The 144,179-nt window shown below is 41.5% G+C and overlaps 2 long non-coding RNA genes across 2 annotated transcripts; both read left to right on the forward strand.

Moving 5' to 3' along the window:
* Positions 1 to 21,290: 21,290 nt before the first annotated feature.
* LOC114012561 (uncharacterized) lies at positions 21,291 to 76,966 on the forward strand. Its single transcript, XR_008749307.1, has 9 exons — positions 21,291 to 21,685; positions 26,348 to 26,515; positions 30,563 to 30,716; positions 51,354 to 51,507; positions 54,138 to 54,249; positions 63,459 to 63,527; positions 63,900 to 63,987; positions 66,870 to 66,958; positions 76,855 to 76,966. It is a non-coding gene; the product is annotated as an uncharacterized LOC114012561 (long non-coding RNA).
* A 32,836-nt stretch (positions 76,967 to 109,802) lies between these two features.
* Positions 109,803 to 135,781, forward strand: LOC114012527 (uncharacterized). Its single transcript, XR_008749298.1, has 6 exons — positions 109,803 to 110,015; positions 119,040 to 119,096; positions 128,732 to 128,775; positions 128,880 to 128,987; positions 131,476 to 131,577; positions 132,423 to 135,781. It is a non-coding gene; the product is annotated as an uncharacterized LOC114012527 (long non-coding RNA).
* The last annotated feature ends 8,398 nt before the right edge of the window (positions 135,782 to 144,179 follow it).

A 144,179-nucleotide genomic window follows, 5' to 3' on the forward strand; every position in this document is an offset into this window, starting at 1 on the left:
TTGTCTTTCATTAAGACTGCCTCTGACTAAATGTTTCTGATTATTTGGAACTAAAGATTAATTGTTGTACTCAGTTTTACCCAAGCATGCAAGTGTTTCAGGGAAGCTGACCGTAAACTAGGCCATAAGCAACCAGAGTCCCATAGATTCTGTCCCAGGGCCAGATGCTAGCATATTAGAATATGTTATGTTCTGCTGAGAGAGAACACAATCTCTTTCCTCGACGTGCAAAAGACACCTGGGGAAAGATTGCTGATGAGGCAGCTCTAGGGAGACTGGGCCAGAGCTAGAGGAAACTCTGGATGGGTGCTAAAATTGTAACTATGAAAACTTCTGCTCTTCTGATGCCTAAACGCCTTGGCTCCCCAGACACCAGGAGCTCTCTTCTGTATGTGTGTTTCTGCCCAGATGTTCCTGGGTCTCGGTGGGTCGGAACAGCCAGGTGCCCGGTGCATGTGTGGACCGCTGGCCCCTGTGGTGGGTGGCCCTGCTGCAATGTGCTGCAGCTCTGCACGCAGCGTTTCAGAGGCTGCTGCTTTTAAAATACAGCTGGAGGGAGAAGTGGCAATGGCCCCTTTATGAGACTGCTCAACGCCCACAGCATTTGCCCCAGTTTCTGATCTAACCTGATTTCTAAGGGGAAAGATTTTGGGTCCCCCTCCTGACCCAGAGAATGCCGCTGCAGGATTGCTTGGAAAGGGAACAGAAACCCTTCTCCCCGCATACCTTGGCCTTGAGGGCATACAGCATGGCTCAACCTTACTCTTTCCCTGGCCCAGTAGATGTTGTCTTATGTGAGGCACATGGCTTAATTCAGAAAGAAAGACATAGAAATCTCTTCTCTCCCTTCAGACACGCTCCAGCCTGGGCACTGGGGTATGTCTCTGGGATAGCAGACAGAGGACTGAAACCTCTGACCTTGCACTTCCCATTTCTATGTGGTGCTTCAGCCACCCCTTTATTTCATGGATTGGGGAAGGTATCATTGGCTACGTATTAGCAGAAAAGATGAAGTCCAGGGCAACCTTTGAAGGAAAGGTAGTAGTCAGGTATCTTCATCAGCACATCCTTTGTTGACATAGAGTGAAATGGCACATGGAAAATGCCCACCTGCCCTCTGCCCTTGCTTGTTATGGAGAGTGTCAACATCAGCCAGAGCTGCCTGCATGCAGCAGCTACAAACTGCGGTGCTGGATGCAGTTTATGCAATGGTCCCAGAGGCATGGTGCTTGACAACGGTCCTGAAATTCACTTTGGGACCAAATACCTGTCTTTTAATATTAAAAAAAAAAAAAAAAAATTAGGTATCCTTTTCCTTTGCTGATGGGTATGCTGCTGACAGCTTTTTGATTTCAGCTAGTGCCAAGGCTAACTTTTATTCCCCATAGAAAACAGGAGCAGTTCTACCCTAAGAAGGTGCTGGTGGTGGTGTTCCTGATTCAGGGCTTCTTGTAGATGTTTATTCTGTTCCTCACATGAGGGCTTCCCTTGGCAAGCCCACCCTGAGCTGTGAGTGTTGCAGGAGCAGCAAGCGCGCTGCCTCTTGGCTCCGTGAACGGGTACACCACACAACTGTAACCTCTTCCTCTGACAAATAGTGGCAAAAATATTGCAAGGATCCAACTGTGGGGGTTTTTTTTCCCCTCCCCCTCTCCTTTCCTCTGAAGACTTCCTCCAAATACCTGTAAGTTGCACAGAAATGATAAATCAGTGTGTGCCTGCAGCCTAGGATCTCTCTGATGTGACGGATTTAGCAAGCCTGACACACATTCCTCGGCGTGGCTGGGGCAAAGAGTATACAAAGCAGTGTCATGGGGGAATGGAAGAAGTTGTTGTCCCAGCGGTTTCTTGCTGCTTTTCCACTGGAGATTGCAGGCTGGTAAAGCTGGAGGTGGAATAGGATGACTACGTGCATCTCAACTGCTTCTGGGCAAGCAACAGTGGCTCAGGCAGCCTGTGTCAGCAGATTGCGCTGGAGGGGTTCTCACCAGTGACACAGCTGTGTCAATGCAGCAGCTTCTCACCACTGAAAGGGATGTCCTCACTCTTCCCTCCTGCCCTGCAGCTGTGGTCCTGCCTGCCTCGTGCACAGGGAGTAGCACCTGTTGTTTCAGTTCACTTGACAAGCAGAAAAAATACTAGTTGTTGGGTAGCTAGGCTTGGGGTTTTTGTTTAGTGTAGGGTTTGGCTTTTTGGTTCAGTGTTGGGGTTTTTTTTTCCCCTCTAGGTTTAGTGAGCTGAGCTGGCTGTGGGAGGTTGGTGAGCAGGGGAGCCTGTGCAAAGAGGCAGTAGGAGTGGTGAGAAGGTGAGAAGGGAAGATTGTCCCTTTAGTCAACAGTAGCTGTTAGACCAAGCTCAGCTGCGGCAACCACAGCCTAATTAACCAGCCAAGTCTGTGGCATGCTCAGCATTTTCCCCTTCTCTGAATGCCACAGAGTATAGACTGAGCTGCACACCTGCAATGCCAGGAAGAAATCTACTTCCATGCACAAATTAAAACTTGCTAATTATATTTTATTTTATTGAATACCTTTTTCTTTCTGTATATTTTTCCATTTTTTCCTTTCTTCTTAGCCATAGAGAAGAAAAAACAAAAAACCAGTTGGCAAAGATTGCCAGTTCAGATGACTACTTTTGCCAGTAAATAAATAAATTAATGCAGGCAATTTTAAGCCACTGCAGATCCCACAGGCCAGAGCAGTGAAAAGCCATTTCTTGAATTTTAAGATGTTTGTGGAAATAATTCTGTTTGTCCTACAAGGAAAATGAGGGGATCTGCTCACAGATGTTCCTGGTGGTTTCACTGAAGGAGATGTAGGGGCTGGACTTGCCTTTGTGTACGCAAAGGGCAATAAAGCAAACAGCCAAATGGTCAGAGAGGTCCCCATAAACATATCAAAGTTTAATGCTCGGTTTACGTAGCAGGCCTCAAATGTCTGTAGAAGACGGGTTTAAGCTGGGCTGCCAGACTTGGAAGCAATACAGGCATGAAAGCACACTTGGTTTACCAGCTCTGCTGTGAGGGCAGTAATGGGGAAGGAAGGGGGACCAGAAAATGGGTAACACATTAAACCACTGGTTTGTGAGCGTTTGGTGTGTGTGTGTATGTACGTCAACACCTATAGAAAAGGGAAGACATGCAGCATTTGGTTTGGTTTGGGTTTTTTTTTTTTGCAACCCTGTCATTTAACAAAGAAAACACCGGGGCCGCAAACAAGCAACAGCTTCTGCCACTGATGCCTATAATAGGACTGTGCTGGTAATAAATTACAGCAATGAGCTTGTTAGCAGAGTCCAGGCCTTAAACGCTTGCTTAGTTACTGTAGCTATAGCTCCAGATCATCAAAGTGCTTGAGGCGACCCAAAGCCTGTGACAGGAGAACTTCTCTAACCGAGGCTCTGCCAGGGAAAGGGAAGGGATTTCTATCTCTCTGCCTTACAGCGCTATTAGTAAAAAGGCTCAGCAGCACTCAGCGTCTCTGCTGCAAAGATAAGTAGCAACAGCATTTTTTCTTTCCCTTTTTTTTTTTTCTTTTAATGTATTAATTTGACCTCCTGTTAAGGTGTGCACTGACTAGTTGCATATAGAAAAAACCTGCCTGAGCCTATTCTGCAGACAGAAAACGGCTTATCTTCAGTCTTCCATGAAAAGACTTAGATGAAACAGAAGATGGGAGCTTGTTTCCCTCAGTACTAGTCACAGTAATGTAATATATATTTGCTTTTCTCAGTTACAGGCCTGAAATGGGAAGCTCTAGGGAAAACATATTTTTTTTCCTTCTCTCTGACAATGTTATCATTTTAATGCTGCCTGCTATTTATACATGACGGAAGGGAAAAGAGGGAACAATAGCATGAAGCACTGTGACCCAGGCTTAGAGCAACAAAAGCTGAGGAAATTCAGCGGCAGGTCCGTGGTCGCAGGCTGCTGTGTGCAGGCGAGGAGGAGGAGGAGGAAGCAGAACCTCATAGCTACGTCTGCTGGCTCAGTGCAGCTGAGGGCCTCCTTTGCTGGTGATGTGTCAGCAAGTGTATGCTTGGTGGTTAGGGCTGATGGCCTCATCTGGCTGGCTCCAAAATGTCAGTTGTGTGCTGCACTTCTGATCTGGGGCAGAGCCAGAAGAACTGCCCAGGAGGGGGAAACCAGGATGCAGGTGGGGTCCCCACCGCTGCGCAGCACAGCTGCAGCCTTGAGCATCTCTGCCACTTTCCCTAGGTCAGACCATGTCTTCTCTTGGAGGGGTGTCAGGGGCTTTTCCAGCACCCTTAGCACGTGGCCTTTGCAGTGTGAAGGACAGCGAGAGACTTTGCCTACCATGGGGATGGGAAGAGGAGGAGGAAGAGGAAGGTTTGCACAGCTCCTGCTGGGAGCAGGCGAGAGCACAGGGTGTCTGTGCCATGGGAGGTGTTGGGGAACAGGATGGGTGGTGCAGGGATGTCCCCAGGGGGATGTCCAGAGCAACTGCGAGGTGGAGGGACCTCAAGAGGTTGTGGAGCGGGAAGGGAAGGCCGGGAAGGCCAGGAAGGCAGCAGCTTGCTATACAGCTATGCTTGGGCTGGCGTATTGAGTGCATTGCTTTTGAATGGGTAACCCAAATCACTGAACCTGGCTATGTTTGGAGAGACATGTCTGACCAGCTGCATGCTTAATTACTGTCCTTTTCTCATGTAGGATCTAGTCCAAGCTCCAGTAAAGTCAGCAGAACCTTGTTGACTTAATGGATTATGCCTTTTAGGGCCAAGATATTTTTTCCACAAATATCTTAGAATTTGGGCGGGGGGTGGGAGGGCAATTGGCCAGCCCTGCTTCCTTTCCTTGCAATTAATTTTGGTCAGTGAAAATTTTGTTCTTTTCAGAGATGATCTTTTTTTAAAACCAGAACATTTGCTTTTGCAAAAGAATGTTTACTTCTTTTCTAAAAGAAAACTTTTAATGATTGAATTGAAAAAACAATACAGATAATTTTTTGTGGTTTTACATTTGTGATTTATTATTTTTTCATGTCTCCCTTTTAAGCAGCTAAAAAGGGAAGGAATGAAAGGAGTAATTATGAACTTCTTTTTCAAGAAGAGGCTTTTGAAACTGAGCATCTTGAAAGTACCAAAGAAAAAGAAAACCAAACCAGTTTATACAGTGTCACCCACTTCTTCATTCTGACCTTGCACTTATTTAACTTAGGTAGAGTTCAGGAATTTCAGGCAGTCACCCAGGAATAGAAAGAATTGTAGAATGGTTTGGGTGGGAAAGGACCTTTTAAAGGTCACCTCATCCAACTCTTCTGCAGTGAGCAGTGCCATCTTCAACTAGGTCACGTTGCTCAGAGCCCTGCCCAGCCTGACCCTGAGTGTTTCCAGGGATGGGGCATCTACCACGTCTCTGGGCAATCTGTTCCAGTGTTTCATTGCCCTCACAGCAAAAAAAAAAAAAAAAAAAATTCCTTGTATCTAGTCTGAGTTTCCTCTCCTTTAGTCTAAAACCATTACACCTTGTCCTGTTGGTACAGGTCCTACTAAGAAGTCTGTTCCTTTCTTTCTTACAAGCCCCCTGTAAGTACTGAAAGGCATCAGTAAGGTCTCCCTGGAGCCTTCTCTTCTCCAGGCTGAACAATGCCAACTTTCTCAACCTTTCCTCACAGGATAGGGGTTCCAGCCCCCTGATCACCTTTGTGGCCTTCCTCTGGGCCCACCTCAACAGGTCCATGTCTTTCCTGTACTGAGGACCCCAGAGCTGGAGGTGGCACTCCAGATGGGTTCTCACCACAGAGTAGAGGACAAGGCTCACCTCCCTGGACCTGCTGACCACACTGCTTTTGATGCAGCCCAGGATACGGTTGGCTTTCTGGGCTGCGAGTGCATATTGCCAGCTTGTGTCCAGCTTTTCATCCACCAGTACCCCCAGGTCCTTCTCCACAGGGTTGCTCTGAATCCCTTCATCATCCAGATTGTATGGGTTCCAGGGGTTGCTCTGGCCTATGTGCAGGACCTTGCACTTGGCTTTGTTGAACTTTGAAGTTCATATGGGCCCACTTCTCGAGCTTGTCTGGGTCCCTCTGGGTGGCATCCTGTCCCTCAGGCTTGTCAGACACACCACAAAAGGGAGCCTCAGCTTGTCCAGTTCTCCAGTTAATCTGAAATCTGTGGAAAAAATAATTCTTTATTTGTTAGCATTCATCTCAAATTCAGCAGGTCACCCATCGTCAATAGCACAGCTCAGAGCTGGCAGATCACTGAACTGGAAATGTGGTTCAGAGTTAAGATGCAGGATTTCAGTGAGGGGGGCTGGTGTATCAGTGGGCACATACAAAGATGCTAAAGAAGGCTACAGGTAGATATCAAGGACTTATTCACTCCTAGCCTGTCTTGTATATTCAAGCTTCCGGTTTTCCGTTTAAACCAATATTTATACAAAATGAAAATATTCACACTATAAAATTTTTTGATCTATAAACCCCGCTATCCTCCTAATTATTCAGTCAGCTGTTTGGACATATGTGCTGACAGAGACAGTATGAAGAAACAGTGGCTCGAGTGTTTTTTAGTGTGAAGGCTTTTTATCTGTGTTAGCAACTGTTCAGTAGGCAGCAAGCCCTTAATAATAAATATTTTTTTATCCTAATTTTTTTTCCTGTTTCCTTATTTCTACAGCTCACCCATCAACTTCATGCCAGTGTTGGTCAGTGTCATCTGAGGGATCAGAGGCAGTGAAAACCCCAGTTTGTGGGTGTGGGGTTTTGTTTTTGTTTCTACTGCATGGTTTTGTTTATAGGATTTTTTTATTTCTATAAAGAACCCTTCATTGCAGAGAATCCCTGGCACCTTTAGTGGATTTACTGAGAAGCACCGAACTGTTTTTTAAATGTGTTGCAAAAACTTAGCCACCTCTGAGGAGTAAAGTGTTATTTTTGCAGTATGGGACAAGGTCTAAGACAAGAATATCTGCCTTGAACTCAGTGTGAAGTTCAGGGAGGTGAATTTCTAGGATGTTAGGTTTCTGCAGTTAAAAGGTGATGTAGAAGGGCTTTGCGTGTTTATATACTAGCTTGGATCTTATCTGAGAGATGGCTTCTTCCTGACCCCTTTTCCCATGTTAGAAAATTTGGTATAGGTTTGGGAAACAGTATGCAGTCTGTTGGGTCAGAAAGTAATCTTCCCCCTTGGTGGCTCCCATTAAAATACTAACTGGATTGAAAAATACTGATCCTTTTGGTGTGGTGTTTCAGAAGGGCTGAGCGTGCAACTGGGAGCCCATACCTAGCAAAGCACAATGAAATTTCAGTGCGTAGAAGGCTCTGCTCATGCTGAGGTAATGAAGGACCCCACAGCTGTGTTCCTCCAAGGTTTCTCATAGTAATTTTCCATGAAGCTATGGAAAAATATTTATCCTTCCTTCTATAAACATGTCTGTAGGAGATTTAAGGGAAGGCGTGCATGCAGACACACAGAGAAAAAGTCCCCTTACATAGCCATAATTAACAAAATGTCTATGTTTTAATATTCCAGAAGGTTACAAAAAATCCTATGTTCTCGTTGTCACCCACTCCTTTTTTGTGTGTAATTAGACACAATATATGTAGAGAGGTCTAAGGTTCTTACTGCTTCTGTGGCAATCTATATACTAGGAGGACCATCCTCTAGGATAGTATAGATTAAAGAAACTCTACTACTTTCATGATCTTCCATAAGTCTGGGGTGCAGAACATGAAAATAACGCTTGTGAGGACGACCGACCTCTCTTTTTATTCCTTCCTGGCTCACGTGTAACTGGATTTCTTGTCTCTCAGCAGCAGTCTTCATGCACTTCCCACCCCCATGTAATCAGCAATTTTTCATTGCAGCAAGGCCCTTCTTAATAGCGAGGCCGGTGCTTTTATCTGCAATTATGTCTCCCCAGCATCTTGCCAGCATGCACAGTAAGGTAAAAAGGGAGAGCTGAGCACATGCATACCCTCAAATGGAAAGTTGTGTTTATGTGGTTGTGGTTATGGTCCGACAGTAACCAGCTTTGCATTCCTGGGCATACACAAGAGATGTGTCTGGATTTTCTGAGTCTGTCAGTTCACTCAACTTTATTTTAACAAAAAGGTCTTTGATCGGGTCACAGAGTGCAAGATAAGAAAGGAGTCCTTTGGCCAGGCACTGTTTCTCTTCGTGATTCACAGATATAGGACCTAAAAGGGTGACCACAGATGCAGATGACTTTTTCGTAGGAGGTGGAATCTGAACGATCTTCCTGACTCTAGGTGGGGATGAACTGGCCTTTGCCAAATGCCAAAGCAAATCTTTCTTCAAGCCCGATCAAGTAGGAAATGATACTATTTTTCTCTGCAACAGACAGCTTTTCCTAAAAAGAAAAACAAACAAACCAACCTGTCATGTAGAGCCAGTCAGACTGATAGTATCAGTTTTGTGAAGAATCATGCCACTTTGAAATCTGTTCCTGATTTGGAGTTGAAATAAAAATTACTGGTTTTGAGAGTTCCTCGCTCACCATCATTTTCCAAAAGTTTTGATTTCTGAATTTTTGTCTGTTAGATGTTCAAAATAGCGTTAAGGTGTTTCAGTGCCAAACGTGATATTTTGACTTAGACTAGGAGTGATATTTTAAATAATAGAGGAACTGAAGTCATTGAAGTCATAATGGGATTTCTAACAAGCGCACACACACCTGCCCCCCAACCCCGCTCCCGCAGGTAATTCAGCTATTCTGTGCTCATATTGTAGGCAATACTATAGAAATAAGACACGTGAAACATCAGATAATGAGATTTTAAATGACATTTCTTAAGTTTCCTCAATTAAATTCTAAATACTTTTTCCTGTGGGGCTTTCCCTAGCATTAATTGAATTTTAGGAAGAAATTGTGGTTTTATCAAAACAGACTTTTGGAAAGCTATTCTGACCATATTTAATACTCATCAGCTGGGGTTTTTCCCTTTCTTGCTTTTGGAAAATGCTGGTTGTTGGGTTGGTTTTTTTGTTGTTGTTGTTTTGACTGAAACATCAGATTTAAATAGTGAACATTCTTAAGGAGCCTCTGGAAAGGAGAGGGAACTACTAGGAGTGCTAGCCCTGATCCTGTGATGAATTTCTGCTTGGGGAATTTGTCACTAGTATTATAACTGGGGTTATCATGGGCTGTAACCACATCTTGCTGGGAAGTGCTGCGTTATTTGGGCCAAAGGGACATCACTGTTTCTGTAAGAGGAGGATTATGCCTTCAACAATTATAAAGACATCAGCCTTGGTAAGGAAGCTCAGGTGCTGGAGTGCTAGCCTGCTCCAAGCTATGCTATTCTACTGATACTTTTTTTTTTTTGTTGTTTCAGTTCAGACCTTATTGCACTGATTACTATTTTTGTTTCAGCTTCCAGACACTTTCTTTTTCTGCCAAATTACAGATCAGTATAATCTCTATGACTATTCACATTCCCTGATGGTAACTGGAAATTGTAAACCACATTTAACTTCCATTTTGATGTGCTATGTTGATCCTCTATCATCTATCAGTGTCAAGCCTCTCCAGACTTGCACTTGGCCAATAATGGTCTCTTTAGATCTGTGAACACAAGGGAGCCCCATTCTTTACAATGTTCCTAAATGTAAGACTGCTTTAGCATGATGCTGTTCAGATGAATTTAGTATGGAAGCTGTTAGAGAGCAGATCAGAAGACTGGTTGGCCTTTGTTACTGCTTATAACGTTTTTGTCACTTTCAAGTGTTACCTGCAGTTATACGTACTTACTTCTTTGGGTTGTTAATATGGGTATTGGAGTGTATTGAGCACAACATGGTCAGCTGCGGGATTTCACTGGAAATGCATCCTCTGACTGAGGATGTTGCTAGCCTGTACTGCCCCATGACAGCCTTAGCAGGATTACGAAGCACTGCTTGTTTTAGTAAGACTCTGTAAAGCACAGGGAGCTGCTGTTGCAAAGCACCTTGTGAAACTATGGATCAGAATTTTTGTAAGACTGAGATCACATTGCCACTTGCTTATTTTACATGTTATGCCCAAAATTTTGCAGTGGAATTATTATAGGGTCAATTACTATATTCTGCCTGCCACAGAAATTCCCTTTCCTGCCCGAGCAGCAGTACATTTGAAGAAAGTGGTCTCCAGGGTTGCCATTCTCCCTTGCTTGTGCCTGATACTTCTGACTTAATAGCGCTTGGCAGAGCTGACTGAGCTGAGTATTTTATTGCCACAAGGAATCAACACATCTCAAAGTCTCAGTAGGATCCTGGAAAGAAACAGAAGCTCATTTGTATGCGATGGATAAGAACATCCGTAATTACATGAAGAAGGTACTGGCCCATCATACCCAAGACCTCTTTCTTTTTCTAGATGGCCATTGCTCCTCTTTCACCCCTTCCTGCTTTACTTTACCCCTTCTCTTTCTTCTAACAAAGCATAGTGCTTCAGTCTACCTACGTGTTAATTTGTACAACATCTACAGGATATCAAACTATATTCCAGCTGGTTCTCATTGTAATATAAATAAAAAGTAATAGTCAATTCCTTTGACCCATATATAAAATTAATTCAGAGGAAGGATTTTTTAGTCAATCAAACTGTATATTCAGTTAGTAGCAGAAGGTGAGTGATTTAAGCAGGACAGTTGCAGCCATTCCTCTTTACTTATGGGATTTGTGCCCACAGAACTGGGGAATGTGTTGAGCCCTGTGCCTTGCTGTCTACTACTTCTAGTAGCCCTTCACTTTTGCATTGGTGATGACTTATTTAAATATTAGCCCTGTCAAGCTGGGCAGAACCAGAAAGGAGAACTGCGAGAATGAGACAAAATATGATGTAACAATGCTAAAGTAAACACTGTACAAGACAGGCAAGAAAGCCAAGCTCGATGAAAGCTTTAGAACAAGCTGGAAATCTTCACATGGAATGTTTTTCCAATGGAAAATGCTGATTCATCCAGCTCTTTGCAAAAAGGTGTTAATTTCAAATAAGCCTTATTTAGAAGGAGTGATTGAAAACCATTTCCATAACATTACAGTCTACCTTTGAAGGTTTGAAATTACTTCAGTTTTGTCTTTGATATTATTCAGTCTGTTCTGAAATTTTGATTGGCTGGGAATTTCAATTTCTGTTTAGCTTTTGCTCTTTTTCACAATGAATTTGTTAATTAGCAGTGTTTGATTTCTTTTTTTAAAATAGAAATGCTGGCTTTTCCAACAAAGGGAAAAAAATAGTTAGGTTATGCAAGTCAATTATAGGGAAGAGCATAGCTGAGCAAGAGTAACCCAAGGGGAAAAGTCTACTAAGAAAGTAGAGAAAATGTTGTACAACGGTACCTATGGCAGTACCTGGTGCTGAGCCAGACATTTTGGTCAGGTGTCCAGAATCTCCAGGGTACCCACCACTGGACGTATGTAACGAGACTGTCAGGATACTTCAGTGAGAGCTCAGACCTGCGTGGTGGCCAGCAAAGTCTGTCACTGGGTTTCAGCAGGAAAAAAATGAACTACTCTTTCCTCGTGGCTTTCTTGATCTCAGTTTGCCTTTTGAAAATCAAGCAAGGAGGATGGTCCCAGTTGGCCACAGCCCCTTCCCATGGCATAAGATGGTAAACTTGCTTTCCTGCTCGGTGTCTGGACTCTTCAAAGCTTGAAAGGAGCTAGCAGGGTTGATTCTCCTGTGTTTACTGGCACTCATACTTTCAACCTCATGCTTCTCTGGGTCTTGCTTTGTGCTTTCTGGCTACTCGGGGGTGACCATCCAGAGCACTGCTAGAAAGCACTGTGCTTCTTACAGCCAGGACAAAGCAGGTAGGGAGCCTCGGAGGCTGGAATAGGAAAGCAGGATGAAAAGTGGCATGTTTTTGTAGGCTGGCTTCTAGCCAGATGATTAACAACCACCTTTCATTTAAAATACAGGTAGGAACAACCAAGGAGGTCTTGGGTGGGGTGCAGGGGTAATACTGTGTGGGGTTTTGCTCAGGGAAACTGAGCCAGAGAGAAACAGTAATGCCAGTCAGACAGGGCTATTGAAGCCTGTTAAAACAGCCCTAAAGACGGAAAAAATTGAGGAAAGATTTTTTTTTTTTATGTTAAGTACTTTCTGTATGAGGCTTGAAGCTTGGCAAAGTAACTATCTCTCAAGCCTTTGTTCAAAAAAAGTAGGACTTTGATTTGATTTATTTTTTTTTTACAGAAACATTATTGCATCAATGAGAGAAGAGACTGTCATCAATTTTTCCATTTAATGGAAACAATTTTGGCTAACTGCTTGAGAATTCAAAGACTGATAATTCATACGTTGCTGTATCGCTTCCACGGCACATACAATGTTCTGCCCACAGAAGTCTAAGTGTCCAGGTGATGCGATGCAAGACAGATTTGTATCTTGGCTCCTTACTCAAAAGAACCTAAGTATGATGTTTTGCAGCTGTGATATTTATATCTTCCAAGTCAGGAGGTTTTAGCTGTAGTAACCCTTTGTAAACACTCCTGGAAGAAGTGGCACACACTGGAGGGCTTAGATGGAGAAATGAGGACAGCTTAGCTTGGGGTGAGGACTGTGACACTGCACCTTTGTCATTAATGGCTTGCTGTCATATGCTAGGCTGTGATCTGTGGCAGATCAGCTGTTGTTTCACGAGCTGCAGAGCTGTCGTGGCAGGAAGGGTGAAAATCTCTGGTGTAGGTGTGGGAGGGAAACCTGGGGAACTACTGCAGAAGTTGCAGTGTAAGCCCTTTCCCTGCATGAGTCAGAGCCCTCACTAAAAGACACAGGTTTAGCAGCTACCTGGAGACATAAACACATGCCTTTATTGCTGTGATGACGAGCAGCGTGGAGACTGTGGGCCACAGGCAGGGAAATGACCTGTGTCTGCGTGAGCAGCCGCTGCTGGCCTGTCCGCAAATTGGCATGAGAAACAAGCATGAAAAATGCACATAGGCCCGTCGTCAAGCAGAGACCTCTGTCTGGAAGGGAAACAAAGCACGTGTTAGAAATAAAAGCAGAAAAGAAAGTCAGGTAGGTAGCACAGCCTGCTGAGCCCAGCATTCCTGCCGCCTCGCAAGGACAGTATTTTATGACGGTACCTGTTGTATAGGAAGATGCGGGAATACACTGGCAGGATGATTATATCTGATTTGCTGTCACTTAGCATATGAAAAGCTTGCTGAAAAAGTGGGTGGGTAGCAGGAATGAGTTGTGATGTTAGAAGAACCTGTTGAGCCACCTTTGTAACTACAGCATTGTTACAAGAGAAAGAGCAAAATCCAAATGCAGTGACCCACCTACTCTGCAGTAATGAACAGCTTTGGTGGTAGAACAGAAGTTCCCTGGTTCCTGGAATGATCTTTTGTCTAATGCAGATTTGATCTCAGCCAGGGCTTAACCACCATCAGAAAGCATATTAAAGACATGTTCTCCTGCAGGTCATGTTTAGAGCATGAAAACAGAATTTTTAAAAATATGTCAGCTGGCATGCTGGTTAAAAATGTCCAGTATATCTAAAATAATATTTAAAACAATGAGTGTCTCCATATGCATTTTTGAAGACCTATTGTTTAGTTCCTTTTGATAAAAGGTATAATATATATTCAAAATTCTGCTACTTACAAAACATAGCCTAGTAAAAATAAAGCTATTTTCCCATTGTAGCTGTGACCTAAAGCTGTGTAGAGATTGTTGGTATTTTAGTAGTGGTAGAAGATTTCAGCTGTTTCCTTAAGCCTTTTCAGACCTGGTTTGGGTTTACGGTGCAGGTGGGATGTGCCTGCCTTAGTGAGCTTGCTAATAACCTGGTGATAGGTGCAGCATGGGCACCTTCCAGAGAGCCAAAATGAAGGCCAAGAAGGTGGCATGCAGCAGTAATCAGGCCAGCACAACATTGCTGCTGAGCGTTCAGGTTAGTGCTCATTCTGCCCCAAGTCCTGTTTCACAAGCATGCATTTTAATGACGAGTTAAATGGGCTTGTTTAATTGTGCGATGCTTTTGGCTTCAGCAGTGAATCATCCTCCTCGCGCATCCAGGGGTGCTGGCGATGCCTAGGGTGCTGGGCATGTGTGAGCGGGGGGCTGCGGCCGCAGCTGCGGGCCCTGGGGACCCGGCACGCCAGAGTCCTTGGTGGCCAGTGTACAACTCACCGTGCATGATTCCACAGACTCCCAGCTCCGGCACAGCTGGGGTCCCGTCCCTAATGCTTTCCAACTGGATGGGCTGTGCTGGTTGGTGACAGATGTTGCTACTTGTGTTTGTCTAATGAATTTTGCCTTTTTTTTTTCTCCCTCCTCTAAATGTAAACATTTTTGTACCTGCTAAAATTAAGTGCAGTTAAAAGGTGAAGGGAAACATGCAAGCTGGTTATCTGTTTAGCTATGAGAAATCCCAAGCTTGAGTAACAGTAAATAGCACTAACTTCTTTTTCTGGCAGATATCTGGGAGAGTCTTGCCTGTTATTTGTGTAACCCAAGGGGGTGTGTACACACATGGCTGGAGGGCTGAGGGGGGGGGCGGGTTTAAAAAAAAAAAAAGAAAAAGAAAGAGAGAGAAATGGTGCCCCATTTGCCTTAAATATTTACATAGTTTTAGTTGAGTAGGAGAAGAATATTTGAGTTCAGTTGACCCAAGCACAAAGGGTGTGTTTCTTCATTTCCATGGGGTGAGGGGCTCCTTCAGCTGAACTCCTTTCCTCTCCCACCTGCATTTTCTGCTAAAATAGTTCCTGATGGTGCTGTTTCAACACCAGCTCTCAATGTTGTCAAGCTTGTTGTCAGGTTTGACTGTCTCTGGTCTGACCTTGTCACCTGTGTAGGCAGAAGTCAGAAGTTTTGAAGAACAGACACTTCTTCTATGTACCTACCTTGCTCCCAGAGCAGGGGCTGGTGGCGGTCTCTGCCAGTATGCATAGCTCTGTCCCAACTCTGTATTCCTATTTTTATGGTTCTGTGTTTAGTATTGTGTTTGGCTTTTGCAAATATTTTTGCTATAAGACCCTTTGGGAAGGAGACATAACTGTCTCTAAGGGTTATGAGCAAATTGGTTTTGTTGACCATTGTTATAAATCCTTGGTACTTGTAACCCATTTTTATCTGTGTGTGTGACTAACACCATAAATCACTATAGGTGTGTATATTTGTGGGTTTTTGCCAGCTAAAGAACATGACATTTCCCCAAAGCTTTCCCTGTGACCCCTTTGACTGTCCATCCCCTCCCCTCTTTTTTTCCTGGCATTTAGAAGTGCTGGTGAAGAATCCAGCATAAACTCAGCTGCTCTGTCCTTTGTATGTGCTTCTCCTTCAAATGGGCTGTCTGTTGTGGTCATGGTTAGGTCTTAGAAGCTGCCTGATCCTAGCAACAGGTTACAGCTTTCTGCTGCTCTTCTCCTGTTACCTCAGCATCTGCAGCCCTGGCAGTGTAAAGGTCTGTTCAGGCATGTCAGTCCACCAAAGCCCAAGGTTAAACTAATGCGGCTGGGTTTTGGTTTAATCTAAATAAAAAACAGAGTTATTACTTGGGGTTTTTTTTCTCCTTTTTTTTTTTTTTTTTTTAATAAAAGACCCCTGATTTCAAGCTGTACTCTGTGGCCCTGAATTTACTTGGGTTAATAGAAACGGGTGCTTCTGTCTGAGGAACTACAATAGACAGCACATCGTAAGCAACTGTTTTAGCCAGCTTCACTTGTTTCCAGGAAATAGAAATTCCCTGTCCCTACTAGAAGCATGTCTTGGCAACAAAACATGATTTCTTCAGGAGCCCTGAGCTGCCTCAGCCTTGCAGGATGAGGTTGCACAATGCGTTGACTTCAGTGGTAGACCTGGGTGAAAACACTTCCTAGTCCTTCTCTCCTGCCTGCTCCCGTTCCAGGCTTTGCTGGTCCCTCCGCTGTGCCAGTCAGCAGTCTGTGTGGCGGTGGCGAATGAACCACACAGAAACACCATTAATTAAATCATCCTCAGTGCCCGGGTCTGTGGGAGAAGGAGAGCAAGTGACGAGCTGCAATGCAGAAGGGGAACTGGCCCACCACGGTGGATGCACGGGAGATGGCTGCCGGTGCATGTGCCCCTTCTCCCCAGCATGGAGGGTGAAGGGTTCCTGGTCTCCCAGGAGGTCTGCTGAGCTCTGGGTTGGCTGCAATGATTTCTGCTGTCTGTCCTTCGTCCTTTTTGTTGTTGGTTGCATAGTGTTACAGTGACATTTTGTGAACAGTCAATAAAAGCAGAATATCTATATGCCAAAGTGAAGCGCTGAAGGCCATATTGGTGGTGCCACCTGGCACTGACTGACCTCATGCCATTAGCCCAGTCTTGTCTCTGTTTATCTGGAACAAACCTGAATCCAGTGTGGAGCTGAGCAAAAAAGAATAAACAGAGGCTGTTGCAGACAGAAGTATGAAGAATCTGGCTAAGAACAGCAAACTAACTGCAGAAAAAATGTGTTTGGCAAATGTATCCTTTCTGTTTACAAATATCACACAAACATTCTTTGATTTTTTTTTCCTTAATTTTATTTCATTTTTTTCAACCAACTTTTCATCTTGCTCAGTGAAAGGTTAGGGGTAGCATAGCTGAGTTTGGAGGGTACTTGTACCTGGTTTGACTATTTGTTATTTGCTTTACCTCCATTGGTTGTTTGCAGTGTGCTGTATTTTTTTTTTCCACTTCATTTTTTGATACCTGCCTTGGGAATTCCCAAACCACAAGAAGCTTTTACATTAGCTCTGCAAATGCTCTCAATGCAAATAGTTGTGCCAGTCTTTTAGCATATCTTCATTAATGGATATATGTTTGCACAAGAAGCTGCAGTGTTATCCATGTTTGTGAACCTTCTTGAAGATGGAACTAAATTGCTATGAATGTTTGCAGTAAGCTCACAAAAAAGAACCTTGAACACCATGAATTTTCAGGGTTTTCTTGAAGAAATACCTGTAAACACTTCTTCTTTCCCCTGCTGTACTATTTGCTCCAATATGCGAGTAGCTTGGAAAAGCAGTATCTATATGTTTTGAATACAAAATAATTCCTTAAAGTCTTGCTGCAGAGTAGGGAAAGCATTGACCGTTAAGCTCGGCCATTTGTAGAGAGATGCAGGGTAAAAAGCAGGGTGAACCCTGCCTGTCCTGCACCATTGCTTACTGGAAATAAAATATCTCTCTACTGGTAAAACAGGAGTAGCGTCTGGAGCACGTGCGATCGTCCTGAAGCAGAAAGCAGTGTTGGTGGCTGGGCTGGCTTGGTTAATGATGGAGACTGCCTGCGAGAGTGGTTTGGTTGGATCATAGGGATGGTAGCACTGTCCTGCTAATTGCTCCATGCTCCTGAATGGGGACAGTTCACATGGGAAGGTTTCCGTCCTTATCAGGCATTTTCTGCAATGAGGGCACTCCAAGTTCCTACAAGCCCTGTTCATTCAGAAAACCTCTTGTAGGGATGCCTATTAAAGCACTCTTTTTGTCTCCACCAAGATAGGAAAATTCAGTGCAATTAGTGAAGCCTGTTTGCATATCAAATATTTTAGTCCCTTAAAATTTGTCTCATCACATATCACATATACGACGTGCTCTTTCTCTGCTTGAATAATTTGTTTGTTTTGACTAAGTCTCATTTACCTGAAAAAAGTTCTTTTTCTAGTTTGGGGAAGACTGTATGTTTTTCTGTGTTTGGTTCTGTTGGGGGTTTTTTTTTTGGTGTTGGTTGGGGGTTTTTTTGGCTTCCATTCCTTGGTATTTTAGAAATTCTTGGGTACTCTTTGAAGGTGATTTCATGTTGGAGCAAGTGTAATCCCTTTTTGCAAGAGGGGAGACAGCTTTAACTTTTCTTTCTTTATTCAGAGGTGTAGAGTTTTCAGAAAGCATATGCATATCTATCAGTCGGTCGCTTTTTAGGTTTTTTCTTTGTGTCTTGCTGTTCAAGTCTCAGCAGAAAGGATGTTGTGTTGTCTGCTGTGTCTGTGGTTTTGCCTTGTGTTTGTAGAGTGTATTTATTTACTGTTTTGGTGAAATATATGCCTATCCATTATTATGTTATACAAATGGGCTTTATCTGTTCAGCCCATGTTGCTTGATTCCGAATGCATGATTTGTCCTGAGGAAATAATTTAGTTCTGGCAGTACGTCCTGGTTTTCGTTCTGACAGGCCTTATCAGATAGCGTAGACTTTGAACTTTGCGTGTCTCTTCCTTTTTGTCTGTTACTTCTACTAGCACAGGTAGCAGTAACACTGAACTCATGCATGGCCTGGTATGTGTGCAACTCTTGCAATACACTCTTTGGAGTTTTTGGGTTGCTATCAATAATTCTTACAATATGTTCTCTTGTGGTTTATGGTCCTTTTCTACTCGAATGGTTTCACTTCCTTATCTACTCCAGTCAGATAACCAGATCTGCCGTTACATTAATTGGAACAGGAATATAGAAATACATACTGTGGTTGTGAGGATGGCTCCTTAATGATGCTATTGGTCTTTCCAGACCAGACTCAGGATATACATGCATAGCTGACCCTCACACATGCCCCTATGCATGCAGGAACTCAGATAACATTTCACAAGACTGTAGCCTTTACACGTAAAACGGTCAAGTTACCTAAGGCAGAGAAGACCTATCCAGCATTACTGTGGAAAGGACTTATTTAAAGTTTGTCTGCTGCGGGTTATATCTCTTGCTCTCCCACATCTTTGTTACTTCTATATGTGTTGTTACAGTGAGAGACATGTCAAAGCAGAAATTTTGAAATTCTAGCAACAACATTTAGCAGTCCCAGCATTAAAGTGATTTCTCCAACGGGCCACCTCTGAAGTGTGCGAGGATCCATCCTTTGGTGTTCAGAGAACTGCTAGGGTAGCTTTGTTGACTGCATGAGCACTTGGACTACTGAATGTAGGGTAATGTCTAGAAATTTAGAGAACACTGCTTTCAGGAAAAGGCTGATGACAAAAGACGGTTCATGCAGATGAAGTAATAAATGCAGGACAGCTTTGGCTTTTTGCCTATCTCTTCATGTTTAGATGTCGAACTTGGTGTCAGAAATAAGTGGCCTCATGTGAGTACATGAAATCAAAACCCCAAGAATGTTTATAATATGTACAAGCAAAGAACCCAAATGCCAAAAGAAAAACCAAGAAGGCTGTGACACTTTTCAAGGATACCAAAAAAGACAGAAAGGGGCAGATCCTGTTGAACCATTGGTGCGCAATAGCTGCCATAGGTTCCAGGAGCAGCAGCTTGAAGCCCTTGTAAAATTCCAGCTGCTCTTCAGCAACATCTTCAAACTGCAGAAAAGGCAGGAAGTATCACGTGCAAAAAGTTTTCATCAGCCATTGCTGAGAAGCACTTGGTTAACACCAGTGGTAGAAATGGATGATCTGTTTGAATGTCAAATCTGAAACTTTATCTTAGTGGCAAGGACAGAAATGATGTAACTTCAAACAGGGCTGCTCAGAAAGTTAGAAATAAGCCTGTCAAATATGACAGCTATGTTCCAAGATAGCAAGGTAGCTCACACCAAACAGAGTCTAAACATAAAAGGAAAAGTATAAAAATAAACCAAGTTTTACAGGAACAAACACATAGAAGAAAGCAGGAAAAGATGAACAAATGAGAAGGAAGTTCTGGGGAGAAGAAAATCCCGCTGTATTGAAATAATGCTCCAAGTACAGTGCCACCTGCATTGATTGTGGCAGACAATATCACTATTGAAAAGTTTGTAAGCATATGTAGACACCACCACCCCACCCCCCCAGAAAAAAAAAAAAAAATATGGAGCACTGTCTTCTACAGGCATCATTCTAACTCTAGAATAATAATGTGAAACTGTTCTAAACCTCAGTCTAACACCAGGGCAGGGCAGCTGCACGCAGACAGGAAACTGTATGCCACGTAGAGGGTGTGTTACCAGTAAAGGCATTGCACTATCAAAGGGAAGAATGAGAAGATGTCATCAAGTGCTGCAAATATTAGAATCTTTGTAATGGATCATCCTCATTCCACTATGCCAATATAAAACATAGGGAAGATGCCGAGAGGAGCTTTACAACATGAAGGTGCAGTTAGTACTGACAATGCCAAAGTCACTGCTAGTTGCCGATACTAGTATTGTGGCACACAGAATGGGACAGGCAAGTGATTCAGATGATAAAGACAGAAGCAACTCCAGAAATCTAGTCTGAGCAGACCTAAATTGTGGTATCCCTACAGCAAAACTGCTGAAAAGAGTATCAAAATGGTTTTGAAGGTCTGAGATTTCTTCTAGGCACTCTGCACCTGGAAAAAGATTAAAGAATTCAGCTGCTACAGAACTTGTCCCACAGAATAATTGCTGTATGAGGAGGAGAAACTGTGAGCTATAGAGAAATTGAGAGCGGGGAAAAGAGGTAGCATTGCTAGTTGCAAAATCTACCTGGGGAATCAGCATATGGTCATCGTGAAAAGCTAGCCAAGTTGTGATTTTTGCAAAGCTGAGCACCTTGGAACTCACTACAGTGTGTGATTGAGGAACCAGTGGCAAAAATGAAAAACAGTCATCTTTGGTATTGAGGGTACTGGCAAGTGGATGCAGAAAATGCCTACCTTACCATATTCTGGGCATCAGCAAGTAAAAGGAGATGGTTGAGATGGCATTTAAGATCATAGCTAAAAGGAAGATTCAGTGCCACCAATAAGATCTATTAATATACAGGGTCTATTACTGGTGATGCTTCCGTGGACTGGTACAGCAGCAGAGGAGTGGAAGCTGTGTCAAAATCAAAACCTCAAACTTATCAACCTGTTGGAAACAGTCAGAGAAGTAACTCCATAGCAGAATGGAAGTGAGACACATCAGTGGCTGTCTGCAATACTATATTTAGATGCAGTTTCTGGGTTGCAATGTCCTGAACCCTGTAGTGCCAGTTCTACAGTAGATACCCACAGTGAATTGGTATTTATCTTGATCAATTTAAGCTTTTACCAGTCCTCCAATTCTCCCTGAAAGTATTTATTCCCAGGTTCTCAGCAGGCACTTGGAGATCTGGATACAAACATGCAACATGTCTGAAAAATATACCGTGCCACATCTGATATGCTTGCCTGTGCCACCTATAGACAGTGGCACAGGCATCGCTTACGTAAATGTGCTGTTTAGCCCATGATTCTCTCTGGAAATAATATCAAACATGATGGGAGTGAGCTGCTTTTCGAGATGTTCTTTAAAAAAGGTATCTAGTGGCTTTTATGTCACACCATTCTGATTATGAGAGGTAAGAGTCACAATGGAAAGGGATTTTGGTGATAAGGGTGTTTTTTTGCGAGAAATGTGAATTTGGGGTACAGGGATGTTGAATCCTGTTTGCATCCTGCTGCTTTTAAATCTTCGTATGTTTCTATTTTGACAGCTGTCTCTGCCCACTATAGTGCTACTTTGGTCTATGTGGAGATGGTAGATTGCAGCATAAACATAATGATTATCGGAAACGTAAGCACCTGAGGAAATTCTGAAATTAAGCCCTGTGAACTTTAATGACGGAAATGGCTGCTCTGACCTGGGCAACTTTGTACTTTCTGTAAAAGGCTGCTGAAAAAGTCTCAGCTGGGAACTACCCGTTTCCTGCCTCAGCCTGGCACTTCCCTTGTGAGTGGGAAACGGCTCCACGTGCCTGTCTCAAACCTGGGTTGCAGTAGTCAGTATGGTCTTGCAGATGCCACTTGTCAGAACTGCTCTACAGACCCGGAGACTCCTGTCCTGGTGAGTCTAGCTGCAGATCCAGTTACCTACCCAGCTGTAGAAAAGGAGTGAACCTATTTGAGCAAAAAATTACCATTAACCGAAAGGAAATGTGTCACTAAAACTTCTGATAGTAACCCCACAAGTCTTTTAGAGCAGTAATTCAAACAAAGTGTACAGTACTTTAAAACAGACTGATTAGTATAATATTAGCAACCTCATGTAAAAAGTTTGGGGCAAAAAATTGTGCAACTGAGTATGATTTTGAGATTCTTGGCCTGATAAGGGCCAATGTGTGGGCAGTGGCTGGAAGGAACTGTGAAACAAGCTGCTCAATGCAGACAGACGTGTAAGAAGGGACAGAGGTATGGGAGGAGTTGCACTTATCTCCCAGAGCTATCAAAATGAGCAAAAAGTGCAAGATAACATCACCGGAAAGCAGCTGGATCAGTTTGTTGAGAACAGAAAATATTTAAGAAAGGTATAGTGAAGCAATGGATTAAAATGCTAGCGATATCATATTCTCATCATAATAGCCCCAGTTAGCCAATACCTGATGAGTAGTTGTAAAACATGACGCAATGAAGCCAAGGGGGGGGGGGGGGGGGGGGGAAATGTACAGCATTTCTGAAAGGCCTTGGTGGAGACCTTTTCACCTGAAGCCATACAAATTGCCTCATTGTTGTAAATTGCTGTTTGGATTTTGATAAATGAGTTCAATTATTAGATGTTGTTATTGGGACTGTCATGGACACAGCAATAATGCTTCCAGGTAACATGGTGTCCCAGACTCTGCAGTTTGCATCAGTGGACCCTACTGTGCTGGTGTTGAGTTTGGGCAATTTACCTGGCAAAGAGAAATCGGTCGTAAGAAGTTGTTGTCATTCTACAGCTGTTCAAGTGGTGGGACTAAATCAGCGTTTTAGGTTGGTAAGTTTCTCTTCGACAAAGCTGCAGCAAAGAAAGAAAACAGATGGAAAGCTCTTCTTGCCTGAAAAAAGCACTTAGAAAAAACATAAGAACATCCTGCTGCAAAATTTGGTGTCAAGTTGTGCTTGGACTTTGGTGCTTATTGCTCCAGCCTGCAACAATTATCTGAGGAATAATTGTGTCTTGGTGCTCTGTAGAGTCCATTTAGACTTCTCTTTCCAGGCTCTGTATGGGTGATTCCCTGTGAAAATCATTATTTATTTAGCCTTTGACTCCTAAAAGCTTAGCTTTTAAGGCCCGAGTTAGTTTTCATCCCTCAAGATGCAATATGTACTGGCTTCCGGATGATGAAGTGTAGGGGAGAAACCGTTCCATGCAGGTTTGTTCATTTCCCTTACAAGACAAGGGATAAAAGAACTTGGAAAATGTGTTATGGACCCACTGGTGAAAGAGGGACAGGCCTTCCAGAGCAGGCTCCCAAGAGATCTGGGCTTCACAGAGGCAGGCATTTAGTGAGCAACCAAAAACCATGGACAATTTTTCCCTCCATCCTTCAAACTGGAACGTGTAGAATTTCTGTTTATATGTGTTAGTAGTCCTTTTGAGTTCCAGAGACAGGCTGCATACATAGCCATTCCCATGAATAAATACTCCTAGAGTGGAGATTTCATTTTGCACTGCTGTGCTCCCCTAGGGAAGGGGAATTTTCATCCACTTGCCCATTAAGAGCACACACTGCTCAGTAACGGCCAGTACTGGCAAGTCTCTTTCCAGGCTGAAATAAGTAGCCCATGAGGCTGGGTTGGTCCCAGTGATTTGTCACTTTCCTCCTGAAGCTACTTTGGCATTTTCTTTCTTTCTTTCTTTCTTTCTTTCTCTCCCTGCCAGCAGCGCCGCCCCCCGCCCCCCCCCCCCCCCCCCCCTGCCTTTCCTATTGTGTATAGAGCTGCTTATCTGGTGTTTGCAATTTATTAAAGACCATGTGCTGAAGAGTTGCTGTAAAATTACATGAGCATGGAAGGAAGGCACGCTCGCCACAGTGACAAGTGATGAGGTGCAGATGAGCTACAGTAGTAAGTTGGGTTTAGGACAGGGAGGGAGCAAGTCCTGACAACTTTCTCACACTCCTTCCCTCTGAGGCACTGAATAAGTTACTTCCCTGCCTCAGTTTCTCTGTCTGTAAAAAAAAAAAAAGAAAAAAAAGTTAAGAACAATATTATGATGATAGTTTGCTTCCCCCAAAGGGCTTTGAGTGGATTAATTAGTTAATATCTCTAAAATGCTTTGAAGATGAAAAGTACAGTGTAGATATAGTCTAGGACCAAACATTCATATTAATGAGAATATTATTCTGGAAGTTCAGCACAACATGCAGTATAAAAATGTGCATTTATAGTGGTGCAGGTAATATTCACGGCTTTGTTCTCAGCTCATAAGCTTGTAGTGAATGCAAAGATGGGAAAGAGAATAAGGGATTATTGTAAAACAGGGCAGAATGCATGTTGTGGAGTAATATAACAAGTCATTTTGCCACTATAAAACCATCTTCAGACAGCTGCAAGGATTTTCATGTACTGGAGCTGGAACAGGAGAAAAGGAACAGATCTTGGTAGATTTGCTGCTATAATAATAATAATAATCCGTTTTCCCTTCCAGGCAAAGCCATGGGGCTAGACCTTGCTTGTTGTGGTGTTTAGTCACCTTTGCACTTTATCTTACCTGCAAATCTCAGGCTGGGAATCAAATTGCAGCCCTCCTTAGCAGCTTAAGTCACTGTGATCCACCTTCTATTGTTAAAGAGTCACTGCTAAACCAAATGCAGGAGGAAAATTACCTGTCCTGGGGTGAAAAAGCAAAGAGGCAATACTATCCTTCATCTCGGGGAACCTGAAGAAGCTGAGGCAGGAGAACTCAGATTTTTAGTTTTGGGAACCAAACCTGCTCTGCGCCCCCACCTCCCCCATTTTTTTTTTCTTTAACAGCAATATTTCTTTGTGTGTGTCTGATGTATGGTCTGAAACCATTATGACTTCTGTGCTTTCCTTTGAGTTAATATTTAATTCCTTCTTAAACATTAACTTGGCTAGAGTTGCTTTTGTTGAAGAGGACTGCTGTGCTAATAACACTAATCATTTCCTTTGAAAATCATGGGAACAATGTGGAGCACTGTACATGTCTGAAAAGTAAACTGTCTTTTAATGACACATTACTGTTTCGCAACACAAATATTTTTTTCTATTTCTTCTGATGTTTACAAACTGTTCCTGCCCAAATACAATCCATGAATATTCTGTGGTGAGCCCACCTCTTGTGCCTACACCTTTGTTGTGAAGCAAAGCAGTAAGGCAGAGATCAACGTCCTCTTACTCTCACCAGTTCACGTAGTATTAAGTCAAGTGCAAGTCAAATATAAATATATAGGTAGCTGTAACCACCAGGTGAATGGCACTTGGCACAAACATTTCTCAACCACAGACACCAGGAAGAGAAATACTTGTTTGGGTTTGGGTTTTTTTTAAGTTATCAGGCACCAAAGACTACATGGTCAGATGAATGTTAACCATATCTGCAGAGGTGCATGCATGGGTATGGTACCCTTGAGGTGGGAGTCCAGCTGGTCTAATGCCCTTCCATGGGCGTTTAGGGCCTGGGACTGTGAGCAGCAGAGGCCCGAGGAAGAGGAGGACCTGTTTCCACTCACAGCAGACACAGCTCTGTAGGTGGAAGCAGGTTAGTTTTGGGCTGGACCATGCTGAGCATCTTCACTGGGGTCCAGGAACCCCACCTGAGCTGTGCCAGGCATCCACTTGCACTCAGCCAGATGTGGGGCAATGCCCTGCAGCTGGATAAGCCTTTCCCCCTTGTCTTCCACTCAGAGTTTAACTATCCTCCTTATTGAAATATAGATAATTTCAATTTTTCTCTCTCTCTTCTCCTTATGGAGGAGTGAGGCTCCTCTGTAAGCAGTATTTTAGGTAATTAATGGACACTAAAAGAACAAAAATATTTTTCCCTTCAAATACCGGTTGGCATATCAGCACTTTAGCTCTTGAACTGTTTCGTGGCTCAATTCTGAAACAAATAAAATGAAAGGGAAATGCAGGCAGGGAAGTTATTTCATGCTGGCTGTGTTGGGGAGGGTGAGTACAGTGTGGAGGGCCAGGCTTGGTGCCTGCCCCATGAAAGTCAAAGCCATCTAGGCTTTGGGGGGCAAAGGTGGAGAGTGCCAGATTTTGGGTTTATGCTGAAGGGGTTTGAAGCCATGTCCTTAGGACCCAGACCCAGTAATGGTGGCTGTGCTGGGTGCTACTGGCAGGTGGAGGTTTTAAATCACCTCTGCTAACGTAACTGCCTGCACCATCCTGGGCACCACTGGTGCTTTGGGCCATGACGGCAGAGCTATGAGAGGCACCAGAAAAAGTGCTCGGTGCTGTTGTCGCCCTGACTTGCAGGGCCTCATCTCCCGTGCTGCCACCAACACGCCCGACTAAGCAAGGGTGGCAGTGGCACAGGAGCAGAGAAGATGCTGGGGACTGAAGGAGGTGCTGCCAGGGAGGTGGGCCAGGAGAAAGATAAATGGTGGTATTGACACAAATTCTGATGTGAATGCTCTGTGGGAATTTTTTGTCAAGGAAGGGGTATATGTTGCAGCCACATGTCCTTGCTGGGTGCTGACAAGGGATGCTGAGACTCTACGAGGGCCTCTCACAGCGAGCTACTAAACCCATGTATTCTGGGTTATTTCTTCTCTAGGGCATGAGTGCTGCAGTCCCAGAGACCTCTTGGCTGCCCATGAACGTCTCTCCCTGCGCCATCAGCACAGAAATTGTTTTTCTGTGAGTAAGAGTGGGACTGCTGCCTGGGCTGATCAGGGGCTGAGAAAAGACCCCCTTTCCTGGAGGAGACACTGAGGGAGTGGAGGTGAGGTTGGAAGGGGAGTATTCTGGATGGTGGGTAGCAGAAATAAGAGGAGTTCTTTCTGGATACCTGTGGCTGGTGTAGCTCTGCTCTTCTTGCTGATGTTGTTCTGGGTACAGTTAGTGCAGGCTTTCAGCCCTCTGCTGATGCAATTAACTTCTCCTAGGCACAATTTCTGCAGGGCAGGAATTGTCCTAATTATTTTGCGGTTCTGGCAAAATCAGTTTTTGTTGCTATTCCCCCCACATTTGCATAGTAAGCCATGCTGACCAGTCAGCAGCTCTGCAGAAAGCATCCCAGAAATGCTGCCCCTCCAGTTCTGCCAGCCTGGGTGACTGCTCAGTTTATGTCCTTGGATGTGTTGGCCCCACTGAACTCCCCTATGCTGCCTTTCATTCTTCAGCAGTTCTAGGAGCAGAAGAGATCTTGAAGCACAGGGCTTGTTCAGGAGTTTGATGCATACTGTTTTGCAGGGTAAGTAGGAACAGAAAGGCAAGCCATTATGTATTTCAAAAAAGAAGAAGAAAAGGTTGAAATTTCCTTCTCCAAAAAAGCCCTGAAGCTCAGGCACCACTTTGCTTTCTTCTCCTACCTTCTGAAAATTATACCAGTCCAACAAGCTCTTTTACTCCTCACCCTTTATTTCCTGGAAAAACAGGACGAAACAAAGCCACACAGAACTGGAAAGGACCACTTGGTTTAATGACTCTAGGCGCTCCTGTCTCAGCAAGCATGTTGCATTGGTGCGATCCCTTTCTTAAATTCATGAGGTTTCTTCTAAAAGCCAAGTATGTGTTTTTAGAGACAGAACCCTATAGGGAAGCCATCAGACTAGCCTGGTGACTAGTAACTTTCTTATAATTTGTAGCTTGGAAAAAAATCCCAAACTCCAATAACATCCAGTTGACATGAAACGTCAGTGTTGTCCTGCAGTTTTTCCTGCCTGACCCTGCTATCTTTCAGGCTCCAGGAGCTGTTTTGCTGCACACCCAACTGAGCTTGGTGCCTGGGCAGCCCTTGCTCCCTGCCTGCCTCCCTCAGTGTGTCACTGCCTCTGCTAGCTCTCTGCCCCGACAGGCTTCCCCTTGACTCAGACTAATGCGGTGTGCTGAGTAACAATAGGTAGGAAGGTGTGGAAACGTTTTTGATGAGGAGGTTGGCGTAAGAAAGCTTCACAAAAAGAAGTGGTATTCACAGGAGACCGAGGTAGGTAGAGGGTGGGAGGCTGCTTTACGTATTAGATAGGGTCTCCAGAGCTAAAATGTGATGAAAATAGGAAAGGCACAGGAAATCAGGGTAGAAATAAGGGCAGATGGACCTGTGGGAAGAGAGGACAAGCTGTCGTTTATCAGGAAAGGACAAGAAGCGCCACGAGCAGAAGGGCGGCACAGCCAAATCAGCAGGCAAGGGGAAGGAATCCGGCAGTTAAACCGATGTGTTCTTGCACTAACAGATACATCGCTGTCGTACAGCGAGCTGTGTTTGTATTAGGCAGCAGGTATGAGATGACTGTGCGCTTTGCAATGCTGAAGTGTAAACTTCTCTCTTTCTTTGTATAAAAGCTCCAAGGATATCCCAAACACAAGACCCTGCATTTCAGATTTCTCTGTTTAGTCTGTGTGCTATAATTTAATCTAATATGACAAAATATTTGTAAGCACAATTTGTTTTGTCATGTGTGCGTTTTACTTCTGATCCGAAGCAGAGCTAGCATCTCGCTTGTGATCCTTCTTTGAAAGAAGGAGGAAAGGCTGCCTCTGCAGCCCTGATCTGATCTCGCGCTAATCTACCACGATCAAGTTTTATGACCTGGGGTCAGGCTAATCCCCAGTGGTCATGTAGTTACTATAGTTTCACTGATAGAACAAGGTTTGCGCGCTGCAAAGTGATGCAGCGTCTGTTTCTGTCTGGGGTAATTCTGGCCCTCTGTGCGGGCCCTGCTCCAACCTCTCGGCCTCCTTTGTAAATAGATTCGGTGACTCTTTGAACCAAGAAACGCCCCTTTTCCGCTCATTCAGCTCTTTCTTCTTTGTTCGCACGCTTCTGGGGGTAGGGGGGGGGGGGGTTAGTGTGGTTCTGGACTTAATGTGACTTTGGAGTTTGAAGTTGCATGTTGGGGAAAGAAAAAAAGTTTGCTCAGATTTTGTCTCCTGCTTCATAAAAATTTGTGTTGCTATTGACTTGCAGATTACTTATCTGCCTGGGACAAAGGTTATGGTAAAACTGCAAAGCCATGTAACTAGCAGACTTTATGGATTCAGTGGATAGACTATGGACACAGATATAAATAGTTCAGTGCTGTTTCAAAAAATTAGTTTCTGGTTTTCTTTCTTTCCCGTATCCCTCACATACCTCTGTTTCACCATGTGTCGAATAATGACAATTCTTACTTTATAAATCATTGGTGATTTTAGAAGACAGGATAATACCATATTAATTAGTTTGGGGCAAGGTGAGATAAAGCCTCAGAGATTCCTATCTGCTGGGCTTATCTTCTAACTAACAGATCTGCCATGAGTTTGTTTGTTTTATGCTTGTGAAAAGCAAAAGTCCATCCAAAAGTGTGATACTGCTTACATAAATGCTGCCATGACTCTGCTGGTGACAGACTGTTATTTATTAAAAACCCAAACAACTCCGAGTTCGGTTTAAGTTGTGTTGATTTCTTGATCCGTTGCTTTAAATTACATTTAAATTCAAATTAATTGATTCAAATTGCAATGAGAAAATAAGTGTTCTCGCCTGGTGTGCGGTTTCCTTGTGTGCCTCTTACAGGAGGAAGAGCTGAAGGGCTCAGTGTGGAGCAAGGCAAGAGCAAGAGATATGATGCATGACAGGGTGACACGAAGCCCCCGCTCGATGCTGGGCAGGATTTCAGCACATGCACGTTCCCACCCTCCACCTCTGCCCTGGGACCTGCGGAGAGGGAAGCCAGGCGATGCCTCCTCCTGTTTTGTGCCCTGCAACTGGAGGATGTCAGTCTCCAGAAATGTCAGCCCATGTCAAGCAGCTTTCAGCAGCTCTAAATACACTAATGGCGTTAATTTACTTTAAATGCTTTTCCCCTTTCAGAGTCTCTGCCCTTTGTCAATGGGATGGGACCGGCCTCCTTTTGAGTTTGAAATGTGGAAACCTTTATGCTCACTTGCCAGACGAGCTCTACCTTGGATGTAGCAAATGCAGTTTGATATCTCCAGCAGACTGTCTCCTCTCTGTTGTGTATCTTATCCTGTAAACTCTTCTCAACCTGGAGGCAAAAGCTGAAATGTCACAAAGCAGGCAGCTGCTTCTTCCTAAAACACCTGTGAGTCAGTTCCCAGTGGGCATGAAGATGAAGATAACCTGGAAGGCTTGCAGGGGCAAGCTCCATTCATCACCTCACAGTTCCTTGCTAATCTGTTTTAACCCTCCCAGACACTTTTTTTCATCAGTCTTACAAAACATTTCAAACTTCTTGTCAGTCAGGAAGACCATGTTGACCACTGGATATAGGAGAAAGCTGGGGTCCAGGAACATCTGACGTGTATCTTAAACTGGTGGACATTTAAAGTGCTTGTGAGCTTTGATTTCAGTGAATAATGACAGCTCTTCTTATTTCCATTGTTGTGAAAGCAGCTACTGACACTGCATGTTGGACACCTGACAATCCACAAACGGTTATTGTTGTATGTTGTCACCTCGGTGATGCAGGGTTACCTTTCAGTAATAATTACACAACACTAGTCATGATAAGACATAACTGCTGAATTATTTTTAATACTTTGGGGAAAGCTCCGTAATTGTCCTAGATGCAATAGAAGTGTGCTGTTTGTCTAAAAGAAGAAAGGACCTTCTACAAAGAGATTCCTCCCTCCCCCCCCCCCCCCCCCCTGCTTTTTTTTTTTTTTTAAATGCAGTACTCCAGGGAAGTGAAGGTGACATACTGGGTGACGGAGAAGAAACTATTTCAAGCTGCAGTGTTACATGTTCAACATGAGCACATGTGTGGCTTTAGAGGCAAAAGCCTATTTGCTGAGGGTTAATATAATAATCCCTGCTCCTTTGTTTTAGTGTCTTGTAGCTGAGCTGTCTCTGGAGAGAATGGAAACAATTTAGGCAAAAGAATGGAAAAAGCTGGATTGCTTGGCCATGAAGCGGGGCCAGGCTGAGATAGGATGCCACTGCCTATTGTATCTCCAGGCTGCAGCATCAGGCTGAGGATGAGGTAAGCTGCAGTTTGCTTCACTTCATGGGGCTTGAGGGGTTCTGGTTTATAGCTGTGTTCTACCCACAGAAAATTCTCTCATATTGCTCATATTTCTCATATTTCTTTTCCCTATGTCCTCATATTTCAAACCCACCCATATAATTAAATAGCAGGGAAAAAAACAATTATTTTTCTCTCTCTTTTTTTTTTTTTTTCATATATTTGAGGTTGTGGGGGTGCACTCTTGCTCATGTTTTTCAATTCTTTGTCACAACCACAGAGGCTAGAGATGTATTTATTTAGAAACAATCTATCCACAGCCCACTACACCCACCCCCCAAAATGAAAGCTGAGTTAGCTCAACTCATCTGGGTGGCAGGTTTAAAGAAACTTCTGGAATAACATGAGAATTACTAAAACTGGGTAACCAAAATGAGATCTGTATGCAAGTTCATGACAAAACACCTGCTGTTTGGTGTGAAGGCCCTGACAAGCAATAATGCCAGTGGGTTGTAAAGCCTGCAAGATGATTTTAAAATGTTCTTGTGTGAAGTCAGGTAGAAGCAGGAATATTTTTCAAAAACTATTTTGTCTTGCATTGCATTACTACTCTCTCTGAATAGCGACTGTGCAGAAAAATGAAACTAAAAAGCTTTGTGCTTTGTTCAAATGTTTTCACTTAACTCCTTGTTAAACAGTTAATTGGTATTTAGTTCATCTCATAATTTGGTGTCCTTCACTAATGCACTCAAGGAGGACATGTATCAACAGAGAAAATGCATTATAAGCCTAATAATGGTTTATGACTAGAGAGGCCTAATTTTTTCTTGATTTTTATTTTTTGAATAAGAATTGGTGTACTAAAAGAATCATTGTGAATAAAAGAAAATACTCTCAAGAACAATTAGAATGAAAAAGTATGGACATCATTCCTCTTTAACTCTTCCACTTTAGTCACAAACACCAAGATACATTTAAGTTTTAACTTTTCTTAATAGTTTCTGTGTTTGGGGAATCAGTATAGTAAAACAGTTACTCAAATGAACAAGTTAAATGAAGAGGTTTTGAGCTCTGCATTCCCTAAAGCTTTTTTTTTTTGTTTTAAAGCTCAATTTCATCTCCTTCAAACACCAGTGTCTCTGGAATGTTTTGCAATGTGGCCTCAAATATTTTGCAAAATAAGCCATGATTTTAGCTCCTAACATATATGAGCATGCCATGCCACAACTAAACGTACTCATTTGCCACAGACAGGCTTGCATTAAAGGCTAATGTCATCAGTAATTTGTGCTAAAGTAAACTGCAAAGGTTTACTATTTATTTAGATCTATTTAGTTGCATTATTATCTAAGAAGGAACATAATAGGATTATGCTAAAGCTAAGCCATAACTGTCCACACACAGAAAGAAAGGTTTATCTACAAAATACTGAACATTGCTGACTGCTACTGAAAGATTTGATTCTTCTATCCATGGATTGAAAGGCTTAGCAGATATATTGACTAAAAATGATTTTAAAATGCAGAAATGATTGTTGTAGTTAATGGAACCTTTTTCTGTAAATGGGAACTTGGGCCACTTTTGTAGGGCTACAAACAACGCCCTTCAGGTAGGTTATGATTTCTTAGATCAGCACAACTTAAAGCAGAGTAGTTTGCCCAACTGACAGAACTATGGTCCTACCCTAACTGGCAATGATGGTTTTTCCCTGGAAAACATTCATTTTTCAATAGTGGGGACTGCTAAAAGGAAGAGAGGGAGACATATTTAAACTGTCTCATGTATTCTTTCAGTCTAAATGTAGGCTTGCAGAGAGCAGCGAATCTGATTACATTCATAAATGTTCCCTTTCCCACTCCTTTTCCCTCCAAAATTAGAGAGGGTCTTCGGGAATGGCAATGGGAAGCATGAAACATAGGAAGGAGCAACTGAACAATGTCTGAATGTAAGTAAATTTCTGATGCTGCATGTCTCATTTTGTCCTTTTAAAAAGAAAAGTATCAAATCACACATCAACAAGATATCCATCAAAATGAATTATAACAAATAAAAGAACTGTGTGATAAAAAGTAATTGTAATTTACAAAGCACCTGCTCTGTGTGAGGGTGAAGGAAGGGGATAAAATTTATTGGAGATGAGGCTTGCAATTTATTTTGCAAGAAATAATATGAAGAGTCTTAATCAGTTATGAAACATAATGAAGTTCATTAAATAACAATTGATATTAATAAAATATAAATAATCACTTATTATTGCTTTTTATCTATATTACCTTTCAGAGTTTTCTGTGAGTGTATAAACTGATCTACAAGATACTGGCATCTCTTGCTAATTAGCTACTTAAAGTCACTGCTTGTGACTCAAGCAACACTGGACCACTTCTAGAGTGCTGCGCAGTAACGTCAGTATTGTTAGCCTCTAGGCAAACCATGCCCTGGCATTATCACTTTTTTTTTGTTTTGTTTTTTTAATATGGTCTGCTATGGAATCCTTCCTTTGTGATTGAAGTCATGATCTGCTGTTAAGAATGTCCTGAAAATTCACTTATGCTGAAAGCGTACTGTCTGGGAGCAGCACAGAAAATACTCAACCACAGTCATTGCGTTATTTCAAGACTTAGTAACAAAACAGCAAGGTTTTCTGCAAAGGGATAGCAGATATTCACAGGACAGCAGCTTACTGCTTTCTGCCAGCAAGGTCTTGCTAATGCACAGGTAGCATGGCAGTGTGTACCAAAGAGGATGCTCAAACCTGAGGCAACTTGGAGAATGGTTAAAGGCTCTTCACTATCTCAGGCTCTGCTTGGCTGTCCCTATGGCATCAAAATTATGTTCAGCAGACGAAGATAGCCCTGAGAAGGGGCTTAATATGCTACACATGGCTGCATCAGCCTGCATGTTCAGCAGCCACCTATACAGGGAGTAGGTGTGGCAGAATTGAAGTAAAAGTTTGTAAGACTGACTGCCAGCGTTGGGACCCCAGGATAGCACCTATTAATGGCAGGAATCTCCTACTTCTGTGGAACTGTGTGCCCAAGCAGAGCAAGAGGAGAAATTGAGGGTGCTTGGTGACATCTTGCAGTAAATTGTCCATGCCCAAATTGCCAGGGTGCTCTTTCCATTTCATTCCGAACTTCCCTTGTCTATGCAACCTCCTGCTGATTTCCTCTAATGACATCAGTCATGGTAGGTTTTCTTGTAAACAACGCTGCTTTTGTGTTTTGACCCACTGTTTCATGTATGCAAAAACTAAAGGAACACATGAAAGAATTATGCAAGCCTGTGAGGACAGAGGGGAACTTCCCTCTGTAACTCTGTACTTTGTGAGAATCTCTGAGGCACAGCAGGTATATTGGAGCCAGGGTTAGGTCATAAGTTTTTCTCAATAGTTCTTCTATAGTTAGACTGACAGTTACCATGAGAAAAAGCTCAGGCGTTGGTACCCTCTCAGTTAGAGATGGCCCTAAATGCATACTTCTGTCCGTCATTCTGCCATGACTCTTGCAGAAATAAAGTCAACGTAAGAATACATATGATATGTGCTGTGCTTGGCATTGCTGTACCAGCTAGGCTGCCCGTCCTGCAGCAAAATGCAAGTCTGTGATGCTTTCTGCTGAGCCCTTTGGCTCATTCCTCTTGTTTGTGTTTGCTGTAAAACTATCTAAGGAACTTCTGTGAGATGAGGTTCATGGTGTGGGTTTTGCTCTCCTCCACCTCCCACCACCCGGTGCTCCAGAGGTTCTGATCAAATTCCAAGTTTGCCGCAGCACAGAGACTTTATCAAGGGAAAGCATGCTGTATGCAAAGCTATTGAAGTGCGCTCTTATTAAATGAGGTTTGACTTTCTGTGATATCAAAAAGAACATTAAACCAGAATTTAATATATCCTGGGAAATCATATTTCACAATCTAATGCCTGGAGCACTTTTCTTTTTAATATGAGGATCAGAATTCTGATCTCTCTCATGGTTTGCCTAAACATTTTCTGTTAAATGACAGTAAGTTAATAAGTACAAAATAGTGGGTGGTTAACTACCATTTAGAAGGCTAACACTTTGTCTAAATGGGAAAGCTCTTGGTACAAGATAAGGAGCAAATTTAAAACAGTAAAACTAAGTCAGTGTAGCAGCATCTTGTAGACATTCCTGTTTTGGTATTAAACCAGATGGGATTATTTTAGCTTACTATTTATGCAGGCTTTTAAACTGCATAGTGAGTCTTATCCTGCCTTATCCTGGAACAAAGGTCTATCCACGTGAGGGAGTTGTGTTAATGCATCTCTAGCTGCTCAGCCATCTTGGTAGGATTGTTTAAAGCCTTTGAGGCAAGGAGAGCTGCTGGAACTGTTGCCAAGTGACTTAGTGAAAAGAAAAAAGCCGACATGTGCTAAATGTGCAGTGACTCCTCCGATAACACGTGATAGTGTGGAACAATGGAGTGGGCAAGCTCGATAAGAATTTCCAGTAGCTTTGCACTGAGGGAAAGGAGCTATGATAGCAGTGCAGAAAGCGGTTTGTCATAGCCTGATGAAATGGCAATTTTTGTGAAATGAAAGGAGGGGAGTAGATGCCTTCTGTCCATGCCAGTAATGGGCTGATGGAGCCATGGTGGAATTATCATGTCAGGACACTGCTGCGAAAGCTACTATGAGCGTCTACTGCTCCTCCCACAAGAGTAATGGTAATGATGGTAGTGAGATTATATCAGACAACAGTGATAGTATAGATTCTAATATGGCTGTTTCTAAGGGCTTTTTGAAATACCAGTAAAAGTACTCTTTTTACGAGAGTTTACACTGTAGTTGCCCTCCTGAGGAGAGTGTAGCATTTCCTGTGGTCGTACAGCATGACTCTACATCACCTGTTCTCCACTGTTGGATGAGACTGTGCGGGACCGATAATAATTTCACATGCTTTGCCTAGATATGAACTGTGCAACCTTGCTTGACCTGACAGTTAGCTAGCGTTAAGTCTTTTGAGTGGTTTCTTTGAGGAGAAACAGTGATAGATGTGTGATAAAGTTGTGTGTCTTGGATTCAGGCAGATTGCAAGCAATACCTATAAATCCCTGAATACGTTGTGTATCCATCCGCAGGAGAAAGTTTCTTGGCTGACTATTCTTCTTTCTAGCTAAGCCTGTTCTCCAGTGGTCTGTTAGTTTTCTGATTTGTTTTTGTGTTTTGGTTGGGTTTTTTTTTAATCCCCAAAGTGTTGCCACAAATTCTCCTCTGCTGTCTGGTTACTGTGCTTCACTGGTCTTCTCCCTCATACATGCAAGGCTCCAGGAAACAGCATGCAGCCTCTACCTTTGCTCGTTTCTTCCTCTACCTCACACACATACGTTTGCATTTAAATCCATTGGAAAACTCCTCAGGCTGCCTGGCTTGGGTCCTACTCATGACTTTTTTACAGAGTATGTTGCTGGTCATTCCTATCACCTGGGTTTCCTATTTCATTAAACACTGTAACTGTTCTTTTTATCTCTACTGGCAATGCAATCGTCAGCTTCAGTGAGTGTACCAGCTGCGTGCTAGCAGAGCGTAACTGCTGAAGGTGAAAAGAGGTGAAGAATTCAGACCATGGAAACACGTGAAGGCCTTTCTTAGACTAGGCAAAGAAATGTAATGTCCTTGGCAATTGTCCTTAGGGCAGTCATACAGGAGCTGATCTTTCACGGAGACTACATTGCTACAGTATAAAGCCATTTTAAAATTTATCAGAGCATACCAGTACTGCTCATGGTTATGAGAAATGAAGGGGCATTTAGGAAACTTCCAAATTTTCTGTACTGCATTGTCAGAGGGAATAAAAAGTTCCAGTGCAGCTCCATACCTGCTCCTGGGAGAAATTTCACTAGCTTAGTGGGATGCTGCTCAGAAGGAGAAACTTTGATCTGTTGTTGCATATGTATAGATGAATTACAGAAAGCCTGTGATATCAGAGCTTTACAAGGATGAATGCCCATACCATGGTGCTATGTCTTGGTTGACTCTGCAACTTACACCACCAGATTAAAAAGAAACAACAACAAAACAAACAAAAAACCCCAAAACAACAAAAATTTGCATTATAAAAAGTAAACTAAAACATTTTCCTTTTTTTGGTTTTTTTTTTTTTTTTTTTTTTCTTTTCAAACTGCCTCAAGAAGGTCTAAATTATATGAAGCTGGCAGGTTCAAGTGTGACTCAACTCATTGTTTTCATTCTCTCCTTTTGGCAGCCTTCAGTAATTCCAGATGTTATTTCTCTAACCACATGGAAAAATTCTTATTAAAAAGGGGGGTGGGGGGGTGGGGAGAGAGAGAGAGAAACTGTTTTCCTGCATTTGGTACATTTTTAAAGCAATGATGATATTGCGTAGACAGTGCTCATGTGCAGCAGGCGCTAAGGCTAGCTGGAAGCATGCCCAGGAGGAGACAGCCCCAAGATAAAAAGGCCCTGTGTTGTACGGGAGAAAAGAGAAGAAAGCCAAAAGCAGCTAGTTAGTTCAATAAAATGGTGTTCTGTCATTCTAGGACTCATTTGCTGGGAACTGTGAGGGCAGGACAAATGGGGAATTTACCCTGAACTCACTATATTGAGGAAGCCTGGAGAACTATAGTAGCATGTCAAAGAAAGAATGAATGTTTTTCTTGCTCTGTGACCATGGGGGAATACATAGTTAACTTATAGATAATGCCTTTGCTCTGAATGGAAAAAGGATTCATGTCTGTGTGGATGATGTGCTATTAGAGCACATGAATCCACTTACTTTGCTTGGCTCACCTAGCATTGCTCAGCTTAGGGAGAAATGGAGCAAGCGCTTTCTAATTTAATGCAGGATATAGCTTGTGTGTGTGTGTTGTGGTTGTGCTGCTTTGCAAGGCAAGTCCAGCTTCTCCTACATTTTTCATGAAAGTCTCCTTCAGGATCCAGGAATTCCATAGGTCTGACCCAAACCACCTCTGCCCTACGGTAGCTAAAGGGCAACCCCCTTCAGCGGTTCCCAGCCCAAGGTGAAAACCAAACGTGGTGGACTGAATCACATAGCGATAGCGCCTCGACAACACGGGGTAATCCTCAGCTGAGCAAAACTGAGCACCCACACTCAGGTCCCACTGGGAGAGAGCCCTCGTGGCGTGTTCACAGCCCCCCCCTCTGGAGCCAAACTGCAGCTTGTGCCATCACCAGTGGCTTGCCTTTCCAACCCAGCAGGATGTTTGAAAGCATAGGTATATATGCTTAGAACCCTTCAAATTTAGTAAAATAATTAACAGTGCATAGAAGATCACTCGCTCTCTCTGAGCTACCATGAAGAATACCAAATCTTGTTAATAAAAGCTGGTCCGGTGAATGCACATACAGCAGCAGACTCGGAACAAAGCACACAGGAGGAAAAAGCAATGTGCTTTTGAGAATTGTGAGTTTTCCCTCTTAAATGCAGCTTTTACATAAAGCACCTCTTTGACACCTCCTTATGAAACCATGTTTTGGAATTTTCTCACTCTTAGGGGGGAAAAAAGGAAACCCTTTTATTGTGAAAAGAAAGGTCAGACTGCATCTAATTGATTGGCCTGCAATGGTTTACGTTTTTTGCTGATGTTGTTCCCCACCACCACCTCCCCACCAGCACACAAGATGCAGCAAAGTGGCATGGTGCTAGAAAAAAAGAGAAAGGTTTTCTATCTGTAGGTGGTTCAGTACCGAGAGCCCAGAGAAGGAAGAATTTTTTTTTTTTTAAAAAAAAAAAAAAAAAAAAAAAAGCTCTGTTATGTCGTTTGTTGGTAAAAGTGAGAATTGTCACTGGAAAATATTTTGTTTTGAGATTAGTTGGTGGTAAGCCATGACTAATGCTCATTGTGCCAATATGCGCTTGCGTCTGGGTCACCAGGCCCCCCTCCTGCCCCCCTTGCTTGTTTTAAGGAGCTGATGGAGCCTGCTAAAACTTGTACCGTAAGGTCTTTGGTGCAGGGGCTACTTCTTCAAGATTGTTTGCATATTGCTTAATGCAGTGGGGGCCCTGGCTCAGGGCTAAAGGCTTTGGGCATTATGATAGCAAAAATAGTAAATTCAGTGGTGGTTCTTGGTTGCACTGACCTTTGCAGCATCTGGGTCACTTCAGTTTTGGGACTCTGGGGACCGAGAGCTGATGTTGGGTTTCATTCAGGGAGTGGAAGCCAAGTCTCCAGCCATGTTCATTGTGAAGTTTTCAAAATGGAAAACAATTGTTGATTCAAGTCCAAGAGATTTTCTGGCTCTGGTAATCTTGTGTTCAGCATGATCACAATTAAATACATTCAGTATTGGTTTTAGGGGCTTAGCGGGATGTTTTGTGTTAGAAGCAAGAGAAAACAATGCATTTGTTACTGTTTTTTGTTTTATTATAGGCATTTACTTACTTGGGGTTCTCTGGTTTTGTGGATAACCCTGAGTATCTTCTTGTAAAGCCAACAGTGATTGCTTTACTTTTCAGTAAAAATAAAAATGAGGAAGAAGGCCACACGTAGCTGTTCTGTCCTTCAGGTATTCCAGAGACAACTTGCCCTACTGAGCTCCATCTGGCGAATTAAGAAAAATCTCTGTCTCCAGATGATCAGTGATAAGACACTATGCTGGGAAGTGATATGATGATGCGATAGATAACAGCTAAGAAGTGCTTGTTCTAGCACTGACTCTTGGTGACCTGCACTGGACCAGATTCAGACAGGACTGCTACAGTCAATAGCAGCTGCAAAGTTATAACAGCATACCTTTTCCAGAGCGTATAAAAGCCTGCCGGAAGGATTCACCCAGAACAAGAGGAAACATAGCTGGAAACATTGCCTCTAGCTTGGGTTTTTTCCTTTTGTGTATTGTAGGGAGAGGACACAAGAACTGTGCTGCTTGGAAGGAAGATCTGAAGAAGCAAGTGTCCATATGGAAAGGATTGATTCTTGTTGTGATGTAAGTTAAAATAAAGCATTAGACATCCTGGGTTTTCAAACTCCCATTGCATGAGACAAGGTAGGGAATATGTGGAGGAAGTCGAATATGTCTACCAAAATATTGGACCAGCCGGTCAGGCAGAAGCTGACAATATTGTTGCTCACAGTATTTCTTCCCTACAGGTTCAAATACTTGCAATCTTAGAAATCTCTATGGATATCTTATGCCATGAGGAAAAAGGTCCGAGCTTTACTGAGTTCCCGTCATTTTATAAAATCCTTCCCAGTGAGAAGTTTAAGAAAAAACCCTTCCATTTTAGAGTCCTGTTGGCTGGCTGACTTCTGTTAAGAAATAAGTGTTTGGCATATTGTGATTCATCCTAGTTCTCTGTACTTAGTTTGCAGATAGCTGTTTGCTTCAATAGTGATCCAGGTGAACCACAGGTAATTAACGAGTGATGTCTTCCAGAAGTAGCTGGCCATCATTTTTCTGCTTCTTCTCCAAGTACTAACAACATCTGAGATCTCTTTCTTGTATACAAAGCAGCCGTAGGCAGCAGCTCCTCAACAACACAAATAGTTTGACTGGAGAACAATGTTTTGTAATTTACAGGATATAGCTAACTTTATTGTGTCTTTCATTCATGGTGTAGTGATAAAAAGAATGCCAACACGTCACTCATGAAGTAAGGGTAAATAGGTGCTGTGCTATTTTTAGACTGTGGTTAGACTCATAAAAATCAATATTGTTTTACCTAAAATCATGAAGTCTTCTCCTAACTGCCGTTTAAGATTTTTCTTAAGAGCTGAGCCTGTCTGGTTTTTCACCCACAGGGAAAGCTGCCATAATTTCTAGGTGAAAAGGTAGGGGGATCAATAACGCCAAGCACAGAAGACATTAAATTGCATAGCTTGGAGCCTGAAGGTCCCTGAGGCCTGTGGCAAATCAGTCCACCCAACAGGGCCAGGACTCTATTTTGGTCTTTCTTGCAGCTCTCCTTGTTTCTTGCATACATGCAATGCTGATCCCCATCACAAAGCAGAAGGACCATAGGGAAGATGGAGTCATTGAGATTAAATACTAAGTGCATTTTTGCAAGGGATAAAGCGGAACGTAGTCAGTTTTACACAAATGTTATAGTGAGAGGACTGGCCCATTGAAAGCCTCTTAAAGGTATGATTGCAACTCACTGAGTTATGCAGAAACCATCATTATCAAACACTAATAAGTATGGAGGATAAATGGAAACCTAAAAGTTGCTTTAGTTTCTGCATTCAAGGGGTGCTTGCAAGAAGTAAGACTGTCTGAAAGCGATGTGGCTGTTTCTGGCAATAGTTTTGAGATACTTGACATTTTTGTTAGTTTTCGGTTGACTCGGGCAGAGAAGTCTTAATTATGAAAGTGTGTGTAATGGTGGTAGGGGAAGCTCTAGGCAGCAGTGAAAAACACTCCAGCTAGCAGTGAATATAAAGGAAGATGCTGTTAAACAGAAGGAGAGAAGAGCAACACTGGGAAGTGCTGATGACTGCTGTAAGGCTGAAGTGGTAATTTTGTCACCCTGGGGAGCAGCTGAGTCTGGTCAGAGGCAAGACTGCGACCTGAGAGAGAGAATTAGAGCCAAGAGTGTGTGAAATGGGAGATGCAGAATAATTCTCACTGGTCAGACTATGTGGGGCTGACAGAGATGTAGAGCAGGGGGTGAATGCTGAGACTTGCAAGGCCTAGTGTGTCCAGTGTCTGTCATTTCGCTGCTATTTGTTGGGACAGTGCACCCAAACTGAGGTTATCGCAGCTGTACCTGCTCCAGTGGAGACAGGAGGCATATGAGGAATGGTGGAAAGCTGAGTTTTACTTGGAAATCTTTGCCTAATAGGGACTGTAATAATCACAATATAGGAACAGCTCTTGTTGTCCTGCTTCTGACAGTGGTCAGTAACTAGATAAAAGAGAGGACAGACATAGTGATGTGTTTTTAGTGTACTCTCACTGTTTTTAGTGGTGTGTTACACTGGAGCTAGAGATGGTATCCCCAAGGTTGAGGTTAGTAGTCCTTACACAGCTTTGTGCAATTGCTTTTGGGCCCCTTCTAGCCATGATGTCTGCAGTATCCTGTGGCAATGTGCTCTACAGCTAAGCAATATCTGGTGCAAGAAACAGTCCTTTTTGTTTCAGAGTAAACTTCTGATAGTTTCATTTAGTGTGCCCTCACTTTTGTCTTATTTCTCTTTGCAATAATAAAAAAAAAAGTTTGTTTTCAGATGCATAAATACCCTGATATGGCTTTCCTGTGTGGCCTCCCAAACAGATTCTGCTGTTTTAAAGTGTTTATCATAGAATATTTCTAGAAGGTCTGTGATGTCCATCTTGTTGTGTTGGTTGCATGGTGGGATGTAGCATGAATGATGGGACTTACTGCTGCTAACACCTGTAGGTCCTCATGAGACAGAAGTTAGTTACTAGGTTTTTCAGGTCTGTCTTTAAAGCAGTTAGGCTGATCACTTAAGTATTGTTATGTGTAGCTGGGAGGGGGAGATATGGACTTCTGAGAGGCTGTGTTATGACTCAGTTGTACCGTGCAGTTAGATCATAAGCTAAATAAACCCAGCATCTCTTGGAAATCCTGGATCTGAGTAGTTGGTGACCAGTGCAGTTTATCTAAAATCTGCAACTGTGTCTCATCTAAGTATTTGTAAGAGGAAACAACTCAACCTGACTAAGAACTTTCAAGATCAGAGCCATAGTACTGGTGCTACTAATAGATGACTTAATCTGTGTGTGAGACTTTCATTTCTAGAGAACTACACTGGAATAACTGCTTTGGTGATCCCTGCCTGCCTAATACTGCTGCTTTTTATGACAGACAATGTAGGTCTTCCTGTTTACTTTCCCAACCAACAAGTCAATCAAGTAACCTTTTAGGAAATACTGCAGGTCACTTCTGAAGCACGCCTCACTGCTTGGAAACCTTTGTTGCTGGGATGAATGATATTCTTAGATATTCATGAGAAATAAACAGCAATAATCCTGACAGGAGGTGTTGGCAGGATGAAGTGTGAACAGGAAGCGATTAAAGATAAAAGGCAATCTCAGGAGTTACCTGTAGCTTGCTGTGTGATTATAGGTGTGGCTGGAACAGGTCACAACACAACACAGCACCTGCTGACAACAAACGCATCGGGATCTGAAGTTTGCTCCTCTCCCAGGCTGGACCCCTCTTATATAACCAGGCTGATCACACCAAAGAAAATATGTGGTGCCTAACACATGATTTTCAGCTTTGACTTTGTTTCAGTGTAGACGGAAACATAAGCTATGTGTTCTACAAGCTTCAGTGACTCCTAGATTAAACTGCCAAGGCATTTAGCATTAAAACCTTTACCTTCATTTTAATTACGCAGTGAATGAGGCAGGAGTCTAGGCAAAAACAGTGTGTGATCATGTAATAGGGACTGCCTCATAATGACAAGGGAGGCCAATGATGGTTGCACCATCCACATTCATTAGTGTATTTCCCAACCACTGTGAGTTTTGTGGGTTGCTTTTCCCCCCCCTTTAGTCCCACTGGCCACCTTTCTTACAGATTTAGTGTAAGGTTTAAATCATACTGTACATACTCTCTAATACAGAAGGTCACACATATTATCTATATGATTACCAAAGTATCATTGTCTGGTACTAATTTTTAATTTTTTAATTTGCCATGTCTTCTCACTTATGGGTAACGGGATATGTGTGACAAATGTGGGCCATGTATATTGTCCATATTAGCTTCCTCCATTTATATGCCTACAAAGCCTGAATCCTTGGGTTTTGGGAAAAGAGTCAAAAAAGATGAAATAATGAGTAATACTTAGTGTTTTAATGGAGCTCACTGAAGTTACTCTTCCATTTTACAGCCTGGAATTGATACCCCTCCACACCAATTATGTAGCTCACCCCTCAGCCTCTACCACCCTGACCTGTATGCAGAGAAACCTTCTCAGCTAATGCAGAAGAGACGTGTTTTCCCATGAGGAGCAGGACGTGCAGGTCTTGCATGGGACACGCTCTTTCAGCAGATAGGTAGCCTTTATCTGAGACCTGTCATTTACATTGCAAATAATGTGGTCAAGAGGTGAGTGGACTACTCGGTGTAATTACAACATGCATATGTAGCAGGTGAGTTCACAGCTCTGAATCTGAGCATTCCTAAACCAGTGGTGGTGAGAAGGGGACATGGAAGGTGGAGATCTTAGCGCTCCATACCAAAATCCCTCCATGCTCAGGACTGTCTCTGGTCCCTGCTCTCTCAGATGGAGAGTGATTACTACTCTCCCTTATTTATTCCTACCCTTTTCTTTCCTTTTTGTGATTCCTTTGTGCTAGTGTTTGCCTTTGTTGCCAGGTCTCAGCTTGCTCAGGCTTTTCAATTGTTTGCCTAGGTTTAATCTTCTTTGAAAGGTCAATCTTGTGCTAAAGAAGGATGAGCACTGTGTCAGGCATTGCAGTTTTGGTCATTCTGCAGTCTGGGAAGTTCACAGTGTGGTTCTCCTCATTAGCTAGAGCAACCAAATTTACGAGGAGCAGAACGCATTACTTATGCAAGCCTTATGTAAGATACTCGGCAGAACAATTTAGACATAATCACTGAGGTAAGAGGGTGGTTCCAGGATGTACCCACTGTTCTTAAAATATTAGCTTAACGAATCAGCAGTAGGTAAGTGAAAGGAGCAGACTAGTTAGCTAAGCAGTTTTTTGTGTTGATGAGTCTCTTTAAGGCACTGCCCTGCCCGTGATGAAAAAAGGCCGATCTCCCATCTTTCAAACTGCTGCAGAGAAATCTGCTTAGACACCAGAAATGTTGCTGCGTTCCCTCACCTGGAGAGGGAGTAATTGTTTGGGACACAGATGATTTGCAGTTCAAATTCCAGCTCCTCCCTGGGTAGGTCTGTTTACTCTAAACTGTTGGCTGGGTTTGGGTATAAGGGCACTCACACACAGATGGCAAACAGGTTTGACTTGACTGAGGACTTCACAGTGGGGAGGTTCGAAGCAAATTGCAAAGCCCCAGAAAATGAAAGACATGAAAAACGAAGGAGCCTAGTTATGTTTTCAAAGTCTTAAGCACATCCAACCTTTTGTTTCCTTTACTCACAGCTTTGAGGGGAAACTGGCTTAAGAGGAAAAAAAAAAAAGATAGCTAGACTGCTCCCAGTAGATGTTTATCTTCACCCAGGCTGTCTTGTGCTGTGCTTCCTTGTGTTTCACTCCTGCATTGCACAAGGCTAAGCGACTTTACCCTTGGAGCTGTCAGCTCTGGAAAGGATTGGGACCATTAGAACAATGACTACACTATTCAAAGTTTCTGGGATTAAATGCTCATTCTCAGTCGTGCCTCCCAATCATTTTATTAAGATAGGTACATACGTTCTTCGAAAAGACAGAACAGTAACCACATGAGCTTGTAATTGCTTGTAAAGTTAAAATTTCCTGTGCTAGCACCTTTTCAAAACATTTTTTCTGTGTTATTCTTAATGTTATGGCAGAATAGCCCTTACAGATGTAACCCAAACATCTCTGTTGCTTTAGAAGACATCTTTCACAAGCAGATAGATGGAAAAAACTTCTGACATGAAGGGAGGGGAAGGAGTCTGCAGAAAGAGGTGAGCTCTGACTCACACCTTCAGAGTTTGTAAAGGCCATGTTTGCACTAGCCCTGCCAAGTGTGTGCTCTCGAGGGCTTTGCACCGAGGGGGCTCGGTGGAAGCACTGCACTGCTGCGGCACCTCCTGCTGCTGCCCCTGACAGCACCTACACCTTTGCCCCTCAAATTAGGGGTAGGGCCCAGAGTTTTGCTAGGGAAACGATGGTTTGGGAAACTTTCCACACTCTAGAAAACAAGCACTGCGAGCTGGTATTGCAGGTAATTCACAGGTCCACCCAGGCCCTTCTATGTACCTCTTGCTCTCTGTCTTCTGTTGTCTCATGCTCATTTGTGAGACAGCTACTGAAATTCAGTGACATGTTAATGCTATTGTTTTAACCCCAGGGAAGTTGGGCTGATGTTTTCAGATTGGGAAACTAGTGGCAGAACCAAGGTCTAAGATGGCTGTAATTTGGGGGGGGCAAAAAGAAGAGAATGGTCATTTATCAATTCTGTGAGTCATTGCTGATATTCAAACCCATATACTGTAAACATTCCTATTGAGAAAAAACTTTGTATTTATTCCCTAGGAACACTGTGGGCCCTCCAGCAGTAAAACCAGTATTTCTGCTGAGGGGACAGAGGCTCTTCTCCCTGAGAAGCCTTTCTTTTTTCTCCTGCAGTATGTATAAAGGACATACAAAGCCAGCTGGTCAGATGGATTAGAAAGCACTGCACCACGTCAATGGGCACCCTTGTTTGTGTTGTTGAGAAGAGATTCTTAGTTGAGAAAGAAAGAAATGCCTCCCCTGTAATAGCCACTAACGAGGAGACCCTAGTGAAGTTTTTGTTTTTTAAAAGGCTTTGGCAAAAGACTTTTTGGACTCTTGGATTAGTTTATGTTCCCTCCCCCTCCCCACTTGATCCTTAAGGATTTGCCCAAGTCATGGATTTTTACTGGGCTTGTTAACTCTGTTGTTATTTTTTTTTCAGCTAAGGGGATAAAGAAATCTTTTAGCAAGAGCCACTCACTGGGGATTAGCTGTGAGTGGACCGAACAACTCAGTGACTCCCCAGAGGGGGTGACCCCTGACTCCAGGGTTAGGTGATGACTCATCTTTTGCCTCCTAGCTGAGGCAAGCTGAGGGCTCCCAACACGTGTTTTCTCCGTCCTTGCCTCTGTACAGTGAGAGGCAGTGCAGAAGATGGGCTCTGTGTTATCACAGCTGCTATTCTGCAAAACTGCGGAAAACGATAAAGTAGATAGAATATCAAAGGATATGGTAACTGTTATTGGAAGGAAACCATAACCTCCTTCTACCACCTAAGGACCTGTCTGCTTTCCTCCTTTATAATTTTCAGAGCTGCAGGGGTTTTCCCTGCACAGCAGCAGTGCTTCAATTCATTGCAGAGCTAAAAGGTGGCAAGAGTGGCTTTTGGAAAAGTTTTGTTATAGATGGTAATGCCACCTGGTCCTAATGGTATCACGGATGCTGTGGTGGTGGCAGAGAAAGGTTTCATGGGGGTCGCTTGCACAAGCTTTAACTGCTATATGAATTGAACTCATTTACTTTGGCTGTGAAGTTACAAGCAATGCATTTGGGATGCAAAAAGCAGTAGGAAGAAAAGGCAAAAATTAAGCTGAAAGCTCACATGAAATGGAGATCAGACTGTGTGTGTAAGGCTAATATGTAGATGAGTATCACTGAGCAAAGGAGTCATGCAGATTAACTCTGCTTTTGAGAAAACAGGTTAAATACTATGATATCCGCTGGTTTGTATTGTCTTTGAAATCCTGGCTATTTTACAAAGCAGTCAACTGTATCCTTTTACCAGGTTATCAAGGGCTTGGATCAATTAATGATGTATAAGCATCCAACCTACTCTATTGAAAGGTCTGTCAGTCATTGTACTGTACCATAGGTTTTCAAGAAAGAGCTGTGGAGAAGAAACCTTTCCCTCCTAGCTATTTTTAGAGGAAAAGTAGCAAATCACTTTGGTGGGAGACAGTCAGCTCACACGGAGTCAGGTTTAGTGACGTGTGTTGTTTTTTGTTGGAATAAACTGGATGGGATTAGACAAACCTCCAGTGTATTAAAGCACTGCACCTTAAAATTAGATTTCCCAACTAGTCATAGGAATCAAGCCCCAGCGCAATTTAGATAGATGTCCTGGCATAAAAGGGATGGTGGAAGAGGGGAAACAGTGATATTGAATATACTGTGCACCCTTGTATATACATTTGATACATATTCATGTGCAAATACAAACATACAAGTGTTAGCTTTCTGCTTCCTGGCTATTAATTAGTAGTTGATTTCTTGTAAACATGTATGGTAGGGGAATGCTCTTAGAGCCTTTATAAAAGGAACAGGTTGTGGCAGCTGTATAGAGGTATTTAGGGAAGGTCTCTGTGCATGAGAAGGCAGGCAAATAGGAAGAACTTGTGTAAAAAGCTGGCAAGAAGCAGGAGTAGTCAAGGAGAGGGGTAAATGATCTGCAATAAGCATAGAAAGAGGAAGGCATTTAGGATTAAGAGTATGGCAAATTTTGTGCCTTTCCAGGCACAAAATCCCTTCCTTTGACACTCACTTTGTCCAGACCTGTGTTTCTTTTTCAAGCTGGTTGCAGGTGATGAAATGCCTAGCTAAAACAAGCAGTCTTAAAACTGTTAGCAATTGGGAAACACAGAAAGTTGCAGTGTGCATTTCTTTGCCAACGGCAGTTGTCATGAATGCATCAAACTTACTTTTTGCCCTGACTCTCCATGGGGTATTAGATTAGGTTCAGAGTCTCCCAGTTGGCTTTCAGGGTCCTTACTGGCCTGGACTAAGTGTTTGTGGCCGACCGTTGAGAGCTTGAGGAAGAGAGTTGCAGCTGGCAGTTTCACTCTTTGGCAGCAAAGAAATCTCCAGTCAGGGTCAGACTGTTGAAGGTAAAGCAACATGTTACTGCTGATCATGTCCCTCTTTGTACTGGGGACAGCCAGTGTCCTGTCCTCATCTTATTGCTCCTCTCCCTGACTCCTGACTGCCAACTCCCCCCTGGCTGGCAGCAAGTCTATCAGTCATCAGGCCCTGAGTGAAACGCATTCAATTCACTGGCCTGGAAGAAAACTAACGTGACAAAAAAGTGAATTGTTTGCCTCTAGGTTAATGAACTGAATCAGCTCAGTGAAGGCTCTGATGAACATTAGTTTGATGCAAGAGAAAGGGTGCATTAGCATGACTGGGATGGAGAGAAGAAAGGGCAGGGCTGGAGCTCAGGACGTGCTACTTTTGGCGATGATGAACTGCGAGAGTGACTCAACTCTGACATGTAACTTCCCCAGGAGGGTCTTAATACGAGACTGTGAAACAGGAACTCCTTTTAGCAGAAGCTGCGCCATCACCCGTTGTTATCGTAAACAGCCAGTGGTATGCATGCTACAACAAGAGATTACAGTGCACACGCAGGATTCCCAAATTCATTGAGGGAGAGCAAAGCACACATGGTAGATGCTAGTCACACTGTTGAATGCACTGTTGCAAGTCGCTCTGGCACTGTAAAGGTGAAGGTCATATCAGAACTTATTGGGGGGAAAGTAATCAAGATGAAGGGAGATTTATTCCCAGTCTCCTGATAACTGTCACGAAAGCATCATCCTCCTAAAGAAGAAACACTGTGTCTGTAGAATATGATGAAAAAGTGTTAATCATAGATTAATTTCTTTAGACTGGACTTTAGGGTACTCTGGAGTTCTCATTTATTTTGGTTCTGAAAAGGATTTATCATGGCTTTATTAAGGCTCATGTGACAAGCATTTTGGAAGTTCTGTTTCATATCAGCTAACCAAGTTCCTTTCAGTTGTGTTGTGCTGGAGGTCGGGATTCAGACCTTTGCCTTACAAGGTGACCCAAGAATTTGGGCAGAGAATTATGTTGTAATTTATTGAAAGTATGAAGGAAAAGTTTGCATTTCATAGCATGTTCACAGCTTTAGTGAGTCTGAACAATCAGGTCTCTAATGAACATCAGTAGTAAGTAGTATGAGTAGAGGATTTTTTTTCCTTTCCTTCAGTAAAGGAAGAAAGTTAGTGATTTTACACCTCAGGCTTTTTGCTCTTATGCCTTTTTCTCTTGTCCTTTCATCCCCACCTTGCCTGCTTTTTTCTTGTTGCCTTCTTTTATTCAAAATATGTAGCTAAATTTAACAGAGAATTACCATATTGCTTTACTTGGAAGATTTTCTCTGCTCATAATGTAAGATGAAACCATTTCCTAAGTAGTAAAATTCTGTAGACAGTGAATTGTGGAAGTTCAGATGTGTGTGTGACTGTGGGACATCCCCTTCACCCTTTCCCAGCTTGCACCTGGTGCTTTCAACATGCCTTCCAACATTTCTGTGCTTCATTTGCAGCTCTGTGTGGTCGTTGGCAGAAGAGGTGCAAGTGCCTCAGCCCTGGGCTGGCTGTACAGAGAGGTGCAGGACTCTACCCTTCCTTGGGAAGGCTCTGTTACAGCACTGCATGACTAAGGTGGGGCAGTCTGTTGGCTGGGGTTAACTCCACCTGGATAAACCAGGCCTAGTGGTACTAACTTGCCATCTAAGACTGTGAAATGACAGTTGAGGACATCATACATTACAGCATCTCCCTCTGAACAGCGAGCAGCTTCCCTGCTGAAACAGCATATCATGCAAAAGTCTTTCAGCCCAGGGTGTATCAGAGAAGGAACGAACTGTACATTTTTGCATTGGTCACACTTCAAGGGATAGTCCTTAAACTTCAAAAACTAAACATGCGTTTTTGTTCATTTTAATAAACCAGCTAATTTTCAATACTCTTTCAGCTTTGTTATAACATTTATTGGTATAACTGAATAGCTGGTGTGTTTGGGATAGAGACATTGGAAAGAGCCAGATACCATACAGCTGTCCTTGTGATACAGTCATTTGTAGCAACTTCAGGATTTAAGCATCTCCTCACACACTGCTGTGGCTTTAGGAAACCTTGGACTTTGCTGCAGTTTAATCACATTTGAAAAGTTTGCCAAGCCTTATCAAGAGTTCTGCTCTGACCTGAGCTGGCTGTTAGCTTTCACATGTTATTGGTATTAGCATTGCAATTTCTTCTTTCCTCAAAAGAAACAATAGCCTTTATTCACAGGAGGAGGACTCTGTGGAAATGAAGACTCTTATTTCAGGTTGTTTTGCTTTTAGTTATAAATACCTTTTGAAATAAATCTGCAAATGCAAGATATAATTCAGATCAGCTGGATCAATACAATCAGTGGATCATGCACAGAAAGTTGTAGGTGTTCCTTATATGTCATCCAGGTTTATTTTTTTTTAATGTTCTTGGCTAAAACATGATTTTTTTGTGTGGACAGCAGTACTAACATTCTGCTGACCTGCCCAACCCGCCGCTAACCACCTGGAATTAAGTTATTTTTATAACTGGCAGGTTTTCTATAAGCGAAATGGTTCAGGTTTAGCAGCTGGATGGAAATGTCTGGCGTGCTTTCTGTGGTCATCCTTGACTGCAGACATTACAGGGTAAGGCAAACGTGCCGCAAACATGTGGTATGTTTGCATCTTTGCGAAGAGATTGATGACTGGCCCAGCTGAGTAAGGCATGAGCAGGCCACCTAGCCTCATGTTGTTTAAGCCTTCCTAAAAGATGGGTGTTTCTTGAAGCCAGAAATTGGGTAAATCTGTGTGGAACTAGAAGTATCCACAAAATCTGAACGTAGAGCCCAATGGAACTGTTGAGTCTGGCAGGTTGGTTTAACCTATAAAAGCCATGATATGTGCTGATATTCTCTTCAAGGATCCTGAAGCTTTTCTTCAGTGTTTTTAGAGAGGACTCTAGAGTGATGGTCTCGATGGAGGTGTTATACCTTTTTGCAGATGCTGAAATGATCTGTTCTCCTTTTTCTGTGTTTCTTTCCATTTTCTGTTTTGTCTGAGCTCAGGCAAACCAAAATAGAGAGCACTTTAGAGTCACCTTCCTCTGGGCCTGTGTGCTTTCTATGACACTGCGGACAGTGTTATAGGCTGTCACCCTTGGATTTCTACAGGAGAAAAGCAAATGGTGACTGACTGAATTATAAGAAAAAGAAGAAAACCAGATATTATTTTTTTCCCACAGATTAAAAGAACTTTCTCTGCTTTTCCTGATACAAGAAACACTTTCCTGAAGTGAGCAGGACCATGGTGGAGCCATGGGTCAATATTGTCTTTGATTCTGTTGCCTCCAGAGAAGCTGATCCTGAGCAGCGGGGACCCCCGCAAGTCCCACTGGGGTGAGTCGGAGTCCCCGAGCCATGAGGGGGTGACAGGTCACTCCATCCCGTGGGCTTTGACTCCCAGTGCTCAACAGCACAGCTACGTGAGTTTGACTTTGTCACAAGGCCCTCAGTCTCTGATATTTCCACATGTTTTCAGCAGCAGGACAGGGTTCAAATTATGTCAAAAGAGATAATGGGAAGCTGGCAACTGAATGTCAGCAGGGTCTCAGTCATTGTCAACATTTCCCAGAGGCCTACAACTGTTCTGGTGGAGGCGCAGGCCAGCTTGTAGGCCTGTCTCTGTCCCCTGATGTTTTGCTGGGTATTATTTGCGCATGGCTTAGGCCAAAGACCAGGAATCTGGGACCATAAGATAAAGTAATTTCCCGATTTCTCTGCATACAGGCAAAACTGCATCCACGGCCCTCTGCGCAAAGCTTCAGCGAGCCTTTGAACATGGGTGCCGTTAACATGACAGGGCCGGGATTTTACCCCAGGAATTTTTACATCTGCATGTATAATCTGCTCTGAGCAGCTTCAGACAATGCTGCGATTAAAAATACCTGGGCAGGTCTCCACAAGTGCTGTCCCTGTGCCATGTTTCATAGTGTTGTACTGATGTTACACACACAAGGTGACGGGGGCAGAAGGGCAACTTTTAAAGCGAGCATCAAGCAGGTAGTACTCAGGGCCATAGGAGCGGGAGCTCTCTTCAAATCGTCATTTTAAGTGGTAAACCAGAGTGTCGCTTACTGGCCAACACAACAGCAGCTTGCCCCAGGCTCCCAGCACCCGCTCCAAGGCACTGCAATACTTGTACAAACAGTTTTTGCTCTAGCTCTCAGCCTTCACTGGTTCTTTACTTCTGTGTCTCCCTGGCTGCCCCATGTCTTGGTGGTCTCTGTTCTGCTTGAGTGTGATTCTTGGGAGTCCTGTGCTCCTGCACCCTCCTGTTACATTGGGAAATGCCTAATCCATTACCTTTTAAGAAACGTACACAGTAGGAAAAGACACTGGTTTCCAAAAAAACACAGCACGGAGATCCAGACCTGTTCATTCCTTGCGTTTTAGGTCTGGGGCTCTGCTTTGATCCAGCCCCACAAATGTTAGGTCTGAACTTGTGCCAGTGTCTGATCTGACAGTGTTTTGATTTGAAGAAACATACGAGTGTTTCTTTGATTATTTTTTTTTCTTCTTTTTTTTCCTGTGAGAGAAATTAAACTTGAGTGGTTTGAGGGGGGAATATTTTAGCAATTTGGAACAGCTTCTGTGGTATGAAACAGTGTGATCAATAGCTGTTGAAATACAAGTGATGGCCAAACCCCTGGCCTCCTGTCCCTGCCCTCAGAAAAGGGCGACAGCTGGGGAATGCTCCCAGGGTTTACAAACCTCTTTGGGTAGGTTCATTAGCAAGCAAAACAAATGTAAATTAGTTTAAATAGAAAGCTAGGTTAAGGTTTAATGGGGGGATAGTTTGAGAGGTGCCCTGGAGAAAGCCATTACAGCCCTTTGCTGTTGACCTTGGTTAGTTTCCCGTCCCCAGAGCGTGCCTGCTGAACTTTGTGCTTTCTGCTCTGCGTTAATGGAAACTGCTTGGACAGACTACCTAGAGCAAGGTGATGAACTTTTTGTCCCAACAGATTTATTTATCCCCTCTTGTTTTGATCATGGGGCTGCTTTGACAATGTTTTGGGCAGATTTTTCTAACCTCTTGAGGTGTTACTTGGGCCCAGCTCTGTTTGAAGGAAGAATATCTTGTGCTAGAGCCTTTACTTCCATAGTTCCAAGTGTTTTGATGAATGTATATTGTAGCCTGGTATTAGTTACAACTTTTCATTGCTGTCTACTCTTGACAGCTATTTCTGTTAAGAGGTGCATTTTGAAAACCAAGTAAGTTTATGTATATCTGAAAAATGAAAAGCTTCTCTGAGCAGAGAAGCCTATCAGCAAAATTATATCAAATTTTCTTTCTGGGTGGCTGGTGTGCTACGGTCATGGGAAGGCTTTGCAGACAAGAGAGTTGTATTTGGAGCCTGGAGTACACTTGGCAGTAACATGAATTGCCAAAGATGTCTGAGAGAAATTGGTTTCACTTGGTGTCTGGCTGATCATTTTGGCATGTCACGTGAACCTCCAAACAGCACAGCAAGAACTTCCAGCTGGCTCGTGCCCCCAGACCCGACGGGCGCAGTCCCTCCTGCAAAGGAGCAGCATGTGAGATGGTTGTCAGAGAAAGCTCAACTACCTCTATATTTTAGGGGCCAAATGTAGTCTCCACTGTTTGATGTTTTGAAGGAGAACTCCTGTGTGCATAGCTGTTAGTTTCTGGCAGTTGCTGTTGTCTTTGTAAATGTCTGGGGTTGCCGTAGTCTGCCAAGTACATGCCCAGTGCAGCAGTCTGATCTACCCATCTCTCCACAGCATTATGGAGCCTTTTGTGAATTTTTGCAAGGAAGTCCTGGATGGGAGTCACTGAGGCTGGGACCATGCAATTCTGCAGTTTAGAAAACCCCTTAGGTTCCCGAGAGCCACAGCCTTCTCTCTCAGTCAAGGTTCAGGATACGCTCCAAGTCAGGTTATGTATCCATCTCATCCTTTCCTTACCTCCCATCTGCAGTAATATGTGATCACCCCTTCTTTTGCAGCAGCACCAACGCTTATGCAACCCTGCTGCACTGTTGCAGGAAGCTGATCCAGCCAAAAAGTAACCTAAAAAAGAAGTGATGAGCTGTATGAACCTGCTCCCCAGGAGGTCGCGTAAGTGTTAATGCTGGCGGGTGGGAGAGGGTGGGAACATGTACCCCAGAGTGAGTGAAGAGTGCTAGCTGTGTGTTGGAAGAGTTTATACTGCATACAACCTCAGTGATTTGGATGAGGATTTATAACAGAGTGCCTTATCTGAGTCACTAATTGTTAATGTTACCATGTTCATCCTGCAGTAGTGTCAGAAGGCTGCAATCATGGCAGTAGCACCACAGTGCCCAGCTCTGTGTGCACGCCAGAGGAAAACTGCACAGTGTTTGCAGCCTCTGTAGGTGTGACAGACAAACATGACCAACAATACAAACATGCTTCATCAGAAGAGCCATGCTGTTCCTGACAAAAAGTCCCTCTCACCCCTCTTGCCCTCTGTTCTGTCCCATGGGGCAGTAGCTTTGGAGAGGGTACAGGTATGGCATGTGTAGCGCTGCTCTGCTTGGTACACCCTCGCAGCTGCAGGAAAACTAGACATTTGCACTGTAGGTTGTCTCCAGATCATAATAGTTACCAGGGGAGCTTCTCTGAACGGACAAAGTCTTGTCTTGAATGCCTCTGCAACAAGCCATTGATATGAGTTGCTGTCTTATCCAATGTTGTTTTAATTGTAGTCTCAGAAAAATTCACTGGATGTTCTTGTATCTGAGATAAGGTGAACAGTTGCTTCTCATTTATCTTCTCTGTGGCATTCATAATGTTGTCAACCAGTGTAAGCTGAGCTGTATTACATTTTTCAAGTGAGAGGCGACTCAACCTTTTCTGACCTGGGCTGCTAGCTAGGGAAAAACTGCATCTATAGGGGTGGGAACTGTATGGTGTCCTTTATAAAAGGGCTAAGCCCTCACCACTCCCATGGTATTATCTGCTCTTAGTATTCTGGGAGTTGAGGTATGTTTGCAGTTACATGCTGCAAACTGAAGGACGTATTCCTCTACACATTGGTGTAGGTTTAGCTCTGTGACTTGAATCAGAGAGAGCAGATGCTGTTGGGGTATCTAGATGTTACTGGGCATTTCTCTCTTGCTGAAACATCACTCTGTAGTAGACTTTTTGTAATGAGTGTATGTACCAGCTTTTCAGCCACCACTGCCTGGCATTTTAACTTGGCCACCACTTATGTTACTACTCTGGGCTGCAAACTGCGGTTGAGGAACAGATACATGTAGACCCCAGGACTGGGCAGCAACCCTGGGTGGAGGGTGGAAGACCAGCAGCGGCTGGTGTCCTTTTTAGCTGGTATTGTCAGTCATTTACTACTGAACTATTTATAAAGCAACATGAATGAACTACAAGCTCTAAGGGAGTTTACTGCTGCCCTGTTTTTGTGGGATCATGGTCACATTTCAGTATATGTCATCTGCTGAGGGGCACACTGCATCAGCTACTGAAGGTTGCCTCGGTGCCCTTTACTACTAGATGAACACACTGTCGTTTGGGGAAAAAATGGGAAAAAGATTTCAGGAATTGGCAAGTCTGAGAGGATTTCAGCAGTTACAATCGGTTGGCTCCCAAGAATCATTTAGGGAACAATTTCTTCAGAACAGAATTAGCAAGTGAATGCAGTATGTCCAGGTCTTGTTTCTTGTGTAAGTACAAGCAATATGAAATAATTTGCATCAGATCTGTTCTTAAAAGCTAATGATTGTTTCCTTCCCCCATTATTTGGTAATTCTAAGGATGTAATTAGATGTTAAATAAATTGGATTTGACACAAGGCAAACTCCAAGAAATTCCCGCTTGCCATCCCTGCTGCTGCTGGCTGTTCCTGTGCTGCAGTTTGTTGCTCTGGTTGTGCTGATGCACCTGTTTGTAGGGCTCTGCTGAAATGATCCAGGTTAAACATTTCCACACACAAAAATACCCAGCAGCAGAACTTTTTTTTCTCTTGGTCTTATCAACTCGGATCTGCAGATCCAATCTGTTTTATTTATACACATCCCTCCACAAAGTCGCGCTGAAATAAGTAATGCGGTGCTGAACTGTGACATGGAGTAGAGGCAGATGGGTGGCTTTGCACCCAGGGTAAATAGGTGGCAAAACCGGAGACTGTTTGAACAGAAGTGTATAAACCAGTGATACTGGTAATTCATGATTGCACCCTGTGGCCTGAGCCAGCTTCTGCTTTCAGCTCAAATGCACACACAGCAGCTCCAGATGGAAGTGGCCTCAGGTGGTGGACTACCTGTCAATATGGTAATACTCACCAAATTTTAGGGGTTCTACTTCATCCTGAGATGTTTTCATGCTTGCTTTATATTTAGCAAGAAAGCACCTATGGTCTCTCGCATACTGTTTGAATAGGAGCAACTGTATTGTATATAAAAGACAAACTCAGCTCTTTACTGGAAAGAAAATATGAAGTTGAAAAACCAGCCTATTGACTTCAGGTCTATTTCTGTGTGTTTAATTCTCCATTCGTGCCACAGTAGTAGAAGATAGAAGCAGCTTCTTCTGAAGATCACTTAACATTTTTCCACCCCCTTTCCCTACTAGTGTAAGAAAGATGGAATTATTTTCAAGGCATAACTCTCTTTCTCCCAGCCTATGCAGTTTCTGCCTCTAGTACAGTAAGGTCTGACTGAAGATGCTGCACAGTGGTCCCAGCCTCTGAGTTCTGTACTGACATTTGATGACCAGAATATCGAGATGAGTTTGGTCTTTTAAATGCAAGGCCTTGAAAAGATGTTAAGTGTCTGCACATTGTTGGATTGCATCCTGGTACCCTGGAGCCTACTTAGGAGAGACTTTTACTTTTCCTCTAACCACCACAGAATTGGGTAATTTGGGGTAACTCCAGATTTTGCCTCCTGTGAGCATGCCAGATAGAATTGATATGTCCGGAGCTCAGCCAATTAAAAGAAATAGTTAGGAACTGAGTTGCAGAGAACTCCCATTCACTTGCAGTATTCTCCAGTTTAAAGTTTCTTCAGAGGAGATGCAGGGATAACACTCCAGGGTGGGAACACTTCCTCTTTAAATTACTAAGCAACATTATTGTCTTAAATGTAAATTAGATAATTAGCGAGGTCAAGAGACCACACAAAAGATTTTATTGGTTTGAATAAAATGCAGCCTGGCGTCAACTAGTGTATAGTAACAACCAGATTTTCTGAGTAAGTATGAATCACCATATTAGATGCAATTTCACCTTGTGTGTTGTTCACAGATCTACTCTGTTCGCAATTTATTATAGGGCTGTAATTGTTTAAATACAGCTTTGCTTGTTATAGATACTGTATTACTACTCTATTTCTACATAAGGGCTTGGCTTGAATTTCTATTCACTCTTCATTCTAGGCCTGATTTTGCTCTGACTCTTCTCGCCTCAGTGCTTTGTTTTGTCTTTTCTCGTAGAGTTTGCTTGGAAGTTAAGCAGACTATTTTTTTTTTAATGTAAAGACACGAGTTTAACAGATCATAAATTATAAAGCTTGAGTTTTCTTTTTGGCGATCACCCATGTGTTTTGGCTTTTACTACCTATTTGGCATGCACTACTTTTTCATCCAGATGTAAGTAGTGCTACTAAAGTGAAAAAGCTGTGGCTGTGTTATAGTAATGTTTTTCACTGAGTTCTTGTGCTTAGGGCTGATCCTCCCAGCAAAAGAAATTTGTTATCCTCCAGGTTGTGTTTTGAATAGATAAGATAGACAAATGACGAGAGAAAAGATGCTATATCATCTGGATCATGTGCAAAAGTAACAGGGGTATTGGGAAGATGCAGTGAGAACATATGCAAAGTTTATAGTAAGTTGGAAACTGAATCCAAGTCATGTTGCTCATGCTTTAGTGCATTACAAGTAATAATTATCTCCCTTTCCTCCAGATTCTCACACCCTGATTTTTGGATTGGCATGGTTGTTACAGCACATTTTAAACAATTGTATGTACATTTTTACCTGAAGAGAGCATGGAAAATTTTTTATAGATCCTTATTTTGAGGAATGTGGTTAAAAAAGCATTGTCTTGCCTTTATTTACACATGAGAGACAGGGTTCCTGCCAGCCAGCCATGGGAGCAGGGCTTCTCCCAAGTGATATGCACTGTGAGGTGTTTAAAGCAGCAGAACTGGAAGGGAAGGGAGGACTAGCTCTGCCAGTTAGGGAGACACAGCTAAATAAACTCAGTGCTTCATGCAGTGGCAGGAGCTGAATCATGTGCCAGTTAAAGCAGGCAGCAGGCGTAAAGCCCAGTTAGCATCCACCAGTTATTAAGAAATCTCTGACGACAGACACAAGGGTGACAGAATTGGATTTTATTTAATTCTTCACAGGTCTCTGAGGTTGCAACCCTGGGCTCTTACTTTGGCCATTCCTTTCTCAGGTTAGAAGGGCAACATGAGGCTGATGTGAAACCTTATTTTTGTTTTCATGCCTCTTTAAGGTGGTACGGTACCTTGCTTTAGCAGGCATGCTGGGTATCCTTGTTACAGTGGGTGTCCGGTGTACGTGGCGAGATAGGGGAATGTTATCCTTTATTTTATGGACAGTTATTGCAGCACAAAGCAAACAAGGCCCAAACCCTCAAAGGTATTTTGCTTAACTTAAAGTCATTTCAAGGTCATTCAAGCCCTGCATATTTCTGGGGCTTGAGGCTAACGTGATTTTGTGTGTTGACACCAGCAGCACAGACCGTGTTGCAGGCCATGCTGGCAGAGCTGGGATTTCTAGGTTCCAGGCTAGTGGCTTAACTGCGGGACCAGGCTGCCTTTCCTAATCTTTTGTTCAGATCTGTGCCTTAAACCTGTCTGTTCTGCATGATGAAAACCACTGTGGTTTCTACACTGAAGCAGTGCCTCTGAGCTTGAAAAGGCTATGTGCTTCTTGGGTACGGGAGGTCTGTATTGTTGAACTTCTGCACTGTGGGAGCAAAAAGGCTAAGTTGCAGCGCTGGGTGAGCGATGCTCAACACATGCTTGCCTCAGACCTCTGCACAATCCTGAGCTGTGAGATCATAGTGAAGTAACAGCACGAATTGCCAGAAAATCTGGAGTGTTCAGATTGTGTTTAGCAGGAAAATCTTCAGGGAAGAGTCCACTCAGTAAGCAAACAGTGAAGTAGAGTGTTTCTACAAACTCCTTGATCACGAATATGTGTATTATATATATCTGTATGTGTGTAAAACCAGAGCTTAATAAAAGCACAGATGAATTGGTCCAGGTAATTAGCAGATTGAATTTTGCCTTGGATAAGGAGTTCTGCTGAAGTATGCTTTTTTAAAAAATTAAATTTTCTGCTTGATGCCATACAACTAGCTTTAAAAAGTGAATAAAGCGACCCTTTGCTTGCTTTCAAACTGCCTGTAACTTAGAGAAGACAACCAGTAGGTAATTTTGATGGGGGTTAAGGGAAGGGGGGGGGGGGGGGGGGGGGAGAAAGAAGAAGAAAAAAAAAAAGCCAACTGGGCACAGAGTATCTTTGTTCCCTCCCACTGCAAGGTTTATTGATGCTGTCTGCAGATTTGTGTTTGCTTTACTGCTGGTAGTTAGAGCTGGTGATCAAAGGCTAGTATAGCCATGCCCATGAAGGGACATAATTGGTTGGACTCTTTGAGTCCTCTGTAACAATACTCGGTTTTGTTGTGTTAGGCAGCGCTCCACAGAGTATAAAACATTGCATGATTGCTGGGGCAGTCGGTCAAATGTTTTCTTCTCATCTCAATTCCTATTCTACAGGACACCAATATAGCTCAGAGCCCAGGAATCAAAGCTTTAAACCTGGAGGGTGCCTGGTGCTTCCTGAGTATCTTACAGGGAAAACATTCAGTCTTGGAACAGCTTTGCTGACAGATATATTTTTATAGCTTATTACTTTGTCTCCTCATTCTTTGTTTCATTTGAATATAATAGGCTCTTTATTTTTAAATACTCATCTGTTCCTGCTGCTGTTTACATCCTCACCCAAAAATCATAATTCTCTGGGTTATTTTCTTTTTTTGTTTTTTGACATCACATTTGGTTACTGTTGAACATATGTGCTACAATGCCTGTATTGAAGGGACATTGTTTATTTTTTGAGTAATAAATTTTCCATTTTCCTTTCTGTCTTTTCGAAAGAATCCCATATTCCAATTTGAACCAAAAGGTTATAGACCTATTTATAGTTTTTGAATTTTGGCAGTGATGTAAGCGTGTTGTGTGGTTTTATGACTTCATGAGAGAAAACGCTGGAGTCACAGATGAATATGTAAAAATGATATTTTCCTGGTTTTTTTCTTTAATAAATGGAATGGAGAAAATACTTCTGACGCAGCCCCTCCTGGGTGTAGCTTGTATATTCTGAGGACTGCTCCAGGGTCCAAGCGTAGAAGCTGTCCATGTCTTCAAGCTATTGAGGCTAGTTTTGCTGTGGATTCAAACATGATCAAATTCAATGAAATAAAATGTACAGAATGGCTTCATTGCTTGGCAATGTTTAAACATTGAATATACGCCCCATGCTACTAGTGAAGTTATTTTTTCTTTTCCATAGCTTCCAAAATGATCTGTTTTGTTAATCATTTAAAAAGAATAGATGCACGCCTTTCTGGTGTGATAGTTTTTAGTTTACTCAAATAAACAGCGTAGGGTAGAAACACAAGATTTTAGGAAATATAACATTGCATGCATCCCACAAGTTAAAATTTGTCTGGAGGTGTTACAGAAGAGTAAGCCTCTGAACAGCAGCCAGGAGCTTTAAGTCCCAGGAGCTTAAAGGCTGCAGCACACGGAAGACTATCACAAAAGTGGCATGGCTGTGTAGGCCACATTTGTAAGGACGTCCCACTGTACAAAAGAGTTCAAAAGAGATTTAAAATCCATGTAAAAGGCAGGTGTCATGCCTGCTTTTACATGGACACTTACATTTTTCATATAAAAATCCATTTTAGGGTGCTGCCTGTGAGAGCCAGCCTCCCTTCTGCTACCATCCCCATGCAAACCCGCACCCTCCAGCACCGGAGGATGAAGTGGTGGCATTTCCCCAACTGCCCTGTGCATGCAGATGACTCTGCACAATACCAGGTAGGGTGACATAAATGTACCACCTCTGACACATTGCGGCAGATTTCATTAAGAGTTCCTGCACCTTGAAAGCAAAGCAAGCTGGAGAGCCAGAGGCAGGCTTTGCTCTCTGTGCTGCCACTGGCTCTGAATGACTTTTGGACAAGTTTTTAAATCTGGTTCTTAGCTACCCATCTGTAACTAGCAGCTGCAGTGCCTGCCTCGGAAAGTGTCTGAGAATAGAACTGGTGGGAAAAAAGGACTTCTGTCCCAGTAACACTGTAAGAGACTAAAATGTAATATATATGTACATATGTATGTATTTATGTATATACTTCTTTGTTATACAGCATTGCTTTATACATATATGTAAATATATAATTTTAATCTCCAATTTAATCATAATGAAAAGCTAAATAATGAAAATCTTCATCACAGAATATTTCCTCTTCTCCAGATTTGATAAAGTTCAGCCATAACACATCTTATTAAGACAGTTAAATGCTTTGTTGTAGTTTTGATATTCTGTGAAAAGAAATGGTTTTGCTGAAGTGGAGTTTGCTCAAAAGCTGTTTCAGGAATGCCTTTCTGTTGCATAACTTAACATAATACCTGGAAATTATTTTAAGCTCCTTGCAAAAGAACAGTCAGAGATCTATTACATTATAATTATTTATAATACAATTAATAATTACTATCATGATTACTTAACCCTTTTAAGTATGCATGTTCTTTTTACGTACTTTTCTCCTTGCAGATTGATTATCTTAATTATGGTATTTCTGTTTGCATGTACTTAGTACCTATTAAAATGAGTCTTAAAATGCATTCTCAAGGATTAGAAACTGCTTTGTATGTTTGGACGCTATCTCGGTGGGAACAGACTAGCTTTTTTCATCTCCCTGTGCTGATGGGGCTTGGATTTTGCATTATGTCTTTTTCCCAGACCTATGACAGAAAATTCTCTCTCTCTGTTCTCAGTATTTGGAGTATTACTGGTAACAGTCTAATGATTAACTCTTGGAGCAACGGGGAACCACATGTGTGCTGTCATCCCAACGTAGTGAAGTCTGCCAGTTCCTGAAAGAAGGAAGCTTCAAGAAGTTTGCAGAATTGACACATTTTGTAACTGGATAATGAATTAGCTTTTCACATTTCAGTCAATATTAAGCGGTATTGTTCACAAGCCCCTTGGCAATTAGGCAACTTCAAAATCCTCAGTGGACAGAGGTCAGTATGCAGGTCTGCACAGGAAAAGTCTGCAAGGCTGAACAGGTTACAGATACAATTTTAAAGAGACCTAGAAACCATTCCCCACTCTCCCCCTTCAAAACAAGTGATAACATACAAGGATAAACCTATCTCTGTTATGTAGCGTCTAAAATCTGGTGAGATTAGACCTAAATTTGGACCTCAGTATGCTGAGGCCCTGTACCGTTTGCAAAGTCCTACCCGCACAAGAAAGATGAGTTGAGCTTTGTGGATTTTTTGTTGCTTTGTCTTTCCTGGCTGCGATGGGGTCATTTGACACAGTTATTACCCATGCTCACGCAGATGAGTGGTGCAGCAGTGGTCTATCTCCAGCTACATCAGCATTTTGAACTGAGTTTCTGCTCAAAACTTCTGCAGAGGTGGCTCATGTCTGCTGAGCTGCCCAGCCAGCTGGATGTGCTGGAAGACTCAAGGGTCTAAAGCATTATGCAGCTCTTCCTTTCCCCCACATAAGCCCTTGCTAGCTGTGTTTATGCTGTTATCCCCTGGACAGCTTTCCCGTTCTGCTTCAGCTGCTTCTCTCAGCACAGCCTGTTATGGGTAAGGTCTCAAAAATTTTCCTTTTGCTCTCAGATTCAGATCTCTACATTACTGGGGAAGGACAGCTGAGGCTTTGGGATTCAGGAGATCTGAGTATTGGGTTTTTTTCTAGACTAAGTTCTGAGATGCTCTTTCTTCCTCACTGAACTATAAAGAGGAGCAATAATATTTGCCTGCCTCACTGGTTCATGCAGTGTTGTCTGTAACAGTTTTTGAGATACTTGCAGGAGGGTACCATTAGAAAGTAAAGTACTATTGACAGTGGTAGTATCATGCTACAATTGTGTCTGAACCTTCCACCACTTAAACACAAGTGTTTAAGTTTTCTGTACCTCAACTTCAAATCAGTTACAATACCATCACTGTAATCCAGGGCACTCTATACATCAGTAATGTACCAGTTATGTGTGCCTTTCGTAGGCTAAAAGACAAGGAAAGAAAAGCGATGGATGAAGGCTTCTGTCATGGATCAGAGCTGATACTGACCAGGTATTGCTTTCTTCCCTTCAGTTTTATAAGCTTTTCCAGTTTCTTCAGCCTGGTAGCTTTTATGCTGCCGTATTTATTGTTATATGGTTGGGGCTTTCTTTATTGCTGATAATAGCTTATTGAGACGAGGACTTTATTTGCTTAACCTTGGATCTTTGGAAGAGAGACTGGTTACTTTGAACCTTTCAGCCTTCCGCTCTTAAAAGTGTTGAAAGAAGCAACTGTAATTTAGTGCTTTTATTGCAAATTTAAACACACAAATAGATGCCTTCATTCTTACAATCAACATCAAAAGGCCAGAGAGTCTGGAGTGTATCAACCATGTATTGGTCATTCACCATTAATCAACTTACAAATGCCTATCTCTGTCAGGATCTCTTCTCCTTCCAATGTGTTCACTCAGCTCCACTGCTGGAGAAATAGTCAGGAGGAATCCCAACAGGGTCCAGCTGTACATCCTGTAAGTAAGGACAACTTGGCTTCCTGCTGTACTTTGATACGAACATAGCATTTTGTCACACAGATGAGCATCTATGCTTATTTATATGCAATGCCATTACACCTCAGCCACAGAGCTTGGATACTCTGTGCGTCTCATGCAGATTACTTAAAATAACAGATCCTAACTGTTGAAGACTGATTAGTTAATTTTATAACTGATAAAACCCAATAAATTAATAAACATCAAAACACTTATGTTCAAAGTCCAAAAATTTAAAGAAAGAACAAACATGCAAATGTTTAACAGTTAATTTCCCGTCAGTACATACATGTGTATTTGTGTGTTACGATCCATCCGTTTTTCTGTTGCACAGTCTGTGCGTCATCACTACTTAACTCTGTGTGTTGTGCAATTTGTTTGGGCTTGCATCTTACAAGTCAATATATTGGTTTTCATTAGTGTTCCAGTTCCATAAAGTGAATTATCTCTTTGGACGGGAAATACACCAAAAGAACAGAGATATTGCTTCAGAAGGACAGCGTTCTTGTTTGTGTGTATAGGTATTACTTAACAGAGGTTGCATATACTAGATGGCACGCATGCCTTTTTTGTGTTAGCTAAAATAAGATTTGATTGCATGTGTAATACACAGAATAAAATTTTAGAAATACATTTCTACCTAAAGGAATGGAGTTAAATCATACTTCCTTATTCTTTCCGTTCTGATGTTTACTCTTAACCCTGTGATTGTTACTTTTATGCACTGAAGATAAGCTCACTCACCATGTAAATCTAGTGACAGGAAAACTCTGCCTTGAAAAGCTTATATTAACATTCAAGAGCTCATATTTTTGCTAGACAAGCTAATTATGCAGAAAAAGGAAAAGTTATTAGATCACACATGATCTGCCAGTTGTGCAGGAAGTATTTAAGAAATACAGAAATTAGCTCGGATGTCCCAAATTCTGATCAGTATGTTAATCAAAGATCATCTTCCCTCTGTTGATTCCCTCTCTCTTGGTCTTCCTTATACCAGGTACATGCTTTGTGATGATAGTCCCAACAACAATGCACAACGTAAAGATAATATACAGACTAGCCGGTGAGGAAATGTAAATGCTTCCCCCCCCCCCCCCTCCTTTTTTTTTTTTTTTCTCCTCCCCCCGCCTCCCCCAGCAGTCTGTGTTGTGGCAGAGAGGGCAGAAGCTCAGGAGTGCAGCTGAATGGACCTACTGACTCACCGTTGACAAAAGGGGCCCGTCCCTCTCTGCTGCTAGCTCTGGTGCATGGTGGTACATTGATTCAGTTCGCTGGTGCAGCAGAAGATGGGTCCTGGGTAGTTTTTGGTGGGTTACTGAAGTGTTAACGTAAGGGGTCTACAAGTTCCAAGACCAGTTCAAGAAAAGCCTAGGGAATTTCCTTTATGCAAACCTTTCCACTTTTCTGGTTCATTACCTAAATTTGTCTCTAGAAACAAACAGGAACACTTTAAGAGGAATTATTTCATGGTGATAAATGTGGCACGACTGCTCTGCAATTTTGCTTTTATTCACTAGATACAGATCAGTGTTTTTCTTTTCTCCTAGTCTCCTTTATGTTGAGCGATTGTCTAATGACAAGCTCTTCAAAGGAGAGAAACAATATTCTTACGCACATGGAAGCCTTCCATTGTTTCCCCTGCTGCTCCTTTGGCTTGATGCTGTATTCAAGGAGTAATTGTGGGAAGTCAGTGCTGCTCTTCCTAAACATAAACTAGGCTGAACTGCACTCTTCCTGTCTGCTGTTGTTAGCAACAGCATTAGAAAATTGCTGTGTACTAAGTCAGTCATGGAGAAGGAAAAGCAGGGACAGTGAGTGTTTTTTCACAGCTGAATGCAATGCCTACCTTTTCACCTGCTGTACTTTTTGTTTGCACTAGGAACTATGATTGTGCACTAGGATTGTTTGCACTAGGAACTATGTCAAATAATCCTAATCACAGGGATGATTTCATTCCCTTTAATGAAATTATATGGGGAAGTAAAGCAAACAGCTTTAGATTCTGTTTTTTTTCTCAGCAATGATACTCTCTTTCAGACCAGTGCTAGCCCATGAAAGGAGCAGTTGTCTGTTTGTTCAGCAAGCACAGTAAGAACTTTTTCAACCTTTTATAGTCTTTTTAGCCAAGATTGTTATTAAATAATTTGTTCTTAGCCTTCTCGATGTCACCACAAGAGAAGTTAGTGAAATACAGTCAAACTTAGAACCAGACAAAAGACTAGTTTCTATATGCCTTGGCACCTTCTTACTTCAGATCAAGATTGTTAGGTGAAAGCCAGAGCAAAAGAAGAGGGGAAAAACCCCCCTCCTTAGAATTTCTGGATATATTTATTTGCAGCAAAGATTTAGTATAAAATATGTGTCAAAGAAATGCATTACATGAATGCATACTACCAAGGAGGATCTTACTATAAATTTGTTCTTTTCAAGCCTGGATAGTTGGAATGAAACTCTTCCTGCTGCTAAATTTTTCTCTGTTGATATGTCCTGGGGATTTTATTATTCACAATCTTCCTTCCAAAGGAAGACATTTTCAGAAGTCAGAAAAAGTGTTGTTTTAGGGCACATGTGGAATATCATATGGATATTCCTAGTATGGAGGACAGAATTTAATTCTGTGTTTTGAATTAGGTTCAATCTTTTGCTTCTGTTGTTTGAAAGATACTTCAGGAGCAACTAATTTTCTGAGCAACACATTTAGTTGCCAGTTGTTTTGAGACTGACTTTTCAAATTTTTATCTTGTGACATAGTAGTATATTTCCAAGTCTCAGATAAGCTAATTTGGACCCAAAAGATTAGTCAACTTAATCTAATTTAACATTTTTATTCCTTTTGTTCCTTTGTTCCTGCTTTTTACAAGGAAGAAAATTTATAAGGCATCCTTATAAGGTGGAGGCATGTGTCGTTTAATAATATGATTCAGAGAAGCATTTCATGCCTTTGATTAGGGTAAGAAAATTTTCTTTTTTTAAATCACAAAGACAGTGAATGATGATAAGTATGCTGGAAGGATTTTTAGGTTAACAAGGCATGAATAAATGTCAGCTTTCCATGAAGAGATGAATAAAGTGATTGTATTTACTGTGGCTGCGCAATGTGTTTAAGAATACCTAGTACTATTCAAAAATGCTCTTTTAATAACCTTTTTATACAGATAACCATAGGCCCATGTGCATGTCACAGTCAAAAGTAAGAAGTCCTTTTCTGTGTGGAAGTGTCTAGTTTTAGAGCGGAGTTTGAAACTATAAGTCTTCTGCAAAAGAAACGGGGAGACAAGGGTACATTTGGCAGAAAGAGTGAAAAATTGGTCTCAAAACATGAAATGAGAGCTAACAGCTTTTGCTACAACAAACTTTACTGACCTACATGATCAGTTGAAAAGACTAGATGGATTTTGGGATAGAAGCCCATCTTGAAAATGTATTTTTTCATGTCCTTGTGTTCCAGAAAAGTAATTATCCTGGACTGAAAAATGGTTTACAAAGTTGAAAGCTATTGTAATTTTTTTTTCAAAGCAAAGAGTTAACAGGTTTCAGTCTAGAGAAATCAAGCCTTTGCTCAAACTGAAATACTTTAAATTCAGTAAAAGTTGCAGGAGCAGAATCTATCTAAAATACTCTGGCCATCGTGTATGAGGTCAGCAACATGGTATAATTGTGCTCAAGGCTCTGTTTTTCAAGGAATGGTTTGAAGTATTCTTATAGCAAAACAACACTGTTTTCCTTATGGCTCATGCTCCAGGCTGTCATTTGGTCTTTATACCTTAGGGCCTGAATGAATATTCAGCAGTTCTGTAGGGATAAGGAGTAAAACCCTGGCCCAGCTGAAGTCAGCAGTTTCATGTAGATCTCGTATATACAATCTAGAGTGTGGGTTTTTTATTGTTTTTTGTTTGTTTGTTTGTTTGTTTGTTTTTGTTTTTGTGTGTGTTTGTCATAATGAGTTGTCACAGTCCTTCCCGGGTGGTCAAATTGTGTGTACACTGAGCTGGAAGAGCATTTCTTGGCATAGGATGAATGGTTATGAAGATGTTTGTCCCATCTAAACTTCCTGGCCAAACTGTAGGACCTGGGAAGGCAGCGAGAGGGCTGGAGCATGCCATGGCGAGCTGGCTGAGGCAGATGCGGTGCTTCCTGTGGTGCTAAAGTAACACCAGTTTTACAGCTATGGGACACATGGGATTACTTCTGAAGTCTTCCTGACGCTGGAAGATTTCAGCATTATGTAGGTCAGATTTGCATAAGAGCATGCTTTATGCATAGGGCCTGTTGTTTTAAAGCAGGGTGTAATGACTTACCCATTGCGTGGCTGAGCTCTCTTTTTTAATGTTAAACACCCATGGAACTATGGTGGAAGAAGCCTCAGTTGGCCACATTTCTGAGAACAGTGCATCACAATAGCACATTAGTCATCCTTGCTTGATAAAAATAAGAAGGATGAATAGAGAAGCCCTAGCACAATGTAGAGCTCTAAAGAGCAGTTTATATTGAAAGAACTGCTTTTTCTTTTTTTTTTTTTTTTTTTTTAACTGTGTGTGTACGAAGAAGCTGCTGCTACTTGAAAGCCTCTCAGTTTTAGGTTTGAAAAACTACAGACTCCTTGGGACTGCAGGACCTGTAGCAATGGTTGATTCAACCCTTTACTTTTTGGAAGAAGAGAAACAAAATTTACGCTTCTGCTGTGGCATGAGGCCATCTGATGTATCCTTGGAAACAACAAAGTAGAAAAGGTCTGTCTGCTCTGTGTAAACATTCAAGAGCCCATAGCATTTTCTGGGTGAGCTGGGTTTTTGTCCTGAGTCACTACATTCTTCTTTCTCCACAACTGTGCAGTTAGCTGCTGCCTTCCAGCATGTTACACAGCGCAGCTGCATTGCATGTGAACAGTGCCTGGAGCACATGAAAGACTCTTTAAGTAAGTAATAGTGACCAATTGCACTACACTGAATAAAGGCTGTTAGTCTTTCTCTATTTCAGTGTGCAATAAAGGGCAGTTTCCAGGATTGATTAAATGGTGCAGTGCCAGATGTTAGGATCTGCTGGGCTGTATGTAGATCTTGGGGGAGAAAAGCAGATTTGATGACTTACGGAAAGACTTTTGCTTATAAAAGAAAAATGTGGAGATGGTTTTATAGTCTCTTAGCAGAAAAAAAATAGAAGGAACTCTAGATGCAAAAGAATGATTTGAGCACTTGGTATGTTAGCTGGGCCATCAGGATGAGAATGATTTCTGTTTCTCCTTGTAAAATAATGTATCAGTCAAATGTTAGCCAGCATTGCAGGCAAGTGGCAAAAATGCAGCAGTAAAGAGCTCCCAAGCACCTACTAGGTGATGCTCATAATGCTGAAGGCACCGGGTCACACCTGTAAGTTCAAACACTTAACACTTGCTCCTTCATTCCCACATTTGTTCAATCCAACCTCTTTTGTTCTGTGGTGGGAGTCACTTAAAACTGGCTCATGAATTCACTGGGATATGAAGAGTTCTTTAAGAATACGAAGCATTTTTACATGTAATATGATTTATAAGTTTGCTTTTTTCTGTATGACTAATTTAATTATAATTTCAAGCTGTGATGTTACACAACAGAGAGAATCACCCTCTGCTGTTACAGTCCCTTTTATTCTCTGCCTCTTATTTGGTTTGCCATTGAAACTTTGAGATAAATGCCTCAAGAAATGGTGCAACAGTCTCTCTAAGGCTTTGGAGGCCTGGACAAAGCAATGGAGAAAACATGCAACGTGCAACTTATGCACTAGGGAATCATGAAGACATTCAGTTATTGTTTTTTGTTTTCTGAGTAAAATTACAGTTGTAATTAAATTAAAAAGCAGAACTCAGGCTTATGAGGTGTTCAGTGCTCTCTGCTCCTTCTGACGACAGTAGGTCTGAAGAATGACAGTTCAGATATTTTTTTCTCTCCTCTCCCATGGCTGTACAGCACAGTGACATTTGTTCCAATCTTGAGGTGGCATTTAGATTAAACATTTGAAAATTAAAACTCTAACTCTGCTTAAAAGACTAACCCCAAGGCAGATAGTAAGGCTACGAGAATAAGCTGCTGCTTCAGTTGAGCTGAAATATTATTTTAAAGACCTATATGTGTGTGTTAGGAATTCAGGACCAGTTTTGGAACTTTTTTTGGACTTCTTTTAATAATGCTGGGTTTTTATTGGGCATGGTCTGTTAGTGTTACACTAAAATATAATTGACTATAAATGAGTCTTGACACATTGTGCTATTTAGAAGGTCACTACTCTTTAAGGAAAACCTTTAGTCAATAAGTTAGTAATGATGTGTCCTATAATACAAATTTCCAAATATAGATTAGACCTTATAATATAAAATAATTTTGTTTATACCCCCCAAAAATAATTAGATTACTTGTCTGATATTAGGCATTAACATACAATTAACTGAAGGTGTCTTAAAAACAAACCAAACAAACAAAGAGTCCTTGAATATAAATTCAGAAGGGCACGGTTTTCTACTTTGTATATGCTCCCTATAAATTTGACTTTGGACAGAATGATAGTGCAGGAGCGAATTTTGAGGTTGTCAAGGGGAAAATGTCAAAATTCCACTCACTTGTTTTGACAATACACAAGTCTTGGCTGCACACGTTCAGTATATCAAAGTTAAAATGCAGTTGCCTCTGGAATGAAATTGACAACAACGAGAGCGATTAGTAACCAATTACTTATGCATCTTACCTTTAAAGCCCACAAGGACCAAGACAGCCCCACCAAGAGTCTGGGCTGAGGCACCCACTTACAAGGAATGGCACTGATGCAATTTGTGTTTTGGAGGAATTGAAGGCAATATTAAGCCTGCTGGCAACTGAACAGGTTCCATGGGGGTGTGTAACGTCCTTTACATCCAGTGCCACTGGACAGATTTTATTGCTACTTTTTATGCCCCTATCACCGAAAGCAAAAAAGAAGAAAGAGGTGGTGGTGGTGGGGAGGTTTGTCTTCACTGTTCTCGCTGCTCTTTGTGAGATCTTACCTTTTGATTCAGATGCTCAGGGAGCTGCAGAATGACACCATTGCTCAAAACTGGTTTTGTCCTGAGATTATTCCCTTCCTTAGAATCACAGTTTTTAGATGAAGGAGAAAGCAACTATTTCTTCTACAAAAAAATCAGTGGGCTGGAGTTGAGAATGAAGGCAAAACTACAGAAATCTACTTCATGGAATGCATCTGAGTTTCCATGTCCTGTGCAGAAATGAGAAACTAAGGAAAAAAAATGTAGATGTTAAGCTACAGTGATCTGGATGTGGGAGATTAATTTCAGAGAATGACTGGCATTTTTGGGAAGGGCAGATTTATTTTTTGAATCTGAACTAAAATATGAGCACACTTGCAAAGTGAGCTTAAATCTAATGAAACAAAACGTGGGACCAAAATTTGGTAGTTAGCAATGAAAACAAAAATAATTTGTGACACAAATGCTTTCCATTAAAAAAACCTCAGCATGGTAGATGGATCTTGTCCTGTCTGAAAATATAAGGTCTTGTATGTCTCCACAAAATGCACAAAAATGGGCTTCTTGAATTTCAGTACTTTGAGAAAGCCTTAAAAAGAGCTGAAAAAGAGGGAGTCCTCGCTCTAAACGTCAGCGACTTGGCAAGGCTTTGGACAGTTGGCATTAATATCAATGCTAGTATTCAGCTGACATCCTTGTTCAATGTATCTTTCTTACTGCAACTGGCAAGGGACAAGAGCTATTGTGACTGCAACTTTGAAAGCAATACTTAATTAAGTAAATTGATGTGCTCATTGGGAAACTGCAAATCATTTTTATGTGGCCTTTTCTTGCCTTTATTAAAAGCTCTTGAAGGGATACTCTTTGCATTCAACAGTTATGTCTTTACAATAAGTACTTAGTGGTTTGCATGCTTCAGCCCTCTGTTTACTTGATATATATCAGAGGTGGATTTTTTCTTTTAAATCTATGCGTTCTCCATCTACACTTTCACGAAAAAGTACACAAGGTGATGTTTGACTTATGCTGAAGGTACAAATCATCCTTTTTACTAAAATATGAAATGTTGCTTGGTTCTGCTTAAAGACCTGAAAAAGGAAAAAACCGTAACATTTCATTGAGTTGTTTCCTCCCAGCTTTCAAAAGTGTTTTTACATACACAGTGCTCATGGAAGTGAAAAGGAGAAAAATACTAACATTTTGGAGGGGAGAACAGTTAGCAGCTTGTGCAGGGAGATGCAATTATTATCCTCTGCTTGGGTGTCCTCAAGAAGAGGGAGAAACCAAATGTGAACGTTAAAGGGTTAACCACAACATTGAGAGCAATTTGTCTATTGTTTCTCTATTAATATCATTCACCAACTTACCACTCATCACCTTTTTCAGCCAGTCTCCCTATAGCAACAAATGGCGCCATAGACAAACCAGATGCAATCTCGTCTCTGTTTTCTTTTCATAAGCATTTGCAAATTTGTTAAAAAGAAAAGTAAGGGAAAGTGGGAGAAAAATGTTTATTTTTTAGAAGCTGCACCAAGGAACATTGAGAACAGGGAACTCTATTTTTGCTGGAATCCCCCCTGCTATCTGATGGGCCTACATATTTCTGTGGTATTTCCTTAAAGAGGTTGTTCTGTGTATTAAAATTAACCCAGATTCCCTTCACGGCAATCTTGGTGATCCTGAGCTTGCATGCTGTCAAAGCCCTAGGTCCAAAACTGTTCCTCCCTGTTCCTCTGTTCCTCCCCACCTTTAGTCTGCAGCTAATTTCCATCTCTCTGTTTAATTCCATGTCACAGTATTAGTTTTCCTCAGTGACATGTCTGCATGTAATTCCTACATGCATGTTTTTATGCCTGCAGCATGATAGCATGAATGCATAGACTGTTTTTTCCTGCAATGCTGCTCAAAGTCCTTACATTTAAATCTTTCCTTTACTAGGTAAATCCGTTATTTTTCCTTAAAAAGAAATCTCTTGCTTTTATCCTTTTTTGGTTTCTAAGTTCCTTTCAGTTATAGCTAACTTTAAAAGATGGAAAACATTTATCTTTTTTTACATGGAGAACAATCATCTGCTTTATTTGAATGTAGGTTGTTTCAATTTCAAAAAAACCAAACCAAAATCCGAGCCCAAAACCCAAACATGTGAAAACAAAGAGTCTCTGCAAAAGTAGGTAGTTTGTAACTTTTCTTGCAGTTGAATCAGAAAGGAACATAAAATGCCAACTGTCCTCATTATAATAGCAGATTTCTAGGTTTTTACAAGCATAAACAATAGTTACATTTATAGAAGTTACATGCATCTTTTTTATAACTTATGAAATTTTCCATGAGCTGCACCGACTAGGCTCTTGTATTGTGGGTGAGTGCTCATCAGCAGTCCAGGTAGAACTTCTGGAGACTGGTCATATGAAGATGTCATGGTCTTCCATTCAACCACCATACTGCAGCAAAGGCTAGCCAAAATGGATTTAAAACAGCTGTTGTTCTGCAGGACCAGTTACTGTGGTTGTTACAAGGAAGTTTGATGATTGTAAATGATAGGAAGATCAGTTCAGCCACTGTGAATCCTTGCTGCCACTCATATTATCAGTATGGAACCCTGAGTAAATGGAATTAACTTGTATCTCTTTAGGAAATACAGCTGAAGCAATATTTTACATTTGCCACCAAGATGCATTGAAACTCATTAGTAAAAAGAAAATCAGCATTAGTTCCTTCCTATCAATTGCACAACAGTTATCTTAAAGTTTTTTCCGATTTCATTTGTTGACTTGAATATATGTATGTACATATAGGCTGGTTGGCCTATTTAAATAGCCATAACAAGACCTGAAAAGCTTGTTGCCTTATATGCAAGATTTTTTGAGAACTTCTCTCACCTCTTTGACCAGTGGGGAGCTTTGCCATATGATGTTAGTAGACCAAGGCTTTGCCCAGTGTTGCCAGCCCCTAACACTGGAAATGTGCCAAAAAGCCAGTCCTGGCAGGAGTTGTGTTTGAGGGATCTCTGGCTCTTGGTGCTGAACAGGGGAATAAACCCCTTATGCTTGGATAGATTTTCCTGACTTTTGAAGAGCATCTTGTCTCTTTATCTGTTGCAGACTGTGCTGTAAACACTTTAACTACTTCCAGAGCTTGTTTCCACAGGCAGGACATTTGGCTATGCCATCTGATTACCACCGAAACAGAGGATAACAGTCTTACACAGTCACTTTGTTGCCTGTGTTATACTCTATCATCGTCCAGCCGGTGTTTACAGGATGTTTACAGGATGCCACAGTTAACATTGTCCAGATGCTCTATCTATGGGAAACCTACAAACCAGCTGATGTTTTCCGAATTCAACCGTCTTATCCTAGGTCTAGCCTGTTTTGTGCAAGCCAGAGTCACTCCACAGCCTGGGTGTGCTGTCAATTCATCCTGACAGGAGATAGTACTGCTGAAGATGTTGAAGTTTGTGCTGTTTAGGCCACTTATGGCTTTTCAGCAAACATTTTAAAACAAAGTGATGTGGTTTCCCTGGCAGCTTGAGGACGGAAGAGCATTTTTTAACATAAAACTATGGTAGGAATACTGCCCCTTTTTTAACTACAAGAACATTTTATGCAGTTTTTTTTGGATATTTTATCCAAGCAAAATACATGGATATTATGAGAATTGCATGATTTCCAGAAGCTAGACTATAAATGGTATTTAGGCTGTATTTTGCTTTGGTCATCACTTTTCATGTTTTGGTGTACATTTTTTCCATTTCACTATTTCCCACACAGGCTGATGATTGCTAGTCAGTCATATCAGCTTTTTGAAGATCAGCTTTCTTAGGGTAGCTTGCTAATGAAACACACAAAATAAGAAGTTTGGTGGGGTTTTTTTGGTGGCAGATTTTAGAGTGTGTAATCACACTCATATACCAACTAGTCCTAAGAACTGAAGAAGTTAAACTATTTTCAGCCATGCTGAGGGAATATTTGAAGTAAAATATACAATCAAACTGTGTAGTGTCGTTATAGATTCATACCAGTGACATTGCACTGAAAAGAGTTAATACTTTTCATAAAACTAATGTTTTGGAAATGGTCGCATTCTACCAAATGCATACTTGGAATGTAAAAAAGTATCAATAACTTATAGCAACTCTGTTTGTTTCCTACAAACTGTGTAAAAGGCACAGAAATCTCTGGTCTACACAACCTTTTAAAATTATATATCTGTTTTTATAGGTTTTTTAAAAAAATTAAATTTCATCATCCCTTTTTTGAAACTTTTTTCTTTTTTTAAACTGGGTTCTTTGATGTTATGCATTCTCTGTAAGAAATTGGTTTGGGTTTGGTTCCCCAATCCCCCCCCCCCTCCGCCCCCGAGGAATTAATATTTTGTTTCCTGTATATTTTGACCTTCTTATACAAGAAACATTTGTGTACAATACACAAACCACCCCAGTACCTGAGGTTCTCCTATGGTTTTAAGCCTGTGAATAAAGGTTTCTTCATTTAAGGGCTGGAGGTAGGGTTCTTTTAACTGCTTCATATCCACATTCCAAAACCTATTTAAAAACCTGAGTCTAAAGTCCAGCTGACAATGAACTCTGTTTTCAGATAAAGCTCCCTCCTCCCCCGCTTCGCCACACACTGTTTCTGCTGCTGGTCCACTTGTGATAAAGACCAAAACTGTTGTTTGGCTGACATGCAGAAGGAGTTGTTTATCAAAAGGAGGCTATTCTAGGAGGATATGCTCTTTAAACAGAACAATGGGGATTTTGAAGATAACCAAATCAGTACTACATAGGTGTTAGATCTGTTTTAAATTGTTTCTGTGTTGGAAAGTAGGAGGGGGCCAGGGTATTTGGCTTTGAATCCCTGGCTTGCAAGTGTGAAATGGCTAAATCCAAATTAGCTGCCAACTGTGCTTTGTACTGCAGCTTATGCTTATCTATAGGGCGTGAGCACAGTGCTGGGGGTGCAGGGAAAGGGGCCTCAGAAATTCCAATTTCATGTTGTGATCCAGTTGTATCTTGCACTTCATGCAGGGTTTTTTGATCCATCTGTGGTGCTGCCTAGTTCAAAGGGCAGTTCTTAAAAGCAGATCTATGGGCAGAGTCATCTTTTACTGGTTAGATAAGGTTATAGACACGTACATTCTACTTTATATAAATCATCTGGTTTCTGGACCTGCAGAGAAGTATCAATAGCTGATAAGTGGGAAGAAAACCCAAGGAACCTCATGGGAAACTTAGTTCTGTACAGAAGATCAACAGATGCATATGATGCATTTTTGTTTGCTCATCCCTTCTACAGAGGGACAGTATCATCAAGAATAAAGTTGACCTTCAAAGGCAAGGGAGAGGATCACTGCATTTTCTGTCAAGCTCTTAGGTGGCTGTTTCTCTTCTTTCTGATTTATGAGAATGCCTAATTTCTCTAATGAAAACTTTTCTTCAAATACTTTCTCAGATATTTGTTTTAGTTTGGAGTAATACCCATCATCAGGTCTAACTAAAAATTCCCCTTTTTCACTTACTTGCAGGGGTCTTTTATGGTACAGTGATCTCATTAAAAAATCTCTTTCCAAACCTGAGAAAGTGAAGATTCCCTATAGCTAAAGTAGTATCAACATTTTTTTTTCCTACTTTTTTCCCCCTTGGTTAACAGGCCCTGGTTAACAGCCAGTATTTCTGCCTGTTTTCATATAATGCCTCTACACACAAAAAGAAAAGAAGCAGAAAACTGTCTTCTTCTCTAATATTGATCAGCTGCAAGTGGTTTATTTAAGGCCACACAGTAAATTGCTTGCAAGAGCAGGATGATTCTTTCTGCTGGCCATCTGATTAAATCAACCTAAATATGCTTGAATATTTGCAGGTGGTTCAGGAGAACATCTGGAGTTGCCCACTTTTCCTGAAGTGCCTGTTTTGATTGATTATGGAAGCGGAAAGGTCTTTTGTATTCACCTGGTAGACATCTCCTGGCCCCAAAATTGAGGAATAATCTCTATTTTCAGCTGTAAGTTTCCTTCCTTCTCCCTTCTCCAATACAAATGCAAGCTTAAATTCTTTTAAGTGTGGAAAGGGCACTTGAGTGACCCCTGCCTAACATCACTGACACAGTTTGGCATTCTCACCTGAAGCCTGGATTTATTTTCTTACAGATTCCCACTAGGTAAACCCCATGGCAAAACTAACCCTTGACAGCTCTTGCTGTTTTGATCATCACCTTTTACAATCAAGTGTGATGACATGGAGATTAGGCAGGGCAGTCCTCTGGTTTATGCTAGAGCCAGCCTGGCTGTTTGTTTGTCATCTGTCCTGAAAGGATGCATTTTCAGAAGCTGTATCACACAACCAGGAAGAAAAAGTGACTCTACGGTTATTTAGACAGATGTATGGATGTGGTTTGTGCAGCAAAGGCAGCGGTGCAGGCTGATTATTGCACCAAGTTTTGCCAGAGGCAGTGCTGGCAAGAGTGGCAAATGCCAAACCCTTTCTGGGCTTGGTGGGAGTAACTGGGTCATAAGGGGACACAAGGATCTCTCAGCCAGCAGTGACAGCCCTGTACTTTCCTGTGGTGGGCAGTCCTTGTGGAACTAGGTGCTGTGCTTTGCTGTTAAAAGTTTGCAGAGTGCTTCATAGGAATGTTGCCTGGGTTTTAACTGAAATAGAGCTTAGTAGACCAAAATGATCCTATTTAACTGAAATGCATTCCTAAAGAGAAATGGGGCTTTAACTGGTGTGTCCCAGTACAGATTTAGGGGCCCACTGTTTGCCCTTATGTTTGAAAAGGCTACCTTTGACTTTTTTTTGTGTCTTATCTAAGTCAAGAAATGGGACTTCCATCTGGTTGAGTGTTTTTTGGCTTTGTTCTAATAACGCTTGCCTACCTCCCTAGATTTAACTGACTGGGAATAAAGGTTGCGCCCAGTTATTGTAATAGCTTGTATACATTGACAGAGGTGATGGAAACTGGTTTTTATGGCAATGTAGAGGGTAGAAGCCCTATTTAAGAGGAAATAGATTCCCATACCTCAAATACCAAACAATTTAGTGGAGGAAGCAATTATAACTCGCAGTGCTGCTGGAGTCTGGTGAGCACTTCTCTGTTTTGCGGGTACCCACATGCCAGCGTTTGCCAGCATGTGAGCTCAGCACATTGATTGCTTCTGCTTGAACTCTGGACTTGCTTTACTGATCGGTTGTTAGCTCTAACCACAGTGCTGGATGGGGCCTTTGGAGACTATCACAATGTAAATAAATACATGTGTGTTTGCTTCTAGCCTGTTTAAAAAAAAAAAAAAAAAAAAAAAAAGTGTATGTGTCAAAGGAGGGGGGAAAAGGTGTTAAGGATTCGTTTGCATACCTTTGAGATGCAGGATATACAGGAAGCAATGGGTTTAGGGGAGGGCTAGCAAAATCATTCCATAGGGGTATAACAACAGGGAAACACAGAGAGTGGTTAGATGCTGTTAGATTAGATTAGTGCAGATTTATTTGGCAAGTGGTGTTTATTTTGCTATTAATCATGTAGAGGTACTTAAAGCTTGCAGAAAAAGTCTTATTCCACAAAACAGCATGAAGAAAGGTTAGTTTGGTGTGTGGGCTGTGTTCATTTGGTTTTTTCATCTATAGCAAAAGATTACAATGTTTTAATTTTTTTTTTTGAGAGTAAAAGGGCTAGACTAGAACTAGAAAATGAAAGATGGTAGTAAAGTAGTTCAGATATACTAAATTGCTCTTCTGCTATGATTGTCCCTAGACTGGATTGCTGTTCATCTTTTGCATTAGTGATATTTTTCTTTGTGCCTTTGCCCTTGTTATAATTTTAAATGTGGTGAAATATGCTGACTTGTACCAAGTTTTATGTTTCAGCAAAGGAGAGACTGCAAATAGAAAGAACGAATGACTTCACCGTTGGCTAGAGCTGATTTTCTAGCTTACTAGCTTACATCACGGTCTTCTCTGCCAGTTAGCTGTTTGAAAGTAAAATAGGAGGCATGGCATGGTCTGAAACTGAGGGAAAGGTTGGAGTTTCAGAGGGATAGCCTCTTCACACCACTGCCAAATCACCTCTCATTTACTTTGCATTTGTAGACATAAAATGGGGCGCAAGTCTGACGACTGCAAACAGTCCTCCTCAGTACTTGTGGTTTCCTTTCAAAGGTTTTACTTATTGTAAACATTTTCTCCTTGAGATTTGCTGTGAAGGAGAAAGCATGAGACCTGGCCATGGAGTACCACAGAGTTTGACAAAAAAGTGCCTGTGATGAGGTCTCCCCTGCCTCACTGGCACACCTGCTGCTGCTTCCAGTACCCCCTAGAAGAGCCTGGCTCAAAACAGCCACCTGGCAAGTAGGTGGTGATGCTTACAGCCAGCAGGAACCTTTCCCAGCTGTATGTTCCTGGAATAGGCAACCCCTGCTCCACACCCTTGACCCTCTTCCCCTACACCCTTCTGGTACCACTCTTTTATTCTTCTTTTATCCTGGTTTAGCTACTTTCCCCTCTCTGAGGACTACGCAGATGCGCAATCCCATCTTGTTTACAATATCTTTTAATCCCGCTGTGAGGGAGAGCTTCTTCCATTGCTTTGCTCCCTTGTAATGCAACTAAAGCCACCATCAGCCCCATTTAGAGGAGGGAGATGGTTTGTCATTGGCGCTTTTCCTGACCTTCAGCCCTCTCCTGCCCTTACTTTGTCAGGTACCTCTCTTTAAACTGCACCTTTAGTGGATAAATAGATAACAGGTTCCTGCATTTCTCAAAATAGGTAGAAATGGACCTATATGATCTTTGGCAAATACATGTGTTTGCCACTATATTATTTTATTAGCGTAGCCTTTTCCTGGGTCCCAGATGCTGGCCTATTTGTCCATATTGGGTGACTGTTCTGCTTTCTCTCTATTGGGTCTTCTGGGTCTTCCTTCCTTGATGTGCTTCTGCATAGCACAGGGTAGGTCACCAGAAAAGGTAGCAGTATTTACATAAAGAAACTACAGGTATCTGAAGTTAACCTGAGCTATTATGTTTTCCATGAAGAGAGAAGCTTATGCAGGGCGCCAGAGTTGAAATCCTGGCGGCCTGCGTTGTCCTCCTAAATCTAAAAAAAATTGAGCTATCTTTTAAGTGCTTCAAGAACTGTGTGTAGACTAGTACTTTCTGGCTAAAGTTAAACTGCAGGATGGGTTTGTATTTTTCCTTTGACCCACTTTGGTGAATTAGTTTCCAGTTTCCCTGAAGAAGAATGTCTTGTCTTCTTTCTGGTTTTGCTATTTCCTTTTGTTGGCTGAAATATTTAATAAAAAAGTTGCAACAAGTAAAAGCTATGGACAAAAGTTTAAGTGGAGGAAATTTCGTTGGTTGTTGAATACAGAAGGTCAGATTTGGTGACCTTCGTTTTTAAATGTATTTTCAGATCTTCCTCAATTCTTAACTGAATACAATTAAAAATATGGGGATTTTTCTTTGCTTGATTGAACTTCTTACATTAGGCAATAGAAGATAAATCCTTTTCTTGCTTGGTTTCTATTTTCTTGATGCTTGTGATGATCTCTTCGTATTTGCTCTTTGATCATCCACGGTGTTTTCCATAGTAGAAGTGTTGCCTTACCAGTGGGCTCTCTCTCCCTGTATTGATTTTTTTTTTTTTTTGAGAGCAGAAATGGCACCTTTCATGCTTCATTGTGCACTCTAAGTTATTTTAAAGGAGGAAGAAATGAAAATGAGATGAATACTCTCCCTGACCCTTCATAGTCTTCTCTTAAACATGTGGTACCATGTTGGAAACAGTGAGTAATCCTTCCCTTCACAGCTCTGCCAGCCTACTGTTTCAGGTGAGAAATGAAAAGTTTTGCTGACACAGGGCCCTGCTTACTCCAGGGGTTTCTCTTTGTGCCTTTTGAGATGCCAGAATATCTAGTGCATAGGTCATGCAAAGGGAAATTAATTTGGTTCCATCTTGTTTCAGTTCCAGCTTATCCTTATCGTGTGCCTGTGCCCTCCTCTGCAGGCTGGCAGAGGCTTTGTGGAGCAGCCGGTGACAGGAATAGCAGGGAGAGCTGCTTCGGGCGTGAGGGGGGCTGGCTCCCCTGCCTTTAGGGAGCTGGCTGGCTCCGTGCCTGCCCTTGCCACGTGTGCCTCAAGCCAGCCGTGTCACACTCCCTCTCCTCTTCTCTTGTACTCACAGTGTTTCTGGATCACTTAAACAAGATAGTCCTGAAAACATAGCGTGGCAGTTTTAGCAGCTGACTTTGAGCAGGCTTTATGTGTTAGGCACCAGATTCTGCTCATCTCTGTACAGATATACCTGCTTTGAATTTACCTCAGCTGCAGGGAAACGCTCGGTTACAAACACAACTGAGAGGAAAAGGGCTTGCCTACATTGTTGGGAAGGGTGGCATGAGAGGGGTGCGCGAGATGGTTGTGTCAGGGTTTGATGACTTGGGGCTAGCTGGAGCTGTATCAGTGCCAACTGTACGTAGGAGGCTAGGACAGTGTGGTGAAAGCCACAACAGAAGATCCTCTCATCTCAGCACAATGCCCCTATACCAGGACTTTGTGGTATTGCAGCCACGTAAGTGTGGCTCAACTATTGTAAACCAAAACCCGTCCAGATATCACAAATCATTCTCCTTTTGAAAGTTCATTGCTTCAGTCTTCCCCCACTTCCCAGCATCAATTGCCTTAGCTTCACACCCTAGACTAAGCATAATAAATCTTGCCCTCATTTTTTAATCTCGTTGCACACATTCCCTGCACTATGGAGTGCACTATGTGTGCACATGTGCCCTGCACGAGGCACTTCTTTTGTGTTATTTTCCTGCTTTCAAGGTATATCTACTGTTTAGCACTCTCCTCATTCACACCGTTACTCAAAACCGACATCTTTCTGTGTTTCGTGTGAATTTGACAGTGCGAAATGTGTGCGCCAGAAACTAAACTGCAACCACCTGCTGTTTTCTCTATAGTTACCAGTAAGCAAATCTGCTATAAGTATTTGTATCTCCACTTTGGATGCCAAAGAGATATTGATAGCTTTCGAGCCAATCATCTGTTGGCTGTTGGCCTGACATGAAAAATAGCCTCACTGGAGTAGGAACCTTGTCTTTCTCTTGTCTTTCTACTGTTTGAGAATTCATATTGTAGCTGTGATAGTTTGGGTATTGCAACATTGTTGGAGCTATATGGAGATACCCAAATCTGTCCTAGTCCTAGGTCTGGAAATAGCTTGATTTCATAGAGTTAACAGCTATAGCTATTTTTGAAAATGTTTACACATACCTATCCAGGTATGTGTAGAGGACCTTTCTTAGCTCTTATTTTAGCAGTGCATTTCAATGGTTATGCTAGTGACCTTTTTCATTACGAGAATCCATGTTAATTCATGGCAAGCCAGGACATTATTATAAACCTCTTGACTGTTCTGTTTTTTAGGGCTTTGAAATGTAATCAAAGGTTGATTTGTCTCATACTAAGAGATGAAACAGTTACCAGCCTTAGGTTTCCTCCCTTTTATTTTTCTAGGAGGTTACTGCTAGAGTAAACTGAAATTGGAGGTGGTTTACGTTAATGCTGCAGCCTGTAGACTGCACTTGCTCAGGAGTTTATCCAGGAGGATCAGCTGATCCTGCCGCAGGATGGTGACCTCTGGCAGAGACACAGGACAGAGACAGCTGCTTCAGCTCTCCCAGCTAAACCTGCTTAAGGTGGTGAGTGGGAGTTGTTAATACCATTATTTGTTTAATTATAGGGCTAATAGACCTTTTTTTTGTGTGTGTGTGTGTGCGCATTACAATAGAACACATGAAATAGGGGCAGAGTAAAAATTGAGTGTGTTATCTGGAAGCTGGTTCTCAACTTTTATCCCTATTTATTAACTGAGAGCCTAAAATGAAAAGTAACCAGAAGCATACGTGGCTTTAAACTTTCCAGTTATATAAAAAGGCAACCCACCCTGAAACGTCTGGTGCCATGAGGGTGTACAGTGCTTTTAGGAATACAGGACAAGGGTGAATTTTTTATTAGCTTAGTCGTCTTATTTTCCTCCAAATATAGATAGGTACTTCTTAGTACTCAACTTTAGTACTTGAGAATAGGCAGCCAAGTGTGCTCTGGGAACTATTTGCTAGGGAAGTCTGTTAGAAAAATGGGAATCCAAAAGTTATTTCTACTTTATTAAAGAGAGGATAAAGTTTTTAATGACGATAGCTTTATGGAAGTGCAACCCTTTCCCTTCCCCCACCTTTCTTCAAAACAGAGATAAAGCAAGTACTTGCTTTACAAGCTACTGCAGTGATCACATTGGCATTTTTGCACTGGCTTCTGAAGTGCTGCGTCCTTATTTCAACATGTCCAGGCCCTGAAACTCCTGCCCAAAGGGAAAGACGTGCGTGCTGCGGGAGCTACCTCCTACGCTCAAGCCACTGTGAATCTGCAAGTAATGGTCCTCTCAGGAAAGAAGCTGAGGGCACTTGGCAGTGGAAAGTATCTTGCCCATACTGGAGATGGTGACAGAACTGGCAATGAGGAGGTGACTAGTCATTCTGCGAGGCCTGGTCTGGGGCCAGTTTTCATTTTCATCTTGTTCTCTTTCTGTTTTTCTTTCTCTCTCGCTTTTGTTATTTATAGCAATGAGCAAATGTTGCTTATTTTTAGCAGCCTTTCCATTTTGCTCAGGCGCTGATCCTAAGTAATGGAATGCCTGTGGCCCTCCCTAGGGCACCATCCCTCCTCTAATACGAGCAAACGCAGGCTTTGGTGTAGGGAGTTACTGATTTGCTTCCAGGCAAGTAGGTGTGTGTGATACCCGTAAAAGGTGCCCATGCATACCATGTATTAGCACTCCAACATCTTAGCAAATGACCTTGCATGATCTGCCTTGGGCTGTTGGTGAGAAATTATGTATGTTGTGTATCTCCATAAAGCAAGCAGCCTTGCAAGTTGCTTATTTTAGAGCATATAAAACCGATGCTAAAAACCCAAACACACCCAAATACACACACCCATTTCCACAAACAGAGCAAAAGCAAAGTCCTGCCTCGAGTGCAGACAGTTTCATTTCTAGGAGGAGCAAAGTAAATGGATCAATTCATGGAAGCAGATGTAAGAGTTGCATAGGGGTACATGACATAGGCTTCATTTTTTTTTCCCTTTTCTCTTTTTAGATCTTGTGTCACTGAGTTATTGCAGAGTTGTTAACACAAGGCACAATAGAGTCCTGAGGGAAGCAGTTAAGGGAGGACTTCCACTGAGCTGTGGACATCCAGGGAGTCCCTGCTTCACTGATTAGCAGCTGACCAGCAGCATCTTCCACTGAGTGTCCTAGCAGCTTTATGTCTACTTTCTAACTTCAGGAGACAAACGTATGACCTTAGACTCTGCCCCTGTTCTAAACCCCTTTAGGCTGGAAAAAAACGTTAAGGAAAGATGCATCCAACCAGAGACAACAAAGTTTAAGCTCTCCTATCCTTACATAAAGTTCATCAAAAAGAACTTCAGAACCAAGAAGGAGCAGCTACATACTTAAAGTGCAAGGAAGAAGATGCAGACTTTTAGGTCTTGCCCATAATGCTTGTCCTGTGTCCTCTGAGGTACAAGGGATTTGCTTGGAGAACAAGTGCCCTTGGTCACTGCTGCCTGCTTTGCATCAACAGAGCTTTGCTCCTACACACATTTGTATTCTGCCGGTGAGATGCTTTCTGGCTCCCACCTATTTCCGTTCCAGCTAGAAGGAAAGCAGGTGAAGAGGTTGTCCTACACCTTCAGCGCCACTGGTATACACTCAGACTGCAAGTATAGCTGCAAAAATACTTAGTTGCCTTAGTAGGGTCTGACTTAGTTTAAACACTTTCTGTAGGTTTTTGTCTTCCCCATTTTCAGGCACGACTTGTTTTGGTAGGGTTAGGAATCTAATACATGCATATTTATGCTGGCAGAGGAGACTAATTTTCTGCTAATGAAAGAGGGCAAAAGGCTGGAGGATGTTACTCAGGTGCAGCCAGAGCAGCTGATGGCCCTGTGCTTAATTTGCTAATGCCACGTCTGCCCAAGTGTTCTCACTTTTGCCACTGCTAGGGAATTATCACTGGTTGTAATTGAAACATATTGGAGACGGGGGAGGAGAAGAAACCTTGTTTAGGAAACAAAGTTATGCTGCGTTTCAGAGGGACACAAATACCTCTTCTACCATAGATCTTTGTAACACTTCCACCTTTTCCTCTGCTTCAGTTGCTGCTGGTTTTACCTTCGCTTTGGTGGATCTCTGTGATGAAGCAAGTCTTCTCTATGCCAGGTCCCTGTTTTGTTACTGTCATTCAAGATCCAGCTTTTATTAACTATCCTGAAACTAGTGGAAGGGGGGAAGGTATCTATTCTGAAGCTACTCTTTTAAATTCAGCCGTATTTGTATACTGTGATCTGCATGCCTCTCTGCCCCCAAATTACTAAAACTGCAGCACAGTTGTCCAAGGCTTATTTTTCAGTAAATGACTCTCATAACTGGCATTCAGATTAACTGCCATCTTAGTCTGAAACGCAGTGAGACATTTAGCATGTGTGGGATATGATACCCACCTCAAATAAATACAATACTGCATCAGTAGATGTTTTCATATTTCCAGGTAAGCAGTCTAGTGCTGGGGAAAAAGGTTAGTCTATTAACACCTCTGCTCAAAGCAAGCCAGCTTCCTTTCTACATGGAATAATTATTTTTTCACATAAGCCTTGTAGTACCTCTGCTATGTTTGCACTTGTAAGTCTCAAACATTGCAGGACAGATCGCCCTTTATGAGTGGAAGCTGAGGTCATGTGTCTGCATTTAAAATTCACTGTGCATGGGCTATCATGCGCTAGCTTGTGAATTCTGTAGGTGTAGGGGCTATGGGCCCATATTTCAGGTGTGAAGAAAGCAGGGCCTTTTTTAGTGCTTAAAGCACCCGTGTGTGCAGCTCACAGCTATGAGTACCTTTGGCAGAGCTTTATAAATTCTGTTGATTCACAGCTGACATCTCACCATGTGTATGGGGAGAATTACATATAAATATATATGTCCTGTACATAACAGGACCATTTAGGGCATCCCTAAAGCATAAAAGTGAGGTGAACTTGGGCACAAAAGTAATAATATCTCAGCGGAAGACTTGCTTGGGAGAATACTGAAAGGCCTTTTGTCTGCCGTAGTCCAGGGCTCGCAAGTGATTTTAGGTGGCTGGCGATCCCTGCTTCTGTTTATACAGTTCCAGCAAGGATTAAGGGTCTTTAATTAAAGACAGTTCAGAAATAGGTGATGGTAGGAGAAGTGATTCTAACAAGCACGCCAAAGAAATATCAGAGGTAGGAAGGCTTCTATCTTGGATCATGAAACCTGGGGCTTTCATGGATAAGAAGTTGCAGCTGGAGTTGGAGAGGGTGTAATGACACACAAATCTTTGGTTTAACTATCTTCTAAAGTCATAGCCAGGGTTGGCTTACAGAAGAAGAAAAAAGCTAATGAACCTTGAGGAGGACTGATCTGCAGCTGTCCTCAATAGCTTTCTTGAAGGAGGACTTTTTTCATTGCATATGTAACTGCTGCATGTTGCTGTTTTGAGCAGCTGTGTCTTGGCTACTCCAATATGCTCGTTGCTGGAACTATCTCTTAAAACTCTGGCCAGCACCTGAAAAAATATTATTCTTTAAGATGGCATTAACATCTAGATTCCAGCCACAGTTTTGTGCTGGGCACACTACAGTTGAAATATGAGAAGCTGTCTGTGCCTTAGAAAGCTTATTTTCTATCTGCAGACCCTTAACTTTGAGAGAGGAAATGGGTAAAGGCGATCTAACTTCTTTCATCCAATGTGAGCTGGCCAGACCAGTGAGTGAGATTCTTAACAGGTGTGAGACTGCAGCAGGTTTGGAGAAATCTGGCAGAACTGCAGAAAAGCTTATTAAGAAAAGGAAAAAAAAAAAAAAGTTCTGTCAGTCCACACTCAGTAGCAGGGCTAGGAGGGAGGACCTCAGGAATGAAGGGTAAGACTGAATTTCAGCTTCTCTTAATACCTTTGCCACAAATTCTTGTGCGCTTATATACACTATGTCTATATTTCACTGCTGTGCTTGATCCAGAATTTATACGTTGTGCTGCTGCATGCCAGAAACTCTTAATCATGCACCAATAGCACATTTTATAAGGGATGTGCCCAGATGATCTAGAGCTGTAACAGTGCTGGTGCAGGAGGTCCCCATGTAAGGCGAATCCTTGGTATGAATCTGTAGAAGCAGATTGGCCTGACAACCTGAAAGGGAGAAAAGAGTAAAGGAGACTATACTGATGCAGTCTATCCAGTGGTACTGTGCTGCAAATAGGAAGGCAACCCTCCAACTTCTGAAATGTAAAAAAAAAGAAAAGTCTGAAAGGTATCTGTCTTTGCTCAGTGGATTTTTCAGTGGATTTTTTTCTTTCCCTATTTTTAAAATCAGAAATGTTTACTGTGGGGAAGCCATTAATGAGGCCCAGCAGAATGGTGACAGGAGGGGTAAGTGCACATAAAATCAGAAATTGAAAGATCATGTTCACAAGGAAAACGAGGTGCATTACCAACATTTGTTAACTAAAATATGATAAAATATGATAACTAGCTGGAGGTAAGACCTGAAGGCTGTCCTCTGTGCTAACAGGCTCATATAGAAAAACTGGGAGAGCCCTGGGGTGAAAAGTGAAGCTGTCTGAACTCAATGCTATGGCTATGTTTTTAAATTACTGCAAGTAAGGTGCCTTTTTGTCCTAGCAAGGATGAAGCATTAAATAAAATGTTTTACGAATGTTTAAATAGATGCTTTTATTAATATGTTGTTAGCTAGCTAATATTTTGAATAAAAATAATCGTTGTGAAAGCTTTAAAAATTAACTCTTTGCAACTGATCATTTAATCACAATAAAAAGTTTCAGCAGTAAAACTGAGGAGGGTATCTTCTGAAACTCTCAAATATTTCTGATGCAAGAACAGAGGCAGGGAATGTATGAAATTGCTTTTAGAAATGTGTCTTTTGGTAGCAATTTCTTTATTGTTCGTGGAAAGAGGGTAAAACTTTGGGAAGAAAAAAAATAGTATTGCCACTCACTGCTAAAGGTGTTAATACAACGCTAATGAACCGCCTTTCCAGTGCGTAGTTGGCAACATTACCCCCCGTCTGCGCCGAGTAGGATGTGTGAGCAGAAGTCAGGGCTGAAAACCCTCCACCTGTTTTCAGAAAGTAAGTGTGCATACACTGAAGTTACTCAGCGTATTCATTCTGTCTTCGGCACTCTGGGTGATGTTGTTACTACTACTTTTCTGCTGTCTCATATCTCCCACTGCCATGTGCCAGCTGATAGGGGAGCTGTGACATACCACACCCCCACGGCCGGGAAGGGGGTCACATGGACTGGTCTCATCCAGAGCACTTTAAAGAAACTGATAAGCTCTATCTCGTTTAACTTGGCCTTTGGAAGACACTTGTGGAAATTTCTGCAAAGGAGGTGACATCAGTTGTTGTCACAGCTGCTGTATAAGTCTGCAAGACTGCATCTGTTCAGTATCTGGCCAGGGTGTGCATGTGTGTGCAAGTAGATTTTGTTAATAGATTGCATTTAAATCAAAACCTGTTCATATGAAGTTGATGAGGAGGTTCAATTGCTCACAACTGGTGCATTAGCATTGAGACTTGAGGCAATGATGGAATACATAAACTTAATAAAGCAGAAAGACAACCAGCTTTGGAGGGCTGATGTTAGGTTTGAAACAAACCTTCTCCCTGGGGAATTCCAAGTGTTAGCATGTGGGACATACTCCAGCTGCTAGCTACTCAGACTTAAAATAAACCAGGCAAAATCCCATACTCGGGCTCTACCAACTGAGGCAAGCTGCTATTGCAAACCTTTCATCTCTCTTTTTCTTCCAGTTGGGTCAGAAACACAAGTATTTTTGAAAGAGCATTTAAAGCTTAGTATTTCACACAGCTTTCCTTGTACTTCTCTGAAGTGACTTATTTTTCAACGTAGTTACAAATTTAGCAAAGAATCTGCTTTATACAGGTTGCAGTGCTGGCCCAGGAAGACTGGAATTAAAAAAAGGGTTAGAAGGAATATTTCTACCTTGTGTGACAATGACATTGCTACAAATACTACTGCTTTCCTAATCTAGGTGCTTTTGAAATTGCAGCATGACTTCATTAGTGGAGGGCTATGCTTCTTATGAAGTTGAACTGGGGAGACCCTTTTTCTTAAAGAGAAAGACACATGACTTTAGGGTGGGTTGGGTTTTTTTGTTGTTTGGTGGTGGGGGTTTTTTCCTTACCATATTGAGGAGGAAATAATTTAGTGTGTCTGTGGAAGACACCATAGCAGAATTTCAGGAAAAAAAATGGGTGGGAGGTGCATGGTTGTTTGACAACTAGAATATTAATAGCTTTGAGGAGGTCTGAAAATAGACTACAGTACTGTTTGCTTTGTCTTGTGGTTTGAGATTGACTTCAGTTTTTTTGGTGTGTGTTTTTTTGTTTGGATTTTTTTAAAAATTATTTTAATATCACTGAGTACAATTGATTTCTAACATACTGAGATGCTTGGGAGGGGTGGGAATCAAGCAACTTAATGCAATCTATGCAAATAATGCCTAATTTTTTAAAAAAACATTATCCTATATGAAACTTCGTTCATCAAGACTACTCAGTTTTTCTGTGATAAAGCCTGTTGAGCAACATATTACACAACATTTAGGAATTTAATGCTCCTATTACTGTCAAAGCACAGATATCAAGCTATATCAGTCAGCTTGAAAAGCGTATGAATGACTGACACAACCTACCTTCCTGCTGCTTCTCTTCTTCCTTTAGACACACACAAATTCTTTTTCAAACCAACAAGCTTATCCAGAATATATTTATAAGGATGAACTCTGCCAGGCTATGGTTAATCGCATACAGTGCTAGGGATATCTTTTGAAGGTATCCTCAGCACTGTGACAGAAGTATTTGTCACTCAAACTATTTATAATTTTAGGAGTTTGGAGGGCAGACAGATGTTTATTTTTTTTTAATATGAAATGGCAGATCTTCCTTTGTACAAAAGAAATTGGCTATGTCTGTATGGAGATGCCAGGCAGATTTGGAGCACCCTGTTTTCGGGAAATGCCATGTTTCCACCCCAGACACACTGCTACTCACTCGATTAGCCTTTCTGTCTCAAAGATGATTTTGTAGCTCCATAGCAGTCAGCTCATTGTCTGCTGGGCCGTGAGTTTATGTGGACAGTTGGGAGAGGTCAGTGCAGGGTAACTCAACAAATGTGAAGCTGTTGGCTACGTAGCACCTGCATTAGAAGATTTTTAAGGGCTTCCAAATGGAATAAACCTGTGAGCTCTAGTTTTAACCACAGGTTGGGGTTTTTTGCTTGTCTGTTTGTTTGTTGTCTTTGGGTTTTTTTTCAGATGGAATGCAAAACTATACTAAGGCCAGTCAGCCTTTGAGAAATGAAGACTGATAAGCATCACAGTTTTCTTATTTTCCTAACACCTCAAGCAATTAGTTTTGAAGGACTTTTTGACAAAGTTTACATGCAGGTCATCTTTCCTTCCTATTCCTTGTTACGTATGCTGAATTATTCTTAACTGTGTTTCTGGGAATTGCAGGCAATGTATAGACACAACGCCTTCAGCAGGCATGCGAGGAATGTTATGAGGGTAGCAAGCTTCCCGTTTCTCTGGTCACTCCGGAGATTTATGTGCCGGTATAATGAGAATGAATGATGAGCTGTTGTTCATTGACAGAGACCTTATGGGTCTGTCTGTGCACAGGAGGGTTTAGAAGCTGATAACCTTTGTGCTTCAGGTTTTGTTTTGAATAGACAGAAGAGGACACAATAGTTATTGGTAGATGTAAAACTGGACAGTTAAACTGAAGGGTATTAGCCAAGCTCTGGCAGCAAAGCTGAAAATCTGAGATATTTGTACAGTTGGAAACAGAGTTGGGGTATTTTCATATTTCAGCACCCAGTATTGACTTTTATAGAGTCAGGAGGTACTCCTGCCTAGAATTTCAGTCTCTCCTATTTTTTAGGTCTCTCTGAGACCATGTGATGTATCACGGCTTTGGTCTGAGCACTGGCCAAGTATAAATGGAGTGGCATGTTTTGAACTCTGAAACTGAAAAGTCTCTAGGTCACTCTAAAGTTGCCTAGAGACAAGGCATGTTAAAGTGGGGTTTTTTTTTGCCATTCAAGAGCAAGATAAAGTGTCCATAGACAGAACCACTATTACTACTATATAAGTTATTCACTTCAACACCTTTCTCATATCATATCAAGTTAATGACCATTTTGTGTGTCTGGTATACATCCAGAACCCCTGTTGTAAAGTCAAGGTTGCATGAGATGTCCCAGTTTGCATTAGTAAATGCTATAGCACATTATATTATTTTGACAAGTATCATAAAACTACATAAACAGAAACCATACTTTTAAAGATATTTTTTTTTTAAGGATATGAAGTACAGATTAAATAATGAACTTGATTTTCAGATATGCTACACACACATACACCCAGCCTCCATATCCTAAATAGTAAATTCTTGGAACATAAAAGCCTGAGATTTTTGGCTTTTATACACCTAAAATATAGCCATCTTTAGCAGAAAACTAAGTATCTTGTCTACTGAAAACACATTAATTCCAGAAGAAACCTCTGTCTTCTCTGGTATTTATCATTTCATAATATTCATTTTCTTAAAACTTTTGGTTGTCTCAAACATTCCAGCAGCTCTGCATTATAAGCTCTTGAGGCTGATTTAAAATTTCATTATGCATTTTTGCAGTGTGATAAGAACTCAAGCCAGGACTTAAGGGCTTATGTCCTATTCAGACACTACCCATGTGCAAAAACATTTTTCCCAAACATACAGGAAAGAACAGGGTGCTCTTATACACACGCCCAGAAGATAATTGGAAATCACTGTGCTTTGTTTTTCAAAAGTAAGAACCATAAAAAACCCCCTTCCTGGAATGACACGAAGCATGCACATTTTCTCATTGAAAGGCATTAGCTTAGCATTTTTATGCATACCTATGTTGTTGGAATGGCATTTGGAAGCGCTCCTTAACAATGTTCACATCTCCACCCTCGTATCTGTGCTGGCTGTAGCGGAGACAGTTATTTACCCCTGCGTCGTTGTATAGCAGCCGGGGGAAGCTGGACGCATACAGTGCACCTGGCTTAGCACTGGCAGCCAGGCCAGATAGTGGCAGCGCTGGGCAGAGTCTTACGTACGCTGTGCCAAGCCGTGGCCATGGACGCTTGGTGAAGCCGGGGTCTGATGGAGAGAGGAAGCAGAAGGACCGGCCAGGACAGCCCTGTTCTCCTGTGTGGTGCAACCAGGGGAGAAGAAAGGGGACAAAATTGCTCTCTTGAGAGCTCCATCTTTCCTAGGTGTGGGCCTGTGCCTCAAGTATTTCATTCAGCCCTGAACTTGTAATGGAAAATCTTGTGTGATTACAGCTTAATATACCATAGTCTGTATTTATGGCTGAGTTGGCTTCACTTAACAGTACCTCTAGAGATCACTGCTTGCAAAACATGCACCACTAGCCAAAGCATGCCTTTTATCAAGATGGGTTAGGAATATCCACTGCTTCCCTACAGGCATGTTGCTACCTGTAGCTGAATTTAATAATACTACATTATTGTAGTGTGGTTTATACTGGCTTTTTTCTTCATTCTTTTGAATCTATTTATTTACTTAATTTTCCTACCATCAAGAAAAAAATCCCCGCCTATGAATACTTGCAAAAGCAGGGTCAGATGGTGAGACTGGACTGAAAGAAGATATTTAGCTCCTAGGATGATGCTAAAACAGCCTGTGGGCTCAGCTATGCTACACAGCCAAGTACACTATGGCGATCCCTGAGCTAATGCCATCATCGGAAGCTCTGCTAGTGGCGTTGAGTTCTCCCTTGGCTAATTAAGAGGGGAGCCTCTCAGCATACATAAGTAGCTCCATTCCTGCAGCATCCTCAGGGGCAGGGCTAATTAGCGTGGGTGCTTTGCTATACAGACACTGCTATATTGCCTCTGGGATCTAAGCTAGCATCTGTGCATGGCATTGCAATGTACCATGTAGACAAGCCAGTTTCCCCAAAGCTACCTCAGGATCTCTAACCACCTTTTGCTGTGTAGACTTGCCTGGTGCATTAATGAGACCCCAAAAGCTTATGCAGAGAGAACGATAGCAACTTGGGATGTGGCCAGTGGGTAACATTTTGGGAGACAGATGTTTTAGGGTGAGTCCCAGATGCATTTGCATTTACTTTACCTCTATGTCTACTTGTTACTTTTGGATTAAAGACAGTATTAGTATTAAAAGTAAGTACCAGCTACAGAGAGGTAAAAAAAATGGGCCTGTAGTGATGTGTATGAAGCCTGAACCTGCTACCTTGCAGCTTGCTGGTTTTTACTTTTAGTTTCTCGGCTAAACTTATAGCTACTAAAAGATAGTTATGACCTAACGAACTGAAGCATTTTAAAAGCATATTTCCCCATTGCTGTGGTCAAATAATAATGGTAATGAAGTATCCTTTACGGTTTTACAGACCCTGCTCTCTCTGATCTTGAAGTGCTTTGCAAGCATGAGTAAGCACAGCTTCACAGGAGTCCTGTGACGAGGCAACGCAATGTTGTAGGAGTAGCAAATCTGAGATGCAAAGACCAGCCAAAAGTAACTTGCATGTATTAGAAAAGCAACACGTCCTGTCTGGTTTAACTTATTCTTGCACCGCGCTCCTCAGAATTTTCTTGTGCTGATGTTTTTCTTATTGGTGCTATTTTAACTCAGTGATATCAGGTGATTGCAGATTCAGTTTAGCTGGGCTGACCTGAAAATGTTGCATTGCACTGTACAAGAGCTGCAGAAAGGTGGCTTATTATTCACAAAGGGGCTGTACACTGTAGAGGACTGATAAACAAAAGATCCACTGTTTCTGTCTTCTACTTACAGTATCAGTCGCAACAGGCTGCACTGATACCTTCCCTGATAGCTCAGCCTTGCACAGAAAAACAGTGCCATTTGTGGCTGCGAATTCCAGCCTCTGCATGGAGTCCTCAGGGGCTCAGCAACTCCCAGGAACACGGTGGGAAACTTCCTGACAAATGGGAAAAATCCATCAGAGACTGCCTAATATGCCTCTTAATCTTGCTTCACTTTATTCTCATCATTCTAACAGCCCCAAAGTTACATAGCATACAGCTATCCAGTTTTCTATCCTTCCCACAAGGGCAGCCTGTGGCTACACCTGCATTGTATCTGAACTGATCTTGCGAGTGGTCTGAAGCCTCCAGTGCTCATTATGTCTCTGCTGTGAGAGTTCAGGTTGCCTCTGAGTTCTGCCTCCTCTGACAAAGGATGGCGATGCCCATTTGTGAAAGACCTTTTCTTTACTGGGTGGACAGACCGGACACACAGCAGTGACCTGGTCAGGCAAGGGGAGGTGGCAGCTCTAGTCCCTTTGCAGCCACATACGCCTTTCAGCACTTTGAGGTGCACGGATCAGCCCTGAATGCATACCAGCAAATAAACCGTCTAGGCAATCCCTAAGTCCTTAAGCTCAGCCTCGAGGATGAACATTACCTGAAAGAGAGAGCAGAGGCAGCTTCTGCTTCTCTTACTTCCAACAGGGAGAAGTACTGTGAGTGATGCTGAGCCTTTGCAGCATTTCTCTGTCAATGAAGGCAGGAGAGGGGTCACTTGCGGCCAGTTCCACATCGACCTTCCAAAAACCACAACCTACCAAACCCTGCTGTGGTGCAAAAGGGGCCCATCTTCCCGACCTTACTGCTTTGGTCAGTTGTAGTTAGGCATAGGAGGTGAGCTTTCAAACAAGAGGTGAGTGAAACCTTCTAGTTAGAGCTCTTTACAATATCCTTTTCATAGAGGGGACTTCTGTTTTAACATGATCCCAAGCAGTTAAAAACTGGCATTGTTTACATGTATGGCTTCTGCTTCATTGAAATCCCAGAAACATTCCTGCTTGAGCTGTGTGAAAAAGAAATCTGGGATTAAAAAAAGGCCTCATGAGCAAAGAGGAACAAGAGACGACGAGATGTTTGCCTCAGCAAGACTTCCACAGAGAAGCCTCAACATGTGTGCAAGGTGAAAAAGAATAACAGGATGACTTAAGCGCTGGCTTGCGGAGGGCAAGGGAGGGTCCTTTTCATCACAGTCTGGCAGAGAAATGTATAGCTTCAGAAGAGGGAGGAAGTACAGATCCTTACTTCAGAAGTATAAATCCTTTTTTAATAAGTGACTGAAACTGTAGGAGATCCTAAAGAATGTCAGCTTTCCTGACCCTCGTATCATTAACTCTTTCCCTGCCTGATGGAATGCTGCTATTGCTTTCACTTTCCTGCTTTAGTCACTCCTGCGCATTTTGGGGAGAGTGAGTGAGCAGTGTTACCTTACACAAAGAAGTCTCCAAAAGGTCAAAAATCACTGCCAAGACCTGCACCAGAAATAGCTGGAAGCCAGGGCAGTTGCGGAGTTCCCAATGGCCACGTGATTCTGTGGGATCCATAGGGTAGAGCTACTGGTTTTAAAGGAAAAGGCACCTATATTCTTACTGAAGGTGATTTTTTTTTTTTTTCTTTTCCTGAGGCTTAGGTTCCAGTAACAGATTTATCTTGCTTGTCTTGAGCAATGCATGTAGTCGCCTAAGCCCTGTTTATAGTCAATGAGGCTAAATAAGCATATCCAGAGGACAATTCATCCCATTTGTATTAGTTAATTTGTGGAAGTGGGGGTAGTGGAAATAAGCGCCCCTGGGAATGGCCTGCCTGCTCCAGTTAACCACACAGGGAGGCCAGGCAAATTTCTGGGGCTGTTTTTTTGTCCATGGCAAAAGTTCGAGTAGTGCAGTGCTGCCTATGTTTTTGATTTGGCTGAAGCACAGAAGTACTGGACAATACATGAAAGAAGTTGTTACCTTGCTGTTCTCAGGCTGAAGCCCTGAGCATTAACCAGGCATCACAAAGTATAAGAGTCCACAACTCTGAATAAAGGATACAGATAAAAACAGACATAATTTAAATTTGCTTGGGCTTGAACAATTGCTAGCAGGGTCTTAACACAAGACACGAAATCAGTATTCGCATGCTGGTTTTGATCTATTACTGTTGAAGTTGTGATCAGGTTTAGAAGCTATAATAATTTACAGAGAATATTTTATCCTTGAAAATGATTTTTCAGCACAGATAAATCACCTAGTGCCATAATGCAAATTTTTCCCCTCCTCTCCTTGTGTTCTATTCTAATATCTGCAATCCACCAGTTTAAACAAAACAAATGGATTTTTATTTACCTTGTGCAACAAAAGTCAAAGCTAATTTTCATAGAAATACTTAATTTTAGTGTTGAGATAAGAGTGACCAACCCAGATTATGACAGTTTTATCAGTGCACTCTAACATATGACTTTTTGCAATGACACTCGCCCTGAATAAAAAGCAGGTATGCTACCAGAGATGAGAGATTTCCCAGCCTAATGCATCCCATATGATTCCGGTCTGGGCATACTGCATATCTGTGCAATCTGAGTGGGGCTGGCAACTGTGTCTTGCTCTCTGCTGCTGGGTCTCTGCTTCTTTTGTTGGAGCCAGTGGCCAGATGAGGTGCTCAGTACCCAGCAAGGCTGAGCCCACTGGGCTCCGGGATGGTGCAGAATTCTGCTGAGAAGAAAAAGACTCATGAGAACAACTCTGTGCTTTTCCATCGGTGGATTATGCTGCTGGTTTTAGCAAAACCGTCTTTAGCATGTGTGTGTGAAAAGGCAGACAGTCCTCTTTAAATGAATTTACATTGTGTAAAGCCAAATCCAGATCAGTGATTTCTCTCTCCCTTGTCTCTTTTCAGATTTACGGAGCCTCACTGAGGAAAAAGTAAATACCTAAAGAAATCTGGGGTTTATGTGAAAGAGCAAATTTAAGTAGGAAGCAAGTTAACAGAAAGTTTCTTGCTGAAACTTGAAACTATACTGAAACATTAGGTCTCATGTCCCAGAGCTGTTTTCCTGCTGTTCTCTTCATGACCATATTTATGAATTTGCATGCGCCTAACGTGTATAACTCTGGCTTGGGTTGCATATTTTCGTTCAGGCTGCAAATCCTTGCCGTGCCCTCTCCCTGCTTCTCCTGCTTCCCTTGGCAGCAGAAAAATTAGGACATGTTTGTAAAGGTGCTGTTTTCTTCCATGGCCCATCTTGCTGGCTGAATGACTCATAAACCAAACATTGATAATATCAGCTGGCAGTTACTTAAACCTGAGGTTTCAGGTTAAGGAATAACAATGAATGCAAATCTAGCTGCTGGGAGACTGTTTGTAATGCACGTGCCTCTGCTAGATCTTGAAAATTTTTAAAGATTATTACCTCAAAGCCCTATAGCACAAAATTATAAGACACTATAGAGAGAGTCTATTCTAGGGTGTCTGCCTGTTTTGACGATGTGGAGGTGTACCTGCTTCTCAAGTACTCCCCAAAAGACTGCAACAGAGAGGACGCCTATCAAACGATATCGCTTATCATTTTCGTTGCAAACACCACTTGTTAGTAATAGAGGATTACTGGTCACTTGTGACTGCCTCATGCAGGATGAAGGTATTGTATGGTAGTTTAGAAAGACATTAGTGTTGTGGTAAGTACCAGTAATTAGTTAAGCTGTGCCTAGGAATGTTCCCATGTGGAGCATGGTCATCTCTGCCCATGACCCTGGAGACTGGGCATCTTGGAGACCATCCCAATAGGCAGGTAGCACACAGCCACCCATTCTGCGGGCTGAGAGATGTTGCTAACATGGATGTGGGCTGTTTGCAGGACAGCTCTCAGAAACGGCCACAGGCAGATTTCATGGTCTTATTCTTTCAATGCAAAAATATCAACTATGAAGCTGTCAGAAATGTTTCTGTTTAGAAAATATCCTGCTTATTCTGTTAAGGGAAACAATGCCCACTTGCCTCTCAAACAGATTTTTGTCACTGTGGATGGGCAGGTGGCTTGAAATGTTTTTTGGCACCTCATTCTGTTCCACAGCTTCTCTCCTGTACTGCTGAAAGAAGTGCCCTTGCTGCTGCTGATTTACCAGTGGTCTTACTGGTAATAACTGATACAGACACCTGGGTGAGAAAACTCTCGCTAAGCCCAAGACTGAAGCAGGAAAACACCAGTGAATATATAAAGTAAGCCAGCAGCAGCCAGGAACAGCCTCAATTCTTATTCTTTCCTATAGCGGTAACAGAAAATGGAAGAGCTTCTGGGATACATCCTCACTCTTCCTCTTCTTACCTTTAGGTCAAGTGTTTCTGTTTCCAGCAGTTGTCTACCCCTCACCCCTTCCTTGCCCCAGAATTTTAAATATGCATATTTTTTTCTAGGGAAACATGAGAGATTATAGCCTAGATTTTATTAATATAGGTAACAAGACTCTTATTTTAAATATTGAAATACTTTTCTTTGATATTTACTTTCTGCCTTGTGGGTTTTTTTCCTCCTAGAAAATCAATTCATAATACATTAATAATGCTACTCTGGACAAGCAAAAAGGAAAGACTTCATATGAAGTGAGATTCTGCTAGACAGTCTGGTAGGTGTTAACGATAGATGGACAACTGCATTCCTGTCACTCTTATAATGATTTTTGACTTTTTTTTTTAAAAAGAAGATTGAGTTGGTTTTTTTTGGTTTTTTTTTTAATTTTGGAAATTCTAGTCAGAAGTGTTGGATGACATTGAGAAGAATGGCTGGGTCTTCTGTCTATAAGCCTTCTGGATTTGTGATTTGTTGGCCTATATCACTTGACAGAATTCATTTCCTTGTGTTAGTTATATTGCACTGAATTGTGTATTCATTCAGGAAGAGAGACTTTGATGACATCAATATGTATTAACTTTAGTATTTACTGGGGATATTAAATTAAACTACTTAAAATCCTAGAAACATTTGTGAACAAGGCATATAAACACTTTAAAACATCCCAGAACAATTTACAAATAGTTTAATTAGTGTTTAGAGTAGCTTACCTTTAGCACATTTAATAGCCAATTCAATGTTTGAAACCAAGATAATTAAGTGCCAAACTGGACACAGGAATTAATTTCAATCACCTAATCTCCCATTGTGCGTTCACAGTTCACCAGAAGACTCATGAAAGATTCATAATTCCCAGGAGTAAGAAATTATTAGAAAAAGCTGCAGATGGATATTGGAAATTGTAGGGCAAAATTTAAACTTCAGCAGGTCTTGTTTATACAAGTCCAGTTCAGCTGATTCAATTACAAACTGTTCATTCCTGTTGTGCGAGCATAAACTGAGATATGAAAGTGGAGTTATTTTTCTGAAACCCCATCCCACTGTACTTCACAGCTGTGTCTTTTTATCTTCCAGTGTGGTTTTAGACAACCATAAATAGCAACCATGCAGACCTCTATCTCTGGTTGCTAGTTGTGACCTAGCAAAGTCTGTAAAGTGGTGAAGAATCCTGTGTGCAGCTGAATCTCCTGAGTTCCTCCATCTTATCTACTTTATATTATATATTCACAGCATTTTGAGGTGTTTTTCCAGAACTGATCCTGCTAATGTCACCTTGCAGGAAAAAAAGCCACAACACTTGAAAGCAGACAAAGTCTTTCATGAAAGTTCACTGCACTTTCTTTGAAAACAAAATACTTTGGCTGTTTCTAAAACTTGTGAGGAAAACTTCTTCCCAAGGACTTCATAAATTTTGCAGTCCTCGGTCTTCATAATGATAGATAGAAGGGGGAAACACTTTAAAGACCTGGAGGTCATCAAATTTACTTATCCAAATAAAGATCAGTTGGTTGAGGTCATGTAACCATGCTTAAAGTGTTAAGAATAAGGTGTTCAACCCAGGTGCTTTGAACAAGTTAAGTTATGCCTTCTTCCCCCTGCAGCATCAAATAGTTATCTGCAACTGTTGCTTCCTCTTCCAAAGTGTTTTGTTCTGGCTTTTTGCAGGGTGCAATACATAAGGCATTCTCTCTCAGTGGTGGGGAGGGAATTTTTGTGTAACCCATGTGTACTTCATAGGGGTTAAGGTTGTGTGCAAAGTTAGTTTCAGTCTGTTCTGTGAGACAGCGGCAGCAGCATAAAGCATAAGAAGTGTGATCATACTGGATTTTAGTGATGCTGAATAAATATGTCCAGATAAGAAAAGGATTTCCCCAAACTGGGACACTTTTTTCTCCAAGATTCGTAAAAGCGTAGTAATAGTTTTCTATTAATGAACAGCTTAGCATTCAAATACAGGAAAAGAGGAGGAGCAGTCAACATGCAGTGAGAGAGTTTGGTGGTTATGTCTGGCTTGAGAGATACTACGTGTTCTTGTAATTTCTAAACCAAAGGAAACTGCAGACATTCAGATAAACAACTGATGGCATCTAAAGTTTCATTAATTTTGTTGATTAATCTCTGTTTCTGTGCCTCTGTTGCAACTACCTTTGCATGATCTTCTAACATGTCTACTGTCTCCTTTTCAAGGGTTCCTTCTAAAAGAAATGCCCTTGAGAAGTGAGTCAGTAAAATGTTTACCAAAACACCCCTAAGTACCCACCATCTCATGGTGCATAAATACTATTGCTCAATGTATATGCAGTGTTACTGATGATAACTTGCTTTATTTCATTATCTCAAACATTTTTCTTCAGTTTTTGCAATTCCTTGGGAATTGGATTCTAAAACCTTCCTAGCAAGTTCCTAATGTGTTTTCTATGCAGTCAGTAATTAATGGTGGTGATATCTGAAGCAAAGCTTTCAAATTCTTTAGTGTTTTCTAATCATATCTAGTACTAAATTTTTCAGTTGTTTTTTTCCTGCAAGTAAGACACTGTCATTTCTTGCATTTACATGTCACGAGCCACACAGAGCTTGGGTTTGTTCACTAGCAAATAATATTGCCACAAGGACTGTTCCTTTTCGTTATTCCAGTTCTTGGATGGGAAGTCTTTCTGTGTGGCTTTGAGCCTCTTAAGTCAGTTTTGTTTTCTTTGTTGAAGGCCACTCCTGGAAGGCTTTCTGTTTGTTCTCCTGCCCTGGCTAGCAGGGCTGCTAAGACAGGGGTGTAGCTGTTCACATGTTTAATGGGCAAAAAAAAGGTTCATTTTGAATAAAGCTAAATACCCTCAAAGACTGCTACTTCTCTGTGGAGCCAAAGTGTTAAGTGAGCAGTAGACTTTCCCCAGAAATGGTCAGGACTTCCAAGTTTATGGTAGGGCTATTGTGGTAATGTGGGACCAGATTCGCAGCATCCTCTGGACAGGCTCTTGCTGTCCCCAGTGGGACCAGCTCCTTTTTCTGCTCAGAGTGGATGTGAGGAGAAGGAAAGGGCATGGGATCAAGGAGAAAACAGGAGTGGAACAGCACATGACAAAACTGAACTTGGCTCAGTAACAGAAATCTGAATTAGAAGACTCTCCTAAACACTCTGCCAGTGTGGTTTACGTGGGTGAGAGCTCAGGTGCAGGCGCAGTGTCTGTTCTCTGCAAGGGGCTAGCCTACATTTGCCCATAATAGTTAAAATAGAAAGGGAAGCACGGCTTGCCCAAATAAGTGCTAGAAGGACTGTGAGAGTGAGGAGTCAGCTGGGCAAGGATGACCTGGATGAAAACAAGCTGGTTATTGACCTGGACATTTATACTGGGACACCAGTAAAGCAGAATGTTACATAGAACAATGAATACATCCAAAACCACAAGAAAAAGTGCGGTTTTAGTAAGAGAATACAACTGCATTATGTTTAGCAGATGTCAGACTATTTATTCTGCTACCTGCAAGATTTGCCACCAACATAAAATCTGAGAAGACATGAAAGGATGGTGCCAGTAAGTGCTCTTTTGAGGAAAGTAAGGCTAATACCGATTTATTTATCTCTTTTTAATGTAGCATCCAAAATGTATTGGGTCTCTTGCAAGATCTGAGACAAAAGAATAAATGCACTGCTTGAGCCTGAGAGATTAAAATGCTGTTGCTTCTGACCTTTTATCGCTCCTCAGTGTGCGTTTTACACCACTGAACACCAGGTTTTGACCAAATTCTGTTCATGTCAGTATGCCTTGAGTAAGGTTTCTCTAAGAATGTGCCTTGTCATATTCTCTTATAACTTTTAATGTTAGCTTTTAAGGTCAGCTTCAGTAACATTGCTTGACAAATGACAGGAATCAAGACCTTGTCCACCAATTTTTAAATATTCAGGTACCAACACTGAATTTTGACCATTGTTTCTGTCCTCTCATATCACGTACAGTAATGTCAAGTGACTGCATACCCTGTCTGCAAGTGCTCTAGTTTGCTCCTGATGGTTCTTCTAGACTGTGAAATGATTTATTAAGATATGTTCCATATCAGAGAGATTACAGATCAGAAGTAGTCTGATTAAAATATTTGGCAGACCATGTTTGCTTAAAGATATGTTAAGAGACTAAAAGAATGATCTAGAAAAAAAGAAGTCACTGTAATGAGTAAAATATTTTTCTTCTGAAGTGTTTCTAAGAACTTTTTTCTAAATTATCCATTTCACTTCTTCAAAGATTTAAAGAATTACATAAACTCCTGGATATTTTCCCTTGCAGCAAATCCCACAGTACTGCCAAATGAATTCCAAACAAATCCTTCCTGCTTTTCTATATCTCATTGTGTATCAAAGTGATAGCTGCTACCATGACATGATCCAGATCATTGCTTCAACCAGATAATTTGTTCCCTGGCCAGCTTGCTTCTGAGTTGTGCTGGCATGAAATAAAAACTGTAGCAAAGACTTATAATCTAGATGCAAATTACTGGTCTTTGAAAAATGATTAAAGTTGCTAAAAACTTATTCTGTATAATTTTTCAGGTGTCACAAAGTCACAAACATGAAGACCACCTAAATTTATAAAGGGCTCTGAGTTATCTCAAGGTATTTACATGAGTGCAGCTAAACTTGGGTTGCCTACATTCAGTGCAATAAGCCTTGGAGTATGTGGTCACAATTTAAAAGACTTCTGCAGCTCTTCAAGGAGCCATGGCTTTGTCTATGTGTTATCAGGTGACTGATTAGGTAATATTTGTACACCTCTACAGAAAAATAACAGGTTTGTATGGAGAAGTATGTAAATATTAGGTATTACGGTTATTAATTATGTTTTCTCAACTGACATCTGTTAAATTGTTAAATTAATTGTTGAAAGTATTTAGCAGGCATTTCTGATCTATACTTGTAGTGTCCCCTCTTCCACAGTGTCTGAGGACCTCACGCTTCTTTAAAAGGTCTTGTGAAGCAGGAACCCCATACCTGTTTAATGGGAAGGACTGATGATGGTGTGCTGAGACTTAACTCTTCACCCCACGTGAGCAAGCGTGCGTGCTGACCCTGGTGCAGCACCGTGAGGGGCAGGATGGCTGCCTGGAGCCGTCCTGAGGTCCCTGCACTCTGCCCCACCATGTAGCATGGCTGGGTGGTGGAGGAACTGCCTGTGGTCACATAGGGGGTCACTGGGTTTTCTAATGCTTGTGGGGAAGCTTTGGTCCATCCAACTTCCCTCCTAAGGCACTGCATGGAGTGAACCAAGAGTTAATCCGGGCATCCACCATGCCTGGGGTAGAGTCTGCCATGTCATGCCAGGAGTACAAAATGGGGTTTTGTTTGGGCTTGCAGCAAGGCTGGGACAGTGCAGGGCTTTGCGGGTTGCCTGCCCCCATCGGCTGAGAGGGGCAGGGGTGTCTGCTGGCTGGCATGCCTCCTTCCCAGCTGCTGGTGGCTTTCCAGGGAGTGACACTCTTGCCAGTGCCGTGCTGGGGCCCTGACCTTGTCCTGGGCTGGCTTCCTCAGGAAGGCAGAGCCGAGCTGCCTGCAGTCATGACACCTGCCTCCCGAAATGAGGCATTTCCCCTTCATCTCAACAGACCTTAGTTTAATTTGGGTGGCAAGGAGTTACAGATTATACTCTTTACTTAGTAATGCTTCTGTGACAGCTGTTTTGTCCAGCTATCATCATGATGTAAATGTTTTCACCCAAAGATCCTTGGATACCTACTGATATGGTACACTGTCTCATGTGTATGCTAATTCGCTATTTATATGACCAAGAAACTTGCTGAATTCATAACATATATTTTTTCCACTCTACTTTTGTTTCAGGGTAATGTTTAATCCACTACTCAAAACAGCTTTTCCATTCTCTTCACTATAATAAATTACTAAACTGAAAGAAATGGAACTAAGCTCCTTTTAGCTTAAATTTGCCGAGCTTTTGTTTTGAGGTTGAACAGCAAATCTTAGAAAGCTTGTTTTTCATTTGTCCTGAAACCTTGCCCCTCCTGCCTCCCCCTTTTCATGCCCATGAAAGGTAACCAGAGACAGCTGGGGGTTCTCTTTCTACCTCCTTTGAATGGGAGCATCTTCTGAATGCCTCTTTCATGTACCTGCAAAGACCCCGCTCTTCTAACAGCTACGGCAGATTCTCAGAGGTTGACTAGGTTTTCATTGCCTGCATTTCTGGTCTGAAGCAGACTGAGAGAAATGAGTGTTAAGTAAACTCCGTGGCAGCCCTGCCAGCGTCAGCATTCCAGCCTGCAGCGTTGCTCTGGACCGGGACACCGCTGGCACAGGCTTCCGCACATCCAGCTGTCGGGGGTTGTTTTACTTGTTAGCAGTTGAAAAGAAGAGAGATGCGAGGCAAAGCAAAGAGTGGCAAGTCTAGTTTTTATGAGGCTGTTTATTCTTTCTATAACAAGTGTGTGGTGCCTTATTGATGTTGAATGGGAATTTAATACAGTGATAAAGTAAAACTGTAAACTTACCAAGTCTGTTTTCAGCTGCCTTTGTTCTGGATGTCTAAGCATCTGCAGAAAACATGTTCAACACAACTCAGATGCTTCTGTGAACTTATATGTGATCTTATTCAGTACCTTCAACATAGAACTGATCACCTTGCTGCAGCTGATTGAAGTAAATAGAAAATGAAGGTGTCTGTCTTTCCGTACCAGGCCTTTTGTGTGTGAAGTTGGTGCTCGCAGGCTTTTAAGTGAAAACAGGTTTATTTCCAGTTTTCTATCATGAGCATTTTACAAATCTGCTGTTGTTTAAAGAACAAGATTTAGGAAACACTGATGTTTGATAATAGATGGATTTGGATCTGGTGTTTTTTTGTCAGGGCAAACTCCAAATGCCCAGCTAACAGTGGAAGTTACACGTGCAGGGATTGTGCATTCATAATGTGCGAATAACAACGACAGAGTATTGTCTGTTGCTGCAGGGAAAAGAACCTGAACTGCATGAATTAGGGCTTTGTTTTCCACAAACACCTAGGCATTGTGTAGACAGGAAAGTTTCCCCCTTCTACTGCAATAACCCTATTCCTTACCACACGTAGGCACTCTTATACCAGTTCAAGACCTTCCCAAGTAAAGACAGTTTTATTCAGGAATGAGAATGTGTGCTCAAGAAGTTATCTTGCAGTAAACATAGTGTAGGTTATGTAGATCCTTCCACCTTGCTCTCTTCTAGTTGCCTGCTCCATCAGTTAGAGAGGTTACTTCTCTCCCAGCTGCTCATTCAGTGCTGGGTGATGCCATTCCCTTAGCACTGCCATGTAGCTGACTTGGATGATACTCCCCTTCCCGTTTCACTTCCATTGAGGGCATCTTGAGACATGTCAGCATCATCTAATTAAGGTACCTAACATGGATGTACTAATGATGGCCACAGCAGTGCAGTGGTGATGTTAGTGTTGACTTCTCAGCCTAATGTGTGTGATCTTATGAAGAAAATGGCAAGTAAAAAGGCTTGTGGCTGAATCACCAGTGCAGAAGGAACTGTATAAGTGGGAGTTGGGAAGAGTTATGAACACAGTGCATATATTGTTCTGCAGCAGCCCTGTGCCACCCGTGACCTGTGGCAGACATGATGGCAGACACCGCAGTGGAAGTGGGGCCAGGAATCTCCATTGTGCCCTGCTGCACCATGGCTTCTGGGACCCAGAGTCCAGCTGCATGCCAGTAGGATTCCGGATGCTCAGAAACATAAGCTAGAGTAGCTCACTCTAACACTTTTCAGCATGACTTCCCACAGCATCTGAAGTCATATTTGCAACAACGTGTATGTAGAGCTGCTAGTCTTCAACTTGGTCCCAGCACAAAATTCACATGCTGACTTCAGAGTGACTGCTGATGAAGAATGCATCGACTTGTTGCAAATGGGATGCAAAACATCTTTAGAAGGACAACTGCTCTGTATGCTCAGAACCAGGCCCAACACACCTTAGATTTAAGAAAGTGGCTGTCCTAAGTTCTTGAAAATGAAGAATCCTTTCCCCTCTCTTTCCCCTTTTTTATTGTTGCAAGTATGTGTCACCATGTCATTAGGATTTCTTTTTTTACTTCTAATTGATGGTGGTGGTATTTGAATAGTAATTATTTTCAGTTCTGTATGTAGCTGTTTGTCAGTTTATTGAAACGAACTGCCATCCGGGCACCCTGATCAAAGCAAAAAGCATGAAATCCTACGTGTTGCACTTTTGAGAGCATCAACAATGAAGCTAACCTTTCACCCTTGACTTTCTTTTAACCCTAATTTTGAAAGACAGTGGCAAACAATCCAGCTAACTTTTAAAGTGAAAGAATATTTAAACTAGTTCGATTGTAATGCAGTGTCCTTTTCAAGTGAATGGAAGATCTCAGAGTAATGCATACAAATACAGAGGCTGGGTAAGTTCATTACTTTGGAGTTTCTTGTGTGGCAATAGCAGCGAAATGGTTAAAAGGTTGGCTTTAAAGTGGTCACAATTAGGCTTCAAAGTTAACACCCCACCCCACTGAGATGAATGGGAGTAGTTGACATTTCTTAGCGCTATTGTTTCAGTCTGGCTTGCTATAGCTTCTAAAATAAGACAACAGTACATCTGTTTACATTCTGCTTCCGCAAACCCAGATGGGCTAGAAACTTCATTGTTTTTTAAGTGGAAGCTTAGATTCTGGAGAATACAGCAATATCCACAGGGTATCTGTAGGAAGAAGAGCTGAAAGCCGCCTTAATCACAGACATCTCCCTCTTCCCTGTAAGCTTCTATTGTCCCAGGACAAATCCGTAAACCACTGGGGGGAAAAATAACGTATATTTGAAGTGGTTTTTACTTACTGTATGACATGCACACAATAACTTCTCAACAAGTCCCTAGCGTGCAAATTTTCATAAATGGATGTGGGGTTTGAACTTTTTCTCTTCTAGTAAGTAGTGTGCGATGTAACAGAAGGCAAGAGTCCTGCTTTTACTGACGGTGGTAGCTTCTCTTAACCTCTCCTAACAGAAAAACCTCCCATCTCTAGAGAAGCCAGAGTTTCACCCAGGAGTGTTTGAGATCAGGTGTTCCTTTCTGTGTTCACACAAGTAGAATCCTTTAACTAACCTCTGAGAGTGATAAAAGAGGAGTAAGTTTCTCGAGAGGTATGTCTTGCATATTTTCTGATACTTTAATAGGGCAGCTACGTTAACCGCAGTAAGATTGGAGCTGGAATGGATTAATAAAGGTGCAAGTAGGGCCAGAATTTGTAGCAGATGGTCTCTATTACCCCATGCCTCAGTTCATGTAGGGAGTACACAGTGTCTTCTCTGACTTTTGTTGAGGGGTCTGCACAGTGGCAAACTGCCCTCGGTAGCAGCCAGAACCCTATGAGAGCTTCTCTGATAAAGGCGGCCCATTAGATATGCTTAGGCTGTAGATTGAAACCAGCTGTGAATCTGTCGGAAAGATTTTCCTCATTGTGCTTTCATCAGGGTGGAAAGTTTGTGGCTTATTCTGCATATATATGTATTTTGGGCTTCATTGCTCTGACTTTGCAAATCCTAGGGTCTGCCAGTGATAAGAGCTCTCATGCATACAGGCTCCTTTTTTACTCTGGCACCCAGAGACCCTGCCTGCCTTTTGCCCGTGGACAGCACAGCTTGTGCTTCGGAAGCGACATTGTGGGCTCTCCCAAATGGTGTCTCCCAGATTTCCACCCCTGGTGAATCGTGTGGTGAAGGCAAGCATGCCATCTGTAGTTTGGGCTCGTGAAGCTTGTTTCCTGCCCAGCTTCAAGCAGCATATTCATCTGAGTATAAAATAAGGCAGCCCTGAGCCTAGACAGGCCTCCAGGCTGTCTGAGACAACCGTGGGCATTTCACAAGCGTAAGCTGTCTCCTCTCTTGTCCTTCTCTCCAGTTTCTGTGTTAAGTGGGGGAGTGCAGCAATCTGGTCTGTATGAAGAAAATACCTGAGAGAACCCAAGAGGAATATTTATTTTGAAAGTTTCTCTCATGAGTTTTATCTTTCTATTGGAAAAAAATCGCTTTAAAAATAAAAGAATATTAATTCATGCTGGAGAAAAGCAATTCCAATGTGATAGGACTCCTACAGCGTGCGGCAAGAACCACTCAATGCAGCTATAGGAGGAAGGGCATGTTACTTGATCAAAGGGTTAGAGAACAGCATCAAATATGCAGTTGTTATATTTGTTTCCACTTTCCATTTTCCTGGTCTGTTTCTGACTGGATTTCTACAGTATTATGTAGACATGAGTTATGTCTTATGCAACTTGTGGAAGAAAATATGTATCCTATTAGACTTTTCAAATATAGTCAAAATGACTTCTGCAGGACTACGTAGGTCAGCGGCAGAGCTTGGAAAAGAAGTTACGAGATGTGTTGGCCAGCTCTGTATATTTTAACTAGCAAAATGACTCGGTTCCCTGTATTATAATAACACGTGATAACTACATGTTCAGAAGCCTAATCTTTGTATGTTCCCCTAACATGGAGTTTCTTGAATAGACCTGAAGAAAATGTTACTATAGCTTCTCTACCACTTGTGCCCTAACCTGATTTTGGCCTCATATTCAAAGGTGATTTTGATTACAGAATTATCTTTTAGGGAATATGAAATACCAGGGATTCAAAGGGATAGATCTGCACAGGACAGGAATCTGTCATCACGATGACATTATAATGCAACTTCTGAAAAATTAACATGTTACAAGAAAAAACAGATCTTTAAATTTTTTTAACTTGTGCTGTTTTATTTTTCTTTTAGAAAAGAAAATGTACCCTTCCATTTTTAGACTATTTAGTTTTGAGTAAATTCTGCATTTCCTTTTTGTGGTGTATTTTTTTAGCCAATTTATAGTTTGCATGCCTACTGCTCCCAGTCTCTTTACTTGTCTGAGCTTGCTTGCCAACTGGTATTTGCCACTAAGCAGCAGAATCCTAGCTCTGTTTGAGCAGCTTCCTTCGTTATGGCAGTCATTACCCCCTAGAAGAGGATAAGGGATGCAGATGATCACTTCTGTAGCTCTCATAAGAAATGCAATAGGAAAAAAGCCCAGCAAATTGAAACAAAAGTTTTCAGTTCATGAATACTAAAAATTTGAATTTCTACCCAAAATAACCCCAAAGTTTTATTTCTTTTTGGAAAATATTTTTTTTTTAATTGAAAAGCAATTAATATTCACTTATTCACACCAGGTTAGGAAAAAAATATTGAACACCAAAGTATTTTATAGGATTAAATTCCCATCTTTTTTTTCAGCTCTAATTATGATAATGATGTACAAGGGTTTTTTCTTTTTCTTTCTTTCTTTCTCTCCTTCCTTTTTCCAACCTAGACAATGAAAATAATTTAATCTAACAGCTTTTACATGGTCTGTGGACCAGAGTTGGCTTGTAAAACTTCTTCTTTCAGTGCTTTTATTGTTCAGGAACTGATGCTTCCTGTTACTTCTGGCCATGCATTTTGATTTTGTGAAAGAGTATGCTTAGACAAAAGAATACTAATCAAGTATACACACCTTTTTTAAAGCTTCACATTCTCATTAAACCAAAAATTATGCCAGAACTGCAAAGGTAACAATTCCTCTGAAAGATGGAGTCAACTGGAAAAAGACGGGAACACCAGCAGTCAAGAAAAGGAATCTGGCATTTCGTCACTTCAGGTATTCACTAAGGAAGAGGAAGCAGCACAGGTAAAACAACACAGAGCGTTGCTCTGACTGCGTGTATGTTAAACTCGATGTCATAGGAGCTGTGGTTTTAGTTGCTCTTCAAGGAATGGAAGGTCAATGGGCTTCTGGTTCATGGCAGGGACTAAAAAACCAAGTAGTGATCAATTATGATTTAAATAAGAAATTGCGAGCTACATGATCTTAGCTGCTGCATCGTACTGAGGTTTTTTTTTCCATATTGCCTCTTGTGGTTTTATTGTTCTGATGCTTAATTTTTGTGTAGTTTGAAGGTTGTTGTGTACATGATTAGATTCACTCCCTACTGGGATACAGGCCAAGATTTTCAAAATGATGGCTTATTTTGTGTGCCTCCATTTTTTAGGGGTCCAAACCAGAGAAATTTTAGAGTAGGGCTCCTTGAAAGGAGTGCAGAGCATGCATCTTCTAAAACTCACTTGTCTGTGTGGTGTGTCAATATAGCATAGAAAAATGAAAGAGAGAAGGATGCCATCAAAATTCTTGTTCTCTCCTCATCGTTTCAGTGTCTGATCTTTGATATGCTGAATTGAGGCAAGCAGATTCGGGCATTGCTGGGCTGGAACCCAGAACGCATACCCTGCTGTGGTCCAGGTTAAAGGAAGCAAAGCTGAGCAGTGTGACAGCACCCTGACTGCACTTTTCTTCTGTAACGTCCTAACTGCTCTAGGGCTTGTTCTAAGATCTAGATGTTGTCTTCTGCTAAGATGGTGGTGAGATCAGTGTTGACTGTCATATGTGGAATAGATGTAATAGCTACAGAATATGTATTATAATGCATGTGTGACCTATGTATTCCATCTTTCTGTCCATTGTGTGGGTGAATCTAGTTAATGCAGGGGTAGCAAGTTTAAAAGGACAGCATGAGAGCATGGGTGCTGTCAGGATAGCTGGCTTAGAGTTAACTTTTCCCTCAAATTCTTTCTTGCTAATACAGAGCAGTACTGTTTGGGCTGCAGAAGAAACTTCACTTAAAGGAAATACTGGTATTGAATTAGAAAAAAACCCACAAAACCTCCTGGAAGCATTTCTATAGGTTTTAGCTTTTTGAATGCCTATTTTTGGGACTAGATGTCAGCTGACATAGCTCCTTTAAAAATGCACTTTGGATTCAAGGAAAGAAAATAAGGAAGTGTAAGCTGTGAAGTCTTAATTGTTAGAAGTGCAACAATAGCTTAAAAACAGGCTGCAAAGCCTGCTCTCACAGCTGGAGGAAGGGATACTTCATTAGTAGTTGCAAGGAATGGGTGGCTAGGGCCTGAAAGAGGCGATAAAAAGAAGCCTTGTAACACGAGACCATTGCCAACCCCCCTTACTGAACCATTGCTGCAAGAGCCTGCATCACAGAAGCATCAATACACGATGAACTCGATGGAACAGCCCCTGACTGATATCCCTCACTGACAGTTAAGGTGCACCTGTGCTGTGCTCCAGCTCTGCTGTGCTCCAGCTCTGCTGTGGTGGGTAGTTTGGCGGGCTGGAGGTGAGCACACGTGGCTCACTAGCAGCCTGTTTTGATGCTTGCAGTTTCTGGCTGGTAAGCCGCAGATGCTGGTTGTGGTGATTGGAGAGGGCACTTGCTGAATAATCATCACACTTTAGCATTTTGTAATCTGGTAAATCCCCCAAACATCCTTGCAACTGATAGCCAAACTGCTCTGCTAGTATGACCTCGGGCGAATAAACCTAAACACTAGTTTCCTGGGGGAGGTGGCAGAGGAGATCCCTCTCCACAGAGATTTCATGTAACTGCAATTCCCCTAAATAAAATGCCCGATTTAAGCACAACTGTGTGTTTTCTGTGCCCAGCGGCTGCCTGCATGGGAGGTAAGATGACTGCAAAATCCCCCTCATTGCTCCAGCCCCAGCTGCAGGGCCTCTGTGATCCCAGACCTCCTGGGTGCCCAGCAGTGCAGTGTCCCAGTCAGACTGTGACTGGCTGTTTATGACAGATCCAGACTACCGCAATTTTCCAGTTATTGCTTAAAGTCAGTCCTTAGGTAACTGCCAATAACCCCCAGAAGTTGGGAAAGCCTTGGGAGCAGAAGGGCTGCAGTGCTAGGGAAGTTTTGATTTCATTTGAAAGCACAAATCCATAAAATCGCTTTAGTGCAGACTCCCCGTCTCATGCCGTGCTGACGCTGTGTGAGATCCGACATTGTTCTCCATTCTTTAATCACGAGAGCTCGGGGTGGGGTGGGGTGGGGGAGGGAGGGGAAATATAAGCAACAATCTGAGCCTGATTTTTACCATCGTACGAATTTAATCCAAGTTGCCTGTGCCAATCATAATCCCTCCTTTCAGGTTTGTCCTTTCCATGTGGGTCAATGGCAACTCAATGCCTGATGGATCAAATCCAGAAACTTGCTGAGACTGTCAGTATCCCTGGCAGTGTCACATGGTGCAGATGACAGTTATTTTGACTGTGTTACATGGTAAATGTATTCTTAGGGCCAGTCTTTGCTGTGGGCATGGCATCAGTGTGGCTTCCCCCCTTCTCTACTGCTCCCCTGGGTTGCGGGTATGTTGCACTGGCAGGAAGCATTATTTATCTTCACCTTAGTTTTAACCACGTTATTGGGTTGGTTTGTTTCTTGCTTTGTTTTCCTAATCCTTCTAGGAAAGGAAAGAATAAAATGTTTTCCTTTTTACCAGTGAGCTTAGCCAGCTTCACTGGAATTGATGGGAATCTCTGCTCCAGCTGCTCTGCAGCGAATGTGCTTTCTGAAATATTTTGTTTTCTTTCAGAATGCTGCACAAAGCAGGTATAACCTTTAATAGCTACTGTTTTTTTTGCAAGGGGAATTGACAAGGTAGGCATCTTCTTGTGGCTTTTCCTACACAACGTTTTTTCACCAAGCTTATTGCCCTCTCTGGGTAGCACCAGTAATAGGAACAGTGGAGATGCCACGTTGCTCAGATTTGATCTAGGTGGTACAAGCAATTAGCTAGTTAGAAGACCATCCTTGTTTTTTCTGTGGTTTTAAGTGAAGTAAAAATGCAAATGTAGATGTTGCTTGTGGCACTGCTGAGAAGAGTTGGTGCTGCAAAGAAGGGAGAGGAATTACATTTCCATGAGGTGATTAGGATTTTGTCTGTGCAAACAAAATGTTTAAGGAGCTACCCTTTTATATATTATATAGGAACTTGTTGAGCCTAATCATAAAAAGAGGGTGGCTGCAACCACATTCATTAATAACTTCCAGGTTGAGAATCCATTACGGTACACTTTGTAGAACATGATCAGCAGGAAAGGCAAGGATAAATGCTCTTTGTTGCAATCACTGAAAAATGGTATATCCCTGGTTTTCTTATCAAAGCCATGCTGGCATGTGGCAGGAGAGGGAACACCACTCCTCATCCTGTCCAAAGGGGCATATATTTATTTCTGTTGGCACAGCCTGAAGTCTGGCTGGACTGTCTCCCTCTGCTCAGATGTGCCTCCGGTGTGAAAGGGTGCCCTCCCTTGCATACATCCTAACCATGAATGCTAAACTGTGGTTTGATTCCACGTTTCAGCTGCTCCATACTGAAATATGTCCATCAGAATTTCCAGCTTGGTCCCAGGGAGGCCTTCCTTACGGTTTTCTAAACAATGAACAGCTGATGTTAGAAATGCTGCTAGCCATGCATCTGATCCACAGAAAATATCATGTTAAAGGAAATAATTCTGCCTTCTTTGTTCTTTTTACTCGGTTTGAGTTTAAAGTGTGTTGAGCATCCTAGCTATACCAGAAAATGTTAATTGCTGCTCTACATTATTACTGTTAATTTCCAGGAGAGACATATCCTTTCAGGACCTACTCCATAGATGAGAAAAAAAAAAAAAAAAAATAAAAGCCTGCACATGAGACTGAAACTGTAGCCCATTTTTTGGGAGGCCTCTTGCTGCCGTAGGAGAGGCATGGTGGTGATGTGCTTCTTGAAACAGCAAGACTTTTACTTCCAGTGACTGAGGCATGTTCCCAGTGTACAGGGGCCCACACCCTGATTTTTTTGAGGTCAGCAACTCTGAAAACAAGTTTGTGTCCCTGCCTTTCCTTTACTGGCCTTCCTACTTCTTTTAGGCGCCAGTTGCCTTTGTGTGTCTTTTTTATGGTTATAGTTACTAAAAATGTAGCTGGTTTGGGGTCCCCATCTAAATAGTTTGACTGAGAACCTATGGTACTTGCTGTTCTCCTCCTTCTTCAAGGCTAGACCACAGTGAATGAAAACTTGCAAGCAGTTTGTTTAATACACTATTACTTTTTTTGACATTTTTTTTCTCTTCTCCTTCTCAGCATTGCAACCCGTGCAGCTTCCTTGTACTTCTTTTCTTTAAACATTTTTCAGACTAAAAAATAATGTTGCTCCTTACTTGCACTTTGACCCCTTTGAAATGAAATCAGTTGAGTTTGCCTGTACTCAGGATCTTAAGAGCTGCTTCTGCTTTTTTTCTGTGTCAGAAGCACTATAGCTGATTAAAATAGATTTGATCTTTTGTCTGATCCTCTAGATCAGCAGGTTAATTTGTGATGTTTGATCTACAGCGGTATCCGAAGTTGTAAGGTATCATTGCAGTCTGCTACTTCCTTAGGAAAAAATGTAATTACACTGGGTTTAGACAGGGTTTGTAAATTACAATGACTCATATAAAATATATCTGAAGTTAGTCAGTGCAGCTAGGCTATAGATTCCCTTCAGTTCTACAAAAATGGAGAAGATAGGAAGATATAAAGTATGAATGATTCTATCACTGTCTCCAAAGCCAGGACTAAACATGATGACAAAACCACAAATAGATATCTATATCTATATGAAACCATATGCACACACACACACACACAAAATATATGTATATATGCAATTTTTTACATTTTTTCCATCAGCTCTGGCCTCAGTTCATTAAGTTACTGATATGCATGCCTTATACTACATATCTACACACCTGATGGACATGAATTTGTGGTCCAAATGACAAGATTTACCCCATATAAATGCCTACAGTGTGGCAATTTAAGTTCATTCCTCTGCTGTCCTAGTGAGTGGTAGCTGCTTTAGGAAGCCCTCTAAGCTTTCCATAACCAGACGTGCCACTAGTAATCTTTCCAAAATGGGATGTCAATGGAGCTGCAGCTGGTTAAAGGGCTACACAGGGCAAAAAGTGCTATTAGTGGCTAATAAAGGCTAATTCTTTTGCAAGCAAAATTAGCTCGCTTCACTAGCTTGTTATGACTTGAAGTGTCTGGCCATTGAACTATGCATCTGGCTCATTTGTTGCTCTCAAAGAGATCACGTCCTGACTGACAGCTGTACCGGACTGGAAAAAAGTCCCCCAAATGAGTGAGAACAAGAGTACTACAGTTTGTGTGACTTTAGGACAGTAGCAATCCATGCAAACAGAGATGAACCCAACAAAGAATGCGTGTGATATATGTCGTGGCTCAGGGCACTAATTTTCCTTAAATAACTGGTTTCTAATACAGAACTTTGTTGCCCACAGATGCTGCCTCCCACTCATATTATACAGGACTACCTAAAAGACACAGATGTCCAGTAGCTGGTTACAGCAACCCTAAATAATCACTAGAAGCCTAGTTTCCAGCGCATCCCAGATCTTCTTGCGATGCTCTAAAGTGATTTAAGCTGTACTAGAGTAGCCTAAGTTCTGTGGATGTATATTTATTTTTACTCACTGATGTTTTGGGGTAAATGCCACATCACAGTGTTTTTATTATCAAGTTCCTGTTCCTGCACAACGCAGCTGTACCTATTCTAAACTCCTTCATCAAAGGGAACTATTTCCTTTTTTTTCTTAATCTCAGATCAGTTTACCAAGAGAAGTTGTCCCTGACTTCCTTAAGCTTGCCCTGTATAAAAGCTTTTTTAAAAGTCTTTCCTACATCCCTTCTTTCCTTAGCACATGCTTAGAACTGTGTGTGTGTACACATAAACACGGGCAGACACATGTGCCCATGCGTATTTTAATCATTTTCTACTTCAGTCCTGCAGCCTCGTGCGTGGTCAGACTGGCAAAGGACTAATAGAAAAGGTTACTGCCAGAGACCAGCAAGGCACACGCTTCCTTGTGTACTTTGGGTGCTTCCAAATGGTAGTAATGCCTTCTTTATTTATAAGATCATTCAAATTTCTGAACTCTGTGGTAATACCACGCAGACAAATGTGCAGTAAGGTCAAGACTGATTACCTTTTCACTCTGGTATTGTTTTTGCAGGTGATTTGAGACTCTGTGTTAATACAGGTCATCAAGAGTGAGAGGTTAGTGATGTTGCCTTTTGTGCAATTAAACCCTTGAATGTTGTTCCTGGATTGAAAGTTTATAGAAACCACATGGAAATATTGGTTTATGTTGTTAAGTAAATGCTGGGTCCCGAACTTTTTTTCATTATCAAACAGTATTGGGGTTAAAGTGGGACCTTGGTCTAATGAATGAGTGAGTTTGGCTTCTGTAGCATGCCTGTGACATTGCTTTCTTTGCACAGAGACTCCTGTGAAGTGCTGCCACCAGCATTTTGGTGGAAAGTAGAACAGGAAAGGAAAATTTCCCAAGAGAAGACCCATAGGTCCAGCTCATCACTTCAGAAATTACAAAGGAGAGAACTACTAACTGATATAGAAATATGATGCTTGAAATTGGGCTTTTGTGTCTGCATTGTTTAGTTCCTTGTGAAAGTTTTTCAGATTAGCCATGGTTGGGTACAGCCTGGATGCCCAGCCCTGTGAGAATCTGAGAGATGGTGAGAGACAGCAGTGTAAATGCTCTTTGCTTAGTGAGGATCTCAGGAAATCATACAAGTTAAAAATCCTAGTATTTTCTTTGCACACTAAAAGGATTTTTTCTCATACAGAACAAAGGTAAAGGCTTTTTGATCCAGTGGTAGACATAAAGAAAGACTCTAAGAATTGTGTAGAGGGAAGTCTGATTTATGGTGTTTAGTAAATTATAACTTTGCATATTGAAAAGATAATGAGAAATTACAGAAAAGAGATCTTGTAACAACCAGAGATGTAGAGAGAATCGGAGCTAACACTGGGCCCAGAACAAAGCTAGGCAGCCAGGAAAGCATTTGTGGAGATAAATTGCTTGCCAGGGTATGCAGCGGTTGGTGCTGAAGAGCCCCACTCTGTTTACACACTGCTACAGTTAAAACAGCAGAATAATGTCAACACTGCTGGCCATGGTCAGGCTGCAGGTGGCAGCCACTTCTCTGAATCTCAAGTGTAGAAGTATTAGTACCATGTAGTACCAGCAAAGACTGGTAGAAAACTTCTAAAGATATCCTGACCTGACCAAAAAGTCCAAATAGTCTGTTTCCTGCTGGATCAGAGAGTTTCTTTGTAAGGAAGGAAAATAGTACTGAAATAATGTAGGATGTGACATCTTCCTGCTCCCATTAGGTTTTACCATCATCCTTCCTCTCGGTTTGTGCCCCCTAGTAGAATAAATTGCAGTTTTGAGTCCCATACAGGGAGTGATAGGCTGGGATCCTTTTCATCTTTTTCTCATTATGGGCTACACTGTGGCCAGTGTTGTTACATTTCCCTCTTCTTTGCCTGCTGAAGAAATTCAGCACTATATGAATATTCTAGATTCTGTACCACCATGGTTTCTGTTCTTCTTGGTACCCTCTTATCAAAGGCGAAAGTGCTGCTCCAACCTTTTTTTGCTTCCACAATCTCCCTGGTTTCTCCTGCTGTAACTACATCTGAAGTTTTTCCCCCTACTTTTCTGTCTTTAGTCTGTAAGCTGGTTTTGCGCAAAAATAACACCATGCTACAGCAACAGCCAGCAGTGGTGCCGTTGCCCCAGTGCTAAGCTGGTAATGCAGACAGTGCTGAAGCATTTCTAGTTTTGTGCTTTGAACTCCTTGTCAGAGCTGGTTTCCTGATTTGTCTCGTTAGCACTAATTTGTTTTGTACTCTGAGTGCAATTGCTCTGTTGGTAAGAGTTACAGCAACGAGACCTCCGCTTTTCTCTAGCGTAGGCAACGCAGCAGTGGTGACCGCCTCTCCCTGGTTTTTCCTTGGCAAACTTCCCAGAAAGATGTGTACTTACTTGTAATTTGCGCTCTGTGGTCAGCAGCAATACCTCAGCTTTTAGTATCTCAACAGCATCTCTGTGTTTAACTCTATGTGTCTAAGGCTTCACCTGCTCTCTAACTCTGTATTACAAGTAAGTTGAATACATCAGCAGGAATGATTGCGTTTATTGTATTTACAGATAATAGCCCTTTCATTTGCTGCTTTATCTGCTTGTTGTGACTTCAAAAGAAAACAAACAAACAAAAATCCCCCACCACTTTCTCTTGGAAAAACAATATCACTTTCTGGGGAAGGCTTCCTCTGCACATCTAGTATATCATATTAAACCTGTTACTGAGTTTAAGGCAGAGAAGCAATTCTCTGTCAAAATGCTTCAAAAGAAACCACGAAATGAGCATGCCATAAATCCAGGAGCAGCACAAGAGTGGGAATACAAAACCTGCAACATGTAATACGAGTCTTTTAGTCTAACCTCCCTTGTTTCCACCCTGGTGCTAAATATACTGCTGACGTCCTTGCAAGAAAACAAATGCTTGGAGCTTGGACATCAGTGTTTTCGGAAGGGCAATGGGTACTGTTAGTTTAGGGTTAGTTTCATTTCTGCAGATTTCCTAGATGATACATGGCAAAGAGAGGCCAAATTCTTGTAATTGTGTTTGTGACTGTGGTGGTGAAGTTTAGCAAATATCAGCTCATCTTAAATAAATGTTTAATTTAAAATGTAGCATTTCAGTTTAAAAATATATTTTAAATATAAATAGAGCAGACAACTTTCAATCCTGGTACCTACCATGCTCTCCAGGAACTCCTATTCTGGATTAAGAAAAGTAAAATTTGCATTTGAAGTGCATTAATAACTGTTGAAAGATAAGAAAGTTATTTCAAAATGTTTAACTTGCCTGCAGCATTTGCATCAGATAAGTCAGCAGTACTTTGTTAGCCACTGTTGTATTGTATTTTAGGCAGGAAATGGATGGCCATCCCTGTGTGTCCTCGAATGAGCCTTTCCCTACTCTTGGTCAGGTGGGAGTTTGCTATTTCTTACCTTTAACCTCAGGGAATGTAAGGAAAAGTGATATTGTTGAAAAAACCCCAACAGATTCAGGTTAACTTGAAATTAAATTAAAAACTCAACTCAAATATTTATTTTTTTTGTGTGTAAAAATGGTATGCCAATTTTGAAACATAATTATCCAGCTTTTCCAGATTTTATGTCTTTCGTCCATCAACACCTTTCCTGTCCAGTTTTGCAATCATGCTTGGTCATTCCCAAACTGAATTTTTGGGGTTGTGTGATTTGCCACTTTGTACTCTTAGCACTGTTGATGGAGAACAGAAAGCTCTTCCAGTGTTGTAAATGACACCTCTTCAAGATTTTGCAGCTTTTTCAGAGATACCCTGCATTGCTGACAGCAAGTCTTGTTTGGAACTTTTAGATGTAACTCTGCTTTCTTTTGTAATAGGTGACTAGGAATGGTTTCTTTTAAAAACATTGATATAGCTTTGCAGAAAGCTTTTCAAGATCTTTTTCAGAATCTCTGTTGCTATTCAATGAATAGTTCAAGTCTCTTTTCATAGCTTTTATCTCAGAATTTTCTACTTACTCCATTATTAAATGAAGTGTTGAATGGGTTTTAAAATATTAAATGTTGGATACAAGTTGCTTACGAAATCAGAGGCAGGTTTTGTTAACGTGATTTATTTCAGTGTGTTTTGTATAAACAGTTTCACTAAATAACTGAGTGTCTCGCAGATGAGTAATAATACTTTTTATAGCTTTTTTTTTTTTTTTTTTTAAATAAGACTTAATGTGCTGCATCCACACAATGCATGTGGATTCCCAACATCTGAATCTGGTGCAAATCACAGGGTTAAGGCCTGGCATGTGCCATTTGTCAGGCACGACAGGTCATGGATTGTGTGTGGGAGCACCCACATCAGGTTGTACCTCACTGTGCCCCTTCCTCTCCAGGGGCACAGCCTCAAGCAGCAGCAGAAGGACCATGGCATCAACTTTCCAGTGCAGCATCATTCTCTCTGGCCTCTGTGGGGGACAGTTGCCCCTGTTCAGGGATCTCCCAGAGGTTATTGCTGCTAAGGGGGTTACAGAGCTGTGGACTAGCTGTGCCTGGTGGGGTGTGGGATCCCAGCTTCAGAGTGAGGAGGTAATGCTGCCCCAGAGATGCATGAGAGCAGCATCGCTGTGGTGCATATTAGGGGGAGGCAATTAGAAGTGTAAATCTTTCATGTGTGAGACCAGGTAGGCTCTATAAAGTTTGGGAAGTGCTGCTTTTTGCTGATTTTTCCATTCTAGGCCCTACAGCGAGCTTACCGCTGGCTGACTCCCGAGAGTCACCTCGTGATTCTGAGTTGGAGATTTTCCATCTACAAAATCAGGGTTAAGGATCAAAGTATTCTGAGATAGTGGGATGAAAAGAACCATGGTTATTATGATCGTACTGCTTGCTGTTAATATCAGAAAGGGAGATACTATGGTCTTACATTCGGAAAGAATCAAATACTGTGAAACTAGTGGAATTGTAACAATAGCATGAGGAATGCTGGTAAAATACCAGCATGACATGGCTTGAGTTAGAAATATTATATTCTTTGCCACATGTTAGGAACCGCTAACCCCGGTGGCTACTGTAACTGATTAAGAATTGTATGGGAATCTGTTTTCAATATCTATGATTTAAAAATATCTTGGAATGTAACACTGGAAAAGAAAATATATTTCCTGAAATCTGCCTCAATGCCGTTTTGTCACTGTCTAATTTCTGGTTTTCTTCTGGTTTTTTTTTGTGTGTGGGGTTTTTTTTTTTCAGTTATTATTTTATACATGATTTCTTCATTTTCTCAAAGAACTGACATTTATCAAAGGTCACATACTGAAAATCAGCTGTGTAGTTATGCATGCTTTATTCTTTTCAGAGAGAATGTTAAGCATTTCAGGGAGAAAAATCTATTTATATTCCTGATTTCTGTAATATAAAATAGTAAGGAAACTTGAAATGTTTTCCGTGTGCTTCTGTCATGTCTATTGATTATTTAATTTCCCCCCTTAAATATTTGAGCAGTACAGCTGAAAGGATCTGATGAAACACATTAGGTTTTTTACAGTTCCAGTGGTCTCTACTTAAAGTGCGTTAAACCCTTAAACTCAGCCTAATTAAGCTGGAACGGATGCTTTAAAATAAGAATTATCTTCCATTATGTAATAAGGAAAGGAAAACGGTAGAGCTACAAGTATCGTCATGGCCATGTTTCTTCATAAACAACTGAAACAGCGTTAACTCACTAAAATAATTTCTGCTCTGTGGACTTGAAAGCTCAAAGAAAAGACTTTCCCATGCCACAGAGAAGAACAGGATATCAGCAGTTTTGAGTCCAATTTCTAGCACTGACACAGATTTCTTCTGTGGCTTAGAAGAAATTATTTCTTCCTTGTATGTTTTAGCTTACTCTCAGCTATATAAAACCTCTGAGGTGTGTGTGCTTGCAAAATGCTTTAAAGCAGTGAGGTGAAATTTAAAAAATTCTTTAAAAAAAGTTTCTTTGAGGCCTCAGCCTGCTTCTGCAGTTGTCAGTGGAAGTTTTACCATAGACTTAAATGGTCAGAGATAGATTTAGACTTTGTTCTCCTGAGCTGTACTAGGAAGTATTCAGACAATTTATTTAGTTGGCCCGATTCTTCTCCTTTAATCCACCTAAAATCACACCTTCCATCATCCTCAAAGCCGTATAAAAAAAGCAGCTCATGCCTGAAATGTCACCACATTTCACTGGTTTAGTCTGCAGGTGGCAAGGGCCAGTGCCCCTGAACCTCAAAAAGCACTGATGGCATTCCCTTTGTTTAATAAGGGATTCTGACTTTAAAACCCTCCCTTCCCTTAAATGTGATATGGAAGCAGGAGCAAGTGCTGTTCAGATACCAGGCCATAGGCTATCAGTGACTCGGTAGGACCAGAGGACTGGCTATCCCAGCTCAAGAGCACTGTAAGCCTCCCAGTAAGGTGCTCTGGTCAGTAAATGTGGAACAGCGTGGTGCACTAGCACCCATGTCTGCTGCTGGATAGGACCTGACAGGTTCAGCACCTGCATATCTGTCTATGGACCATATCTCCTCCTACTAATTGATCCTGGATCTCCCATACATCTGTTGGCTTCCTAAGGTGTGTAGGCGGTACCTTGTTGTTTTGGAAGGATCAGGTGGGTAGCTTGTACAGCCAGAGGGTTGGCCACATCTATGCAGATAGTCTCCAGTCGTTTCCTCAAGGTCACTGTGCTCAACTTTTGTTTCTGATGAACTCCAGTGAGCTCGCTCCAGCCTGTGCTTCAGTTTTCTGCTATGGGCTGAAGCAGATAGGACCTGAATGATAACAGGCATCAGCAGCAACCCAAGAGCATGAGGTCTCATGCTGCCTTGCTAGCTGTCCTAATGGCCTTGCAAACATTTTGTGTAGGAAAGATTTCAAAGTGGCGTTCCTCTAGCCTACACACCAATGGGGAATGGTTCTACCAGAGAGCAGGCTTGTCTGTCTACTTCTATCAAAGACTGCAGTTGCAGGCTTCAGATAGCAAACTAGGTATATGGCATCCTATGGCAAGCCAGTGGAAGATGCGAATCTAAATGCAAAAACAGGTATTGCAGCAACGCAGAACTTTTCTCAATGTCAGATTGAATCTAGTGGCTCTTCAACCTGAAAGCAATGCTGACAAATGGTTTGTATAGTTGTAATGCTTACCAGCAAATGATTCAGCAGGCAGATGGAGGCACAACAGATTCATATAGTCTCAAGAAAACTTTCAAGTGCAGTGTTCTGATTTGGGGAATTTTGTCCTCAGTGTCAGGAAAACAGTATTCCTAGGTGGACTTGGTTGCTTAAAAGCTGTGTGATTTTAATAAGGTTTTGGACATCAGAACTTCAAAAGCTGAAATGATGTAAGGTGCTGGAATAACTATGTATATAGAGTTTTGTCTTTGTGGCTTTAGAGAATCACTCAAGACTTCTTTTACTTAAAAAAGGAACCACATTTCCCATGTCCTAAAAGCAACAGCCTTATAGTAAAAAGAAGGATTTGGTAATCCTCAGCTTGATGGTAGGGATCAGTGAGATGCAGAAGTAAGTGTTCCTTGTACACACTGATCCAGATGCACATGCAGGGGTTAACGGGTTCGCAGCTCTAAGGAGATGGTATAATGGCGAAAAGGTACCTGGCAAACAAGGTCAGCTCTGAGGCTATTGTGAGCTTTCTACTCAGAGATCATAACACTCCTACTCTAAACCAACTTATTTCATTGTCACTACAAGTGATGAATGGCCAGATAAAGCAGTTCTTTTATAGTTGGAATTGGCTGAGTTACTTTTCATGGTTGGAACTGAACTAGAGAAATGGTCAAAAATATTTGAATGGTCTTGGCACATTTGGTACTGTGTAACTACTGACAAAATGTAAATGATTACATGGTAACTAGAAAGATGCATGCCAGGTTAGTAGTGTGAGAATACCGTGGTAAATTAGATTAATGACTGCATGGAGCACACACTGGTACAGCTCCCGTTAGTCATATGAGCATGTTTGATGAGAATGAGATGTGTTCGGAAGCTTGAGCAAACAGTCTGAACCAAGTGCTCATCCTGTTAATAGAAAAGACTCCCAGAGTCATACCATTGTGATCTGTCTTTCTGTTTGTGTTCACACACCCTGTTATCTGATCCATGAAGCTGCAATGACCAGTCAGGGCACTTGCAGTCAGTTGTCCAAAGGCACTTAGGGCAAATAGGTGTTTAGTGAAATGCCATAAGTTATCAGATACTTAGTATTTTTGATTTAATTCTGATTTTGTGAAAATCCAACCTAGAGCTAGGTCCACCAAAGAACTTCTTTGCTCTGATGCACCTAATGAAATTTGTCTACAAATGTACTAAGGCCTGGTCACCATAGGAGGGAATGCACAAAACTCTGCACATACAGAGGAAAAACCTGCTAGCCGGTAGGAACTGTTTGGAAGAAAGATAGGACTTAGTTTACTTCACCTTTCTCTTAATTCAGGGTGCAGTTCAACCTCCTTCCGCCCAGGGTCCTCAGCCATGGACTGTTGTTGGGTGATGCAGCCTGGCATTGCATGCCTAACATAATCTTTTGTAGTTTCCCAATGTACAAGCAGCTCCCCAAGACTCTTTAGCCAGTTTTAGGCCCTTCTTCAGCTCCTAAAAGTGTTTCCTTTTCAGCAGTTTTTCGAAGTGCTAATTTGCAGCCCTCTGCTCCTTTTCTCTTACTGTCTTTACTCTCTCTAAAATAAGTCTCCTTCCCTGACCCTACTTAACTGTCTTGTAGTGGTTACAGAGACACCAGCCTCATAACTCAGTGGGATTAACACTGATACTGATCTACTATTTTATTTCTTTGCTGATTAGAATTAGTCTTTCTGATTGTTGTCTCAGTGTCATTCTTTCTGCAGCACTAACATGTTTTTATTTCTACAAACTTTTATATTTTCTAGCCTGCTGAAATGTCCATATAGTCAGCTAGTGTAACCATTTATACAACATAATCCATGGAAATATACATAATGAGAAGGGAAAACTTTAGTCTTGTTTATGGTCATTTATGGTCATGTGCTGAAGTACTGTAACTGGTTTTAGACATTTTGTTTAAAAAAAGTTGGCTAAATCTTGAGCTATGTAAGAAGAGTGATGGTAGGCTTGCAAAGTAAGACCCATGGTATGATGCTGAGAGAATTAATCATGTTAATTCCAGAAAGTTTAAAGTTACCTGTTATTGCCCACAATAGAAAGGAAATGAAAAAGAGATTATATTTGGTTATTCTTATTATTTAACAAGAAAGAAAGAAAGAAAGAAAGAAAGTAGCCCTAAGTATTGTGAGGGGAAAATCAGAATTATATATCAGGGAAAAGTTTATAAACAGAAGGACTCATAGCCAAGGAAACCGGCTGCCAAATGAAGCTTTGGAATCAGCAACACTGAAGATATTCAGGGCTCAGATAGACGTCCATCTATCAAAAAAGGATAAAGAAATCAGCCCAGCCACAATGTAGATACAATCCAACAGAGTTCCCTGCCAAATTTCTACCCCAAATAGTGTATGATTTAGTTGGAATGGAAAAGAAAAGCAGTTTGGCTTGCTAGATCTTTCACTGATACAATCTTAAAAGCACAAATTCTTCTGTCTTTAAAAAAAATATGTTGCTAGTAACTATTTTTAAAGTTTTATTTCTTGTAACTGGAGTGTGTAGGCTTTGCTGTAGTTTCAGATACATTGATCCTAGCTTAGGATGTTATTATATTTTCTTGAAATTAAAAAAAATATCTATTTAGAATAAAACCACAGCTCTTAAAATGAAAAATGTTTTCATGACATCTTTACAATAGCAATTTTCTGGATGTTGTCACATCACTTATATCAAGCCCGAGGAAAAACCATCAGGAAGATAGTTATTTTTCCATGCTTAATTAGAGGTATGAAGGATGGTAAGGATGGAGGGTTAGGATGGTTATAATGGTAAGGTTAGCTTTTTACCTCTCTGTTACAGCTTCAAATACAGGCCAAGAGGGATATTACTCATTCATTACTTCCAAGTTACTGCTCAGATGGGTGGTAATGCCCCTGGTTGTAGTAGGTAGGTAGGTAACACTCATACAGGTACAGCGTTCAAGACTGAATTGAGCTGGCAGGCTAAGACTACTAGTCATCAAGAACTGGGGTTTTTAATGGTATCTAGGCCTTTGATACTCACATAGTTGCCTATTGCAATTTTAAGAAGGAGCACTCACCTTGAGGTGAAGTAAGTAAAGTTAAGGTACCTAAGTTCTTTACAGAAAGCCAAGTATACGTTTATCTGTAGCACTGAACACCTTTAAAATTACAGCCTACCACCTAGCAACAAATTTTCAATGAAGCTCTGATTCACCGCTTTTCAGTGCAGCCTCAATAAGCCTCTGATTTCCCCATTGTTTATACCAGCACATACTGTAAAAGAGAAGATGGATGACAGTTCATCAGCTTTCAAATTCACTGTTGCAAGTGTAGTTTCTTTTCATGGCAATGTCTTCCAAAGCATCGGTTATATCAGAGATAGCAGGCTAGAGCAGAGATGAAGTAGATAATAGTTTTAAAAAGGCTGTTTCAGAAATAGAATTAGCCATAAATAACAAATGAATCTTCAAACTAATTGAATACTGATTTTCTGCAGAAAAGTAACACATAGAATTTAATATTTGCAAGCACAGTACCATCCATACCTTGCACTCCCTAATTTATACTGTAAAAATTAGTGCTAGTTTCTAAGAAATGCTGTAGAGTAGATCAAGGCTAATTATTTGCAAAAGTAAGTCTGCCACGTTGTCACTCTGCAATATGAAAATGTGTCACATGATGGAAGGGAAGTGTGAATATCTGCTATCTGATGTATACAATTGAAAAGGGAAAACACAGAGTGAAATCATCAAGCCACATTAGCCAAAGTGAACAGATAAGAAAGGGTATAACACTGGAATTGTAAACAATTAAACAGAGATTACATCTCTGTGTGGAACTGTGCATGCTTTTTAGATGTGAAAACTAAAATATTGATAGTAGAAGATAAAAAAAATCTAGCACTGTTTATCACAGAAAATGTTCAAAATGCTGTATGGATGGGGCAATAATTGTTCTGTGTATAAAAAAATGTCATTTTGTGTGTCACTTGAAACTGGTCTCCAAACGACACAACATAAGCAGGGAAATTAACTGCCAGTGGACTCTGATTGGACTCATGTATGTATGTACATCCTGTGCCCTCCTGCCCAGCTTCTTGCCACAACTCTGACAGCATCACCAGCTGTGTTCCACAGCTCTCGCTGCTGCCCCACCAGCCTGGCCGGGCATCCAGCACACCCTTCTCCATCACCACAGGAAACAGGTCATGCATGTGCTGTTCATCTCCTCCGTCTTCCGTTCTGAACGTTTCTGTGAAACCACATGTGCTCAAGTTTGTAAATAAGGACAGCAGATAAAATGCAAGAAAGCCTCGCCATCGGAAGATCTTGCTTGTTGAATGTGGCAGTCTCTATTTTCCTCGTTCCTTCCCCCTCCACCATCAAGAGAAACCACAGTGACAGGAAGAATGCACCATTTCCTCTCAAAGAGACTCGTTACTCTCTCAGTAGCTCACGTTTACCCAGATTTTGCTCTTTCAGTGTTGATGCACTTTCAGCTGCACAAAATATGAGCCTTACCTGTACATTTTAAATTGCTTAAATAGGACATTTTAGTAGAGGAAACAGTCAAATCAGGTTACCACATAATGGGAGCTTTTATAGTTGACCATTCGGGCAGTGCTGCTGACTGCTGAGCTAGCTCTTAGTAAGAATGTGCAAGTTGTGCTATTTTTACTTGCTACTTGTCTAGCACTGGACTTGTTTGGAATAATTAATTTATTCTTGCATATACAGGTATATATCTAGCAACGAGAATTTAGAGGAATTTTCTGAGGCTAATAGAATTCTCACAAGACTTCCATTGAGGAGGGAGAGAGAAAACCTTGCTGAAAGCAGCTTTAAATGAACTTTAGAAAAAAGGTCCAAATACATTTACATTCTCCTCAAAATACTCATGTTTTTGCCTGTCATTACCCTTGTCATGCCACTTCATAACTTCTTGTTACCTTTTTACATTTTACCCACTCATCTAGTTCAGTGGGTTTTATTCCCTGGTTTTCAGCCACTGCCCTCTCCCAGTTTTCACTCTTTCCAGCTTGCACACAGACACCATCTGGCTTTACCCCCAGGGTTTCCTAGACAAGGGCAATCTAGTTAGCCTTGTGAAATCCAAACGCCAGGCAAAACAAAAACTCCGCAAGACAGGATTTCTCAGTTCTGTGTGAGAGGCATCTACTTTGCCCATAGCTACTGTCAGAACAGAAATCACATCTTGGGCACTAAGTTATCTTCTCATCCAACCTACTCTTTTCCCCAAACTTTTCCTTTCAATTTACTGGAGTTGCTACAAGTCTGTTCCAGTCAAGAGAAAGTTTGACCAGTGTATGTGTGTAATTACAGAGCTTCAGAGCAGAACATCATGTAAGAAACTGTCTATAAAAATGCTTGGAATAAAGTAGATTGAGAACAGATTTACTAAAGAAATTAGGAAGTCATTCCAGTGCTCTTTTCTGTTCTAAATAACATAGTGCAAATAGATCTCTGAGGCAAGATTCTGGACAAAGACATTCCTTTGAAAAGAGACCACAAGATTCCTGGTTGTCTTAATGGAGAAAACAGAAAGAATTGGTCTCGGTCTGGGACTCTGAAAATGCTGATCCTTTTGAACAATGTGGACAAGTACAGGATACTGTCCAATATATTCATCCTTGAGCAGAAATAACCCAAATTTCTGTTTGCTCTGACTGTCTCACAGGATCTGGAAAAAAACCCCAAACCAACCACCAAACAAAGAACCCCTCCCTTTCTTTTTTATGTTTGCTAGTTTCCAAAGTTTTGAAGGGAATTTATTGGGCAAGACATTTTGAGCTGTATATCTGATTTTCCCTGAGAAATTATGATCTAGTCGCACAGTTCAGCAGTTTGGAGCCAGATAGTCTTTTATTTCAGGCTTTGGGAATTTAAAATCACTAAGGAACTGCATATCTACACAGGTGCAACATACCACCCTAGTGCTGGCCACAGAGTGAGGACTGAGGTGAGTTCTCCACAAAAACACAACTATCCGAATTTCTAAATTATAAAGACTTGCTTTTTATTTTTCTTTGTTTGCTGTATTTGTTGTGTCTCCCGACTTAACAGTTACTCCTGTGTGTCTTCACAAGAAGAATGCCTACTATGGTCCTGGTCTAAGAGCTCAGTGAAATGAAGAAGATGAGCAAGTTTTCTACTGTTGTACACCATGGAAAGGTAAAAATATAATCAGCTGCTTTCTCTGCTTGGCAGTCACAAGATTGGAAAGGAGGGTGTATGTAACAATAGTTGGGGACCAGCGATACAAATAATAACTTTCAACCTTATTAAATGCCCTGTGAAAAGCAGCATCTATTGCTGTCTGCTCTCAATGTGACTGAGGTTGCGTGACTTTTAGAGGATAAAAGACAGTCAGGTAAGAAGTAGGTGGCCTATTAGATGCACTGTCTTTGCTTTGCAGCGTTCCATAGTGAAAACCACAATTTCACTTTGGTTTAATGAGCACGCCCTGATGACATTGATAGGTTTGCATTTAGACACGATCAGAAGAGTAGTATACTGGCTAATGTTAGGAGGCAGTAGTGTCTGATATTAGAATTTTTCAGTCTAGAACTGGGTTTTTATTGATTTTTGAGCTTCTAAAATGGTGGCCTTTTCAGTCAATGCTGTTCGGAGAAAAGTCTCGCTAGCTGAAATTTTTATGTGAGTTAAAAAATTCAGTTATTTATGAAAACTCTTAAAAGGATGACTTTTAAAGGATGAGAGATGTAAATCAGCAGTCTGTGTTTTTAATCACAGTGGATGCACAGGTTCCTTTTGAGTCCTATCGGAGAAGTTTGGTGCTGGAGACCACAACATGTTTGAATTAATGTTGATGTTCATTTTGAACTTTTCCAAGGTATCCAAGATGTGGCTAATAATAGTAGCAGGTGTTGTCTGTTTCTCTCAGCATGTGGCAAGAAAGTAGCGTGGTCACACAGCTATGCATTATTTACATGGTGTCAACATGTCAGCAGGTAGGATGGCAGAGAGCCAGATTAAATCACTTCTGATTGTAAATACAGGACACTGAAAAATAATGCTGTGTCACACTTGATGACACTGGAATCTGGCAAATCAGCAATAGCTCAATGTATCAGGCTCATTTGAATGGCTTCCGTGCCACCCTGAATAATGAAGGAATCAAAATCAAGAGTCAAGAAAACTGTGTAAGTTGGCTTCCTCCTGCCCCGCCGAAGAAGAAGATTTTATCCAGTAAAGAGACACTCTTTGATTGCTTAATACGAAGATGCATGGGTCTCTTGCCCTCGTGCAGGAGTAGTGTCTGCTCCTGAGAATGGGCAACCACCCTACAGTGCATCTGTTTGCCATTTATCTTTGTTGTCTCTGTAAGTGGTAAATCTGTTTGGTACGATGACTTTCTTTCATTCATTTTTTGCAGAAGCTAGCACAATCTCAATTGGTAAGTGTATTTGTAAGAGGCGGTCACATTATTTAGAATAGGTGTTTTAAGGGTTTGAGGTGCCTCAAGAAAATCTAGGAGTGCTGTTCTCAGCCATTGCTGCTTCTGCACCGGTTCTGATTTCTGTATCGCTCTTAGAGCTGGTTCACCTTTCTAGCTGGTAGAAAACTAGCTCAGCAAAATAAAACCATGAATAGTTTTCTGTTGGTTTAGTAATCCAGTTGGGTTCACTGAGGAGCCACATGAAAATCAAAGTGGAAGGGAAGGAATGGGCCTGCATGCCAGGGAAGGAAGGATGCAGGGAGAAGTGGAGGGAGCAGGACTGTTAGATGAATTCAGACATACTGTGAAACCTCACCCTAGAATGGTTAATGCACAGGGAAGGAGCTGTCAGAAGGTTAAAAGAAGCATCCAAAATACTGGGATTCATTTTACCTTGTCACCATAATACCCTTTTTATGAAACTAGAGCTATGTATGCTCATAAAAAACTTTTGCTTTTTTTATTTTAAAGGATAATGCAACCATTGGAGTCTGTGCGCAGTTCTTTCAAGTTAAATGCTTAGTTCAACATTCCACTTCCATTTCCTGGTAGAAAATGTTTTATATGAAAGCAACTTTAACCTTTCAGAAGGGTTCATTTACTGTTACGTTTCGTATCAGCTTTCCAAAAAATGCAGTCTGCGTTTGGCGTATTATAGGTTCTGGTTTTAATATTGGTTCAGAAAAAAAAGTCATATGCCATAAGTCAGAAATAAAATATTGTGCCAGAATTCTCTCTGTACATGAGTACACTCTGTGAGCAAGTGGTTTAAAGTAAGTTTGATCACTTAAAGCCAAGACTTGGGCTCAATCTATCTATGAACCAGCTGGTAACAAATAACACATTCAACTCTCAGTCACAGGAAACTGTTAGGTTGCCTTTTTATAGACAACTACAGCCCTACAGCTCCTGAAGCGCAAGGGAATATCATATGGACTTGGAAAGTGTTGAACACCTACCATATGCACATAAAGAAGTGTAATAAAGATGAAAGGCCTGAACCGAGCTTTAATTCCTATTATTCTGCTTTTGATTTATCAGCTGCTTCTGCATTGCTCCAGTTTTCTTTGGCTTAAAATTAGGTAGAAGATGCTTGAATTGCTTAGTTTGATCAAATCAGTCAAATTCAGGTTTCTCTTTCCATCAGCATAACAGATGATAAACGTAAAACTTTAAAGTACTTTGTTGCTTTCTTTTCAGCATTATTGTGTGTTCGTTTCTGAAGTGCCAACTGCTGTAACAATCCACTGCAGTGGGCAGCTCCCAGCCATGTGTCACTGTTCTGGAGGTGCTGCAGTCATGGTAAGATGGGCACTAAACCGGTAAAGCTGTATCAAAGTCACTCTGAACTAGAGCTAGGGCTGTCTTGGTTGGGTGCAGGGCCATAAAAACATGGCAGATCTGCTTTTGTGACCTTAACAGCTTCTCTGCATAGCACTGCAGTGTGCTGTAGGGTGCTTTCAGCTGTCAGGTTTGCTCAGGAGTCTCTGCACTGTGGTCCATTGCCATGTATGGATGTATTCTGGGAATTATCCTCCACAGGACTTCTGCCATCAATAAGAACCTGTTACAGGAAAAAAAGGGCCTTCAGACAGGCCTGGCCATGAGTGAGACAATAAAGGCTAATCCTCTGTGCTGCTGAGCTTCAGCTTCTAATAAAGGACTCAGAACTTGTAAGGGTAAAGCTTCAAAGTAAGTACAGATTTACAGAGGGAGGCAGATAAGAGGGCTGTAGCCCACCCATTAAGACCACCTGGTCTTAATATATGGTAGCAGAGAGCACTTCTGTGACGTACTCTTTCCATATCCTAACTCTGTTCCAGGGAGTGAGATTTCCAAGAATTCTGCTGGCGATGTACTTGTCAAGTTGGGTGCACTACAGAGGCTAAGTCTGTCAGTCATATATAATAGTTTTATCACCCTTGAACTGCAGCAGCTGAAGCTGACGGTGATGGTGAAGCAGAACCTTAGTAAAATAACATTTATGATATTTAATACCACTAATCTTTTCTGATGATGAATGCATGTCCAATGCTTTGAAGATGGAAAGGTCTGCAAAAATGCAAACTGTTATTTTATCTGGAAATGTGCTTTGTGGCATCCCAAAGAGTATTCACATTTCTTACTCCTTTTTTGTGCATGTGCAGGACTTCTCATGAATTTTCAGCAATGAGTCCGTATGGGAATAATTTCATTGTGAGAAGAAGTCTTCCATTCTATCATGAAAAAAGACTGCATGGAAATCACGGAAAGCTACAGAAGAAAGTATCAGCCATTGTTTGAAAGCACTGTGGCCTATGGAGATGGAAACCAGAATGTGGATTTGCCTCCAAATTTTATAAGCTTCTAGAAACCCAAATGATGAGAAACAAATGTGAAAAGTTCACAAAAGTAGTGGTTGCTTAAAAAAAGAAAAATTCTTGAAGCCCTGTCGCTTTTATGATGAACAGACCTGGTGAGAAGGATATTAATTATCTCAAATAGCATTGTTTAAACAGGTAGAGCTATACCCAGTATTTTTTGGTTGCCACCTAGATTAATATTACACTCCTCAGTTGCTAACAATGAAGTTATCAGACACTGGAACAAATTATTAGGAGGAAGAGCGAGCTTACCATTTCTTGAAGTCTGTAAACTGAGAGTGGATGGTATGCTTCAGCAAACAATGGAGACACAGCTGGGTGAAATTATATGGTTGTACTAAAGAGAAGGGAACATGAGATATTCTCTGTGGTCCTTGCTAGCCTTAAGAGCTATAGGTCTATGAGTTCACAAATACCATTAAAAAGAACTCCCTAGAAGTAGTGATGTCCATAGCACCAATCCGAATCCATCTCCTGAGCTGGGGTAGATTATTCCAAAATATTTTTTTTAAAAATATAGTCTCTACTACTGTTTCTACATGCTTCTGTCACTACAAGTCATCTTACTAGCATAATTTTACAATATTGGAAATCCCTTTTTGAGGACTAAGGAGATCCTTCCTCTCCCACAAAGAACTCAATGTACTTCAGCTCATGAAAGAGTGTATAAACAAGTAAGCATGCATGCTTCTGCTTTCCTACCTGATGTACTTCCATCATTAAAAACTGAAATAAGTAAGCTAGATTCACTCAGTGAAATAAAAGGCAATCCATGAAGGAAATTCTAAGATACCTTATTTTCATTATTGTAGACAATTTCTAAGCTAAACTTTAATTTTCTTCTCCTTGTAGGGTGACCTGGAACACTGTTTAAAATAAGATTTTTTTTTTTCTTATAGCAATCCTCCAGTTGAGAACAGCTAAAGCATTTTTTTCCTCCAGAATTGTGTTTTGGAGCATTGGGCACTACAGGAACTTAAATCTAGTAGGACAGCTGGAAGTCTGGGAAAGCTGTACCTGACTGAACAGCTAGACATGAAAAAACCCAGTTCTTCAATGTTGAGAAGTATTTTTCTTGCTACAAAGAAAGAAGGAATTAAGTCACTATATGGTCAAAAGAAAGGCCTTGCCATTTTGTGATGGCTCTCAAAAATCATCTGTGTAAATCTGTCGAACTGTTTCTCTGATGAAAAAACTGTAGCCTACACTATGAAGGGTTTTGAGTATATGTCTAGCATATACTGTTATCAGTAATCACTGCAATGGTCACAAAAGGTATTCCTCCAGTATGGTTAAACTGTCTCATTAATCATAAGACGTAATTACTCCTGTACCAGTATGTCTTCCATCCACAGAGGTGGGTTTGGCAGCATGGCTAGGACAGTGTAGTTGGGATATGCTAGTTAATGCTAGAAGATCTGAAAACAATCATGGCATAGATTTTCAACTATTTCAGGAAAAACATGATTTTGTGTCCAGAATGGATATGCATAATTCCAGAGGCAGATTTTTAGGTTTTAGATTGTAGTCAATGGCTAGTTACCCTTGTTTCTGTGAGTGCCAAAAACTCTCGTTGTGGCTTACTTCTTCTATATATGTATGTTGTGCCAAAATAAATAGCTCAACTGTCTGTCAGCTGGAGGGCGGTCTGCAAGACATGTTTTAGCCAAACACGGTGTGTCACTCGGGTACAATGAAGGGAGCACAACAGAAGAGAGCCCAGAGGAAATTTGACAGCTTGTCATATACAGGCATCCAGATTGCTTTATCGAGTGGTCTTTTCTGGTCTTAAGTTTCATAAATGTGTAATTTGCACTGATTGAAATAAGTTCAACTTTCTCTTGCTACTGTGTTTTGTGCTTTTGAGAAAAGATGATTGGAAAAGCTAGATGCTGAAATAAAGGAGCAGCCTCTGACTGCTTTTAGGCTTTTTAGATATATTATCCTTTAAAAAAACCCAAACCCAGTTTGTCATAACAGTTTCAGCATCAACAGGGACTAACATATCTGCCGTGCAAAGGCCATAGTAAAATATAGGTATGTATGTTTTATACTTTGATTTCATGAATCTACAAGAAAAAATCTGGGTTGATTTGATTGAAGGAACTCCTTAGTTTTAGTCCCTTAAAGAATATCTTTGTAGGTCTCTTCTAAAAAGTATAACAATAAAGTAAAAAAGGTGGGGAGGGGAATAAGAAGTCACTAAACATTTGAAAGTGTTGAAGATCTAGACTATGTTTTCATTCATCAAGGTGGTTCTCAAAAGTAATTTTTGAGCCACGCTGCAAGGAAACTGGTAAGAGCTTGAACTGGTAATGTTCTCTTTGTGGTGTGGATATACAGGAAACAATTCTCTTGTCGCACTAGGATTCTGCTGATTTTGAAATTTTAGGCCTGGCATGAGGCTTAGTAAATATATGAGTGACTTAGCAAGCAAGCACATTTTATTTTAATGCTGACCTTTTTTTTTCTTCTTTTAACCTTTTAATATAAACTAAATTAAGTTTCAACAAGGGAAGATGTTTTTAACTGCAAAACCAAGACTTTTTGTTTAAAAATGTTGAAATGGCACATTTCTAGAATTTCAAAACCTTTTTTTCCAATTTTTTTGAGGACAGGAATCTCTTCTGGGAATAACACCAGTTTTGATGAATTGTCAGTTGTGACCATCTCTTCTCTTCTCTATGAAAGCCCTGTTCTCACTCCCTACTCTAAACCCAGGCTTCCAATACTTTCCAGAAGTCTAAAGTATGATTTCCTTAGTTACCTCACTGATGCATTAGAATGAGATGTCGATTTTGGGCAGCTATCTTTATCCGCTGGTGCAAGAAGACAACAGTGAGAGTGTTGTGATGGTCTGAATTGGGATTGTTCTCCCTCTGCACATACTTGAGATTGTAAGTGCTCTGTGTTTTGTGTTTCTACATTTCACATACATAGTTCCATGCCAATTATTAGTTCACAATTTGTAAACAAGTAGATATGAGTTGCATGTATGCTAGAAATGAATTTCATTACCACACTGAGTGCTCTTTTCCATTACGTCTGTCAAGAAGGATTATTTTCCTGTAGCTAATGACCAGAGTTGTGCTGGTGGGGCAAAATCTGATGCCTTTGGTGAAGCACTATTAATGAACCCTACTTTAAGAAGTCTGGATGGTTCTTATGCCTGGAAATGAACACTGGATTCCCCCCCCCGCCCCAACTTTTGATGGCAGTATTTGCATTACCCAAGAAATAAATTCCTTTCATGATTTGACTGAACGGACCATCTATTCTGCTAGGAGGAAGCTAAGGGAGCAGTTGCCCTGCAGCCGGGCAGCGGAGTCCCCAGTGCTGGATTGAAAGCACCAAGGGCTGGGTAAGGTCTGCACAAATACTGCCAAATCAGCCCAGAAAATGTCCTCATGTTTCTTTCTTGTGTGAGAAGAGAAATCCAAGTAGAGGTGTTCAGAGCTCTGAAAAGGAGTTGGTTCACAGGTATGTTATCAGCTAAGCAAGAAGGGGTTTCTTCCTGGCTGAAGCCAAACAGACCTTGCGCTCGGCGGGCTCTCCCCTCCCCTCCTCCAACCAGGCACTGCTGTGTAATGTCTACTGGTTTAGTGCATCTGTGTTACTTTATTTGTGAACAAAGTATTGACTTTTTTAATAGCTTTATAGCTCATAATCCTTCTGTTTGGTAATATTCTAAATGTGTCTTATCTATAAAATTGCATAATTTACTTGCCTATACTTCCATAGGCATCATTAATGAGCACAGGTTTAGAGCACCAGGGCCCTGGGGGCACCAGCAGGCCCCAGTGTTGCTGCCCAGCCCCTGCCCCCATTGGCCTAGGACCCCATGTCATCCCCCGGGGCTGTCAGCCCCTGCCCAGCTTCACCCACAGGCCCACGGCCCAGCCTGGCCTTGGCCTGTGCCAGTCCCCAGGGAGCTGCCCCAGTGCCACCAGTGGCCCGCTGCTGGCTGGGGCGGCCGGACAGGCCCTGGCCACCCATCCCTGCCCTGGCAGACCCCTGGGGAGCCCTCCACCACTACGTGTCCCCTGCTCCAGGGACCCACGGCCCCGTATGGCGCCCGGACACAGTTTGTGGTAAGCCCTCTACGCAGTGCATAGAGATACCGCCGTTGTGTCCAGGTACAGCAGATGCAGCCTTTCATAGCAACATATTTTGTGAGGCAGCATCGGCCCCCAGAAGGAAAGGACTCCTCATGGTAGAGGTGCTGTCCTTCCTTCTCAGGAATGAACCATGCTTCTGATGAAAGCAGGCATTGGAAACTGCCTTTTATTTTACCTTTGTTTTAGTGTATTCTCTCAGCGTACATGACTCCAGTGTGCTGTATGACAATAATGCAGCTGGACCAAAAATGAAGTCTTCAGTTGTCAGCTTTCTGAAATTAAGTACAGGTTTACAGCTTTTCAGGCTTGAAAATAGCTCTGCTCTTTTATTTTCAGGCTTAGCTGAGAAAGAGCTGAGATTTCCTAATGCAGATATTATCTCTGCATAATAGCTTATATCACAAGTTTTCCATCAAAACTGGTGAAGGCCTTGTGTGGGAATGTCTGGCTTCAGTGGGGTGCCAGCACTTTCTTCAGTCACAGTGGGTTCCAGCACAACCCATACTGAAGCTCAGATGCAGTTAAGGATACACTTTAAGAAATACTTCCATTTTCAGATCTTTCTTTACTCTTTCTTTTCTTTCTTTCTTTTTTTTTTTTTTTTTTTTTTTTTTTAAGCAAAGTTTTGAGTTGTAACGAAGTCTGAGGTCCATCTGGTGACCGATTAACACTGTCTCTGGAATCAAGATGTCTTCATTGCTAGACAGATGAAGGGAAATACATTTTCTCAATTGCAGTGTGTTTGTATATTCTGCATGTTACCAGGAGCACTCTTCTGAGCTGGAGGAATTAAGTGGTCTCTGCAAAGCATCAGCACCTCCCTGTAGTCCCAGAGAGGGATGGTGCTTCACGATGCATCTTTTTCCAAGTAACAGTTTTGAAAGATGCATCCTATTATCCTTCCAGCCTAAGGAACCAGAGGTCTTTTCTACTTTCTGTGCCAAGACCTTCTTTCACCCACATTGCAAACTGGCAATGCACAAAGAGCAGCTAGTGGAATATCCCATTAGCCAAACGTGTTGCCAAAGTTAAATGCCCTACTTGTGTACTAGTCTTCATGTAACGGAGCTTTCTGAGTTTCATCCTTTGCTGTCTGTGGCAATCAGTAGCACTTTTTGCTATCCAGTTCATTTTGTATTGTTTCAAATCCTAAATTTGAAGCATAACGCCAGCGTTATTTTTAGACTGACAGAGCACCAGTGCATCGTAGAAGATCAATGGAAAAATTTTGGCAGTGAAGTAGGGAGCAACAGGGGCTTGTGGTGCTGCCCCTTGCACTTGGAGTCCAGGCAGCAGTGGAGGCTTGTGACAGAGGGCAGGCCTGTGCTCTGCTTTCTGTCGGGCACAGTTTGCTCTTGAAGGCAGAGGAGATTTGGTTTTCGTGCACCTCTTGAGTACCGTGAAAGTGACTAACTGCTCTTTCATTTCGAAACTGAAAAGGAAACACATCAGCTTGTGGTTCTACTGCCAAAATAATTTGTTTCAATGGCTATTCTTGTTTCTGAACCCTGATGATCACTTGATTTTGCTGTGAGCAAAATGGGACCATCTGCAGACTCAGGAAAATTTCAGCAGATTCTATCTGACATCAGTTTTAGTATCTTTTTTCATCACTATGGGATAAGTAATTCTCTATAAAAAGAAAACTAATTCTTCTTGTGTATAGTTATATGATAATTAGAAAAAGGCAATTATTTGGGGGTTAATGGTAATGGCATTTAACTCCATTATCTACTTGGCCTGCTTGCAGCTGACTCATGGCAGTGTCTTGAACCTACAGCTGCATAACATGAATGATAGGCATCATAATACATAGAAACTTTGTTGAAAATCATACTGCTTCTGAAAATCAAATAACCTCTCAGGAGCCTAGTCTTAGTACTAAATTTTTACTCTGATCATACGTATGTCTTGAATTCTCAGTGTGTCCTGGTTCAGTAGCAGGTTTGGTTGTTGCAACCTCACTCTGTCATTGCCTTAATTAAATAGCACATTAAATATTGTATAAATTCTTATGCATGGATGTTGTCAATACGTAATATGCATCCTCAAAATTGAGAATACAAATAAATGACTTTATAAAGCAGGGAGACATATAAAATTTTGTAACGTTGATTTAAGTACCAGCCAGAAGAAGGGGCAGTGCTGATAAATTCTGTGAATAGTTAGGTTTAATTCTTTGTTAGGATAAAACAGAAGCACTGGATTCTGAATAACTTTATATTGGCTGCATTCACTAAGAAATGATGATATTGACTATTTCAGGCAGTTGAACAAGCTTTTATTTATATATATATATATACACACACACATATATATATATACATATACACAACTAGCTGAATACAAGCCTTTTCTGTTGTTACGGAATCATATACTTAATACTTGAAGAAAGACCTACTCTTTATGCTGGGATATTTTTTTCTCTCTCACCTTTGGCAGCACGTCTTCTGTACTTCCACGCTCACCTGAGAATAATATTTGCAACTGTTTGTTATCCAGACAAAGATACCTGCTATCATAGGTTGGTCCTAACCTGACTTCATCATACCTCAGCTCCTGCCTTCAGCTTAAATTCTTGCATGGGCAGTTTAGGAGTTTGAAGGAACCTGTTGTTTTTAATACAGCTGTGAAGGGCAGCATTTTATACCGACTCATAAGATAAGATATATTCTGGACTTACAGAGATCTTACTTTTATACATATTTTGGAAAATTGAAGGGAAATAAGTAGCCTTCTACCCCTTCCCCCTGAAGCAAAGAATCTGACAGCTGTGAATGGAACAGGCTGAAGCCATTTTGGAGATGGATGTTTAAGTTTCACAGCTTGGATGGGATTGTTTAATAAGTATTCTCTCTTTTTCTTTCATTACATGAGGTTTTGCTTTTCTTGGATCACACAGATTCTTGTAAAAATGTAACAAGCTACTATTCTGAATATGCCAAATAAGAAACAGATGGATCTCTTTAAAGAATAGTCTATCAGTAATATTAATGGGATCTCATATTTAGGGACCAGGCACCTCCCTTTCCTCATGCCAGCCGCCTTGGCCGGAACAAAGAGGCTCTTCTAGCAATGACTTGCACATGGGAAAGGAGAAAAAAGAGGTTTTGGTAGCTACAAAATAAAGCATGGCTGCTTTTTTTTTTTTTTTTTCCACTTTTCACAATGTATTTTTAATGTCCTCTACCCTTGGCTATTATGCACAAGGTTTTCTGTGGTGGACTGATTTAAACACAAGGCTTGACCCTGTTGTCAGTGTCTCTTTCACACCACAGTTCAACTGGTGTAACTCCACTGCCTCACTGGAGTTCCTCTGACTTAAGTGTGATCCTCCCTGCTTAATACCATGTAGAGCTATATTCATGTGACTGAGCAAGAGCCTTCTGAATGAAGACGATTAGAGTTGGTATAGTATTCATAGGATGTATGTAATACTCCTTAGACACCAAGTTATGCGTTTTAGATTAAACCTTTAGTTCAGGTTTTGCATTATATTTTTTGCTTTAGCTGAAGTGGCCCTCTACTCTCCTGTTCTCTTGCCTCATGACACCTTTCTCAGTAATGTCGGTATGAATGACTCAGTAGTAACTCTACTTCATGAACAACAGTTTTATGTAACACATATCATCTATGTTTCTGTGCTGTATACTATCAAAACCTGACTTATCTGCTGCGCTGAAAGTAAGCCAGAATAGCATCTTCAGAAATGGCTGAAGTGTGCCCTTTTGAGCTTATTAGACCCTCGTGAGTATACTTGGTCTGTCAAGCCTTGAGTTGCCTGTGAGACAGCTAAGTGGGTGAAGGAAAGCATAAGAAAGATCCTGTGATTCTTGTAGCCATCCTGAATGCTCCCAAGGGTGTTATAGGCAAAACAGGTGAGTTGCACAAAAGATACACTTCAGAAAAATCAAATAATAAAGCCGAGATGTTCCTTTACTGCTGTTATTTTTTTACTTGGGATATTTCCAAAGCTGGGTGGATGGGATGTACAGTACTTGTTTGTTCATGAAATGATAACTTAACCTAGATAAAGCACATGCATACCGTTATTTTAGTAAAAGAAACAAGGCTCACATTTAAAAGGGAAATATAATACAGTAAACATCCTTTTGTACCGGTGTAGTTATTTTTCTAAACTGGTGCTAGGCTGAGGTATTTGACTTCCAAAATAGGATTTTTGCAAGAGTCTGCAAGTTCTGTAATACCTTTTCCAATATCTGTTGAGTGAGCCAAAGGTCTGTGGTCAAGTGGTCATCTCAGTTACATCTCTTTACTGATCATCTAATGCATTAGGCTTTAAATCCCACAGGCCTTTTGCCTCCTGAGCAAAGCTGTTGAGCATTTAATTTTCAACTTCATTCTAATTCCATGCAAAACACCAGAAAATGCATCCAGTCTTCAACTAGTGATGTCCATGAGTCTTGGATGTCCGCAATATTTTTGTTTAAAATATTCAAAATGATCAGGAAGATATTTTTTTTTTTTTAGATTTGATTTTAAAACAACCTGAAAACACAGGGAAAAAACTTACATTTTCAAAATCTAATCCTATTTCCCTCAGAGCACTGGTTTTTTTTCAGCAGTTATTGAAGTCTTGTTAGGATGTCCTGTTCAGACTTTCTCACCCTTTTGTGCATCTCTAATGCATTTTAGAGTGATTTAAAAGTAAGTATTTGATACGTCCAGTCTTGCTTTGTAAACATTATTGCCACTCCTCTCAAACTGTAATAAGATTACTTGTAGACAAGGTAGACATCAGAATGGAGGTAGGTGTGGATGCTGCTATGCACAGTAATGAGGGTAATTATGCCAAATTACTGGCCTGGGATGCTCCCACTAAGTGATAGCTCTCATCAGTGTATCTGCTTTATTATAGAATTTCAGTGTTAAAATGAATATGTTCCCTTGCTACCTTGTGACCTGTCAGAGGATTCCAGATGAAAACCACCTTCTTAGACAGGAGACATTAGATTAGGGAGTGAGAACTGGTGTGAAAGTAAGTCATATTTCCTTCATAAAGTGTTCTGTCTTCAGGATTAGTCCTATGTGAGGCTACAGGAACCTGATGACACCATCTGTGCTTATGCCTGCTACAATAGCAACCATTGCAACCTACTCCAGGCCTTCTGCACTTCCATCTCCAACATCCCTGGGATCCCCCAGGTGCCTTAGAGGGTGTTCATTAGGGACATCAAGATGGGCTCCCCACAGGAGAAAGAATGTTTCAGCTGTGATAATGGTGGGCTGAACACACCTCAGAGTGAAGGTATGGTGTCAGTATGATGGAGAGAGTAGAAGTATTTGATATATCTTGAAGGGAAGAAAAGGGTGCATGTGGAAAATTGCCTGAGTCTTTTGTATTTGGTATCTCTTTCCACAGCACCAAGTGTTCTGGTAGCACAAGCTAACTTGCTTTTAGAAATCTTCCTAGAAACATTCAAAATAGTTTGTCTTTATAGTAGATGAAGATTACTTAAAAAAACCTGAGCTTCTCCTGGTGGGATGTTTGAAGTTTCAGGGTATATGTAGTTTATTTTTGTCTTAAATTAGAGCAGGGAGTCAAAAGTGTTTGCAGAAAAAAAATTGAAATGTTTCTCTTTGATACTATCAGATCAAATATAAGAAAACAAAAATCCTCTCCTTTCAGTGAAGAAATGCTGGATATTTGATAATGACAATATTAATGACCTTTGAAAATGCGTTATAAATCCAGGGCAATGTCAACATTGGTATTAGAGGTGGATAAGTTTGTATAAATAGCATTTAAAGCAGCTTATTCATGAAACAATCTTTTGGATGTTTAGAAATGTCTTACATTATTATGCTTAAAACTTACAGATACTAAGAGCTGACTTGTTGCACATTTAGCTGGAACTGAAAGGTTATTCTTGCAACCTATCATATTTGCTTGGAAGGATGAAAGGCTGGCAAAAAGCAACATTGCTGCTAACTTTGTTTCCAGTGAGGAGGCACCAATACTGTTCAGGTGAACATCCAAAGCATTAGGCCTTCTTTATCAGAATGGTGTTACGTATGAACATGTTCCACTGTCAATTGTAGCTGAAAGAATCCTATTCAGTGTCACTGAACAATGCTGGTACATTTTTTTGCAAAGAACAATGCTGGCCATGCTTATCCTTGGGACAGTCGTTAGTAGTTTGATTAGCATTGTTCTGACATGTGGTTCTCCAGCCAAAACCTAACAACCTTCCCCTCAGTCCCCCTCTGTGAAAACTATGCTAAAACTCTGTAAGGAACAATGAAGTTTTACAATCATTTAGTGAGCACACTTTTGTTCTTCAGTTGTGTCTGTACAATAAGGGGAAAGCTGCAAAGTGGTGAGCAACCTCATCCCCCGCTAAGTTCAAGAAAAAGCACCAGAGTTTAGTTAGTATTTAGTATCTTTTTCTAAGAACTTTCCGCTCAGAATTATCAAGATGACCTGATCAAAATGCTTTCCTTCAGCAATGTTTATTTTAAACAAAAGACACTGTGCCATACTGATTTGCAAAAGCCCAGGTGATTCCATGGCTCTGAGAAATCTGCTGTATATGAGGACTTATGTACGGTTTGATGGGTATTTTTGGTATTAAAAGCAAGACATAGGTTCAGTTTCCAAACTGAAGAAACTTGGTACCGCAGCAAGAGCTCAGTACTGAGACATGTCTGAATCTGAGCTTCAGTAGTGCCTGGTGGAAGAAGTGTTCTTTTCCTTTATGATTTTGGGGTTGATTAGTGAGAGTGATTGCCTTTGCAGCCCAGTTTTCTGTTTCCAAGGTCAGCACAAGGGGAGACCCAGGAAGAGACAAGACTAGTGCCTTCTGTAGGTTATGCAGCACGTTAAGGTTGAGGTTTTCCTGCTTTCAGTCTGTGTTACAGAGATACTAACCATCGTCAACAGGACCAGACCTGAGAATTATAGGATACTTCTTACCATTTCTGTAACACTTATGTGTCTCTCCAGGCCTGCAGAAAATGAAACTTTCTGCCAATGGTGAATAAAAACATAGGTATGGATCTATTATACTCTGAATTTTTAATCGTGTCAGGTGAAGATGAATGGGGAAGATACAAAGAAGATTTAGCTAGTGAAGTTTGCTTCTGTGTTTCAAGGCTGGAATAATTACTGAGAATGCTGAAATATGTGCATGGCAGTCTACTCTGTACCTGCTAAGGTGGTAAGCACTGTGCTCATGGCATTGACCATGCAGCTGCCACTCAGCAACAGAAGCTAGCAATTCCTGTCCATGGACAAGACTTGACATCATGAGGTCAAGGGCTGGAGCCTATTGAGAAGTATGGAAAGCTGTAAAAGATAGCTGCCCAGGCTATCTGCAAAACAGTGATGTGTGAAGGCTGGGGTGGCCTATCTGGCTTTCCCCATCTGTTCCAGGGGAACTGAAAGTATGCATGTCTCCAC

This window comes from Falco peregrinus, chromosome 11 (genome assembly GCF_023634155.1).
Source record: "Falco peregrinus isolate bFalPer1 chromosome 11, bFalPer1.pri, whole genome shotgun sequence".
Lineage (NCBI taxonomy): Eukaryota > Metazoa > Chordata > Aves > Falconiformes > Falconidae > Falco > Falco peregrinus.